This window comes from Hyla sarda, chromosome 2, assembly GCF_029499605.1.
Source record: "Hyla sarda isolate aHylSar1 chromosome 2, aHylSar1.hap1, whole genome shotgun sequence".
NCBI classification, from domain to species: domain Eukaryota; kingdom Metazoa; phylum Chordata; class Amphibia; order Anura; family Hylidae; genus Hyla; species Hyla sarda.
Genome location: NC_079190.1, coordinates 344,826,062 through 344,947,957, shown reverse-complemented (window position 1 = coordinate 344,947,957; position 121,896 = coordinate 344,826,062). Strand labels below are relative to the sequence as shown.

General features: G+C 43.7%; 2 protein-coding genes and 1 non-coding gene across 10 annotated transcripts; 1 reads left to right on the top strand and 2 right to left on the bottom strand.

Moving 5' to 3' along the window:
* Nucleotides 1–2,841: 2,841 nt before the first annotated feature.
* Nucleotides 2,842–65,948, bottom strand: ATG3 (autophagy related 3). The gene is made up of 13 exons (XM_056558197.1): nucleotides 65,811–65,948; nucleotides 65,628–65,725; nucleotides 62,456–62,497; nucleotides 59,034–59,083; nucleotides 55,811–55,881; nucleotides 53,620–53,727; nucleotides 53,252–53,301; nucleotides 51,972–52,056; nucleotides 48,333–48,367; nucleotides 40,711–40,863; nucleotides 29,510–29,637; nucleotides 10,894–10,962; nucleotides 2,842–3,080 (listed from the first exon to the last, which is right to left on the bottom strand). The coding sequence occupies exons 2-13, from the start codon at nucleotides 65,697–65,699 to the stop codon at nucleotides 2,999–3,001; spliced, it is 945 nt and encodes a 314-aa protein (XP_056414172.1). The 5' UTR covers nucleotides 65,700–65,725; nucleotides 65,811–65,948; the 3' UTR covers nucleotides 2,842–2,998.
* A 114-nt stretch (nucleotides 65,949–66,062) lies between these two features.
* Nucleotides 66,063–115,314, top strand: SLC35A5 (solute carrier family 35 member A5). Of its 8 annotated transcripts, none has more exons than XR_008888908.1 (9): nucleotides 66,063–66,189; nucleotides 78,231–78,386; nucleotides 95,945–96,043; nucleotides 100,222–100,355; nucleotides 103,900–103,967; nucleotides 105,379–106,126; nucleotides 109,310–109,362; nucleotides 109,560–109,848; nucleotides 115,167–115,314. XR_008888908.1 is itself a non-coding variant. In XM_056558193.1 (8 exons), exons 1-7 carry the CDS (start codon nucleotides 66,117–66,119, stop codon nucleotides 109,626–109,628), a joined length of 1,347 nt encoding a protein of 448 aa, XP_056414168.1. In that variant the 5' UTR covers nucleotides 66,063–66,116; the 3' UTR covers nucleotides 109,629–109,660; nucleotides 115,167–115,311. The 8 variants fall into 8 exon arrangements, 6 of the variants coding, with proteins under 6 accessions (XP_056414168.1, XP_056414165.1, XP_056414171.1 ...); XR_008888909.1 differs by having other exon boundaries at nucleotides 109,560–109,660; nucleotides 115,167–115,312; XM_056558193.1 differs by lacking the exon at nucleotides 109,310–109,362 and having other exon boundaries at nucleotides 109,560–109,660; nucleotides 115,167–115,311.
* Nucleotides 112,618–112,801, bottom strand: LOC130359194 (U2 spliceosomal RNA). Its single transcript, XR_008889955.1, has one exon. It is a non-coding gene; the product is annotated as a U2 spliceosomal RNA (small nuclear RNA).
* Nucleotides 115,315–121,896: the final 6,582 nt, after the last annotated feature.

Sequence of the window (121,896 nt, the reverse complement as noted above, 5' to 3'; positions counted from 1 at the left end):
CTTACTTAGTACAACATGTCTCTAGTCTAGATAAAACACAGTACGTACTGAGAATCTGGATGTGCCCTGCCTAAAATGACTATGCATCAACAAGACATGGCATACCCTTTAATAGAATGCAACAAGTCAACCATACTCTCATAATCACACACGTGTAGTGTCACTGGCATAAAAAAAACTAAAGCCATTGTTATTCTTGTATCCTTCATTCCACTTCAATAGTGCAAAAGTACCAAACACAGCCTCTAGAGAGTGGTGTAGTGTCTACAGAGTGCCAAAAAGAGTATCTGCAAGCAACTTTTGCAATGTTATTAGTTTATGGACACTAAATTTATATATAGTTCTATTTTACTGTTTCAGAGCATCTTTGTGCCATTTTTAGTAACTATTACTTTTAGCACTATACAGGTTATAATAGATTTTGTCAAATATGGGACAAACAACAAATCAGACATTTTTTTTGTACTCATCGAAGTTGAAAAGTAAGGCAGAAAGTTTCTGGTTTAGTCTTGAAGGAAATGCTGTTAAAGTGGAACACCGGTGGAATTTTTTTTTTAAATCAGCTGGTGCAAGAAAGTTAAATAGATTTGTAAATTACTTACTGAATTCTTCCAGTACTTATCAGCTGCTGTATACTACAGTGGAAGTTCTTTTCCTTTTGAATTCCTTTTCTGTCTGACCATAGTGAGTGCTCTCTGCTGACAGCTCTGTCCATGTCAGGAATAGGCGCAAATCCCTATAGCAAACCTATCCTGCTCTGGACAGTTCCTGACATGGACAGAGGTGTCAGCAAAGAGCACTCTGGTCAGACAAAAAGGAAATTCGAAAAAAAGAAAATAACTTCCTGTGGAGCATACAGCAGCTGATAAATACTAGAAGGATTGAGATATTTAAATGGAAGACATTTTTCAAATCTGTATAACTTTCTGCCACCAGTTGATTTAAAAAAAAAAAAAATTCCACCGGAGTACCCCTTTAACATCAAATTTATTAAGTGAACAAAGTAAATAGTGTGCAAATTCCTGACACTGTTTGATCAGTTTGCACCTTTAAATACAATGCACAAAATCTGATACAAATGACTATAACTACCGTATTTATCGGCATATAACATGCACTTTTTAGGCAAAAATTTTTAGCCTAAAGTCTATGTGCGTGTTATACGCCGATAAGCCGCTGCAGTTCAATGATTTAAAGCGGGCGCTTTAAATCAATGAACTGAAGCGGCTTTGCAGGTGCAGAGACAGCCAGCGCTGCCGGCTTCTCTGCCCCTGCCTGCCCTGGGGTCTAGAGCCCTGCTGCCGGCCCTTCTCTCCCGCTAGCTATCGGCAGATAACCGACAGACAGGGGGAGAGAAGGGGCAGCGGCACCCATTGCCGGCGCCGCTGCCCTGTTGCCTCCCCCCATCCCCGGTTGCATAATTACCTGTTGCCGGGGTCGGGTCCGCACTGCTTCAGGCCTCCGGCGTGCGTCCCCTGCGTCGTTGCTATGCGCTGCACGGCGCGGCGCATGACGTCAGTGCGCCACGTCGTGCAGTGCATAGCAACGACAGTGCATAGAACGGGCAGCGGTGCAAATAGCCAGCGGGAGAGAAGCGGCGGCAGCAGGGCTCTAGACCCCAGGAAAGGCAGGGGGGAGAGAAGCGGGCAGCGAAGGCCTCTCTCCCCCTGCCTTTCCTGGGGGTGTATCGGGGTATAGATGCGCACACACACGCACCCTCATTTTACCATGGATATTTGGGTAAAAAACTTTTTTTACCCAAATATCCTTGGTAAAATGAGGGTGCGTGTTATAGGCCGGTGCGTGGTATACCCCGATAAATACAGTATCTACTTCACATACATGACCTTACAATTGGGAATGTGAATGTGGGCCACTAATTCTAAAGAGTCGGCTTGTGTCTGAACAAGACAAAATGCTGGAGCTACAGTAAGACTCTGGGAAAGTAGAGCCAGTGCAGATTCAGCAGATCAACCAGTCAGCTACTGAATTGTGTATTATAAGAGGTGGACAAGGATGTAATAAATACAGTTTGGCAGTTATTACAGAATTTTACGTTCCATTTCCATATAAAAAACTGTATACGTGTGCATATGTATGTTCCCGCATTACTTCCTTACAGCTGGAGGTATTTCCATTAACATTCTCATGATCATTCAAACTCCACAAGGCGAGATATTACATGGAGCCCTCAACCAAGCTGGTACCTTCTTACCAAGCTGCTTGGCGATGGTCTTGTAGCCCATTCCAGCCTCGTGTAGGTCTACAATCTTTTCACTGACATCCTTAGGCAGCTCTTTGGTCTTGGCCATGGTGGAGAGTTTGACCCTCATGATTTACCTTATTGTTACTATGACTGTTTCCTTTCTTGAGGCTTGACTTGTAGGACTAGCTTGTAGTTGTTGCTATTTGAATTAATCAGGGTACTCCCGTGTAAAATTTATTATTTTTTTAAAATCAACTGGTGCCAGAAAGTTAAACAGATTTGTAAATTACTTCTATTAAAAAATCTTAATCCTTCCAGTACTTTTTAGGGGCTATATATTACAGAGGAAATGCTTTACTTTTTGGATTTCTCTAATGTCATGACCACAGTGCTCTCTGCTGACCATTTTAGGAACTGTCCTGAGCAGCATATGTTTGCTATGGGGATTTTCTCCTGCTCTGGACAGTTCCAAAAATGGACAGCAGAGAGCACTGTGGTCATGACATCAGAGAAATCCAAAAAGAAAGGCTAAAAAAGTGGTATACAACAGTGCCTAAAGATTTCTTTTTAGATAGGCACCTTATTGCATTTTTAACAGTTAATGATATGAAAAGAAAGAAAACACTAAACTTGGAAAATGTTTAAATGCAGAAATTTAATCAAAGAAGCATATTATACATTACAGAAATGTTGCAGATTTGTATGTATGGAAAAAAAAAACCCCAATATGTATTTATGTATTTGTCATTAAAAAGTAGAGCTTCAGTGGGACTCACAGATAGACAATTGCAGTTACATTGTAAAATGCCGTGTGTAATCGTATTCTATAGTGGGAATGACAGCCTGTACAAATTTTAGAAAAATGAGAAGGTACCTGGTAGGATCATGTTAAGGAAGACAACAGATGTAGACACAGTATTACCCACCCTGTCTTACTAAAGTTACATGTATCCACACCAAGCGAAATAAGGAGGTAGAATACGGAGCAAAACACTGTACATTTGTCAATCAGATAAAAGTCCCCTTAAAGTAAATGTAACACTTGATTTTTTTTTTACTGATCAGCACTAGATATAGGTCTTTTTTCCCAATTGTAATTTTTAATTTACATTTTTGTATATTATTACTGGTCAGCCATCTTGCTTGAGTTGTTGTTAACAGCATTTGGTTAAATGCTTTACAGCAAGCCTTATGGACATAGAAACAAGGAACATCTCCAGACCCCATTTTCTTAATTGGGCAGGCTAGTAAGCATGACCACTATGACCTGTGCAGGTCATTCTATAAGTTACTAAAGGCTGAGCTCCTACTGTCTTTTCTTTATACCGGTGTTACCATTCACTACAATTCTGTACAGATCACTTTCCAGCAGCCTCCTCCTTTTCATCACAGACAGAACAGAAAGCCTCAGATTTGTTTTAGGCTTAGATGGTGACAATGAATACTGAAATATTTCAGGATTATTTAAAAATAAACAGCAAAGCAGAAAATTAACTAAAAAAACAAAACCATCAACAATTCTTAAAAGTATGTTTAACATAAAACTTGCTTTAAACAATAGTAATGTAATGCCTTAAATAAAGGTTATAAGCCATACATGTATGTCACAGAAGGCTCCGATCTAAGCAGATGAGTGACATGTTGAGAATATGATGCTTGTGAACATACCCTTACAAGCAAGTTACCCCGCTTTACTAGGTTTCAGAAATACAAACCCACCTAGCTATGGCACAACTTAGGATCGAGGAGGGGAATGTTTAGCAGTCTATATTACAGCTTCACCTGTTCCTTGGGACCCTGAAAGACAAATCGGCCTGTATGGAGGATGTACAGGGCTTTAGATGGGTTGTCAACTTTGCAGCTCAGTTTTGTTGCTCCCCGGGGTCCTTAGAAAGTTTGGCCATGTGGCAGGACTTCTTGCAAATTATCTAAGCAAATTTGGAATTAACTGGGAAACAACTAGAGATGATCGAAGTTACAGTGATTCGATTCGTCACAAACTTCTCGGCTCGGCAGTTGCTTACTTTAGCCTGCATAAATTAGTTCAGCTTTCAGGTGCTCTGGTGGGTTGAAAAAGGTGGATACAGTCCTAGGAAAGAGTCTCCAGCCCACCGGAGCACCTAAAAGCTGAACTCATTTATGCAGGCTAAAGTCAGCCAACGCCGAGCCGAGAAGTTCGTGATGAATCGAATCACTGTAACTTCACTCATCTCTAGAAACAACCTCTGCATAAACATAAGAGATACCATTGTCAACATTCCAGTCTAGTCTCCAGCATACCGCATTGGTTGTTATCCAGCTTTCCTAGACTCCTGAAATGTATGCTTGCCTAAGTAAGCACCATTATAGGAAAAAGGGGTCACCAATATGCCTTTCAGGGACTTGGAAGGTAGGGGTCAGACTCTGGGACCCCCACAATCTCCTATACAGTGTCCAGTTTTTTAGCTTCTAATGTAGGCTCTGTTTTTTGTTCCACAGCTGAAGAGAAGTGATAGCCTGCTCAGCCAATCATTGACCGAGACGGGCCATCACTTTTTTACAGTAAGAGTGCGTCATTACTGTAAAAGAATGGGGACCAGAACGTGCTGTGGAGAAGAAACAGTGCCTGAATTAAGAGGCTAGAAATAGGGCACCATCCTGAAGATCATAGGGGGTCCCAGCAGTCAGAACCACCACAATCAGACACTTATCCCCTATGCTTTGTATAGGGGGATGAGTTTTATTTTGTGGAGTTCCCCTTTTCATGGCAGATTTGCCAGAAAAAAGCTCCTCATTCTATGGTCTAAAAAAACAAAAATTTACTTTTGGCCTTAATTCTAAGCATCACCTGCCCAATAACCATTGTTGGCAGCATCATAGAGTTGTGGGGTTGTTTTTCAGTGGCTGGAACAGGGAAACTTAGGGGTTAAGGGAAAGCTGAATGGAGCAAAGTACAAATATATTATTAATAAAGCATGATCCAGAGTGCTCTGGACCTCAGAGTAGGCTGAAAATGTATCTTTCAACAAGACAATGACTAAGCACACATCCAAGACAACACAGAAGTGGCTTAGAGACAACTCTCTGAATGAGAGTGGCCCAACCAAAGCCATCACTTCAACCCAAACATCTGTGGAGAGACCTGAAAATGGCTTCCACAAAAAATCCCCATGTGTGAAAACCTTGTGACATCATATTCAAGAGGACTGGAGGCTGTTATCGCTGCCAAAAGGTTCTTCAACTAAGTACTGGCAAGATTTTAGAGATTTCTTGAGACCAAAACTCTGTGGACCAGTTAGCAGAAAGCAAGCTCTTACATATAAAAAGTCAGAAAGAGCCGCAGGGAGCTGGAAATCATTGTCTATGTAGATAGCAGGAGCTTTTTCATGGTGCTGTAAATTACACATTGTAACAGAAAAATATATTAAAGAATTCCTCACCTGGTGTGCAAAGGAGCAGCTCATCTTGGCACAGTGAAGAACAGGGCAGAACATGTAGTATTGTTCTGTACTGCAGAGTAGCCCTACTTGGCTGCCAAACAGTGCAGGCACTTCAGTAATACAGGGGTTTACCAGTAATATGCCAACGCTGGTTGGATCACCCATCTGGACGGTTTTTAGCATTGTGTATGGAGTATGGTTTACAATGGTTAAGCAAAGATCCATGGATGAAAATTAATCAGTCCAAAATATTTTTTTAGATATATAAATGCAAAAAAAAAAAAAAAACTATGACAGAGCATGTAGGACCCCTTAATAATGATAATGGTGAGGTGGTCACTCGTGATCATGAGAAGGCAGAGCTACTGAATGGGTTCTTTAGTTCTGTATATACAAAGAAAGAGGGCAAGTGCGGGTAACACATCATGGAATGTACTGAACTGGCTTAATGTAGAGATGGTCCAAGGTAAATTAAGTAAAGTAAATGTAAGCAAATCTCCAGGACCAGATGGATTACACCCAAGCGTTCTTAAATAACCAAGTTCAGTCATTTCTGTACCTTTGTTCATGATATTTAGAGATTCTCTAGTGTCTGGTATTGTGTCTAGGGACTAGAGCAGGGGTGGGCAATTATTTTTTCCATGGGGCCACATGAGAAACTAAAAATATTGTGGAGGGCCCGGGTACTTTTCCTCCAGATTAGCATAGTTTCCCCCCAGATTAGGAGCATAGTTTTCCCCCAGATTAGGAGCATAGTTCCACCCAGATTAGGCAGCATAGTCCCCCCCCCCCCCAGATTAGGCAGCATAGTTGTCCCCCAGATTAGGAGCATAGTTTGCCCCCCAGATTAGCCTAGTTTTCCCCCAGATTAGGAGCATAGTTTTCCCCCAGATTAGGCAGCATAGTTATCCCCCAGATTAGGCAGCATAGTTGTCCCCCCAGATTAGGCAGCATAGTTGTCCCCCCAGATTAGGCAGCATAGTTGTCCCCCAGATTAGGCAGCATAGTTGTCCCCCCAGATTAGGAGCATAGTTGTCCCCCAGATTAGGCAGCATAGTTGTCCCCCAGATTAGGCAGCATAGTTGTCCCCCAGATTAGGCAGCATAGTTGTCCCCCAGATTAGGCAGCATAGTTGTCCCCCAGATTAGGCAGCATAGTTGCCCCCCAGATTAGGCAGCATAGTTGCCCCCCAGATTAGGCAGCATAGTTGCCCCCCAGATTAGGCAGCATAGTTGCCCCCCAGAGTAGGAGCATAGTTGTCCCCCAGATTAGGAGCATAGTTGTCCCCCAGATTAGGAGCATAGTTTTCTCTCAGATTAGGCAGCATAGTTGTCCTCCAGATTAGGCAGCATAGCTGTACCCCAGATTAGGAGCATAGTTTTCCCCCAGATTAGGCAGCAAAGATGTCCCCCAGATTAGGAGCATAGTTTTCCCCCAGATTACCACAGTTTTCCCCAACATGAGGCAGCTCGCCCCCCACACTGTCACACACATACAGAGACGGACACATACACAAAGACACACATATAAACACACACATACACAAAGATACACATATAACCACACACATACACAAAGATACACATATAACCACACACATACACAAAGATACACATATAACCACACACATACACAAAGATACACATATAACCACACACATACACAAAGATACACATATAACCACACACATACACAAAGATACACATATAACCACACACATACACAAAGATACACATATAACCACACACATACACAAAGATACACATATAACCACACACATACACAAAGATACACAAATAAACACACACATACACAAAGATACACATATAAACACACACATACACAAAGATACACATATAAACACACACATACACAAAGATACACATATAAACACACACATACACAAAGATACACATATAAACACACACACACTCACCCGGCTGAAGTTTAGAGCTGAGGGGAGGGGGCAGAGCAGACAGGATACACGGCCTTTCCTCTGCCTTCCGAGGTTCTACGACTGCACGGCAGAGAGGAGTGGGGGGAAGAGAGTGCACGCTCCCTTCTTCTGCCTGTCAGCACTGTACGGGCTCTCCCTGTCACAGGCTGATGGTGCAGACCTGGGCATTGTATGGCCCGACAGTGAGCGTGGGCCGGTCAGAGCCAATCAAAGGGCCGTACAATGCCCAGGTCTGGACTAGAGCAAAGCGAATGTGGTGCCAATCTTCAAAAAGGGCTCTAGGTCTTCCCCAGGTAATTATAGACCTGTAAGCTTAATGTGCATTGTGGGTAAATTGTTTGAAGGACTCATAAGGGACTACATACAGGAATACATAGGGGGGAACAGTATTATAAGTGACAATCAGCATGGGTTTACTAAGGATAGAAGTTGCCCTAAGCTGATTAGAACTATTCTTCCCAAGCTTTTGTATGTTTTTGGAGTAGCACCCATATGGTGTGAAAAGCATTTGTTCAGAAAAATTATAGCAGTCTTCAATTCCATCATAAGGGGTAGAAAAAGGACCTACATAAAGCTAGAGTACTTGTGCCTCCCCCGGGATAGAGGTGGATTGGCATTTCCACATATTATAATGTATTTTTTGGCAGCTCAGGTATATTTCATTAGAGAGTGGTAACAATTTTATTTTTTCGTATACTTGATTAAAAATTTCAAAAAATGTCAGCTATTAGAATCCGGGCAGTTGAAAGGAGAAAAATGGAAAGGAAACGTAATAGTTGGGAGTTTGGTTAAATCTTGGGACTTATTCAAGAAGGAACTGGGAATAAAAGGAACATTAGATATAGCTCCACTTTGGGAAAACACGTTTCACAAATTTATAGAATGGGGAGAAATAAAAGATAGAAAGGAAATTGGGAGGGGAATTTGGTTTGAATATATGAGGAAGGCAGGCACATTTAAGGGCACAGTAGAGAAGGGATTAGTAATTCATAATACACCAGAATCTATTAAGAACATAATAGAAAGTAGAGTAAGTAGAAAAGTAATGTCTAGAGTGTAGTCAACACTGATTAATGCACCAAAATTTAATTTTAAACACGGTAGCACTCGAGCATGGGAAGGGGAATTGGGAATAATAGATGATAGGCAGTGGGAGGGTGTGTGTGTATATATATATATATATATATATATATATATATATATATATAAAAGATTGACCAGATTCTGCTGAACAATAACCCCAAAATAGTCCAATTTAACATAGTGTATAGATTATATTATACTCCATCCTTTCTGTGTAAAATAGGAAAGAAAATCGTTAGTAACTGTCCTAAATGTGGTAGAGAAGGAGCAGGCTTCTTACACATGTTATGGATGTGCGACAGAATTCAGGATCATTAGAAAGATGAATATAATGAAATAGGAAACAATTGGAGATCACTTGTGTCCCCTCCACTTTAGTCGGTTTATTAGGAGATGAATCGGAGATAGAATTAAGTAGAAAAAAGAGAAAGCAACTGCATAGAATGTTATTCTGAGCTAGATTTATGATTGTTAAAAAATGGATCGATCTGCATCCTCCTAGAGAAAAGGAATTGGTAGAAATTGTAAAAAAAAGAGACTATTGTAATTAATATGATCTTCAAGCGGAGGAGTGGACTGGATTTTTTTTTCTTTTGGGGGGGGGAGGGGAGTGAAAGGGGGAAAAAAAAGTAAATGATTATTTCTTGCAATAATCAATATTTATTGTGATTGCATAATATCAATGTATGAAAAAAAGACCAACCTAATTTGCTTTTATGAAGATGTGAAGATGTCAGTAGAAGCCTTGACAGAGGAATGGCTGTGGATATAGTGTTTTTGGATTTTTCAAAAGCGTTTGATACTGTCCCTCAGGGGTCTGAGGTCTTTGGAAACTTTAGTTTGTAACTGGATTGAACACTGGCTCATGGATCGTACCCAGAGAGTGATGGTCAATGATTCATACTCTGATTGGTCCCCGGTTATTAGTGGTGTACCCCAAGGTTCTGTACTGGGTTTCGCTCTGGTTTAATTTATTGATCAATGATATAGAGGATGGTATTAACAGCTCTGTTTCTATTTTTGCAGATGACACCAAGCTTTGTAGTACGGTACTGTCTACAGATAATGTGCATAAGTTACAAGATGACTAAGTGTCTGGGCATCCACTTGGCAAATGAGGTTCAATGTGGTTATGCATCTGGGTACTAAAAATCTGCATGCATCATATGTCTTATGGGTTGGGGGGGGGGGTTGATCTGGGAGAGTCACTGGTAGAGAAGGATCTGGGTGTACTTGTAGATCATAGACTACAGAACAGCATGCAGTGTCAGGCAGCCGCTTCTAAGGCCGGCAGGATATTGTCATGTATCAGAAGAGGCATGGACTCAGGGGACAGGGACATAATACTGCCTCACCTGGAACATGCTGTTCAGTTTTGGTCACCAGTTCATAAAAGGGACACTGTGGAGCTGGAGAAGGTGCGGAGACGCGAGACTAAACTAATAAGGGGCACAGAACATCTTAGCTATGGAAAGATTAAAAGAATTACATTTGTTTAGTCTTGAGAAGAGATGTTTAATATGGGGAAAAACTGTTCCAGGTTAAACCCCTCAAAGGACAAAAGGGCACGCTCTTTGTCTTGAGAAGAAAAGGTTTGGTCTCAAGGGGCGACACACCTTCTTTATCAAAAGAACTGTGAATTTATGGAACAGTGTACCTCAGGAACTGGTCACAGCAGAAACAGTTAAAAGCTTTAAAACAAGGTTAGATACATTCCGGGAAAAAAATAACATTAATGCTTATGTAGAAATATAGTCAAATCCCTTCCCCTTCATCCCACCATACCCCAATCCCTTCAATTCCTTGGTTGAACTTGATGGACGCATGTCTTTTTTCGACCATACTAACTATGTAACTATCAGAAGAAAGGCAAACAGCTACACACTCCACAGCTCCTACACCTGTGCACGGACTGGGCGGCATCATTCCACGCCCAAGTAGAACAAACTGGACATTTAGTTTGTTCAACTATGTAGTCTGATGCGTCTGGGGCAGATCAGCAAAAAGTCATAAATGTTTGCTTATCTGCATTATGCTGGCCAAATGGGCCATTAGTGCAATGAAGAATAAGGGAGTAAAATTTTTACCATTTATGGTTTAGGAAACTTTCCAATTACTCTTCAAAAAGATGTTCTGCAGCAACTTATTTATACATTCCAAAGAATAATGTACCCCCATAAACTATTAAAATATGATACATTATACAATAGTAAAGAGAGAAAGGATACATGTGAACTCCCAACTCTCCTCCACCTTCTGCAACTGTCTCAATAATTTTCTTCATAACTTCTGCATGCCTGAAAGAAAAAAATATATTTAAAAAGGAAGAAATCAATTTTATGTAAAAAGAAGGCTGGGGATAAAATACTTTTTCTTACAAAGGGCCCGGGATGCAAAAAAATTTAAAGCGCAACTGTCATGGATATTGTACCCCCCCAGACTAATACCATGATAGTATAGATGATGATACTTGTACTGCAGCTTTACTTTTGGCTGCAGTTTATTCCACTTTATCAGCAGGAAAATAGTTTTATTGTGCGGTCAGCAACTGTCGGATAGGCGTGGCTGGGGATTGTAATGCCCCGCCTCCACCACACCTATCCCCTGTAAGTGGGCGCTGGGACCACTGTGTGATTGACACACAGGTCCCCACCCCCTGTGACTCCACTGAGCCTATACATATTATGTGCACCTTTATGCACATAATATGGTGCCGGAGACGCGCTGCTTCTGCTTTCACTAGAGGCAGAGAGAAAGCGCTCACTCTTGCTGTCTGCCACCAGCTCAGTGTGCCTGTGCAGTCCTAGAAGCAGGGAGTGAGCTCTCTGCCTCTAGTGGAAGCAGAAGCAGCGAGTTTCCGGCACCAGGAGAAGAAAGAAGAGGAGTACGGGTACTGTATATCATAAAGGTGCACATAATATGTATACGCTTAGTGGAGTCACGCTGAACATCGGGGGTGGGGACCTGTGTGTCAAGCACACAGCGGTCCCAGCGCTCACTTACAGTGGATAGGCGTGGCGGAGGTGGGGCATTACGATCCCCAGCCACGCCTATCAGACAGTTTCTGACCACACAATAAAACTATTTTCCTGCTGATAAAGTGTGATAAAGAGCAGCCAAAAGTAAAGCTGCATTACAAGTGTCATCATCTATACTATCATGGTATCAGTCTGGGGAGTACAATATCCATGACAGTTGTGCTTTAAATATACTCCGCTATCCCTATCCTTTGCTGCTGCTGTTCTGACGGCTCAAGGTCCACTATGCTCTCAGCCTCTCTGGCTTCCCATTATGTGCCACCCCTGCAGGAACTTCTTCTCATTCAGACAATCACTGAGCGAGGTGATCAGCAGACAGTTACTTCAGGATTGACACACCAGTGGAAGAAGCCAAGAGCAATGGGGACAGGAAGCCATCCAAACAGCGGCAGGACAGTTTGCTTTATTTTCTAATTCTTACAGCAGATTTGTCCTTCTGTATACATAAAAAAAAAAAAAAAAAATCAATAACTAGATTAAAGAAAATAAATTGGACAATAACCTTAAGGGGGTACTCCATCCTTAGACATCATCTTCCCTATCCAAAGGATAGGTGATATGAATTCTGATCGCGGGGGTCCCGCTGCTGGGACCCCTGAGATCTCTGTTGCGGCAAAGCAGTCATCCGGTGCATGGAGCAAACATCAATTCGTACCTGATGACAAGTGATGCGGCGCTGACGTCATGGCCACACTTCCCTCGTGAGGTCACATCCTCCTTTTCCATGCAAGTCTATGGGAGTGAGTGTGAAGGCCACCATGCCCCCTCCCATAGACTTGTTTGAAGGGGCGTGGCTGTGATGTCACAAGCCTCCGATGCCGCAATCCGGGTGCTGCAGGGAGAGCCAAAGGATAGGGGATAAGATGTCTGATCGCAGGGGTCCTGCCACGATCAGACATTTTATTCCCTATCCTTTGGGCAGGGGATAAGATTTCTTGGGGCAGAGTACCCCTTTAACTTGGGGCATGACTGCATAATGTAAAAGGTTATTACAGTTATTACAAATAAAGTTTAAAAGAACAAACATAAGAGTGCTCACTATTTGTGTGCAGCAGTAGATTCTTTATTCTTTGCACTGTTTTAAAGACAAGCAGGGATGGGTAAGAACGCTACTCCGTACCAATTGTGACAGTGGTTTTACACAGGCTAAGGTGTTTCAGACTACGCTTATTAACCTGCACCTAGGAGGATTCATATGCTGTCATCAATGAGGCAGGGGAAGGGCGGGTTCACAAACATTTTAAAACACAGAACTTGTGAAAAAATTTACATAAAAACAACATAATGGAATTCATACACAATGCATTAAATAAACATGCTAAGATAAAGTCCGTCATTGAGACCTTAAATTTCCTCAAGCTTGCGTTTCCAAAAGCCTCTTGCTGCAGAAGCAACTTGGGTCTGTCAATGTCATCTTTTGGGAACACTCTTTATATGCCCAAGAATCTCAGACATCTGTTGATTGCCCGTGTGTGTCTACTATGTGGGAGATCAACCTTGGTGCCCGATTTTAGGGAATAAAAATGTTCCCTGGAACGGACATTCAAAGTATAGATGGAACACCTGATATAAATTTGATTACAGAGGCATACAATGGCATAGACTAGGCAAACCGTCCTGCAGCAAATGCAATCTCAAACTCTGAGGGTTAATCTTGACAGTATATATAAACGGGCACTACGAAAATTACCCTGAAGTGCAATATCAGACAACAAACCCTGTTCTCTTTTCTTGCACTCTAACAGGGTATTTGACAATTTGTCATCTATGTTCTGACACCATTTTTTAAGGTTATTAAAGTTTTTTTTTTAAAACAGACATCAGCGAGCTCTGGGTCATTTTGGATGATGAACCTGTGCTTTTTGATTATGCTCCTAATTTGAGTAGGACTAAAATGAAATAGGACAAAATCATGAAACTAAAATGAAACGAGGAGAACCAGTTTTTGTTTTACCTAGCTCTATGTTTAGATTTAGCCTGTATTAGGGTTTCACAATTTTTAGACTGAGCTTTCATTAGAGTACCTATCATGATCTAAACTGTATCTAATCCCCCCCACCCCCAATCTGTCCCTGACTCTACCTGACACTAACCCTGCGTTTATTTTTTTCTAAATACCCCCTATGTACCTTTTTCATTCTTAATTTCCCTGCTCAGTCTGCAGCCCGTGCGGAGGGAGGAAGGGGGCGTGGCCCGGCAGGCACGACAACATGTAAAGCCTACCGGGCTCACTTCCACTCTTCCTCCTCTATGCTGCGATCCCTGTCGGGACCGTGCATAGAGGCTGTGAATACAGCGCATAGAGGCTGTGAATACTACTTTTTGTCCCAGATCTGCCAGAGAGCCATGAAAGAAGGGCTACTGTGGCTGACTTGGATCTACCGCCCCAGGTTGCTACCCCAGCTACTGTGGCCCCTCAAGCCCCAAGCTCGAGACCTACCTGTACCTCCCGCCCACTGGCTTGTCTGAGCTCCAGAACCCCTGTCAGTTCCAGAATGCCGAAGCAGAGCCAGCCACCCTTACTGCAAGCACCGGCAGCACCACCACAGCAAATGAGCCTGCACTGGCCCTCAGCACCGGCAGCCCCCCAAGTCACAGCTCCCTCCTCCACTACCGGTTTCCCCATCCTTTTTCTTGCTGCTCCTCTCTCCTGCCTTTCCTGATCAGCTTGTAAATGATGAATAATGCATATTTAGGTTGTCATGGTTTATTATTCAACATGCCCCGCTGCCTGATAACGCTCTGCTGAGCTGCGGGCACAGTGCTCGCTCCTGCCTGTCTGATTGATAGGCAGGGAGCTGCACTGTGCTTGCTTGTCTACCCAGCTGCACTGAGATTTTTGACTCATGCGCCAGGCCGGCATGAGTCCGAAATCTATGAGACAGACATGTAGGGAGACCCCTAGTGGCCATATTTTAGATATAAAATTAAATATATAAATAAACGTTTTAGGTAATGACATGCAATTAGAAAGTTGTTTCAGACTGGACCAGGGTGAAATTGCTGTATGTCGTATATCTGGATTTTTCCAAAGCATTTGATACGGTGCCACATAAAAGGTTGGTGCATAAAATGAGAAGGATGGGGTTGGCGGAGAATGTGTGCTAGTGGGTAAGTAACTGGCTCAGTGATAGGAAACAGAGGGTGGTTATTAATGGTACTTATTCTGATTGGGTGACTGTTAGTAGTGGGGTATCACCGGGGTCAGTCTTGGGTCCTGTTCTATTTAATATATTTATTAATGACCTTGTAGAGGGGTTGAATAGTAAAGTAGCAATCTTTGCAGATGATACTAAACACTATAGAGGACAGTGCACTGTTACAAATGGATCTGGATAGGTTGGAGGTTTGGGCTGGGAAGTGGCAGATGAGGTTCAACACTGATAAATGTAAGGTTATGCACATGGGGAAGAATAATCCAGGCTGGGATTATGTATTAAATGGGAGAACACTTGGGACGACTGACGTGGAAAAGGACTTGGGAGTCTTAGTTAACAGTAAATTTACCTGTAGTGACCAGTGTCGGGCAGCTGCTGCCAAGGCAAATAAAATCATGGGGTGCATCAATAGGGGCATAGATGCCCACGACAAGGAAATAATTCTACCTCTACAAATCACTAGTCAGACCACACATGGAATACTGTATACAGTACTGGGTACCAGTGTACAAGAAAGATATAGTGGAACTGGAGAGGGTTCGAAGATGGGCAACCAGAGTAATACGTGGAATGGGAGGACTACAGTACTGACAGATTATCAGAATTAGGGTTATTTAGAAAAAAAAAAGGCTTAGGGCCGACCTAATAACTATGTATAAATATATCAGGGGACCGTACAGAGATCTCTCCCATGATATATTTATACCCAGGACTGTATCTATAACAAGGGGGGATCCTCTTCGTTTAGATAAAAGAAGGTTTCTACACCAGCACAGATAGGGATTCTTTACTGTAAGAGCAGTGAGACTGTGGAACTCTCTCCCGGAGATGGTGGTCATGGTGGACTCTGTAAAAGAGGTCAAAAAAGGTGTCTGGATGCATTTTTGGAGAATAATAACATCACCGGTTATGTATACTAGATTTATAGGGACAGAATGTTGATCCAGGGATTTTTTCTGACTGCCATATTTGGAGTCAGGAAGGAATTTTTACTTCTAGTATGAGGGTTTTTTGCCTTCCTCTGGATCAACTCAGTAGGGAGTAGGGCTGGGCGGTATACCGGTTCATACCGAATACCGAAATTTTTTCCCTGCACGATATAAATTTTTCCCATACCGCAGTACCGGTTGGGCCCTTCCCCCCCCCCTCGAATGAATTAATAATCACCTACAGATGAGTTGCGGCAGCGCCTTAAATGATTACGTTGCGGGACGCCGGAGTTTTAAATGAATGACTTGCGGGACGCTGGCGCTTTAAATGAATGACTTGCGGGACGCCGGCAAGCCGTCACCATCCCATGCAAGCGCTAAAAGCCTGGCGTTTAGGGCTTGCAGAGGGAGGTGACAGCTTCAGTCTCGCAACTTTCAGATATTTTCTCCCGCACTATCCTGGTGGATAGTGCGGGAGACGCTGATTAAAACGAACCCTACCTTACCCGGATCCACCCGGCCGTTCGACCGCAATTGTAGTTTTATTCTATGTGTATATCTGGCTGTAACTGGCATGGGCGGGGCTTCTGCAGGTTAACTGGCACTGATGTCAGCGCCGCTTATGAATATTCATCCCCCCTCCCTCCAGTTCTCCCTCTCTTCACCGCTCCTAACTGGAGGGAGGGAGGATGAAAATTCATAAGCGGCACTGACGTCAGTGCCAGTTACCTGCAGAAGCCCCACCCGTGCCAGTTACAGCAAGATATACACATAGAATAAAACTACAATTGCGGGCGAACGGCCAGGCGGATCCGGGTAATGTAGGGCTCGTTTTAATCAGCGTCTCCCACACTATATCTGACAGTTTTCCTTTAATCGTTTCCAGCTCCGCGGCCGCAAGTCATTCATTTAAAGCTCTGGCGGCCCGTAAGTCATTAATTTAAAGCGCCGGCGGCCCGCATTTCATTAATTTAAAGCGCCGTGGCCTGCATTTCATTCATTTAAAGTGCCGTGGGTCGCATTTCATTCATTTAAAGCACCGTGGCCCGGAGGGGGGGGGGGGGGGGTTAGAGAAATACAGTAGCGTCTGGTGGTCATATATGATTAGATCCTCAAGGGGGGGGGGGGGAGAGGATACCGTTAAATACCATGGAACCGCCATAACTTGCAAAAATACCGTGATATGCATTTTTGGTCATACCGCCCAGCCCTATTAGGGACTCATTAGGGATATAGGTTGAAGTTGATGGACTCTGGTCTTTTTTTCAACCTTATGAACTATATTAGGGAGACATTAAGGGTAAACGAGAGCCTGCATGTCTTCCAACAACTTTTTGTAGAAAAGATCTATACTGGACTCATGTTGAATAGGTGGACAAATGGAAGACTTCATGCCTCCTATAAATTCTTGGGTCACAATAGGATTGCAATTGGGGTGGGGAGGAATTTTTTCACTCTCAAATAGATTAGTAAGAGCCTCCAAGCACTTATACTCATGTCTGTTAAAAACTTGTTGTGTTTCTGATCTTTGTGGCTTGAATAAAGACTAATTTTACTTTTTTCAAGAATCATTTAACCCCTTAAGGAACCTTGACGTACGCGTACGTCATGACACCCTGGTACTTAAGGACCCATGACGTACGCGTACGTCATGGAGAATTCCGGCGGGGATCGGACCGGGATGCCTGCTGACGCCCAGGGGGTCATCAGACCCCCCCCCCCCCCCATGTCGGCGATCGCGGCAAATCGCAAGTGAATTCACACTTGCGATTTGTGCGATTCCGGGTCATTACGGGTTTATGGTGACCCGGAATATAATGGGGATCGCGGTCCCTTCACGATCCCCTTGAAGGGATAGGAGTGAGGTGGCAGGGGTGACACCCCTCCTATCCCTGCTATTGGTGGTCTAGACGTGACCACCAATAGCAGATCTGGGGCGGGTTAACTTTGGTTTCCGAAACAACGGGGACCGGCGCCGAAGATCCACTTACCCATCCAGGTGGGCGTTGGAAGGCAGCGGGCGACGGAGATCGGCAGGCGGCGATGTCATGTGGCTGGATCGTACGGAAGCCGGTGAGTTGCCTAGCAACATCTGGAGGGTACAGTTTGAGACCACTATACAGTGGTCTCTAACTGTAGCCCTCCAGATGTTGCAAAACTACAACTCCCAGCATGCCCAGACAGCTGTTTGGGCATGCTGAAATATGTAGTTTTGCAACAGCTGGAGGGCTACAGTTAGAGACCACTATACAGTGGTTTCTAACTGTAGCCCTCCAGATCTCGCAAAACTACAACAACAAGCATGCCCAAACAGCTGTTTGCTGTATGGGCAAGCTGGGATTTGTAGTTTTGCAACAGCTGGAGGACCACAGTTTGGAGATCGCTGTGGCCCTCCAAATGTTGCAAAACTGCAAATCCCAGCATGCCCAAACAGCAAACAGCTGTATTGGCATGCTGGGAGTTGTAGTTGTGTACCTCCAGCTATTGCATAACTGCATCTCCCAGCATACCCTTCGGCGATCAGTACATGCTGGGAGTTGTAGTTTTGCAACAGCTGGAGGCACACTGGTTGGAAAATACTGAGTTAGGTAACAGAGCCTAACTGAAGGTTTTCCAACCAGTGTGCCTCCAGCTGTTGCAAAAGTACAACTCCCAGCATGCACGGTCCGTCAGTACATGCTGGGAGTTGTAGTTTTGAAACAGCTGGAGGTTTGCCCCCCCCCCCCCATGTGAACGTACAGGGTACATTCACACAGGCAGGTTTACAGTAAGTTTCCTGCTTCAAGTTTGGGCTGCGGCCAATTTCTTTGCCGCAGCGCAAACTCCTAGCGGGAAACTCACCGTAACACGCCAGTGTGAATGTACCATAAAAACACTACACTACACTAACACATAATAAAGGGTAAAACACTACATATACACCCCCTTACACTGCCCCCCCCCCCCCAATAAAATTAAAAACGTATTATATGGCAGTGTTTCCAAAATGGAGCCTCCAGCTGTTGCAAAACAACAACTCCCAGCATTTCCGGACAGCCACTGACTGTCCAGGCATGCTGGGAATTTAGCAACAGCTGGAGGCACCCTGTTTGGGAATCACTGGCGTAGAATACCCCTATGCAATCCCTAATTTAGTCCTCAAATGCGCATGGCACTCTCTCACTTTGGAGCCCTGTTGTATTTCAAGGTAACAGTTTAAGGCCACATATGGGGTATTTCCATACTCGGGAGAAATTGCACTACAAATTTTGGGGGGGCTTTTTCTCCTTTTACCCCTTATGAAGAGGAAAAGTTGGGGGCTACACCAGCTTGTTAGCGTAAAAAAATAAAAAATGTTACACTAACATGCTGGTGTTGCCCCATACTTTTTATTTTCACAAGTGTTAAAAGGAAAAAAAGACCCCCAAAATTTGTAACGCAATTTCTCCTGAGTACGGAAATACCCCAGATGTGGGTGTAAAATGCTCTGCGGGCGCAAAAAAAGAAATACCCACATGTGATCCCATTTTGGAAACTACATCCTTTACGGAATGTAACAACGGGTATAGTGAGCCTTAACACCCCACAGGTGTTTAATGAAAATTCTTCAAAGTTGGATGGAAAAATGAAAAAAAAAAAAATAATAAATGTTTCACTAAAATGCTGGTGTTACCCAAAATTTTTCATTTTCACAAGGAAAAATAGGAAGAAAATACCCCATATGTGGATGTAAAGTGCTCTGCTGGCGCACTACAATGCTCAGAAGAGAAGGAGCACCATTGGGATTTTGAAAAGAAAATTTGTCCGGAATTGAAGTCCACGTGTGTTTACAAAGCCCCCATAGAGCCAGAACAATGGACCCCCCCACGTGACCCAATTTTGGAAACTACACCCCTCATGTAATGTAATAAGGGGTACAGTGAGCATTTACGCCCCACAGGGGTCTGACAGATTTTTGGAACAGTGGTCCGTGAAAATGAAAAATTTAATTTTTCATTTGCACGGCCCACTGTTCCAAAGATCTGTCAAACACCAGTGGGGTGTAAATACTCACTGCACCCCTTATTAAATTCTGTGAGGGGTGTAGTTTCCAAAATGGGGTCACATGGGGGGGGGGGGGGGTTCCACTGTTCTGGCACCACGGAGGGCTTTGTAAACACATGGCCCCCGACTTCTATTCCAAACGAATTCTGTCTCCAAAAGCTCAATGGCACTCCTCCTCTTCTGAGCATTGTAGTGTGCCAGCAGAGCACTTGACGTCCACACATTGGGTATTTCCATACTCAGAAGAGATGGGGGTTACAAATTATGGGGGTCATTTTCTCTTATTACCCTTGTAAAAATGTAAAATTTGGGGGAAAACCAGCATTTTAGTGAAATTTTTTTTTTTTTTTTCATTTACACAGCCGATTTTAACAAAAAGTCGTCAAACACCTGTGAGGTGTTAAGGCTCACTGTACCCCCCTTGTTGCGTTCCTTGAGGGGTGTAGTTTTTAAAATGGTATGCCATGTGAGTTTTTTTTTGCGGTCCTGGCACCATAGGGGCTTCGTAAATGCGACATGCCCTCCAAAAACCATTTTAGCAAAATTCGCTTTTCAAAAGCCAAATGTGACTCCTTCTCTTCTGAGCATTGTAGTGCGCCAGCAGAGCACTTGACATCCACACATGGGATATTTTCATACTCAGAATAGATGGGGGTTACAAATTATGGGGGGCATTTTGTCCTATTGTCCCTTGTAAAAAAAAATAATTTTGGGGAAAACTAGCATTTTAGTGAAAAAATAAAAATCATTTACACATCCAACTTTAACGAAAAGTCGTCAAAACACCTGTGGGGTGTTAAGGCTCATTGGACCCCTTGTTACGTGCCTTGAGGGGTGTAGTTTCCAAAATAAGTATGCCATGTGTTTTTTTTTTTTTTTTTTTGCTGTTCTGGCACCATAAGGGCTTCCTAAATGCGACATGCCCCACAAAAACCATTTCAGAAAAACTCACTCTCCAAAATCCCACTGTCGCTTCTTCCCCTCTGAGCCCTCTAGTGAACCCGCCGAACACTTGACATACACATATGAGGTATTTCCTTACTCGAGAGGAATTGGATTACACATTTTAGGAAGATTTCTCTCCTTTTACCCCTTGTTAAAATTCAAAAACGGGGTCTACAAGAACATGCCAGTGTAAAAAAAATGAAGATTTTGAATTTTCTCCATCAATTTGCTGCTATCCTTGTGAAACACCTAAAGGGTTAACAAACCTTTTGAATGTCATTTTGAATACTTTGAGGGGTGCAGTTTTTATAATGGGGTCATTTGTGGGGTATGTCTAATAAGAAGGCCCTTCAAATCCACTTCAAAACAGAACTGGTCCCTGAAAAATTTCGATTTTGAAAATTTTGTGAAAAATTGGAAAATTGCTGCTGAACTTTGAAGCCCTCTGATGTCTTCCAAAAGTAAAAACATGTCAACTTCATGATACAATCATAAAGTAGACATGTTGTATATGTGAATCAATATATAATTTACTTGTAATATTCATTTTTCTTATAAGTAGAGAGCTTCAAATATCATCAAAGAATTTTCATCAAATTTTGGAATTTTTCACCAAGAAACGATGCAAGTATCGACAAAATGTTACCACTAACAAAGTAGAATATGTCACGTAAAAACAATCTAGAAATCAGAATGAAAGGTAAAAGCATCCCAGAGTTCTTAATGTTTAAAGTGACAGTGGTCAGATGTGCAAAAAATGTCCGGGTCCTACAGTGAAAATTGGCTGGGTCCTTAAGGGGTTAAATTGTGAGTCAGGGATGCGGGTCTGTAATTTGGTTTTAGCCTTACACAGGTCATCCACAATAGTCTCATATTACTGCGATTTTCTTTTCATAGGCACATGGACACAGTCCTCATATGACTTAAGTTTTAGACACCAAAAGGAATAGTGGGGGCTCAGCTTTACATCTATTCACAATAATAGTGGGTGCTAATGGAAGTATGAAAAACGTATAATCTAAGTCATGATACTTTAAAGTGATGACAGATCTATACATGTATGTGATGTATGTCCGGAGAGACGGAGATCCGGACACATCATGGCGGATGCTATGACGGAGGTATTGTTTGGGAAGGGGCTTGCGGCGACCCCATCTACCAGCCATCTGCACATTACTGGTTATATATATATATATGTGTATATATATATATATATATATATATATATAAAACATGGTAATGTTACCCTTTACCCCTAAGGAAGTCACCAGTTGGGCTTCTGAGTGGACACCCACCCAGGATAAGTATTTATGTTGCATTCTGCACCTCCATTTGTGTCTGTTCTATCCTGTTATTCAAACTGCTGCTTAACCTATGAGCGATTGATTATTGTTAACAACCATTGTTGTATCATTTTTAAGGAGGCCCTTCATTTATATCAGCAGTTCTTTTAGGAAGGGGGATATGTACATTTATCATACATATATTATAGTACATCCTCTTTGGACTGTGTTAACATCAGTGTGGTTGTGCCTATAATTTTTCTTTTTTGCATATATTTGTGAATGCTGTAGTTCTAAGGGACTCGGAACCACTCAGAGTACAGTCCCTTCCAGCACTTTACGGAATTGTTTCAGACATATCCAGGAACCTGGTTGCATACACCTTGCTGCTGAACACTAAGGGAGGAGCTCTATCTGGGGTTGAGGTGCCGACTATCCACTCTTGCTTGACCTATAATTATTATACCTGGGAAAAGTGTGGGTGACTGCTGGAGGGTGTGCTAATTTTGCCTCCTCCACTTGGTAAGGGTTGCCCGGTTTGTTTGGGCCTGTTAAGTGTTTTTATACATATATGTCTTTGTTATTTCTGTACAATATATACAGTCATGACCGTAAATGTTGGCACCCCTGAAATATTTCTAGAAAAATAAGTATTTCTCACAGAAAAGGATTGCAGTAACACATGTTTTGCTATACACTTGTTTATTCTCTTTGTGTGTATTGGAACTAAACCAAAAAAGGGAGGAAAAAAGGCAAATTGGACATAATGTCACACCAAACTCCAAAAATGGTCTGGACAAAATTATTGGCACCCTTTCAAAATTGTGGAAAAATAAGATTGTTTCAAGCATGTGATGCTCCTTTAAACTCACCTGGGGCAAGTAACAGGTGTGGGAACTGTCTGAGGACTTGAAAACCAAAATTGTGTAAAAATATCAACAATCTCAAGGTTCCAGAGATCAAGATTTGTCTTTGTCCACAGTGTGCAACATTATCAAGAAGTTTGCAACTCATGGCACTGTAGCTAATCTCCCTGGGCGTGGACGGAAGAAAAAAATTGATGATAGGCGTCAACACGGGATAGTCCGGATGGTGGATAAGCAGCCCCAAAAAAGTTCCAAAGGTATTCAAGCTGTCCTGCAGGCTCAGGGAGCATCAGTGTCAGCGCGAACTATCCGTCGACATTTAAATGAAATGAAACGCTATAGCAGGAGACCCAGGAGCACCCCACTGCTGACACAGAGACATAAAACACTGTACAGCCTAGTGTCAAAAAGCTGGGTTTGTGTCTGAGATCTTGGGTCTTCCAGCAGGACAATGACCCCAAACATACGTCAAAAAGCACCCAGAAATGGATGGTAACAAAAGCGCTGGAGAGTTCTGAAGTGGTCAGCAATGATTCCAGATCTAAATCCCATTGAACACCTGTGGAGAGATCTTAATCTTGCGGAAAGGTGCCCTTCCAATAAAAGAGATCTGGAGCAGTTTGCAAAGGAAGAGTGGTCCAACATTCCGGCTGAGAGGTGTAAGAAGCTTAGTGATGGTTATAGGAAGCGACTGATTTCAGTTATTTTTTCCAAAGGGTGTGCAATCAAATATTAAGTTAACCCCTTAAGGACAATGGACGTACTCCTACTCCCCCGTTTCCGAGTCCTTAAGGACCGAGGACGTAGGAGTACGTCCTGTCCATTCCCGGACCCCCGCCGCTAGCCGGAGGGGAGCCGGTGCCCGTTGCCTGCTGATATCGATCAGCAGGCATCGCGGCATATCGCCCAGGGGGGTCATGATGACCCCCCATGTCGCTGGACAATTCAGCCCAGCGATCTGCGGCGATTCCGGGTCAATCGGGTCTCCAGTGACCCGGAATTACTGGCTGATCGGGGCAGTCTCTGACGGCCCCGAACAGCCATAGCCAGCAGGGGTGAGGTGGCACTGCTGCCACCTCATGATCGCCCTGAATCTTCGGCCGGTTTACCGGCCGATCAATCAGGGCACCTGCTGCAGGTGTCACTCCCGCAACCCGATCCGCCCCTCTTCCGGAGGACGTGATCGGGTGCGGGAAGAGGACCCCGGCAGCTGGGGACCCCGATCCCCGGCGTCCCTGTTGGGATCGGGCCCCAGGAGCGAGGGACTGACCTGCAGTGTGGATCAGCAGTTGGGTGAGTGACAGCCTCCTGCTGTTGCTTAGCAACAGCTCCCAGCATGCAAAAAGGGCATGCTGGGAGCTGTAGTTATGCAACTGCAGGAGGCAGACCACCACAACTCCCAGCATTCCCTTATGGGCATGCTGGGACTTATAGTTTTGCAACAGCTGGAGGCACATTTTTTCTATGGAAAAGTGTACCTTCAGCTGTTGTATAACTACAACTCCCAGCTTGCACAATCAGCTAAAGTGCCTGCTGGGAGTTGTAGTGGTGCATCTGCTGGTTGCATAACTACAACTCCCAGCATGCCTGTTGGCTGTCGGTGAGCAAGTCCCAGCATGCCCTTCCACTGTCTGTACATGCTGGGGGTTGTAGCTTTTGCAACAGCTGAAGGCACACTGGTTGCAAAACACTGAGTTTGTAACCAAACTCGGTGTTTCACAACCAGTGTGCCTCCAGCTGTTGCAAAAATACAACTCCCAGCATGCACTGATGGACCGTACATGCTGGGAGTTGTAGTTTTGCAACAGCTGGATGTTTCCCCCCCCCCCCATGTGAATGTACAGGGTACACTCACATGGGTGGAGGTTTACAGTAAGTATCCGTCTGCAAGTTTGAGCTGCCGCAGCTCAAGCTGCTGGCGAGGAACTACTGTGAACCCCCGCCCGTGCGACTGTACCCTAAAAACATTACACTACACTAACACACAATAAAATAAAAAGTAAAAAACACTACATATACACATACCCCTACACAGCCCCCATTCCCTCCCCAATAAAAATGACAAAACGTCTGGTACGCCACTGTTTCCAAAACGGAGCCTCCAGCTGTTGCAAAACAACTACTCCCAGTATTGCCAGATAGCCACTGACTGTCCAGGCATGCTGGGAGTTTTACAACAGCTGGAGGCACCCTGTTTGGGAATCACTGGCGTAGAATACCCCTATGTCCACCCCTATGCAAGTCCCTAATTTAGGCCTCAGATGCGCATGGCACTCTCTCACTTTGGAGCCCTGTCGTATTTCAAGGCAACAGTTTAGGGTCATATGGGGTATCGCCGTACTCGGGAGAAATTGTGTTACAAATTTTTGGGGGTATTTTCTGCTATTACCCTTTTTAAAAATGTAAAATTTTGGGGAAACCAAGCATTTTAGGTAAAAAAAATATTTTTTTTCTTACATATGCAAAAGTCGTGAATCACCTGTGGGGTATAGATGTTCACATTACCCCTTGTTACGTTCCCCAAGGGGTCTAGTTTCCAAAATAGTATGCCATGTGTTTTTTTTTTTTTTTGCTGTTCTGGCACCATAGGGGCTTCCTAAATGCGGCATGCCCCCAGAGCAAAATTTGCTTTCAAAAAGCCAAATGTGACTCCTTCTCTTCTGAGACCTGTAGTGCGCCAGCAGAGCACTTTTCACCCCCATATGGGGTGTTTTCTGAATCGGGAGAAATTGGGCTTCAAATTTTTGGGGGGTATTTTCTGCTATTACCCTTTTTAAAAATGTAAAATTTTGGGGAAACCAAGCATTTTAGGTAAAAAAAATATTTTTTTTCTTACATATGCAAAAGTCGTGAATCACCTGTGGGGTATTAACCCCTTAAGGACACATGACGTACTGGAACGTCATGTGTCCACTCCCGATCTAAAACGCGGGGCCACAGCCGGGACCCGTGGCTAATAGCGGGCGGCATTGATTGCTGTGCCGAGCGCTATTAACCCTTTAGACTTGAAAGAAGAGATCGCAGACGGCACTCACGGAAACAGCAAGAAGTTTTATTCGGGATCGCTGGTCCACGCAACAACAACGACAGGTAAGTCATTAACCCTTTAGACGCGGCGTTCTAAAGTGAAACTGAAAGCATACCGGTTAGCTCAGGGAGCTGTTCGGGATAGCCGCGGCGAAATCGCGGCATCCCGAACAGCTTACAGGACAGTGGGAGGACCCCTACCTGCCTCCTCGCTGTCCGATCGCCGAATGACTGCTCAGTGCCTGAGATCCAGGCATGAGCAGTCAAGCGGCAGAATCATCGATCACTGGTTTCTTATGAGAAACCAGTGATCAATGATTAAGATCAGTGTGTGCAGTGTTATAGGTCCCTATGGGAGCTATAACACTGCAAAAAAAAAAGTGAAAAAAAAGTGAATGAATATCATTTAACCCCTTCCCTATTAAAAGTTTGAATCACCCCCCTTTTCCCATAAAAAAAAACCAGTGTAAATAAAAATTAAAATAAACATATATGGTATCGCCGCGTGCGGAAATATCGTTAATTAAACCGCACGGTCAATGGCGTGCGCGCAAAAATATTCCACAGTCCAAAATAGTGCATTTTTGGTCACTTTTTATATCAAGAAAAAATGAATAAATAAGTCCTATCAATGCAAAAATGGTACCGTTAAAAACTTCAGATCACGGCGCAAAAAATGAGCCCTCATACCGCCTCATACGCGGAAAAATAAAAAAGTTATAGGGGTCAGAAATGACCATTTTAAACGTATTAATTTTCCTGCATGAAGTTATGATTTTTTTCAGAAGTACGACAATATCAAACCTATATAAGTAGGGTATCATTTTAACTGTATGGACCTACAGAATAAATATCAGGTGTCATTTTTACCAAAAAATGTACTACGTAGAAACGGAAGCCTCCAAAAGTTACAAAACAGCTTTTTCTTTTTCAATTTTGTCTCACAATGATTTTTTTTTCCGTTTCACCATAGATTTTTGGGCACAATGACTGACGTCATTACAATGTAGAATTGGTGGCGCAAAAAATAAGCCATAATATAGATTTTTAGGTGCAAAATTGAAAGAGTTATGATTTTTTAAAGGCAAGGAGCAAAAAACGAAAATGCAAAAACGGAAAAACCCCCGGTCCTTAAGGGGTTAAGATTCACTTTACCTCTAGTTATGTTCCCCGAGGTTTTTAGTTTCCAAAATGGTATGCCATGTGTTGTTTTTTTTTTTTTCTGTTCTGGCACCATAGGGGCTTCCTAAAGGTGACATGCCCCCCAAAAACCATTTGTCGCTCCTTCCCTTCGGAGCCCTCTACTGCGCCCGCCGAACACTTTACATAGACATATGAGGTATGTGCTTACTCGAGAGAAATTGGGTTTCAAACACAAGTAAAAATTTTCTCCTTTTTACCCCTTGTAAAAATTCAAAAATTGGGTCTACAAGCACATGCGAGTGTAAAAAATGAAGATTGTGAATTTTCTCCTTCACTTTGCTGCTATTCCTGTGAAACACCTAAAGGGTTAAAACACTGACTGAATGTCATTTTGAATACTTTGGGGGGTGCAGTTTTTATAATGGGGTCATTTGTGTATTTCTAAGATGAAGACCCTTCAAATCCACTTCAAAACTGAACTGGTCCCTGAAAAATAGCGAGTTTGAAAATTTTGTGAAAATTTTGAAAATTGCTGCTGAACTTTGAAGCCCTCTGGTGTCTTCCAAAAGTAAAAACATGTCAATTTTATGATGCAAACATAAAGTAGACATATTGTATATGTGAATAAAAAAAAAAATATTTGGAATATCCATTTTCCTTACAAGCAGAGAGCTTCAAAGTTAGAAAAATGCAAAATTTTCATTTTTTTTCATCAAATTTGGAGATTTTTCACCAAGAAAGGATGCAAGTTACCACGAAAATTTACCACTATGTTAAAGTAGAATATGAGTTATTGATGTTTAAAGTGACAGTGGTCAGAATTGCAAAAAATGCTCTGGTCTTTAAGGTGTAAAATGGCCTGGTCCTTAAGGGGTTAAGGGTGCCAATAATTTTGTCCAGACCATTTTTGGAGTTTGGTGTGACATTATGTTCAATTTGCTTTTTTTCGTCCTTTTTTTGGTTTGGTTCCAATACACACAAAGGGAGTTAACATGTGTATAGCAAAACATGCGTTACTGCAATCCTTTTCTGTGAGAAATAGTTCATTTTTTTTAAAAATTTCAGGGGTGCCAACATTTACGGTAATGACTGTATGTGCAATAAAGTATTTTCGTCCTATTGTACCAACGCATTTATTAGAGATTATTTATAACAGGTGTGCTTAGTCAGAGAAGTGTGTAGCTTTTTTCTTGTGGTAGATTAAAAAGTTTTAGAGTCCAAAACATATGAGTCTCTTTCCCTGCTAAAGCGGTAACTCTAAATTCAAGACTTTTATGTTCATAATCTGCAGAGCATCTTGTATTGTGTAAAAAAGGAAGAAGTAACTGCCCATCCCGAATCAAACGCGGGCAATCACAGATGTCTGAGATTCTTAGGCATAGAAAGGGAGTTTCCAAAAGATGGCACTGATAGACGCAAGTTGTTACTGAAGCAAAAGGCTTAATGGATTTTGGAAATGCAGGCTATCTTAGCATGTTTATTTAATGCATTGTGTATGAATTCCACTAAGTTGTTTTTAGGTAAATTTTTCACATATTCTGTGTTTTTAAATATATGTCAATGCCCCTTTTCCTGTGTCATTGAGGACAGGATATGAATCCATCCGCACGCAGGTGAATGAATTTAATCTGATGAAACACATCTGTGAAACAGCTGTCACAATCATTGGTTTTGAGTAATCCCTGTCCCTGGTTGACTGACAGTTAGCTTGGAAGCTGGATCCTGACTGTCATACAAGCATTTCAAAAGGAACCTGTCATCACTCTTATACTGCCCAAATCACAAGTCATTGGGATGATATCAGGCAGCTTTACCCCACCATATTAGCCTTAAAGGGGTTATCCAGAAATAGAAAAACACAGTTCATTTCTTTCTTTCTATCCACAAAGTGAATAAGTGTATATTCACAGCATGACTGACTGCTGGGAACCCCCATGATCGAGGGTCCAGAGTTTCCCTTCTGAATGAGGCAGTACATGCATGAACTACTTTGTTATACATTCTGGTAGACTGAGACTTCTTTAGGAGTTTGATCATGTAAACTTCTCAAACTTCTCCTAGAGAACAGGACAAGGTTGTAGAAGTTTGTGCTTTACTTGGGCAAACTTTTCAAGTTCAATACTGCACATTATTTATTTTGGTGTTATCTACATGGCCCAGATTTATCAAACTGTGTGAGAGAAAAAAAGAGTGATTTTTGCACAACAACCAATCACAGCTCAGCTTTCACTTTACCTCAGCTCGTTAGCTGAGCTGTGATTGGTTGCTGTGGAAAAGTCCCTATTTTTTCTCTCACACAGTTTGATAAATCTGGGCCAATGTATTTGTAATAATTCATACAAGGGGGAACAATGGTTAGGCCATCACAATTCAATACACATCAATAGGCTTTGTAAGATGTCACAAGACGATCCAATAAAATAATAGCCTACCTGCATGGATGTACAGAACACATAGGTGGTGGTGGCAGATTAGGGTGATTTTCAATGGTCACAGTTTTCTTCACATGATCTTGGCTAATGTCTTCATACATGTTTTCTACAGTCAATGGCTGACGTTGCTGAAAATCCAAAATGTAAATGAAAATTATTATATAATCAATGTATAAGCATTCGGCATAAGCATACATGAATATGCACCAAGAAACACAGTATTTTATACAGATCCATTCTGATATCTATCTTTTGCTGGCCAGATATGCCATAAACATGTCATAGGTGTGGGTCAAAAATGTAGATTCTTATTTTTAACCCTAGTGCAACCCCTTTAGTTTATAAGATCAGGATAGGCATGATCAGGCATAAACCTGAATCCAGGTTAGGCTGGGTCCACACTACGTTTTCCCCCATACGGGAGCGCATACGGCAGGAGGGAGCTAAAACCTCGCGCTCCCGTAGGTTACCGTATGCGCTCCCGTATGCCATTCACTTCAATGAGCCGACCGGAGTGAAACGTTCGGTCCGGTCGGCTCATTTTTGCGCCGTATGCGCTTTTACAACCGGACCTAAAACCGTGGTCAACCACGGTTTTAGGTCCGGTTGTAAAAGCGCATACGGCGCAAAAATGAGCCGACCGGACCGAACGTTTCACTCCGGTCGGCTCATTGAAGTGAATGGCATACGGGAGCGCATACGGTAACCTACGGGAGCGCGAGGTTTTAGCTCCCTCCTGCCGTATGCGCTCCCGTATGGGACAAAACGTAGTGTGGACCCAGCCTTAGTCTTCTCTTGGGCATTACCGCTATGTAGGGGCATTCATCTATATATAAAACACTACTAATAGAAAACATAGAGATAACATTTCACAATGACACAAATGCATTTGAACACAGATATGTCAGTACATTATCATTTAATAAATAACATCAGCCAACAAGTGGGGAATAAAGAAAGCTATACATAATGTTGTGGTTTTTGTTTCTAAGGGGTTTGTTTTTCCAATGTTCTAACAACAAGACACAAACAATTAACAATACAATAGAGCAGTGGCCTCCAACCTGCGGACCTCCAGATGTTGCAAAGCTACAAATCCCAGCATGCCCGGACAGCCAACGGCTGTCCGGGCATGCTGGGAGTTGTAGTTTTGTAACATCTGGAGGTCCGCAGGTTGAAGACCACTGCAATAGAGTAAAAGGATGAGAATTGCACAGAAAGGCAAAAAATGCAGTAAATAGCACCCACAGAAAAACGTAAAAAATGAAGTTTAATTGGAATCAGAGGACAATTTTTTATAATAAGTTTTGCTTTCCTCTCCCAATTAAAAAAGATATATAAAGTTAAGTGTGTATTAATGTTTTTTTTATTTTTTTTTTGACTATGCTACAGGGACTGTAAAGTTAGTGTAGTTCATAATATAGTGTCTGTACCTGTGTGTGACGGTGGTCTCACAATTCTTATGTGATGTTCGCCCCAATATTAGTGTTTTTCGTGCAGACATTCCGCAAATTTTCCAACGGGTGGATATGGCCTTAGAATACTGCTTTAGAATATGACATCTGTGAAATCCTGCACTCAATCCAGAGCATTGTGATGGAGAGTTAAAGGAGTAGTCCATTGGTGAACCCAGTGGTGAACAACTTATCCCCTATCCTAAGGATAGGGGATAAGTTTGAGATCGCGGGGGGTCCGACCGCTGGGGCCCCCTGCGATCTCCTGTACGGAGCCCCGTCAGCCCGCGGGAAGGGGGCGTGTCAACCTCCGCACGAAGCGGCGGCCGACACGACCCCTCAATACAACTCTATGGCAGAGCCGAAGCGCTGCCTTCGGCAATCTCCGGCTCTGCCATAGAGATGTATTGAGGGGGCGTGTCGGCCGCCGCTTCGTGCGGAGGTCGACACCCGCTATCTGGCCGGAGAGCCTGGCCCCCGTACAGAGAGATCGCAGGGGGCCCCAGCGGTCGGCCCCCCCGCGATCTCAAACTTATCCCCTATCCTTAGGATAGGGGATACGTTTTTCACCACTGGACTACCCCTTTAAAGGGGTTATCTAGGGAAAAAAAATTTTTTTTACATATCAACTGGCTCCAGAAAGTTAAAAAGATTTGTAAATTACTTCTATTAAAAAATCTTAATCCTTTCAGTACTTATGAGCTGCTGAAGTGGAGTTGTTTTTTTCTGTCTAAGTGCTCTCTGATGACTCCTGTCTCGGGAACCGCCCAGTATAGAAGCAAATCCCCATAGTAAACCTCTTCTACTCTGTACAGTTCCCGAGACAAGCAGTTTTTTCCTGGAATACCCCTTTAAATAAGTGCATACAATATCTGATAGTGACATTTAGGGCACATTCCCATCTAATAAGAGAGGACATATCACTAGGACATACCACCTCTGGAACCCTCCCCTGGTGCTACAGCAACTACATCATTTTTCTGAAGTCTGCCCCATTATTTTAAATGAAGCTACAGTCATATGCAAAAATGTAGGCACCCCAGACAATTTCCATGATTTTCAATTCTAGATTAAATGTTTGGATCAACAATTTAATTCTGAGTTTTCAAATACAGTAACCCCCCCGACATGCGATGGCCTTGACATATGATCAAATCGACATACGATGGCCTCTCAGAGGCCATCGCATGTCGATGTCAGCATCGACATACGATGCTTTTATATATCGGGGCCATCGCATTAACTGCTATCCGACAGCGCAAAATGCTTAAGCTGCTGTCGGATAGCAGTTTAAGCATCCCTGACAGCTTCACTTACCTATCCCCACTGCTCCAGGTCCACTTCGTGATCCTCTGGCGTCTTCTGCATCTTCTCCGGGGTCCGGGCCTCGCTTTCCGGCATCGTTATTACGTCGCTGCGCACACTGTCCCGGCGCAAAAACGTAATAACGTCACCAGAAAGCGAGGCCCGGACACCGGAGAAGATGCGGAAAAAGTCGGAGGATCCCGAAGAAGACACCGGAGCAGCGGGACAGCATCGGGAGCCCCAGGGACAGCATCGGGAGCCCCTGGGACAGCATCGGGAGCGGTGAGGACGTGGTCCGGAGCGGTGGGGACAGGTGAGTATTAAATGCACTTTTTACATTGCACGAAACCCTCAACATACGATGAATTCGACAAACGATGGGTCGTTTGGAACGAATTACAATCGTATGTTGAGGGACCACTGTATTTGGAAAAACATGACTGTGTCTTTCAGATATTTGATAGCTCAATATTAAATTGCTGATCCAAACACCCAATTTTTTTTAAATGAAAATCATGGAAATTGTCTAAACTTTTTTTATACAACTGTATAAAAAGTGAAGGGGCTGCAGCTGTGGCCTATTACTGCTCAGGATTATTAGTTAGAGTCATAAAGGAATAGCCGATCCTAGCATTATGCCATCCCTTTACAAGATGGAAAAGCCTCTATAAACAAAGAAAAAGTCGGCATGTCAGTCACCTTAAATCCTTTTATGTATTAGATGTTAGTAAAGGGACGAAACTGATGCAATGAAGCTGTTTGTCACAACTTTGGCAACCTTTAGTTGTGCAACATTTCTAAATAACAAGAAGTTATACGTGCAGTTATACAGGGACTTCTTTATTTTAGGAGACCGCAGTTTAAAGGGTGCACAGGGTATGGAGAAGTTGTAGCTGAGCATCAGGAGAATTGCTTCCGTTAACAAATAAGCATTTTAGCTCTTGTAGTTCATGATCACTCTATACTAGCTGAACAGAAATAGAACTCTCCATTCACTGGCTTTCACCTGAGCGAACGGTTAAAAAGCAAAGCACAGCATAGAGTATCAAAAAGAAAAGGCTGAACAGCAGCCTGAGCCTCAGACTTTAGCTATGCATAAATGGGCAGCACTGAACTGAGCCAAGTAGTCAAAACTGAAGAACTTCAGTATCTCCAGACATGTCTCTAAATAAAGTAAACACTTGCATTTCTTGAAAGATAATTCTAGATCACATAGTCCCTCTATTATTCCTCCTGCAACTGGATGAATAAATTGACAACTAGTGTAACCATTTCACATGTTAATGAGGCATGTCCATACACTGTCCAATCTATGGGGACACAAGGCAGAACAACAACATTGCTATTCCCATTCAAAAAAATCAAGCAAAATCCGATAGTGGCACCATACTTACATCTTATTGTTGCTCTTTATTAACCCCTTAAGGACCAAGCCCATTTTCACCTTAAGGACATTTTTTGCACATCTGACCACTGTCACTTTAAGCATTAATAACTCTGGGATGCTTTAACTTATGAATTTCATTCCGAGATTGTTTCTTCGTGACATATTCTACTTTATCATAGTGGTAAATTTTTGTTGATACTTGCATCATTTCTTGGTGAAAAATTCCAATATTTCATGAAAAATTAGTAAATTTAGCATTTTTCTAACTTTGAAGCTCTCTGCTTGTAAGGAAAATGGACATGCCATATAAATTAGTGATGCACCGAAATTTCGGACACAGAAAATGGCCCTTTCGGCTAAGGGATTTTCCTGCCAATAATTTCAGTGGGCGAGGCTTAAAGTAGGGCATGGCTAGGAATTTATATAAGCAAGTCCGGCTGAAGACGCACAGTAAGCGCTCAGTACCAGAGGGAGCACAATTTGTGAAGCAAGGTAATGCGTGCTTTATTTCACCCCAAATAGTCCCATAGTTTATAAAGTGTACAGGGCGTGATGGGGGTATTGAATTATTTAGTATTGCCGTCTCTCTCCGGCGTCACACTGCCTCCTCCTCCCATTCCGAGGGAGCTCGGGGAGACTGCAGCACGTTCCCCCCTCCTCCGGTCAGGTCTCATCCAAACCCTCCATTATTAGAACACGGTCTCTCCTCCCAGCAGTGCCGAGCGCTGGAAGGTGGTGAATTAACCCCTCCACGACTGGCCGCTGTATGTATAACAGCACAGCTGTGAAGCAAGTGTATGAAGGGAGCTCAGGAGCTGAGCTCGGTTCATACTGGCTAATGCCGGGCATCACCGATCCGGGTGATGTCTGGCATTAACCCATTAGATGCTGCGATCAAAGTTTATTGCAGCATCTAAAATGGCGAAAACTATTTTCGTTAGCTCAGTGGTGCTGATCGGGACACCCGCGGCAAAACCCGTGGGGTCCCAATCAGCTTAGAGGACAGGCAGAGGTTCCCTACCTGCCTCCGGCTTGTCCGATCAGTGCTCCAATAATGCAGGCAGCCTCAGCAGCCTGTAGTATTAGAGCGCTGATAACACTGATCAGTGCTGTGCTATAGGCTCCTAAGGTACATTTATTTAGTATTGCCATCGTTCTCCGGCGCCACACTGCCTCGGGATAGGGGATAAGTGTCAGCAGATTGCTGGGGGTCTGACTGCTGCCCCCCGCGATCTCCTGCACAGAGCCCCGCCTCTCAGCATGAATGGGGCGTATCGACCACCTCATGAAGCAGCGGCCCACATGCCCCCTCCACGCAGCTCTAAGGGAGAGCCAGAGTGCGCGGCTCTCTTTAATCTCTGGCTCTGCCATAGAGATGCATGAAGGGGGCATGTCGGCCACAACTTTGTGCTGTGGACGAAATGGCTCCTTTCATGCAGAGAGCTGGGGCGCTGTGCAGGAGATCGCGGGGGGCAGTAGTCAGACCCCCCGCAATCTGACACTTATCCCCTATTGTTAGGATAGGGGATAAGTTGTTACATCCCGGAGTTTTCCTTTAATGAAACCGTACAGTCAATGATGTCAAAACATGAAAAATAATACCAACATTCAGAATTGCTAATTTTTCGTCATTTCATGTAGCAGAAAAAAATAAAAAAGTGATCAAAAAGTCCCAACAAAACGAAAATGTTACAGATAAAAAAAATATAGATCACGGCACAAGAAATAAGCCCCTATACAACTCCATATATGGAAAAATAAGTTATAGGGGTCAGAAGAGGCATTTTAAGCATACTGATATATTATTTTCAATAAAAAAGATATAAAAGGGGAGATTTATCAAAACGTGCCGAGGAAAAATTTAGTTGTTGTCCATAGCAACCAATCAGATTGCTTCTTTTAGTTTTCAGAGGCCTTTTAAAAATGTAAGAAACAATCTGATTGGTCAACTGCACATTCTTTCTGTACAGGTTTTGATAAATCCCCCCCAGAATTTTTAGGTAGCAAATTAAAATAGAAAAATTTGGTATCATGTAATCGTATGGACCTACATAATATAGATAATGTGTCATTGTTACTGAAAAGTGCACTGTGTAGAAACTCTGCGTAGAAACACTGCTTTTTTTTTCCCAATTTCTCCCCAGAAATATTTTTTTTTCTTGTTTGACTGTAGATTTGGTGGTAATATAAGTGATGTCATTATACAGTAAAATTGGTGGCTGCAAAAAACAAAGTCCCCATATTGGTTTAATGAATTTAACTAAAAACATTTTACAACAAAAATTTAAAAATCTGAATTTTTCAGGTACCAGTTTAGATTTGAAGTGAATTTGAGGGTCTTTATGTTAGAAATACCCAATAATGGACCCTATTATGAAAACTGCACCCCTCAAAGTATTCAAAAATACATTCAGAAAGTTTGTTAACCCTTTAGGCATTTCACAGGAATAGCAGCAAAGTGGAGGAGAAAATTCTAAATCTCCATTTTTACACTAACATGTTCTTGTAGACCCATTTTTTCAGTTTTACAAGAGATAAAAATGAGAAAAAGCCACCAAAAATTGTAACCTAATTCCTCTCGAGTAAGGGAATACCTCATGTGTGGATGTAAAGTGCTCCGCGAGCGCACTAGAGGGCTCAGGAGAGAAGGAGCGACAATGGGATTTTGGAGAGCGAATTTTGCTAAAATGTTTTTTGGGTGGCATGTCGCAGTTAGGAAGCCCAATTGGTGCCAGAACAGCAGGAAAACACACACACACAAGGCACACTATTTGGGAAACTATACCCCTCAAGGAACACAACAAGGGGTATAGTGAGCCTTTACACCCCACAGGTGATTGACAAACTTTTGTTAAAGTGGGACGTGAAAATGAAAAATGTTCCCAAATTTTTCATTTTCAAAGGGGTAATAATAGGAGAAAATGTCCCCTAAAATTTGTAACCCCTTTTCTCTCAAATAAGGGAATACATCATATGTGGATATAAAGTGTTCTGTGGGTACACTAGAGATTTTGGAGAGCGAAATTTGCTGAAATGATTTTTGTGGGGCATGTCACATTTATTAGGCCCCCATGGTGCTTGAACAGTGAAATCCCCCCCCCCTCCCCATGGCACAATATTTAGGAAACTACAACCCTCAAGGAACGTAAAAAGGGGTACAGTAAGCCTTAACATCCCACAGGTGATTGATGACTTTTTGCTAAAGTTGGACGTGAAAATAAAAAAACTTATTTTTTTTTCACTAAAATGCTGGTGTTACCACAAATTTTTCATTTTCACAAGGGGTAATAGAAGAAAAAGCCTACCAAAATTTGTAACACCATTTCTTCTGAGTATGGAAATACCCCATGTGTGGATGTAAAAAGCTGTGCGGGCGAACTACAATGCTCAGAAGAGAAGGAGAGCCATTGAGCTTTTGGAGAAAGAATTTGTTTGGAATTGAAGTCGGGGGCCATGTGGGTTTACAAAGCCCTCATGGTGTCAGAACAGTGGACCTCCCTAGATGTGACCCCATTTTGTAAACTACACCTCCCACAGAATTTGTTAAGGGGTGAAGTGAGCATTTACAACCCACTGGCATTTGACAGATCTTTGGAACAGTGGGCTGTGGAAATGAAAAATTCTGTCAGACACATCCTATTTCATTCCGTGAGGGGTGTAGTTTTCAAAATGGGGTCACATGTGGGGGGGTCCACTGTTCTGACACCATGGGGGCTTTGTAAACACACATGACCTTAAATTTCGGACACATTCTCTTTCCAGAAGCCCAATGGCGCTCCATCTCTTCTGAGCATTGTAGTGCGCCCGCAGAGCACTTTACATCCACATATGGGGTATGTTCTTACTAGGGATCGACCGATATTGATTTTTTGGGGCCGATACTGATAATCTGTGACCTTTCAATAGGTAATTGCCGACACCGATAATGTCCAAAATCGTGAATATCGGCCAAACCGATAATCGGTCGGTCCCTAGTTCTTACTCAGAAGAAATGGGGTTACAAATTTTGGGGGGCTTTTTCCCCATTTTCCCTTGTGAAAATGAAAAATATAGGGTAACACCACCATTTTAGTGAATTTTTTTTAAATGTATTTTCCCATCCAACTTTAAGAAAAATTTGTCAAACACCTGTGAGGTGTTAAGGCTCACTATACCCCTTGTTGCGTTCCGTGAGGGGTGTAGTTTCCAAAATGGGGTACATGTAGGTATTTATTGTTTTGCGTTTATGTCAGAACTGCTGTAAAATCAGCAAATCACCAATTTAGGCCTCAAATGTACATAGTGCGCTCTCACTCCTGAGCCTTGTTGTGCGCCTGCAGAGCATTTTATGTTCACATATGGGGTATTTCCGTACTAACGTTCACATATGGGGTATTGAATTACAAATTTTGGGGGTTGGGGTTTTTTCCTTTTACCTCTTGTGAAAATATAAATCATGGGGCAACAACAGCATGTTAGTGTAAACATTTTTATTTTTTTTACACTAACAGGCTAGTATAGACCCCAATTTTTCCTTTTCATACGGGGTAAAAGGCGAAAAAGACCCCCAAAATTTATAAAGCAATTGCTCCAGAGTACGGAAATACCCCATATGTGGCCCTAAACTGTTTCCTTGAAATACAACAGGGCTCTGAAGTGAGAGAGCGCCATGAGCATTTGAGGCCTAAATTAAGGATTTGCATAGGGGTGGATTTGGATACAAGCGTTACAACTGCCTCCGCTACCAAAAATATTCTATGCCAGTGATTTACAAACAGGGTGCCTCCAGCTGTTGCTAAACTCCCAGCATGCCTGGACAGTAAATGGCTTTCCGGCAATGCTGGGAGTTGTTGTTTTGCAACAGCTGGAGGCTCCATTTTGGAAACACTGCCTTACGATCCGTTTTTCAATTTTATTGGGGAGGGGGTTTGGGGACAACTATGTAAGGGAGTGTATATGTAGTGTTTTACCCTTTATTTTGTGTTAGTGTAGTTTTCTTTAGGGTACATTCACATGGGCGGGGGTTCACAGCGAGCTTCCGGGAGTTTGAGCTGCGGCAGAAAATTTCTCAGAGCTCAAATTTGCAACAGGAAACTCACTGTAAAACCCTGCCCATGTGAATGTACCCTGTTGGGAGCAAACCCCCAGCTGTTGCAAAACTACAACTCCCAGCATGCACTGACAGACTGAGCATGCTGGAAGTTGTAGTTTTGCAACAGCCGGAGGCACACTGGAGGGGAAACACTGAGTTAGTGTCTGTTAACTAACTCTGAGTTTCCCCACCAGTGTGTCTCCAGCTGTTGCAAAACTACAATTCCCAGCATGCCTTTTGACTGTCAGTGCATGCTGGGAAATGTAGTTTTGCAAAAGCTGGTGGCACACGGGTTGGGAAACATGGAGTTAGGTTACAGACCCTAACTCAGTGTTTCCCCTCCAGTGTGTCTCCGGCTGTTGCAATACGACAACTCCCAGCATGCACTGACAGCCGAAAGGCATGCTGGGAGTTGTTATGTAACAGCTGGAGGGGCAGTTTGGAGACTACTGTGAAGAAGTCTCCAAACTGTGGCCCTCCAGATGTTGCAAAACTACAACTCCCAGCATGCCCAGACTGTCCAGGCATGCTGGGTGTTGTAGTTCAGCAACCTCTGAAGGGCCAGCTGTTGAAGAACTACAACACCCAGCACGCCTGACAGACTGGGCATGCTCTGAGTTGTAGTTTTGCAACATCTGGAGGGCCACAGTGGAGATCACTGCACAGTAGTCTCCAAACTGTGGTCCTCAAGATGTTGCAAAACTAAAACTCCCAGCATGCCCAGACAGCCAAAGGCTGTCTGGGCATGCTGAGAGTTGCAGTTTTGCAACCTCTAGAGGGACATGGTTGAAGATCACTTACCAACGATATTCAGACTGGGGCCTGCCCGCGCTGATGATCTTTGCCATCAGAATCGCTGTCCCGCCGCTGGTCCCCGCCGCTGATCTCTGCCGCCGTTCTCCGCCCGCTGTCTCCGTCTGCAGGTATCCGCCACCATGTTCCCCCCGCTCTGCCCAGACTTTATTGCATGGGCAGAGCAAGGGATCTTCACTTTAACCCCCGCCCTTCTCCTGCCATTGGTCGGCAGTCCTGACTGACCAATGGCAGGGGATAAGAGGAGGTGGCACCCATGCCACCTCACTCCTATCCTTCAGGATGATCGGTGCTGTCTCTGACAGTACTGATCACCCTTATTTTCCAGGCAATCAGGTCACCAGTGACACGATCGGCCAGAAAAAACTGTGATTGGCCGGTCAGAATTGACCAGTGAATCACAATGATCGCTGACAATGAGAGGGGGGAAGTCTCAGGACCCCCCCTAGATATCAGCAGTCATCCCGTTCCGATTACCACCCCATGTGCGGTGGAGACCGGAAACACAAGGGTCTACAGGTATGCCCTTGGTCCTTAACCCCTTAAGGACTCAGCCCATTTGGGCTTTAAAGACAATTTTATTTTTACGTTTTCGTTTTTTCCTCCTCGCCTTCAAAAAATCATAACTTTTATATTTTCATCCACAGACTAGTATGAGGGCTTTTTTTTTTTTTGCGCGACCAGTTGTCCGTTGTAATGCCATCTCTCACTTTACCACAAAATGTATGGCGCAACCAAAAATAATACTATTTGTGTGGGGAAATTAAAAAGAAAACCGCAATTTTGCCAATTTTGGAAGGTCTCGTTTTCACGCTGTACAATTTATGGTAAAAATGACGTGTTCTTTATTCTTTAGGTCAATACGATTAAAATGATAACCATGATAACATACTTTTCTATTACTGTTGCGCTTAAAAAAATAAAAAAAAAAGGTAAAAAAAAAAAGAAATCCACAAAAATACCCCACTGTGTAACACAGCAAAAAAAATAAAGAAAGTATTAACACTACTATCATGTACAACTCTGGGAAATAATCAAAACCTAGTTCCATGGCATTAGCAAAGAGCATTTAGTAGAATATTTCTCACCATTCGGTGACAGTATGCAGTGATCACAATAAGATGTGCAAAGCACTCTGAAGACAATGTAAAAATTAAAATTTAGTACATACCTCATCATACCCGAATAACCAAAGTCTTGGTGTTTGGTAATACTTGTCATATGTAATGTAAAGGTCATATGTTCTAGTCTGGAGGATGGCGTCTTCAGAACTTTCCGCTTTTGGTTTGCTTGCTTCTACGATTTTGGCAGTGTCCACAGTTGCCTAGTTTAACATAAAAAATCTCATCAAGCTAACTGCATTGTCCTAGAGAAATATTTAGGCAATATATACCCTAGAAAATCTATTTATTATAATAATTGTTATTATAAACTCTTTTTCACAGTGGTATATATATATAGTACAATGTGGGATAGTGATCACACCATGCTGTACTGTTACAGGGTAGGGAGCATGTGGAAGAAAGGAAGATACTGGTACCAGCATTGCCACAAACTCTCCAGGCATCTCAGAACTAAACAGAATTAAAACTATCAAATAAAATCCAATAACACCTTTCGGTGGCTCAGATTAATTGTGCTCGGTTACAGTAAAGTAGTTTTTCCCAACTAGGGTGCCTCCAGCTGTTGCAAAACTACAACTCACAGCATGTCCCAACAGCCAATGCTGGGAGATGTAGTTTTACAACAGCTGGAGGCATCCTGGTTGAGAAACAGTGCAGTACAAAAGTGGCTCAGGAGTATACATTTCTACACAGTGCAGGCTGTATGACATACAGTTTACACCATACTGTAACAGCCAAGATCTTATTTAATGCAGTGTATTATGTAAGTGATGGAAGGTTTATAGAGTCTAGTATAGCCCCCCTTCACATAATATGTTATTATTAAAAATAAATGCAGGTCTGTCAAAAAAAAAAAAAAAAAATGTTCTGGGTCTTACAAAAGCCACAAATGTCTAAACCTTGGCTACAAAAAGGACATTTTTTGTTTACTTATCGTAAAATCCCTTTCTCGAAGGATCCATTGGGGGACACAGACCGCGGGGACACAGACCGTGGGTGTATGCTGCTGTCTCTAGGAGGTGTGACACTATGGTAATAAAAAAAAGTCGGCTCCTCCCAGCAGGATATACCCGCCTTCAGGCTCTGAGCTAATCAGTTTAAGTTCAAGAGCAATAGGAGGAGACCAACAGGTCAAAGAAAAACCCAAAACTGTTCGAGAACCAGAAGAAAAAACATAACTGAACACACCCTCGGACAGAGAACCAAAGGAAAATCCCAAAAAGGGCGGGAGCTGTGTCCCCCAATGGATCCTTCGAGAAAGAGATTTTACGGTAAGTAAACAAAAAAATCTCCTTTTCTCTATCGGCTTCATTGGGGACACAGACCGTGGGACGTACCAAAGCCGTCCCTTGGGTGAGCAGATAAGCAGTCAGGCAGATGGCCGATCCACTGCCGCCTGCAACACTTAACGACCCAGACTAACATCAGCCGATGCGAAAGTATGAACTCGGTAAAACCTCGAGAAAGTGTGCAAAGACGACCAGGTAGCCGCCTTGCAAATCTGCGAGGCCGAAGCTCTATTCTGGAGAGCCCAGGATGCCCCAACAGAATGGGTAGAATGAGCCACAACCCTGAAAGGAGGAATCTTCCCCTTACAGCGATAGGCTTCCGAAATGGCGGACCGAATCCACCGAGAAATGGTGGCCTTGGAAGCAGGTTGTCCCTTGCGACGACCCTCCGTAAGTACGAAAAAGGAATCACACTGACGAAACGAAGAAGTGATGGAGAGATAAGACCGAACAGCCCCAACTACATCCAGCTTGTGTAGTAAGCGCTCCTTAGGATGAGAAGGAGCAGGACAAAAGGACGGGAGGAAAATGTCCTCATTGAGATGAAAGGCCGAGACCGCCTTAGGCAAAAAGGAAGGTTCTGGCCGGAAAACAACCTTGTCCTGGTGGATCACCAGGAACGGAGAATGGCAGGAAAGAGCTGCCAATTCAGACACCCTCCGGATGGAGGTGATGGCAACAAGAAACGCCACTTTCCAAGAAAGGAGATGGAGAGACACCTCTCTAAAGGGGCTCAAAGGGTGCACCCTGGAGGGCACTCAGAACCAAATTCAAGTCCCAAGGGGGAGAGGGTGACCGATAAGGAGGAACAGCGTGCGCCACTCCTTGAAGGAAGGTCAGGACATGAGAATTAGAAGCCAGGGGCCGCTGGAAAAGAACAGCAAGGGCCGAAACCTGACCTTTAAGTGAACTGAGAGACAACCCCAATTCCAACCCCGACTGCAAAAAGGAGAGAAGACGGGGAACCGAGAAGGTTACTGGGGAGAAGTCCTGAGCTTCACATCAACGAAAATAAGACCGCCGAGCCTTGAGCATGGTGTGAATGACATGGGAAGAGAACCCACGGGCCCTCAAAACCGCGGTCTCAACCACCACGCCGTCAAATGCAGTGACTGCAAATTGGGGTGGCAAAGAGGACCCTGAGAGAGCAGGTCCGGGCAGTGCGGAAGGCGCAGTGGAGCGTCGTCCAGGAGCCCCACTACGTCGGTGTACCACGACCTTCGGGGCCAATCTGGAGCTACCAGAATGACGGGGACGTCCTCTGCCTTGAGCTTCCTCAGCACCCTGGGAAGGAGCGGAAGAGGGGGGGAACAGATAGGGTAGGGCAAACCCCGCCCAAGGAATCACTAGGGCGTCCACGGCCAGAGCCTGAGGGTCCCGGGACTTGTACACAAAAGGAAGGATCTTCCGATTGTGCCGGGACGCGAAGAGGTACACGTCCGGAATGCGCCTGAGGTCGCAGAGCTGCGCGAAGACCTCCGGATGTAGAGACTACTCGCCGGGGTCGGGTGAGGACCGACTGAGGAAGTCCGCTTCCCAGTTGAGCACTCCCGGAATGTGAATCACCGAAATGGCCGGAACCTTGCTCTCCGCCCAGGTGAGAATCTTGGTCACCTCAGCCATGGCTGCCGAGCTGCGAGTGCCGCCCTGTCGATTTATGTACGCCACGGCCGTGGCGTTGTCCGACTGGACGCGGACAGGACAGGACTGAAGACGGGACTCCCAATGAAGGAGACAAAGAAGAATCGCCCGTAATTCCAATATGTTTATCGGAAGAAAGGTCTCCTGGGGAGACCAGAGTCCCTGAACCATCCAATCCCTGAACACGCCGCCCCAGCCCGACAGGCTGGCATCCGTTGTAACAACCTGCCAGGGAAGGGGAAGAAACGACCATCCTTGGAGAAGAAGGGGGAGCGAAGCCACCAGAGCAGAGACTGACGGACCCTTCGAGGGAGAACAATTTGACAATCGAGGGACAGAGGAGACCTGTTCCATCAAGAGAGAATCGCCAGTTGAAGGGGGCGGTAATGAAACTGGGCAAAGGGTACGGCCTCCATAGTTGCCACCATCCGACCCAGGACTTCCATACAAGTGCGGATGGAGACTGATACCTGGGTCCGAAGGGAGCGGACCCCCGACCGGAGCGCCAGACGTTTGTCCAGCGGAAGACAAATTCGGGCAGAGGCCGTGTCGAATCGAAGTCCCAGGAAGGTTAGAGACTGGGTAGGACGGAGGACTGACTTGTCCCGGTTGACCATCCACCCGAAGCGAGTCAGAGTGTGGAGAGTGACGTCCAGATTCTCTGGCCTGGGCTCTGGTTGGAGCCTTGATGAGAAGGTCGTCCAGATAGGGTATCACCGAGATTCCCCTCGACCGTAACAGGCCCATCACTGGCGCAAGGATCTTTGTAAAGACCCGAGGAACCATGGCTAGACCGAAGGGGAGGGCTACGAATTGAAAGTGCCCCTCCGGAACCGCAAAGCGGAGGTACCGATGATGGCCTGGAAATATTGGCACATGGAGGTAGGCATCCTTGATGTCCACCGATGAAAGGAACTCCCCTTGTTCCAGGGACGCCACCACCGAACGGAGAGATTCCATTCAGAAGTGGCGGATGAGAAGGTGACGGTTGAGATGCTTGAGGTCTAGGATTGGTCGCACAGAACCGTCCTTCTTGGGGACCACAATAAGATTTGAATAGAACCCCGAAAACGTTCCCCTGGAGGAACGGGAACGATAACCCCCAGGAAAAGCAGAGATTGGAGAGCCGTTCGAAATTGCTTCGCCAGAGGAGGAGACCGGGGGCCCGAGATAAAAAAAAAGCGATCCCTCGGAAGGGAGGCGAATTTGATTCGGTAACCGTTGGACACCACATCCCTGACCCAAGAGTCCTGAATGTGTGAGGTCCAGATGTCTCGAAAAAGCAAGAGACGACCTCCCACCCGAGAAGAAACCGCGGGTGGGGGCCTCACTTCATGCAGAAGTGGGTTTGCGGTTGCCTAATTTGGGCGCAAAAAGGCCGGACCGGTTGGATGCCGACTTCCAAGACGGGCGTGCCCGGAACGAGGGAGCCTTCTCGTCCCGTGAGGGCGCCTGCCCAGACCCTTTGCTGGAGCCAGAGGTCCGAAAGGACAAGGACTTCCTTTGGGAAGTAGGGCAAGCCTTATTTTGAGGTAACAAGGAACTCTTACCTCCCGTTGCCTCAGAGATAATCTCATCAAGGCGTTTGCCAAAAAGACGGCCACCCGTAAAGGGAAGCTCAGTGAGAGACCTTTTTGAAGCGGCATCCGCGTTCCAAGCTTTAAGCCACATAGAGCGGCGGAGAGCTGCTAGGTGACCCACAGCAAAGGCAGAACAATGGGCTGACTGCATGGAAGCTGCGCACAGAAAATCCCCAGCTTTAGAGCATTGGAGAGCCAGAGCAGATAGATCCTCTGGGGGGGATCCCGCTAAGATATCCTGATGGAGCTTTTGGCACCACTGGATTGACATCCGAAGATCCTGGGTCCTCCAAGTGAAAGGTGTCTCTTATGGCTGTCACCAATGAGTTCACCGTTGCAATTGAGTCCGAGCGGTCCTCTGAGTCAGATGCCGGCTCAGAAGCCTTGTCCACCAGTTCACCAGGGGAATGTGAATGAGTAGAGGCAGTCCTGGAGGGGGGCGACCCTGACCGGGTACGCGGCTCTGGCGTGGCAGAGCGGCGACTCCGAGAACGTCCTCTGGAGGAGCGACGTTTGTGCCCAGATGACAGGGGGGGCGGGACCCACGAGGGGAACGCTCACGTCTATCTGAAGACTCAATGGAAGAGTCAGACGAGGCCCCCCTAGTACGCTTGTGAGAGTGTGAAGTATGTGGAGACGAGGAGCGGGCCCTCTCAGGGGTCCTGCGCAGGGAAGACCCTTTCAAGGCAGACACCACTTCCCGGGAGGCCTCAGCCACCGAACGGGACACTTGGGTCAAGTCAGCCATATACTGGGTCAGGGAAGAAACCCAGGCTGGTGGAGTGGCTGAACCCACCGGGACCGAAGGGGCATCAGGGGGTCCCAGAGGGTCTGGGGGAGCAGTGGAGCAGGCAGGGCAAGTGGGCTCAGCAGAGCCAGACATCTTGGTATTACAGTGCTTACAGACAAAATAAGTCACTGAAGTTCCAGGTTTCTGTTTAGAGGGAGGAACAGCTCTGGGAACGGACATAATGTGGGAAAAAGAGACAGGAACTTTCTCACCCTAGTCTGTCCCCTGTCAGCTGCAGTCAAGAGAACTCGCTCTGTGCAGCTAGAGTGAATGAACAGGCCAGCCAATAGGAAGAGAGGGGCATGCCTGAAGCAAGGCACTAATTAACTGACCCCTTCTCACTGAAAATCATGTCCACTGCGCTGATTGGAGGCTGCTTCGTGCCTCCGAGAGCTCCCAGCCCTGTGGGCGGAGCTACAGAACGGCCTTGAAGAACTGTCATGGCGCCCGCTCCTTGTCCCGAGCACACGTTGGCGAAAGTGAAAGTAAGCCGGCGCTGAAGCGCCCGGCTCATAGCAGCGCTGTGGCTGTTAGCCGCGAATAAGGGGCTGCCGGCAAAGCGAAAGCAAGCCGGCGTTGAGAGCGCCCGGCCCGAAACAGCGCCACAGCTGACAGCCGCATATAAGGCGCTGTGGACGTATTTGCACCAAACACACACACACACACATAAAGTGAAGTGCCCCATATTTCATGCCGGTGCCACTGCTCCCCCAGAATAAAGTGCAGCCCCTGTATAAGCCAGCCCCATAACCTGAAGGTGGGCCAAAAACAGGGGGTCTCCAGAGGTTGCGAGTCCGTACCTATGGAGAAAAGGGGGGGGGGGGGGGTACTTACCACAGTCAGAAGAACTTACCTAATGGAGTCTGCAGTGAAGTTTTCAGTCAGCTTTAGTTACCTGCATCACGCCTGGCTGCTACGCGCAAGCGAGGCGAGCAGGGAAATAGGGGGACCCGGACTCATGGAGGTACCAACCCAGGCGCTGACCGTTGGCGAGGGGGGGGTGAACAGCGCATATACGCAATATCTGTGCCACCTTACTCGCAATGGGGAAACAGGGAACCGGAGTCCCTGAGTCCCCACCTGAAAACAGAAAAGAAAAAGGAATAAAAAAAACTAACACGTCCCTATACTAGGAAAACAAAAAATCAGAAGACCTGGTCTGGAGAAATCCAGACCATGTTCACCTCCTTCAGACACTAAGCTTAAACTGATTAGCTCAGAGCCTGAAGGCGGGTATATCCTGCTGAGAGGAGCCGACTTTTTTTATTACTAGTGTCACACCTCCTAGAGACAGCAGCATACACCCACGGTCTGTGTCCCCCAATGGAGCCGATAGAGAAAGGGAGTACACCTCTAAGTGAAAATGTCCAAATTGAGCCCTTTTAGACATTTTCCCTCTCCAGTGTCATGTGACTTGTTAGTGTTACAACGTCTTAGGTGTGAATTGGGGGCAGGTGTCTTAAATTTGGTGTTATCGATCTTACACTCTCTAATACTGGTCACTGAGGGTGAGCCTGTCAGTGCTCAGACCATATGATGCGCACTGCATTCTACTGGTCTGCATGGCTGCCGTCCCAGAAGGAAGCCACTTCTAAAAGGTGAAGCACGAGAAAGCCAGCAAACAGTTTGCTAAAGACAAGCAGACTAAGGACATAGTTAACTTATTTGGTTCAGATGGTGTCAAGCACATGTGGCAACAACCAGACCAGGAGTACAAAGACAAGTGTGTCTTGCCTACAGTGAAGCATGGTGGTGGAAGTGTCATGGTCTGGGACTGCATGAGTGCAGTTGGTATTGGGGAGCTACAGTACATTGAGGGAACCATGAATGCCAACATGTACTGTGACATACGGAAGCAGATTATGATCCCCTCCCCTCAGAGACTGAGCCACAGGGCAGTATTCCAACATGATAACGACCCCAAACACATCTCCAAGACAACCACTGCCTCCGTAAGAAAGCTGAGGGTAAAGGTGATGGACTGGTCAGGCATGTCTCCAGACCTTAACCCTATTGAGCATCTGAGGGGCATCCTCAAACGGAAAATGGGGGAGTGCAAGGTCTCTAATATCAACCAACTCTGCAATATCATCATGGAGGCGTCGAAGAGGACACTTGAGGCAACCTGTAAAGCTCTGGTGAACTCCATGCCCAAGAGGCTTAAGGCAGTGCAGGAAAATAATGGTGGCCACACAAAATATTCACACTTTGGACCCAATCGGACATTACCACTTAGGGGTGTACTCACTTTTGTTGCCAAGGTTTAGACATTAGTGGCTTTGTGTTGAGATATCATGAGAGGACACAAAATTAAAACACTGTTATACAGTCTGCAGAACAAATGACAAAACTGACAATATGGCGCTTACATCATCAGTATCTAGTAGCCCGCTTTCTTCATATTCTGAAAAAAAAAAAAAAGTGTAAGAAACAAGATATGTAGACTGATGTACATATACAGTATCATTCATATACAGGGGTCAAATCCTGTGGAAAAGTGTAGGAACTCAAGTGTGGGAAAACACAAGATTTTCACTCAAGGGCTGGTCCTACAGGACTCCTGCGAATTGAAACAGTGTTCCTGCTGTGGAAAAATTGCAGGAACTCCATTCCCTTGCATTCCTCCAGCCCTGCTCATATACACTTGTGAAGCACAATCTGCAATCCTTACAGTTTGTTTCACCAAAATAATTTAGTTATTTGATTTTAGTTGAAACAATATAACCCAAAAAATTTGCCCATTGGCTGTTATTATTGTAAAATTGACAACAGCAATGCAAAATGGAAAAATGCCACATTTCTGGAAAAAAAAAAAAAACATAATTACTAAAGTCTTCCCCATATATGGTTAAATTCAATATTGGGTGAAAATTCTGTTAACCCCTAGAGGACACATGACGTAAACGTACATGACAGCAGAGCTGTACTCGCTTCCAGGACACTGGATCCTTTGGGAAAAACGCCAAGAAAAATGCCAATTCTGCCACAGGGCATTTTTTCAGGCAAAAAACGCTGCGGCCAGATGTTAGCTGTAAATCAATGAAAAATCGCTAAATTCTTATTCTGCTTGGCGTTTTTCACTTTGGCATTTTTATAATTCCTTTTGGCGTTTTTTCACTTTTTTGGCGTTTTTCCAAAATCACAGCATGTTGAGCCACTGGCGATTTTTTGTCAAAATTGTGGTGTTTTTTCTCCCATAGAAGTCTATGGAGGTGAAAAAATGCCAAGAAAAACGATACGTGGGTTTTAACTTTGGCGTTTTTGCAGGCGGTTTTTTATTCTTTTTTGGACTTTAGCAATCCAAAAAAGGGATGGAGATAACTTTTTTTAATAAAATTTCATAGGGTACCATTAAGATAAACAAAAAAGATACAGTAGTGAAGGAAAAAATAGCATCTAACGAAATGTATCTTTTTTTAAAACAAAATGATGTGGGCGGGCAGGGACCTTTTACATTATTTTAGGTAGTACTACTACTCCCAGCATGGAATACACTGTTCCATGATGGGAGTAGTAGTACATGTACTAATTGATAGATCGCCCGTTGCGATCCTCCTGTATAATGTATAGATGCGGCCAGCCGCTCTTCTATGGTCCCCTGCACTGACATATATATTCACCTATTCATATTTCCCGCAGAGAGCTGTGATTGGCCAGATGGTTCCAGCCAATCACAACTCTCTGTGGGAAATAGGAATATGTGTATATATACACGTCAGTGCTGGGGACTATAGAAGAGCGGCCGGCTGCAGCTATACATTATACAGGAGGATCACAGCGGGTGTCAGGAGTGACATCCACTGTGATCTTTCCTTAACTGCAGGTACTACTACCCCGAACATGGAGCACACTCTGCTCCATGCAGGGAGCTGTAGTACCTGCATTAATAGACAGATCGCAACAGGTGTCAGAAATTACACTCAATGCGATCTGTCTATTAATGCAGGTACTACAGCTCCCAGCATGGAGCAGAGTATGCTCCATGTTGGGAGTAGTAGTACCTGCAGGTAAGGACAGATTAAAGCGGGTATCACCACTGACACCCGCTGCGATCTTCCTGTCTATTGCAGAGATGGAGCGGCATTCTCCTGTACTCCCCATCTCTGCACTATACTCTGGCCGGCTACTCACTCATTCATATTTCCCGATGAGAGGTGTGATTGGCTGCAACCATTCGGCCAATTACCACTCTGGGCGGAAAATGTTCTATTCACATCACTGGCCAGAGTATGGTGCAGAGATGTGAGCGCTGTATAGAGGTGCTCCGCATCTCTGCTATATTATGGACAATAGCATCGGATGTCACGACTGACACCCGGGGCGATATATCTATTAGTACAGGTACTACTACTCCCATCATGGTGGGAGTAGTAGTACTACCTAAAAAATTTAAAAAATAGAGGAAAAAAAGTGAAACACACACACTTTATTAAAAATTTATTAAAATTTTGTTATAAAATATAAAAATCTCGATAAATAAATTTTTTTCCATCACTACTGCATCCTTTTTTTTTGGTACCCAACAAATTTTGGGTACCAAAAAAAACTGCCAAGGTGCAATTTCCACACACATGAAAAACACCAGAAAAAACGCCAGATGCAGGAAATTTCACTGCCGCTTTTTCAGGCGTTTTTGTTTTGTGTTTTTTTAAAACCAAAAAATGCAGGACAAAAAACAAGTAGAAACTTAGCCTTATACTGATGCCTGCCATTAACCCTTTAGATGCTGTGATCAATACTGAGCATGGCATCTAAAGCAGTTGCTTTGTTACACTCATCAGACCACCCACAGCATGATTGCAGGGGTCCGATAAGTGAAAATGGCAGCTGGAGATCCCTTTATCTGCTCTGTGCTGCTCTGCTGCCATCCACTTGTATGGTTTGCTGTCTAGCAGGCTGTACAAATGGATAGCCAATGTCACTGACCAGTTCAGGGATGTGGAAATCCTATCACCCGACGCCCGTGACATGTAGTTCCGGGTGCCGGGCAGGTGAATTTTTCATAGCTTTAGCCCGGTGTCGGGCAAGCAGGGCCAGACCGACTTCTTTTAGTTTTTTTGTAATAATGCCGGTGTGAGGTGCAGGAGCGGACTGCATGGGACGCGAGTCTGCACCGGCACTCAAGGTGTATGGAGCAGGCTCCTCACTTGAGCCCGCTCCATAATCGGTAGCCCCCAGCTGATTTCAGTAGCCGGGGGCTGCCGTTAATAGCCCTATTTCTTAATTTTACAAATACAAAATATGCAAAATACAAACAAAATAAATTGCCCCACCTTTTTAAATATAATGTTAATCACCTTTTAAAATATAATGTTAATCATGTTAATCATAATGTTAATTCAAGTATAGTGAATGGCGTAAATGTAAAGAAAAACAAAGAACAAATTGCAAAAGTGATGATTTTTGGTCATATCACATCCCAAAAATGGAGAAAAAAAAATTATCAAAAAGTCACATGTACGTAAAAGTGTTACCGATAAAAACTATAGTTTAGGGCGCATAAAATATGAGCCCTCATACAGCCATGTATTCGGAAAAATAAGAAAGGGAAACTTTGAGCACACTTATTCTCTTTTTTTTAAATACTGTAGCGTACCAGACAAGCATGTAAATATGGGTATTATTTTAATCTTAGTGACCCACAGAATAAAGAAGACATGTCAGTTTTACCGTAAAGTGCACTGTATGAATTCAAATTCCCTTAAAAGTTGCAAAACTGCGTTTTGTTTTCAATTTCCCTCCACAAATAATATTTTCATTGCGTTATACATTTCATGGTAGAATGAAAGCTGTCATTACAAATGACAATTGGTCAAAAACAATGAGAGTCTATAGATGGAAATTTAAAAAAAGAGTTGTGTCTCCTTAAAGGCAAGGAAGAAAAACAAAACTGCAAAAAATTTACTTTGGCTGTGTCTTCAAGGCCAAAATGGGATGTAATAAATAAAAAATAAAACAACAAAGCCATTAATAAAATAGTTATATAATAATTATTTTAAAACCTTTACCTTCCATATCTGCTGCTTCTCCCTCATCGTCATCATCGTCGTCGTCATCATCACAAGCTGCATGGCTGGTTGCTTTTCCAGAATCCTAGTATGAGCAAACATAGATGAAATAAGTTACGTTTTATAACCCGAATATGAGGGCGTTGTTGTTTAAACTTTTAGCAGATAATTATTGGCATCAAATAACATTATCAAAAGCCATGGAGTCTTACACTAATAAACCTCACACTTTTTAACGTTTTTTTAAATACCCATCAATCAGTATGACCATTGGTAAGCCAACTTATGCCTGGGCTACATACACTTACAGTGATCCTACATTTTGGCTAATCTGTCCTTTACAATAGGCTGATCACTGACCACCCCCTTGCTGAAACTCAATGATACTTACAGTTTTCTGATGCAAGCCTCCACTCCGCCGAGATTCCTGGTTTTCTTAATATACTAATGAAGGATCTTGGTGCACATGGAGCAGAGAGATTTCACTTCATGTCTCTATGGAGCTTCATTCTGCAGCGGGGGAAGTTAAGCACAGGGGAGGAGGGCATATCTATGAAGATTCAAGCTGGACGTCACCATGCACCCAAGTCTTGGGTACGCTTTGCATACACCAAGCTCCTTCAATAGCATATAAAGAAACCCGGAAATAATAAACAGAATGGAGGCACGCATTGAAATACGGTATAACCCGTTTTCATCAGTGTCACGCTGATAACAAATTTGCTTTAATCCGCAGGAAAACCTGGCAGTACCTGCTTAGTTTCCCTGCAGTGATACAACAGAGGAAATCAGACATTACACCATACCCTTTGGAATCAATGGGTTGCCAGGTCGGGTCCTCCAGATTTAGATTCTCCTTGTAATCACTCTCCACTCTGGCATAGAAATGAGGATCCTAAAGAGAGGACTCTGCGCTATTAACTTCCCTAAAAGGTACTGTATATAAAAATGGTTTTTCTGGACAAATCAGTTTAACCCCCTCATTTCCTTGTTTTTTCTGCCCTTCTTCATGTCTCCCAATAAATCAATATTGTGAAGAAAATGTATCATCCGTTTATTTATTCACTGTTTTCTCTTTTCTCCTGTTGATGCTGTCTAGAGGGGACTAACTGCACCAGGTCCTAATACAAGGTACGTGTACTTTTGCTGCTCTGTGACTATGTTGCTATGTAGAAATTTTAGCAATACATAAAAATTCTAAATTAACATACAATATGTACTTCTCAGCCCAACAGCTGCTATTTTGACTGCAGTGAAACAACCAGATCTGTTAAGCTCACCTGCGTCTCAAGTGTTATTTCTTTCACAGCCTCGGTAACACTGTTCACACCTAAAAGATGCAGGATTTATTTAGCAACTAAAAGTGATATGGTATCAGAGCATTATTTATAGAAATAGATTCTGTAAAAGAAAAAAAGTTTTGAGGACGAAAAAAAAAATTTCCAACAAGAAAAAGAAACACTGCAGAGCATTTTTACTGAAAAGAATTGTTGAGCCATAAACAGTTTAGACTCCAAAAATATACAAGAAATATATTTATAAAAAAAAAAAACATACAATGCATTCTAAATGTAAAAAGACAAAGATTAATAATAAATAACCATGTCCTTAAAATAGGCAATTTATTATTTGAAAAGAATACTTATACCTGAATGATGGAAAGTGTCAACCCAACCACCGTCTCCATCGTCCTCTTCTATGATTGCTTCCTGCTCATCGGAGTACTCCATCTGCTTACATCTTTTGTAACAAGGCACTGAGGAAGGCAGGAATCGTCAATGCATATATCAATGACAGCACATTTCATGTACCTTCACCACCTATCTTTGGACATTTTACTGATACCACTAAACCAAGGAACAAATGGGCCTGGGGTACACCATCAGGAGCTGTTCCAATCTTGAGCTAGATTGATAGCACTGTAATATACATTCTCACAATAAATATGGAAACTATGTCAGAAGAAAGGCCACAGATTTACATACAATATCAGTTGTCTGATGGCAAAATACATTGGGATTGGGCAAAACATAGACTAGAATATTGACTAGATTTTGCTACAAGCCTTTATGCATTTGCCTGCCAGGTACTATAACCCTATACGCAATAAACAGGACATGGTCACAGGGAACATCAAGCTTTATCTCTCTCCCAGACCACTCCATCAGGGCAGAGATAGCACACTGTGGTCAGGTACTTCTCATGTATTAGTCTCTATCAGAAGAGGCCAATGCAGGAACCTGTATACAACAGCCACAACAGGCTTCTTATATGCAGCCTCCAGAGAAGAAAGGGAACATTTCTATAGCCTGTAAAAGGGGCATCGAGGCGGACAGCACTAATGGGGAATGGGCCCTGTTGTAACTTACAATAAAGAAAGCTCTATTCTGGCTATATATTCCAGGTTGCAGTACCGTTACCAAACTGGTTTCTTCGGCATGTATCAATAGCTCCTAAGTATTACAGTATACACCTGGCTACACAGCAGGACTGTTCAGGAGCTGGCTGCTAGTTGCCTTTTCCTATGCCTTTTTCCAAGTTTTCTTATTGGTGATCTTTACCCAACAGTACTCTTATTTACTGCCACTTTCCACTCACTCTAATTATATGAAATGTCTAAACATTTCTTCTTCTGTTTATGTTTCGGGAATTATGTTATTTTACTGGATTTTAATAAAGTTAATCATTTATTAGAAACACACTTCAGAACTTACATTCACTTCCACTGTAGCTCCCTCAGTAGTCAAAGACAGTGGGGGAGATTTACTATCATTGTCTATTCTCCACAGTACTTTAGGCAAGAAAAATCTCTGAGCATGGCTCTATTGTCTGTGCAATTTATCAAATGTCGCAAGTTTCTTAGGTTCTGATATTTGTTCAATAAATTTAACAAAAATGTCCCAAAATGCTAAAAATTTGCGATCAATGGGATTAAATTGTATTTAATGGAACCAATCTTCAGATTTTACCCTCTGCTTAGCAGAGCGTTATATAGGGTAGAGTCTTTATCCTCACCATCCCCGGGGGACACTCCTGCCTGCAGGGATGGTGAGGATATGAACTTATAAGATGCTCCCCGCCGATCCCGTAAGTAGTCCCCTGGGCTCCTCACCTAGTCCTGTGTCTTTGGCCGGTAGTGACGCCCCCTCGGCTTCATTAACGGGCCACGTCATCGCTCTGCTCACTGAACAGAGCAATGACACGGCCCGTCAATGAAGCTGAGGGGGCGTCGCTGCCAGCCGAAGACACGGGACTAGGTGAGAGTAGCTCTCCGACCAGGGGACTATTTACGGGCGCAGCGGTGACTATTTTATAACTACATCTCATCACCATCCCTGCAGGCAAGAGTGTCCCCTTTGGATTGTGAGGATTAGGATTTTACCCTATATAACGCTTTGCCAAGCGTTATGGGGTAAAATCTGATGATTCCATTTAATTTAGAATTTTATATATTATTAGATTAGATTACCCTTAAGATTCAAGCTAAAATGTCATTTTAAATGTAAACAGCACTGTGTGTCATGGTATGTCCTAAAAAATTGATAAAAGGCTTCCTACTAAATTTTTAGATTGTATTTATGCCAGGTCTGAAATTTCTGCATATTTTCCGTTGATGCAACTTTTTTTGATGCAACTTTCCAATAAAAGTCTCAGTTGCTTTTTAAGCTCTATTGTAGACCATTTATTATTTCTGCGGAGAAGGGCTCTAAAGCAAAAGTCGCATAAAAAGACACTTTCTTTGAGACAAATATAGACCGTCTAAACAGTTTAATAAATGTCCCCCAGTGAGTTGTATTTCCATGGATGTTTCCAAAGGCAGATGTATAGCTTGTGCTTACCATTCTTTGTCATAAGAAACTGCTTCTCACTGGGAAGATACGGTTTAACTTTTAATTCTTCCCCAGCTGCCCTAAAGGGAAAAAAAAATGTGTATAACAGAACAGACACATTTTTATAGTAGGTGCAAAGGTCTTGGTTAAAAAATAGTGCTCATCTGGACGCCATGCTCCTTCCTATCCACGTGCTATATTTTTTAATGGTCAAACCATGTAGCTTTACAGTAGCAAAAAAATGATGGCTTCAATACATAATAAAGAGTAAAACATAGCCCCATCAGACAACAACAGATTAACAAGAGCTGATACAGCATGACAATAGAAATACACAGGTTGAAGTGAAATACATAAAATGGTCCTCAAACTATCCATAAGGAAAGATACAAAGGAACAGACAAAAAGATTGGCCTAGCCAAAAACAAAAAAGAGCAATAATAAAATAGGGATCCAAACAGGGGTTAAGTGGCTGGCACTGCTTAGGCTTAGTGAAGTGAGGGCTATTCGGTGGTGGGTCCGGTAAAGATAAAGTTGCCGATGGTGGTGCTCTATTGTGCGAGTTAATACAGTTCATAAAACACTAATCATGTAGAAAAATAATACAATGGCACTTACCACTAGGGGTGTAAGAAAAAAAATCGATTCACTCGATTATCGCAATTTTTCATTTGCCGATACTGTATTGATTCAAAATATTTTTCAATCGATCCTTTTAGGGATGTGGCATTCGTATCTCCTGACGCCCGGGACACGCAGTTCCGGGCAACGGGCAGGGGAATTTTCGTGCAAGCATGGCCGGACCTGATAAGCATGACAGCGCTCTGGGTGTATGGAGCGGGCTCCCGAATCATGCCCGCTCCGTACTCTACTGAAATCAGCCGGGGGCCGCCGCTAATAGCCAGCATGCAGCGCTCAGCAGTCTGTATGGAGAAGGCTCCCGACTCCTGCCCGCTCCATACTCTGCAGCCCCGAGCTATTTTCAGTAGCCGGGGGCCGCAGCCAATAGCCAGCATGCGGCGATCGCTGCGGATGGCTATTAACCCTTTAGATCACCACTGTCAAAGCTGACAACGGCGTCCAAAGGGACCTGTGAATGCTCACTGGTGGGCTAGTGGGGTGGATCGCCGCACCCACCCCCCCGTAGTGCGATCGCGGGCGGGCAATCCACTGTGGAGGTAGCCGGAGGGCTTACCTCTGTTTCCTGCTGTCCCTTGGCTCTGTCATTGATAGATCCTGGCTGGACTAGGCTCTATCAATGGATCACAGAGCAATGGAGTTCAATAGAACTCTATTCATGTGTCTGAGGAATCTAATGATTCCTCCTAAAAGTCTAATAAAGTGTATAAAATCACCCCCTATTCCTATATAAAAACATGTAAACATAATAAAAATAAACATATTTGGTATCACTAGGTGAGTAAAAATCCCAATATATATTTTTTTCAAACAGAATCGGGATATATCGCGATATATCGTCTCGTAAACAGAATCAGGATATATCGGGATATATCGTATTATCATACGTGTATCGCGATACGTATCATATCGCCAAATTCTTGCCGATTCACACCCCTACTTACCACAGTACTGTCTTCATAGCATCTTTATTGTAAATGTTCAGTGCGGTATATCCTGGTATCCATCCATAGCGTTCCAGACGCCAGTGTGTTCAGTAATGGGGTTACTGAACACACTGGTGTCTGGACACACTATGGCTTCATGCCAGGATGTACCGCACTGAACATTTACAATAAAGATGCTATGAAGACAGTACTGTGGTAAGTGCCATTCTATTCTTTTTCTATGTATTTATAAAAAAAATAGGGACATGCAATGATGGATATCTGGGCAATAGGGAGAAGACATCCAGGGCTCCCTAATGGTATTAAAGTGGTTCAACGTTGATACGGTTTAAGACCCTCGCCGCTAACAGTATAAATTGTGAAAGGCAAAATAAAATATATAGTTGGGTAACCTGCTGGGCTTATGGCCTAAGAGGAAAATGGGGGGGGGGGGGGGGTTTGGGGGAAGTTAGTGAGAGGCGGTATTGCAAGATACTGTCAAGCATATCATGGACTTTTGTCAAGAAGGAGCCCACTACAGGGCAGCTTCCCCATATATGGTTCATAGTACCTCTCAAAATGCAACCTCTAAAGCACAGCAGAGAGACAAGCGAATAGATGGCTGGCCTGTAGTCATGTCAAAACCCTGTGGAGAATCTTAAGGGAGGTCTACATGAGGGCTGTCTGCCAAGTCCCCTTGCTTACCACAGTGCAAAAGTCCCCACAAAGTAAATCCTGTAGCCCAGTGAGTTTGGCATCTGACTACCATTAAAACGGAGCTGCGTCAACCCAGAGGTAAAAAGAGTATTTAAACGGAAAAGTAAGAGAGGTGAGAGGGAGGAGATCAAATTTTTGTTGTTGTTCTTGTCATCATACAGTGTTATACAAGCTATAAAAAGGTATATAACATGAACAAAGCATGCACCATGTTCATACCATGGTGCATGCACCAACTGAATCCATAGAGCCCTACTGATCTGACATATAGTCATGAGAGTGCCTTTTTACATATTTGGGGAAGTCATGCATCACACTGGACAGCACGGGGAAGATTTATCAAAACATGTGTAGAGGAAGAGTGGTGTAGTTGCCCATAGCAACCAGATTGTTTCTTTAGTTTTTAAAAAGGCCTTTAAAAGATGAGGAAATCTGGTTGCTATAGACAACTGCCCCACTCTTAATCTCCCCTGTACTGTCCAATACAATGCATACCTTTCCTAAGTATGCAAAAAGGGCACTCTCATGACCATATTTCGGGTCAGTGGGGCTCTATGGATCCAATTTGTGCATGCTCAATGGTACGACAGGAAGCTTTCAGTGGGTGCAGCCAATACATTTAAAAAGGGTTGATAGCTTCTCCTTAAAGCTATGTTCACATGGCAGGATTTCTGCAGTATTGTGGAAGTTGGACAGAATTCCAGCAGAATTTATGTGCACTCAAAACTCAACAGGTCTTATGTTTTTGCGAGATACAGAATTTCAGATGCGGAAATTCCACTGTGTGAATGGGACATCGGAATCCTATTGAAAATAATGTGCAGGAAATTTCGGCAGCATTTTCGGGGGAATTTTGCGGAGTGAACATAGCCTAAAAAAGGTACTATAAAAACTGTACAACCTTTGACTTTGCCTATGTGTACCATGGAATGAATAAATAAATTACTTGCCATTGCCAAGTAGGGCAGTGATGAACCAGGTGATCACCGGCAGCCAAAAACTGTGAAGAAAAATAAATAGATAAATAAATAAAATAAATAAGTTGCATGAATGTATACTTTTAAATGTTCAATCACTTTTATTCCACATATTTACATGTGGATACACAGAGTGACAAACTTAAATAGGCATTGTCACTTTAAACAATTTTTGACAAGTCAAAAGGTTTGATTAGTATGTGTCTGAGTGTTCAATTCACAACTGATAACTGCTCAAAAAAAATAAAGGGAACACTTAAACAACACAATGTAACTCCAAGTCAATCACACTTCTGTGAAATCACACTGTCCACTCAGGAAGCAACACTGATTGACAATCAATTTCACATGTTGTTGTGCAAATGGAACAGACAACAGGTATGATATTAATTGGTTCCAGGAGAACCATCATATGTTGAAACCATCATATGTCGAGTACATATGTCTATGTAAAAATGGTAATTGGTTCTGGGGCCTTGGAACCATTGTATGTTGAATACATATCTCTATGGGAAACTGCTAATTGGTTCTGGGATGACCATTGTATGTGGAGTGTTTAACAAACCAGGGTGCCTCCAGCTGTTGCACAACCACAACTCCCAGCATGCATGTACAGCCATTGACTGTCTTGGCATGCTGAGAGTTCTAGTTTTGCAACAGCTGGAGGCACACTGATAGGGAAACATTGATGTATGGGGTGTATAGTGTGTATATGTATTGTATGTGATGTGTGACATCACATACAGTACTGTACAGTTCTTTAAATACCTTCAGGGGGGACAGAATGTCCTCCATTACGATGCTGCCGACTACAGCTCTATAGGAAAGGAAGGGGAGGGGAGCCGGCAGCTCATTGGATGCCTGCAGCAAGATGCTGCAGGCTATTGGCTATGGCTACACTGGGGGGCGGGGCTTACACGGAGCTCACAGTGGAAGCCTGTGTGAGTTAGCAGGACAGCATGTGAGTAACAGGAGGCAGAACGGGGCACACGGGAACATTAAACAACTATCTGTCAGTTGCTGAAGTTGTCAGCGCTGTCAGATAGCTGTTTGTACGATGGCCCCGGCACACAGCAGCATCATAGGTCGATGCTGCCTTCAACATACGATGGGCTCTGAGAGGCCATCATATGTTGAAATGATCATACGTCGGGGCCATCACAAGTCGGGGGGTCACTATATATATATAAAATTGGTGAAGTGAAATTGAAATAGTAAAAGATAATTTTGCAGATTTGGTGGTTTTCTTTTCTACTTCAATTACCCTTGTGGTTGAGATAACATGTTGTTTTGATACTTTAGGCCGCCTGATTACAGCAATACCAGATTTGCATAGTTTCCGTCATGTTTTACAAATGTAAAAAAATTCTGAACTTTTTAGAATTGTTTTAATTGCCATATTTTGACCCCTGTAGCTTTTATTTATTTTTATTTTTTTTCGCATACCAGGCTGTATGAGGGCTCATTTTTTGCGCCATAATCAGTTTTTTGTATCGGTACCATTTTGGTATTGATCTGACTTTTTAAATCACTTGTTAACTTTTTTTTCTGGGATATTATAAAAATTGCAATTTTGTGGTTTGGTATTTTTTTTTATATTTACGTCATTTACCGTACGGGATACATAATGTTATATTTTAATAGTTCGTACAATTACGTACGCAGCGATACAAAATATGTTTATTTGTATTATGTTTACATGTTTTTATATAGGAAAAGGGGTTGATTTGAACTTTTAACATGGAAGGGGTTAATGTGTATCTTTTAAACTTTTATTTAAAACTTTTTTTTTTTTAAACACTTTATTAGACTTTTAGGAGGAATCATTAGATTCCTCATACAGATCAATAGAGTTCTATTGAACTCCATTGATCTGTGTGCTCTGCGATCTATTGATAGAGCCTAGTCCAGCCAGGATCAATGACAGAGCCACGGGACGGCAGGGAAACAGAGGTAAGCGGCTACCTCTATAGTGGATCACCCCCTGCAATCACACTGCAGGGGGCAATCTACCCCACTAGCCCACCAGGGAGCACTCACATGTCCCTTTAGATGCCGCTGTCAGCTTTGACATCAGAGCGCCCCCACGCTTGTCAGGTACGGCCCTGCTTGGGCCGGAAAAATTCACTTGCCCGGCGCCCGGAACTGCATGTCCCGGGCGTCGGGCGATAGAAATTCCACATCCCTGCCACTTCTCAGTTCCTATGATTCCTGGCTGATGTTTTGGTCACTTCTGAATGCTGGCGGTGCTTTCACTCTAGTGGTAGCCTAAGACTGAGTCTTCAACCCACACAAGTGGCTCAGGTAGTGCAGCTCATCCAGGATGGCACATCAATGCAAGCTGTGGCAAGAGGGTTTTCTGTGTCTGTCAGCGTAGTGTCCAGAGCATGGAGGCGCTACCAGGAGACAGGCCAGTACATCAGACATGAAGGAGGCCGTAGGAGGGCAACAACCCAGCAGCAGGACCGCTACCTCCGCCTTTGTGTAAGGAGGAGCACTGCCAGAGCCCTGCAAAATGACCTCCAGCACTCCACAAATGTGTATATGTCCACTCAAACGGTCAGAAACTCCATGAGGGCCCGACGTCCACAGGTGGGGGTTGTGCTTACAGCCCAACACCATGCAGGACGTTTGGCATTTGCCAAAGAACACCAAGATTGGCAAATTCGCCACTGGTACCCTGTGCTGTTCACAGATGAAAGCAGGTTCACACTGAGCACATGTGACAGAGTCTGGAGACGCTGTGAAAACGCAGCATGTAGAGCCTATGGCGTTTTTTAGTAAAAATTTAGGAATTTTTCTTCCATAGAAGTCAATGGGAGTGAAAAAACGCCATTAAAAGTGCTATGTGGGCTTTTGTGACTTATTTTTCACCTGTGCAAAAAAGAGACTGTTCCCAGGAAAGGCTGGAAAAACTGCCAAGCTGCCAAAAATGCTATTTCCACACAAATGGCGTTATTTAACATAAAAAAAACTCAGGACAAAAAAACAAGTGGAAACTTAGCCTAAGGCTGGCTTCACACTACAGAATCTCCTGCTGGATGAAATATGGCCAGAGATTCCGAGACCACAGACAGCAATGTCTGCAGAGCTGAGGTCCGCCAGAGCATCGAATGAGTTCAATGTTCTGGTGGTATTTTGTTGAGGGGATTTTCCTTGCAGAAAGTCCGCCTCAAACTCTGCAGTGTGCACTGTGCAGCGGAATCCCGTTGCCAGCAAATGGAATTTCAAAACGGAATTCTGTTTAAAAATTCCATAGTGTGAAGCTGGCCTTATAATTTCATTCATAGGGATAACATTTACTGGTCTATGACACACATAATATTTCTACATACATTTCACAAAAATGTAAAATAAATGAAAATTTTAAAAACAAGGCCAGGACAGCCACTCACCTCTTCAGGCGTTATCACTCCTGTCTCTTTAAATTTTGACTCCTATTTGAAAAAAAAAAAAAAAAAAAGTGAAGTCAGGTATTTCCTCAAATCGGCTATGGTGCTGTCTTTGAGGTTTTCTCTTATGTAGATTTCTAAGATGTATGTTTATGGGTCATTTTGTGGTTCTATTTAACCAGCAAAAGCTTGCATAGGATTGCTTGAGGTTTTCAGTAGACAGAGCAGTGCAGTTCTGCAATGGTGTAAGAGTACCTTTCATAAAAAAAATGTTTTATATGTTATAGCTGATTGTATATAGAACAACTTTGTAATTGGATTTTATTAAAAAAAAGAAAAAAATGCTTCCTTTAATGTGTATTTTCATTTTGAAAATGTGGCCACTAGGGTTCTCCCTAAGAGTCCTTGGCTGCAAGCTTTTTCATTGATTTCGGACTCACGACGGCCTGGCAGTGAGTCCGAAATCGCAGCGCAGGATGAGCACATGACGAGCTCAGCACAGCTCCCCGCACCGGGGACAAGCAGGGCCCTGCGCACCGGGGACAAGGAGGGCCCTGCGCACCGGGGACAAGGAGGGCCCTGCGCACCGGGGACAAGGAGGGCCCTGCGCACCGGGGACAAGGAGGGCCCTGCGCACCGGGGACAAGGAGGGCCCTGCGCACCGGGGACAAGGAGGGCCCTGCGCACCGGGGACAAGGAGGGCCCTGCGCACCGGGGACAAGGAGGGCCCTGCGCACCGGGGACAAGGAGGGCCCTGCGCACCGGGGACAAGGAGGGCCCTGCGCACCGGGGACAAGGAGGGCCCTGCGCACCGGGGACAAGGAGGGCCCTGCGCACCGGGGACAAGGAGGGCCCTGCGCACCGGGGACAAGGAGGGCCCTGCGCACCGGGGACAAGGAGGGCCCTGCGCACCGGGGACAAGGAGGGCCCTGCGCACCGGGGACAAGGAGGGCCCTGCGCACCGGGGACAAGGAGGGCCCTGCGCACCGGGGACAAGGAGGGCCCTGCGCACCGGGGACAAGGAGGGCCCTGCGCACCGGGGACAAGGAGGGCCCTGCGCACCGGGGACAAGGAGGGCCCTGCGCACCGGGGACAAGGAGGGCCCTGCGCACCGGGGACAAGGAGGGCCCTGCGCACCGGGGACAAGGAGGGCCCTGCGCACCGGGGACAAGGAGGGCCCTGCGCACCGGGGACAAGGAGGGCCCTGCGCACCGGGGACAAGGAGGGCCCTGCGCACCGGGGACAAGGAGGGCCCTGCGCACCGGGGACAAGGAGGGCCCTGCGCACCGGGGACAAGGAGGGCCCTGCGCACCGGGGACAAGGAGGGCCCTGCGCACCGGGGACAAGGAGGGCCCTGCGCACCGGGGACAAGGGGGGCTCTGCGCACCGAGGACAAGGAGGGCTCTGCGCACCGAGGACAAGGAGGGCTCTGCGCAGTGACGACAAGCAGGGCTCAGTGCACTAAGGACAAGCAGGGCTCAGTGCACTAAGGACAAGCAGGGCTCAGTGCACTAAGGACAAGCAGGGCTCAGTGCACTAAGGACAAGCAGGGCTCAGTGCACTAAGGACAAGCAGGGCTCAGTGCACTAAGGACAAGCAGGGCATCTGTACAGTGAGGAAAAGCAAGGATCTGTGTACTGAGAACAAGAAGGGCTCTACAAACCCCCACCAGGCGAAGTGAGGGTGGAAGCAGTCCCCCCCAGCAAGGTTCAGTGACGTAGCACCTGCTGAGGCATGCCCACATCCTCCTTCTAGCAGTTCACACTATGTGAGCAATAAGAGAGGTAAAATACAGAGCTTTTTAAAGCTTTTTCTAAGGGCAGAGGGAGGGGGGGGGGGGGGGTGTTAGGTGTAGTTAGGGAACACAGCCTTAGTTAGTTTAGAAAAGTTTATTTAGTGACAGGAACTCTTTAAACTGTCATAAGATAATGGGGGAAATGTATCAATCAATTTCTGACACTTGTACTCATTGTAGCACAAATCTAAGTGTTCAGAGCAAGTCCATGATGTTCTGATTTAAATAAGGCTCTGTTCACACTGTGTTTCTGTAGTACATTAGAGGTATGTGTCATTATCTGGTCAGAAAAGTAGTGCTGACAGAAATGGTAAAGCCACATTCATTTTAACAGCCCGAACTGAGTCGCCTGTTGACTCTGAACGTAATAAACTGGCAAGTCAGTTCATTGAACAAGTCATTCTGCTTTTCATGCGTTTACATTTCCCAGATGCGGACTGTGTCAAAGACATCTCCGGGAAGTCAGAACACTTGGAAAGTAGAATATTTTAAGACTAAATCATGCAATGGCCAAATCATTAGGTTCCGTGAATCTTTCTGTTAATTTGCTTCTAAACAGGAAGCTTTATGCTGGAGCACTCATACTAACAGCAGCACTGGGGTAGGGGGGGGCAACTATTACTAACAAGGCCACTATGGGGGGGGGGTGACTATTCCTAACAGGGGCAATATGACTAACATGGGGAAAATGGGGTGGGGGGCTATTACTACTAACAGGGCCACTAGGGGCAAACTACTATTACTAAGAGGGTCACTATGGGGGAACTACTATTACTAACAGGGTCACTATAGGGGGGCACTATGGCTAACAGTGGCTCTATGGGGAGGTACTTTTATAAAGGGGCACTCTCTACAGAAACCTAGGGCCGCTGTGCAGTGGTGCATTTAGGCCTAGTTGTCTTTGCTATAGGATGGGATTGGCGGTGTGGGATTCAGCATGTACACTATGTTTTTGTGCTTGTGCCCCTGGTTAAGAAACAGGATATTCTAAGCAACATTAAACCGTTATTCGTCAGTGACAACCTTCTCGGGTAATGCCAGGTAAAAGGGTAGACCTGTCCTATGGCACAATCCAGCAGGGGAGACATAAAACAAAGTGAAAGGAGAAAAGGAAAGCAGATGTCCTTAGCAATTGTGAATGGGGAATAATCCAGGAAGACGTTCTAATGCCCAAGATGAAAAATTGGGGCACACTGACGTGACTGGGGCTGTAGGCATTGTAGACTATGTAGGGGTCATATCAGTGGGTGAGCACATATAGGGCAGCTGTCACCAGATGGTAGAGACTACATGGCCCCAGGGAGGCAGCACCCCACTGATATGTAAGGAGACACAGTGCCCAGTCCCATAGATGCCCCTGTCTAACCAGGGAGGGCATACCTTCAGCACGGGGGTCAGGTACTCGGCCACCTCCAGCGCCTTGCCCTTTACAGTGTTAATAACGCTCTGCATGGCTCCTCTCTCCCCGCACAGGGGCGCTGTATAAAAGAAGACAACAGATCACATGAGTAGTGCTGACAGCTACTAGAGAGGGGGCGCCCATCGCCATGGCAACAGTCTCACCTGCTAGCACGGTCTCTCAGGGGAACCTATCCGCCCTGTTCCTCTACCTCTGTACCGGTCACATGGTGGCGCCACGCCCGGAAGTATTTTCTGCGCCTGCGCAGAGCCATGTGGGCAGGGCTTTAGGCGTGCACTTGTGAAGTTTAGTTTGTTTAAGGTTTTAACGTAACGTAGTCACCTGCGACAATACAACAGCGCCAATACTGTGTGCTTGTCAGCCAGGAGATTAGCGAGCGCTTCACAGTTATTTGCTTGCTAGCAGGGATTGTCACAGCCTATACCGTTTACATTTACAAATCTGATCTCATGCCTGTCCAATGCCGAGAGCGAGGTTTGGGACGCGTGACGTCAGAACCCGGAAGTGTGCTGGTTACTGTAGGTGTGTGAGGCTGGTATCGAGGAGATGTGTGGTGGGATGTGGGGCAGGGAGGCGGTGACGTGTCTCTGTGTCAGCTCCAGGTTTGGCACTGCTCAGGTAAGGACCATGTCATTGTGCACATAGTTGGTACGGTCCTTGCACTCATCACCAGCCTTCCCCTATACATGGTGAAGCCTCACCTGTCCCAAGGCTTCTGCACACAGATCTCTATGGTAAGAACGGGCAAAGTATCCCAACATATGGCAGATGTCAGCAGTGGCGTCCGGTCTGTTATGTGCATGTCACGTGATGGTCTGGCGGTGTTTCTCGGCAAGGGTGCCTCCAGCTGTTCCAAAACTACAACTTCCAGCATGCTGAACAGCCTTCTAGCAGCCTTTTAGCCAGGGTGCTTTTTAGTTGTTGCAAAACTACAACTCCCAGCATGCTTGGACAACTTTCTAGCAGTGTTTCTCAGACAGGGTGGCTCCAGCTGTTGCAAAACTATAACTCCCAGCATGCCTGGTCAGCCTTCTAGCAGGGTTGGGCTTATTTCACACTGCAACACATTGGCCCTCCTTTACTAATAGTAGAGTTTAGGTTTCTTTGTGGGTTTTAATTCCCCACAATTTATTTTCCACGGTATTTACAAAGGTTTCCCTACATTTTCCTTTTTTTTTACACATGCTCTGATCTGTAGGGTTTTCCTCAGCTTAAATCCACCACATTTTATGTGTAAACCTTAGTAAATATGTTGGGTTTTTGGGAAAATGTCAGGAACACGCCCCTTTTCTGAGACCATGCCCCCTTTCCCTTCAGGTTTTCTTAGCAAAATGAAGTTAGTCGTTTTTGTTTTTTTCTGGCGCAAATTCTGGCGCAGACAGAATTTCTGGCGCAATGCGACAGAATCTGCCGCACAACCCAAGAAAACATGTCGGGTTTGCAATAGTAAATGAAGGCCATTGTGACACGGCAGTGTGACGTCCGTCGGGTAACCGGGTGAGAATAGCAGGAGGAAGAATACATCATGCAGCGTTTTTTTCCTCCTGCTACTCCCGTCAGAAAACAAGGGAGCCCGACGGACCCCATGGCATCTGTCAGGACCTGTTGTTTCCCATTGTGCCCTGTCAAAAAGAACGTCCACTAAGGCACACAAAAAAAATGCCTGACTGATGTTTGTTGAAACAGAAGAGGTACACTGCTAGATATGCTGCAGATCTTTTGCTGGTTAGTCCATATGTACACTGCTCAAAAAAATAAAGGGAACACTTAAACAACACAATGTAACTCCAAGGCAATCACACTTCTGTGAAATCACACTGTCCACTCAGGAAGCAACACTGATTGACAATCAATTTCACATGCTGTTGGGCAAATGGAACAGACAACAGGTGGAAATTATAGACAATAAAGGAGTGGTTTTGCAGGTGGTGGCCACAGACCACTTCTCAGTTCCTAGGCTTCCTGGCTGATGTTTTGGTCACTTTTGAATGCTGGCGGTGCTTTCGCTCTAGTGGTAGCATGAGACGGAGTCTACAACCCACACAAGTGGCTCAGGTAGTGCAGCTCATCCAAGATGGCACATCAATATGAGCTGTGGCAAGAAGGTTTGCTGTGTCTGTCAGCGTAGTGTCCAGAGTATGGAGGCGCTACCAGGAGACATGCCAGTACATCAGGAGATGTGTAGGAGGGCAACAATCTAGCAGCAGGACCACTACCTTCGCCTTTGTGCAAGGAGCAGCACTTCCAGAGCCCTGCAAAATGACCTCCAGCAGGCCACATATGTGCATGTGTACACTTAAACGGTCAAAAACAGACTCCAAGAGGGTGGTATGAGGGCCCGACAACCACAGGTGGGGGTTGTGCTTAGAGCCCAACACCGTGCAGGACGTTTGGCATTTGCCAGAGAACACCAAGATTGGCAAATTCGCCACTGGGGCGCCCTGTGCTCTTCACAGATGAAAGCAGGTTCACATTGAGCACATGTGACAGAGTCTGTAGACGCCATGGAGAACGTTCTGCTGCCTGCAACATTCTCCAGCATGACCGGTTTGGTGGTGGGTCGGTAATGGTGTGCGATGACATTTCTTTGGGGGGGGCCACACAGCCTTCCATGTGCTTGCCAAAGGTAGCCTGACTGCCAATAGGTACTGAGATGAGATCCTCAGACCCCTTGTGAGACCATATGCTGGTGCGGTTGGCCCTGGGTTCCTCCTAATGCAAGACAATGCTAGACCTCATATGGCTGGAGTGTGTAGTAGTTCCTGCAAGAGGAAGGCATTGATGGTATGGACTGGCCCGCCCGTTCCCCAGACCTGAATCCGATTGAGCACATCTGGGACATCATGTCTCGCTCCATCCACCAATGCCACGTTGCACCACAGACTGTCCAGGAGCATGCCCAGGCGTTGTAGGGAGGTCATACGGGCACGCGGAGGCCACACACACTACTGAGCCTCATTTTGACTTGTTTTAAGGACATTACATAAAGTTGGATCAGCCTGTAATGTGGTTTTCCACTTTAATTTTGAGTGTGACTCCATATCCAGACCTCCATTGGCTGATACATTTGATTTCCATTGATTAATTTTTGTGTGATTTTGTTGTCAGCTCATTCAACTATGTAAAGACTAAAGTATTTCATACGATTCATTCAGATCTAGGATGTGTTATCTTAGTTTTTCCTTCATGTTTCTTTTGAGCAGTGTAGTATGTGTAAAAATACCCCTATGAGGTACCATATGGAAACCTATAGAGTCTACATAACACTGCCAGATTCCTAACCCCTGCGTTTTTTTCTTTTTTTTTTCTTTTTTTTTTCTTTCTGCATTTAAATTTTTTCCTTCTTTCTGAGGGTCCAGGCTTCATGTCCCTGTTCAGGCACCAAAAATAAAAAAATTTCCTTCTCAACTTCTGACCCATATAACGGGTTGTTTTTTGCATCACTAATTGTACTATGTAAAGACGTCACTCGTTTTACCACCAAATCTCTGGTTAAACAAAATAAATGTGTGCGTTTATTTATTATTATTTTTTTTTTGGGGGGGGGTGGGGGGGGGGGCTTTTGCTTTGATTGTATGTACGTAGAGCACTTTTCTGTAAAGATGACCATTATCTTTATTCTCTAGGTCCATACCATACATCAATTACTACAGTACCCTATTTGTGTAGGTTTTTTTTTTAACTACTTAAGAAATAATAACTTTTTGTGCAACAATTAGCATGCATAAAATTGTCCTCTACTGACCCCTATAACGCTTATTTTTTTTATGTGTATGGGGCTAATTTTTTATTTTTTGTTTGTTTTGATGGGTCTTTTGATCACTTTTTATTCATTTTATTTCTGGAATATGAAGTGACCAAAAATTAGCAATTCTAATTGGCTTGAATTTATAGGGTGCTTTTTTTTTAGCTAGTTTTTATATATGGCAATCTCTCTGGCGGGTACTGTATGTAGATGAACCTTCTGTCTGGTACTTTCTTTGGAGCCCCCTGTCACTAGAGTACTCTCTGAAGGAGTTAAATCTGGCCAGCACAGTATATCGAAGGGCTCCTTGGTCGGTGATATTTTCAAGTAGTTCCTCTGTAAGGTAGGGCAAAAGGGTTCCCTTTTAAAGAAACAGTCACAGACCTATTTGTTTAGGCATAGTAATCTTGGGGGTTCTGATGTACTCTTGGTGGTGCTATTACTTTTGGCAGTGGCTGGTCACTGCTGGTGGGAACATGTGCACGTTATAGGTCCCAACCTAGCAGACTGCAAAGTATCTGTCCAGTCACTTCACTCATGATGTAAGAGAAGATTGGCAGATTCAACCATGACATCAGATATATTAGATGGTTTTGCTTGCACCAGGTCTCTGACCTGATCCTGACAGTCATTATTCTGTCTACAGCTATTTTTTGTGCCTGTAAATTATAATTCCAGGTGTAGGTACCATAAAATGACAGCACAGTATACCAAATATAGGTCTAAAAAATTATAGTATACCACATTTGCTTTTATTGGGAAGAACCCGGTATGACTGGATGACATCAAATTTGTTTCTGCAGCCTAGAAAATGAGTGTAGTCTCAGAGCTTTCCTAGCTTGCTGTGCAGCCTGAGACAAAGCATCATAAGTCAGGTGCTGAAAGGTGGCTTGGCTGCTTTGTCTGTTGTGTATGAAGCGAGCCCCCTTATGACGTTACTGGCGCACATGTGCATGCATTCATCATCATGTAGATCTACAGCGTGTTTGTCAGGTGGTTTTGTGCTGCAATGGGATGGAAATAAGTCACCTTCCACATTGAAACACAGGATCCTGGGGATAGTAGTCTTAGGGAGGCCACAGAAACAGGAAGTAGCCAATTCCCCAAAACAAGCCAGCAGTGTGATGGAGGACACAGGACACAGTCATTTACCACCAACACAAGCACATATCCTTGATAAGCATGACCATTACTGTATGACACTTAATTACTAAAGTCACATTATGTTGGATAACCCCTTTAACCCTCCATAATGAGGTAATTTTGGGGCTATCACTATTCTTAATGCTGTTGGTAAGCCCCTGAAATTCTCCTCCTGAAATTCTCCATGGGATATTTAAACAATGAAAAAGAATTTAAATGGCATGTGGGGAAGAAGGGTGTTATTTATGTACTTGCTTTGGAAGGTGCTATGTCAGCAGAAAGAAAAACAACAACAAGATCACAGCAAGGAAGAAGTTACATCCAAAAAAAACTCTGGTCACAGCTGTGAACTGATGATTACTAAAGGCAGGGAGAAGAGGGAATAACGTTCTGGAGGTATCATTGTGTACATAGTAACAATACAAGTATTTACACAATGGACAGCTGCTCAGAACTTTATGGGTGGTCAGTTAAGAGGGAATCCTTGATTTACCTTTCAGGTACAGTGTGGACCCTCTGGAGGAGACAGACAGGCTCATTATAAATGTATACAGTCCAGGCTTTCTCTCCTGCATACCACCATGTAAGCCCTAATCCTACTTGCTGTATTCAGCCTTGTTTTCTCTTCTGCTAGAGATGGAATTCCTCGAACAGGTGGTAGATAACAAATTGCAGGAACACCTAATGCCAAAACATTTTCTTGGGTAAAGAATAATTTTTTGGTAGATGAAGGCATGAAAAGTATGTGTGAAATATATATATATATATATATATATATATATATATATATATATATATATATATATACTAACATGATTTACATCTGCAGTATTTCTGTGGTAAAAATATATATGTTGCGGAAAGAGATTTCTTGGGGTATGTACATAAGTATGGTATGTACATAAGTATTTCGTGCTAGGTTTTATGACAAGGAAAGTTACAAAACTGTATCTAAAATGCATGCAGAATTGTCTATTTTAGCTGTGGGTTTGCCATGATTTTTATAATGTATTTGATACAGATTTATTCTATCATTGGTCAAAGGGAAGAATCTGTGAAGAATTTTTTTAAATCAAAAATTGACATGTCTACAGCCATACGTGGCAGGTTTATTTCCGCAGCAGCAAATGTGAACCAAATAATGCATATAATTTTAAAGGAGATGTGCAGCCATAGACATTTATCCACTATCCGCAGGATAACTGACTGATCACGGGGGCCGGAGGGTGGGACCCACAGTGATCTCCTGTACGGGGCTGCTGCTCTCCTGTGTAGAGGGCGTGTAGGCCACAGCATGACACCACGGCTTACTCGCTCCCCCACTATGTATCTCTGAGAGAGGGGGAGATGCAGCATTCGTGCATCCCCGCCTCTCCCATAGAGCTGTATGGAGGGGGCGTGTTGTCAACCTCAGTGAGGTCGACGACACGCTAATTAGCCGTGCATACCACGGTAATGCCGGGTCCCCGTACAGGAAATCGTGGACGACCCCCCACGATCAGACACTTATCACCTAAATTGCGGATAGGGGATAAGTGTCTTTGGCTGCAGTACTTCTTTAATACAGAAACAGGGAGTCCTTTCTATGCACACTCTCTGCTTTTAGACAGGGGTAAGTGACTATGCATACAGTACTGTATGCATTACTGCTTACTACTGGACAATCATGAGTACCCAGGCAGGTGATTGTACAGTGAGCTGGGTTGCATACAATACCATATGCATCAATTCTTACTTCAGTACTCAAGCAGGGAGTCCAGAGATTAACAAAAGCAATGTATATGAAATCCTCAGTTATAAATTTTGCTGTAAATATAAAGTATATTCTTCGCAAAATTAGTCAGTTAACTTTAGTGGAAGAAAATCAGCAGGAAATCGGACACAACAATTGACATGCTGAAGATTTTAAAACCTGTTACTGTGTTGTTTTATTTCTCAGTGTATGAGTGATATATATGTGGGTGCTTTAAGTCAATGAACTGCAGCGGGTTTTGTGGGGCCAGAGACCGCCGCTGTCACCCGCTTCTCTCCCCCTGCCTGTCCTGGGGTCCTCCCTAGTCCAACCACCACCGCTGGCCCATTGCCTCCCCCATCCCCGGTTTTACAATTACCTGTTCCCGGGGTCCGCGCAACCTCTGTCTCTGGCGGCGTCCTGAGCTGTCGCTGTGCGCACTGACGGTGACGTCGCGTTGAGAACGTCAGTCGTCATTGCGCTGTGCAGCGCGCAGGACGCCGCAGGACGTCGCAGGAGCTAGAAGTAGCGTGGACCCTGGGAACAGGTAATTATAAAACCGGGGATGGGGGAGGCAATGGGGCGGTGGCGACGGTCTCTGGCCGGGGGGGCGGGGCATTATCAGCATATCGGTCGATCCCTACTGTAAATCCCCATGACAGATGAATGACACAGTATGTATACACATGATATACATCCCTACGTAGGTTAAAATGAACAGTGATAATAAAAATTACAGTTCTTTACTTTTGTTTCTTTTCTTTCACTTTGGTAGGAAAAATTGCTACTGGGGACCTCTTTGTAAATACCTGGAACCATTTTTCTTCTTTAACAAAAATAAACATAAATACATAAAAACTTTCTTGGCAGTATTATTTCTTGTAAACACGACCCTACAGCCTTCTTATGACTCTAATAGCCTCCAATTTGTACGGAGCTGTAATAGGACATCCAAAGAAGTCCATTTCATATTGATGTATACTGAGTGTGAATGCACCCTTATCCTAGGCTACTAGGAGCTCATCGACGCTGCAGATCCTATATTATTAAAGGGGTACTCCGGTGAAAACCTTTTTTCTTTTAAATCAACTGGTGGCAGAAAGTTAAACATATTTGTAAATTACTTCTATTAAAAATTCTTAATCCTTCCTGTACTTATTAGATGCTGAATACTACAGAGGAAATTCTTTTCTTTTTGGAATGCTCTCTGATGACATCACGAGCACAGTTCTCTCTGCTAACATTATTATTATAATAATAATAATAACACTTTATAAATGGTTGTCCTTAGTGGGATTTGAACCCAAGTCCCCAGCACTGCAAGGCAGCAGTGCTAACCACTGAGCCACCATGCTGCCCTTAGCATACATCTGCTATGCATGGTTGCTAAAATGGACAGAGATGTCAGCAGAGAGCACTGTGCTCGTGATGTCATCAGTGTTCCAAAAAGAAAGGAATTTCCTCTGTAGCATTCAGTAGCTAATAAATACTGGAAGGATTAAGATTTTTTAATAGAAGGAATTTACAAATATGTTTAACTTTCTGCCACCAGTTGATTTAAAAGAAAAAAGGTTTTCACCGGAGTACCCCTTTAACCCCTTAAGGACGCAGGACGTAAATGTACGTCCTGGTGAGGTGGTACTTAACGCACCAGGACGTACATTTACGTCCTAAGCATAACCGCGGGCATCGGAGCGATGCCCGTGTCATGCGCGGCTGATCCCGGCTGCTGATCGCAGCCAGGGACCCGCCGGCAATGGCCGACGCCCGCGATCTCGCGGGCGTCCGCCATTAACCCCTCAGGTGCCGGGATCAATACAGATCCCGGCATCTGCGGCGGTTCGCGATTTAAATGAACGATCGGATCGCCCGCAGCGCTGCTGCGGGGATCCGATCATTCATAACGCCGCACGGAGGTCCCCTCACCTTCCTCCGTGCGGCTCCCGGCGTCTCCTGCTCTGGTCTGTGATCGAGCAGACCAGAGCAGGAGATGACCGATAATACTGATCTGTTCTATGTCCTATACATAGAACAGATCAGTATTAGCAATCATGGTATTGCTATGAATAGTCCCCTATGGGGACTATTCAAGTGTAAAAAAAAATGTAAAAAAAAAAGTGAAAAATCCCCTCCCCCAATAAAAAAGTAAAACGTCCGTTTTTTCCTATTTTACCCCCAAAAAGCGTAAAATTTTTTTTTATTGACATATTTGGTATCGCCGCGTGCGTAAATGTCCGAACTATTAAAATAAAATGTTAATGATCCCGTACGGTGAACGGCGTGAACGCAAAAAAATTAAAAAAGTCCAAAATTCCTACTTTTTTAATACATTTTATTAAAAAAAACATTATAAAAAATGTATTAAAAGTTTTTTATATGCAAATGTGGTATTAAAAAAAAGTACAGATCATGGCGCAAAAAATGAGCCCTCATACCGCCGCTTATACGGAAAAATAAAAAAGTTAGAGGTCATCAAAATAAAGGGATTATAAACGTACTAATTTGGTTAAAAAGTTTGTGATTTTTTTTAAGCGCAACAATAATATAAAAGTATATAATAATGGGTATCATTTTAATCATATTGACCCTCAGAATAAAGAACACACGTCACTTTTACCATAAATTGTACGGTGTGAAAACAAAACCTTCCAAAATTAGCAAAATTGCGTTTTTCGTTTTAATTTCCCCACAAAAATTGTTTTTTGGTTGCGCCATACATTTTATGATATAATAAGTGATGTCATTACAAAGGACAACTGGTCGCGCAAAAAACAAGCCTTCATACTAGTCTGTGGATGAAAATATAAAAGAGTTATGATTTTTAGAAGGCGAGGAGGAAAAAATGAAAACGTAAAAATTAAATTGTCTGAGTCCTTAAGGCCAAAATGGGCTGAGTCCTTAAGGGGTTAAAGAGGTTTTCTGTGGTAAAATCCCTATTTCTTTTGTAAATGCTTGGCTCTACTCATGATGTCTAAAGTTACTGCTGTCTCATGTAGGTTAAGGATTAATAAAACATCAAGCACATAGGGGGAGATTGAAGAAAAACATGTAGAGGAAGAGTGGTGCAGTTGCCCATAGCAACCAGTCAGATTGCTTCTTTGTTTTTTGAAAAATGAAAGAAACAATCTGGTTGCTATGGGCAACAACGCCACTCTTCTGGTACACAGGTTTTGATAAATCTACTCCTATGTGCCATTTCTAGAAAGCATTCGTTGATGACTGCAGCACCCTTTGTTTGGCTGCAGTCACTGACGTTTTCCCCAGGCTGCTTCCAGTTTTCTTTAAATGGACACATACATACCAGAAAGAAGATATGCACAAATACTATTCTCTTTTGGGTATGTATGTGTCCTCCACCCTTGTTTTTGTGATACCAGTGTGAGCTTTTTCCCCATGTGTATTGAGACTTGAATATACTGATCCACTCAGATGTTATATTAAATATTACTGTGATATGTGGTTGCATGTAGTGTCACCCTTTGTTCTTTTCTCCCTGAAGGAAGATTCTGCCCCCCTTTTTTTTTTTTTTTTTTTTTTTATGTCAATCATTTTATATTAATAAACTATATGGGGGATATTGATCAAAGCGGTCTATGTCCCGCATCAATATAGACCAAACTAAAGCCGGTCTATTGTGCGCCCAATTTATCAAAGGCGTACGGCTCTTGATAAATTCTGCGCACAGACTTCGGGATCTAGGCTTTAGACTGTATTTAAACCTGCTCCAGTATGGTCTGACATTTCGGCGTACTTCCAGGCGATGCGACTTGTCGCTGAAAAGTCGCTTTTGATAAATTCAGCACCAATGCATTTTCCAATACATTTCCATCTAAAATAGACTTGCATGCATCATGTTCTAAAAATCCTTTAGAGCAAAAGTCGCAGAAAAGTCGCACATATTTAGACTGCGACTTTCTGTGCGACAAATTTAGACAGGAAAAAACTGTCTAAATCCTTTGATAAATATCCCCCTATATTTTTATATAGTACACTGCTCAAACTAAAAGGGAACACTAAGATAACACCTCCTAGATCTGAATGAATGAACTAATCGTATGAAATACTTTTGTCTTTACATAGTTGAATGTATTGACAACAAAATCACACAAAAATTATCAATGGAAATCAAATTTATCAACCCATGGAGGTCTGGATATGGAGTCACACTCAAAATCAAAGTGGAAAACCACACTACAGGCTGATCCAAGTTTGGTGTAATGTCCTTAAAACAAGTCAAAATGAGGCTCAGTAGTGTGTGTGGCCTCCATGTGCCTGTATGACCTCCCTACAATGCCTGGGCATGCTCCTGATGAGGTGGCGGATGGTCTCCTGAGGGATGTCCTCTCAGACCTGGACTAAAGCATCCGCCAACTCCTGGACAGTCTGTGGTGCAACGTGGCATTGGTGGATGGAGCGAGACATGATGTCCCAGATGTGCTCAATCGGAGTCAGGTCTGGGGAACAGGCGGGCCAGTCTATAGCATCAATGCATTCCTCTTCAGGAACTGCTGACACACTCCAGCCACATAACGTCTAGCATTGTCTTGCCTTAGGAGGAACCCAGGGCCAACTGCACCAACATATGGTCTCACAAGGGGTTTGAGGATCGTATCTTGGTACCTAATGGCAGTCAGGCTATCTCTGGCAAGCACATTGAGGGCTGTGCGGCCCCCCAAAGAAATGCCATGCAGCACCATTACTGACCCACTGCTAAACCAGTCATTCTGGAGGATGTTGCAGGCAGCAGAATGTTCTCCACGGCGTCTCCAGACTCTCACTGTGAGCCTGCTTTCATCTGTGAAGAGCACAGGGCACCAGTGGAGAGTTTGCCAATTTTGGTGTTCTCTGGCAAATCCCAAATGTCCTGCATGGTGTTGCGCTGTAAGCACAACCCCCACCTGTGGACGTCAAGCCCTCATACCACCCTCATGGAGTCTGTTTTTGACCGTTTAAGTGGACACATACACATTTAAGGCCTTCTGGAGGTCATTTTGCAGGGCTCTGGCAGTACTCCTCCTGCTCCTCCTTGCACCAAGGCGGAGGTAGCGGTCCTGCTGCTGGGTTGTTGTCCTCCTACGGCCTCCTCCACGTCTTCTGATATACTGGCCTGTCTGTTGGTAGCGCCTCCATGCTCTGGACACTACGCTGACAGACACCGAAAACCTTGCCACAGCTCGCATTGATGTGCCATCCTGGATGAGCTGCACTACCTGAGCCTCTTGTGTGGGTTGTAGAGTCCGTCTCATGCTACCACTAGAGTGAAAGCACCGCCAGCATTCAAAAGTGATCAAAACATCAGCCAGGAAGCATAGGAACTGAGAAATGGTCTATGGTCACTACCTTCAGAACCACTCCTTTCTTGTTGTCTGTTCCATTTGCACAACAGCATGTGAAATTGATTGTCAATCAGTGTTGCTCCCTGAGTGGACAGTGTGATTTCACAGAAGTGTGATTGACTTGGAGTTACATTGTGTTGTTTACATGTTCCCTTGACTTTTTTGAACAGTGTATAAGTGACTCCAATTGTTGTTTTGGGTTGACAACATATATTTTAGTGACTGACTGAAAACATGGATCTAGTCTTCCAGCACTTGCACTTACAGCTGGACGAGGCTTCACTATTGGAAATTGATTCTTTGAGTTTTTATCTGAACAGAAAGATTACACCCAAAAAACTGTAGTCTATGGGGGAGATTTATCAAAACCTGTCCAGAGGAAAAGTTGCTGAGTTGCCCATTGAAACCAATCAGATTGCTTCTTTCATTTTTGAAAAGTCCTCTGAAAAATTAAAGTAGTATTCTGATTGGTTGCTAAGGGCAACTCAGCAACTTTTCCTCTGCACAGGTTTTGATAAATCTCCCCCTATGTCCGTGTAGCCTATTGCATAATGACCAGGTTGATGATCTTCATTCACCTCCTCATGTAAGATTTATATTTCCTTAGGAAATGCTGGACTGATTTTGACGACAATGAGGAACAAGACTTGTATAAACTCATCATGGTTCTCAAGATCCACTTTGCACACCTTTCTTCTTGGGTTTACGTTTGTTGGCCTCGGATCGAGCCGTGTCCTTTTGGTGAAATTCTCCGCCAATGAGGGTGGGTTGACTTTTTCTTGAAATAATGTTTATACTGTGTTGTAATTCAACTCTTGAATGACCACTGTATAGTATTTTTACTGTGCCAGTTGAGGGGACTCAGGTGCACCGCTTTTTTACATAATTTCATTGTTCATTTTTAATAGTTCCTTATAGAAAATACATATTTTCTGTAGAGATCTATTAAGAAGATATTAACCCCTTAACAACCTGCTCCCTATATATACGGCGCGGCCATGTGTCAGGTCCATGAAGCGAGCTCAGGAGCTGAGCTAGCTTCATATCCTTTCGGTCCTGGCTTCTATCAGCAGCCAGGACCCGCAGCTAAAGCCGGACATTGTCGATCGGGCCGGTTGCCCGACATTAACCCTTAAGACGCCACAAGCTGCATCTAAAAGGCCAAAAATACACTCCCGGCAGCTCAGCGGAGATGATCGGGATCATCACAGGGAAATCTTACCTTCCGATCAATTCTCCAAGGCTCCAGTCAGCCTCAGCAGGCTTGAGCAATGGAGTACCAATAACACTGATCAATGCTGTGCTAAGGCACAGAATTGAGCAGTGTATGCAATCTAATGATTGCATGTAATAGTTCTCCATGGGGACTAAAAATAGTGTAATAAAAGGAAAAGAAAATAAAGGGGTACTCCACCCCTAGACATCTTAACGCCCACTGGGAACCCCCACGATCTCTACTGCAGCACCCCATGTCATCTGCTACACGGAGCGAACTTTGCTCCGTGCCTAATGACTGGCGATACAGGGGCCGGAGTATCGTGACGTCACGCCCCGTCCTCTCAATGCAAGTCTATGTGAGGGGGCGTTGGGGCCGCTCACATAGACTTGTATTGAGGGGGAGGGGCCGTGATGTCACGATACTCTGGACCCTGTATCGCCCATCATCGGGCATGGAGCGAAGTTTGCTCCGTGCAGCAGATGTCACAGGATGCTGCCGGAGAAATCGTGGGGATTCTCCTAGCGGCGGGACCCCCCCCCCCCCCCCGCAATCAGACATCATATTCCCTATCCTTTTGATAGGGAATACAATGTCTGGGGATGGAGTACCCCTTAAATAAATGTGATTTAACCTTTTCCCTAATAAAAGTTTGAATCACCCCCCTTTTCCCATAAAAAAATATATGTAAACAAAAATAAACATATGTGGTATCGTGTGTGTAAATGTCCGAACTATAAAACCTAATGTTAATTAAACCGTATGCTTAAAAAAAATACTAAAGTCTAGAATTGCGTATTTTTGATCACTTTGTATACCCTAAAAATTTTTTTATAAAAAGCGATCAAAAAGACCCATCAAAACAAAAACGATACTGATAAAAGCTACAGACCACGGCACAAAAAATTAGCCCTCATATAGCCCCGTATACGGAAAAATATAAATTTTATGGGGATTGTAGGTGCAAAATTAAAATCTCTTATGATTTTTACAATGTGATGTGGAAAAATCGAAAGTGCAAAAATGAAAAAACACGAAAAACTCTTAACGTACCTGTCATAGTACAAAAAAAAAGAAAAAAAGTGATGTTACTCAGGGCCCAATCCTGATCATGTGCATATAATTTTTATGTGTCTCGGACCTATATATCCAGAGATATAAGCATTTATCTGCTGGTGAGTTACTTTTTCATTGTGCAGACTGGAGGTGGCGTGTCAGTCTGTCTCCCTCACAGGAGCAAGCCTGTGCAGTCAGCCAATCAGTGCTCTCTACTCTGTAACCCTTTCCTCTCTGGTTTTATGCTGTGTCATGTGTCAGAGGAAGATGCTTGGAGCTTGCCTGCAGTAATCAGAAGACATTATGGTGAATTCATCACAGGATAAAATGTATAAATATAAGAATAGATCTTTATAAAATGAGTGCAAGGATTTTTTAGATAAAAGTACAGCATTTTTATGAATACCTGTTCTATCTGTTTTATCTTCTCCTAGTAAAGCTGGATGCTAATCAGCATAGCTGTCACTATGTGTGTCATTCATCTTTCACTGACTCCTGAATGTCTGATGAACTTCTGTGTCATTCAGGAGTCCGAGAAAGCTTTGACTATTTCAGCATGCTGGGAGTTGTAGTTTAGTAACAACTGAAGCTGCAATGTTTGAGCAGTGTTGCCTCCAGCTGTTTTAAAACTAAAGCTCCCAGCATGTCCACACATCCTTTATCTGTAGTTTTGCATACACAATAGAAATCTCCTATATTGGATACCGGTATGCTTTACGGCCGGTATCCAGTATGCTGTAAAATCTAGACTAGTCTGTCTGGCTAAAAGACAGGCGACCCCTAGTTGTGGCTATTTTGAGCTTGAATTTCAGGTGAAAATGTAATATTTTTTTTAACAGGTGTATATTGTGAAATGTCATATTATGAGTCCTGCAATATATGAAAAGTTTTTAACAATAACAGTGCCTCTTTAAAGGGGTACTCCGCGTTTGGAACTATGATGTCACGAGCTCCCAGCGCTGGCTCCAGCATTCGGAACAGTTTGTTCCAAATGCTGAGCAGCGAAGTAATGAAAATGTGTGAAAAAGCAGTGCATCTGACTCCCCCCCCCCCCCCCCCCCTAATCTCACACAGTTTTTTTTCTTTTATCTTTTAAATACTAACAACATATTTAAAACATAATAAGTATATATTTGGTAGAAATGAAATTGTAAGAATCTTTTAAAATAAAGTTAACATGTTAAATGGGCACTGTTTTAAATAACTGCATGAATCAATAGTACAAGTTTATATAACTTTGTAATAATATCTTAATTCATTCCGAAAAATAACTCTGTTCTGTTGTGTCTTTACAAGACGGAATAGCAGTTCACTGAGGGATCAATTAGCATGCTGCCCATGCAAGTCAATTAAGTGGGACGCAATAAAGAGGGAGATGGGAGGGAGAGTGACTGGAGAGAGCCAGAAGCAAACGGAGAGGCTGCAAAAAGACTGTTCAAGTTTACTGTATTAGATCTCACCCCAGTTTTTGATTCATAGCTTAGACTGCTCTGTAATGTCCTTTGTGCTGCTTGGAATTGTTAGGTTATAAAATAGAGATCTAGAGAAGCAGGATCTCCTCTTCTGTGTTAGTGCAGTTTATAGGCTACATCATTGAGGATAGGCTCCACCAACTAGTTCAGGGAAAACTGTAAATTACAAATGAAGTAGACAGAGCAGAAATGGCATATAAATGTTTTATAAAAACAAGCATGGAAATCTCTCACTGGCCCAACATCTCCAGCATGACAGCCTTGGATTTCTGCACTTGTTTGTGCTGTCACTGCATGGAAAAATAAGAATATGAATGAAGAGGCTGTGCTACAGAAGGTGGCGGGCATAGTGATGCGTTTGAGGCCTAGGTAACTCATCCAGTGCACCAAGGATGCTAATGGCATATCTACAATAATGAAGATTTATATAAAAAAAAAAAAAGTGCAATGGATGATAATAAAGGTACCACTGTGTTCAGCGCAGCAGGCACTATTTCCCATTACAAGCAAGTTAGTATAGACTTACCTGATAACCGTTTCCCTTTTACCCCTTCCCATATTCCAGTGTACACATACCGTAGTTACAAAAGATATTATAGAAGTCAGCACTTGTGGTTTATGATTTGACAAGAACAGAAAGACCTCTAGATGACTGTAAGTGACCGACCTATTACGTAACTCACTGTCTAGTGGTGCACTGGTAGCTTGTGTACCTGAGGACCTAGACTTGCATGAAAAAGACAATAAAGACAAACACTTTGAGACTATTGTCAAGTTGTGTGTATATATCTATGTGGTGTATTTTATATATAGAATATTTTTTTTTTTTTTTTTACTTGAATGATTTTTTTTTTTTTTTTTTTGTGGTTTATAGTTCTGCGGCTCTGCAATAGTTCTTGTTTCCTTAGTAACTTTTCTCTGCTAACCTTAATGGCTGTGCTTTATTGTGCTGTCAGACATGTACTTCTGAATGTCTGGTGATGCATACATTCCTCTATGCACACACTGGAAATATATTCACATTAATAATATGGATTTATTTATTTTTATTCTACAATAAACATCCTCTTTGCAGGTGCTTGGTAAGACAAATAAAATTGAGCATAATTATTTTATTAAGCGGTTGCCTGAAAAAAAGATAGGGTTCAGACACTGCAGCCAGATTATGACCAACACTTAGCTTCCATGCAGTTTGGCTGATAATGACCATGTGGAATTGTAGCAGAATGGAGTTTACTGCTCAGCCATTAGCAATAGAACTGTTTGTTCTGCAGTCACAATGTGACCGCAATGTGGAATCCCAGCGTAAATCTGAACAGTCACTATCTGACCAGTGGGGGTTCAACATCAGAGATCCTACACAGATCCCTAGAATATGAATGAATATATATATATATACTGTATTTATCGGGGTATACCACGCACCGGCCTATAACACGCACCCTCATTTTACCAAGGATATTTGGGTAAAAAAAGTTTTTTACCCAAATATCCATGGTAAAATGAGGGTGCGTGTGTGCGCGTGTATACCCCGATATACCCCCAGGAAAGGCAGGGGGAGAGAGGCCGTCGTTGCCCGCTTCTCTCCCCCTGCCTTTCCTGGGGTCTAGAGCGCTGCTGCCGGCCCTTCTCTCCCCCTAGCTATCGGCGCCGCTGCCCGTTCTGTCCCTTTGACTATCGGTGCCGGCGCCCCATTGCCGGCGCCGATAGCCAAGGGGAGAGAAGGGGCAGCGGCACCAATTGCCGTCGTCGCTGCCCTGTTGCCTCCCCCATCCCCGGTGGCGTAATTACCTGGTTCGGGTCCGCGCTGCTGCAGGCCTCCGGCGTGCATCCCCTGTGTCGTTGCTATGCACGGCGCGGCGCAATGACGTAATGCGCCGCGCCGTGCAGCGCATAGCAACGACGCCTCTCCCCCTGGCTGTCGGCGCCGCTTCTCTCCCCCTGGCTATCGGTGCCGGCAATGGGGCGCCTGAACCGATAGGGGGACAGAACGGGCAGCGGCGCCGATAGCCAGGGGGAGAGAAGGGCCGGCAGCAGGGCTCTAGACCCCAGGGAAGGCAGGGGGAGAGAAGCGGGCAGCGACGGCCTCTCTCCCCCTGCCTTTCCTGGGGGTGTATCGGCGTATAACATGCACATAGACTTTAGGCTAAAAATTTTAGCCTAAAAAGTGCGTGTTATATGCCGATAAATACAGTGTATGTATATATATATATATATATATATATATATATATATATATATATATATTATTGTTATTTTTTTTTATTCTTTATTTCATTTATGAACTGTAGATGTCACTAGATACTCAGAGCTGTTCCAATAAAGGTATATTCAATCAGAAACGCTAAACAGTTTTAAAAAATATATTTTCATTTGTTTTTGTTTTTTTTGAATGAGTTTTAATAATTTCTTAAAGGGGTTTTCTACACTAAAGTGCTGTCTGAAATAAATGCATTCATATACCATTTTAAATAGGGAAATATATCTCTTGTATCTCATATTTTGTCCCTGTATTCTGCTCCTGGTACCTTTTTGATTCCCAAACAATCTGCTTACTCTGTAATATATCGTATGTGATATAAACACATCCCAGTCCTTTATACACCACTGAAGTAATATACAACCCTTGCATATACTTTTTTATTTAAAAATACTTTACTGATAACATAGAGATGGCAAAGCAGTATACATTACATCAAGATACAATACATTTCATAAAGAACACAACCACAAACAGCTGCTCCTTTCCCTAGACCCCCCCGGACATCAAGCACACATGTTGCCAATGTGCATGCAAATACAGTATAATATATATATATATATATATATATATATATATCTCTCAAAATCCTGACTCTACAGATCCAGCAGTTAGCCACTAGTATATGTTTATATAGAGACTCATGCATAAAACAGCATATTTATATATATATATATATATATATATATATATATATATATATACCGCATTTATCGGCGTATAACACGCACTTTTTAGGCAAAAATTTTTAGCCTAAAGTCTATGTGCGTGTTATACGCCGATACACTCCCAGGAAAGGCAGGGGGAGAGAGGCCGTCGCTGCCCGCTTCTCTCCCCCTGCCTTTCCTGGGGTCTAGAGCCCTGCTGCCGGCCCTTCTCTCCCCCTGGCTATCGGCGCCGCTGCCCGTTCTGTCCCCCTGACTATCGGTACCGGCGCCCCATTGCCGGCACCGACAGCCAGGGGGAGAGAAGCGGCGCCGACAGCCAGGGGGAGAGAAGGGGCAGCGGCACCCATTGCCGGCGCCGCTGCCCCGTTGCCTCCCCCCATCCCCGGTGGCATAATTACCTGGTTCGGGTCCACGCTGCTGCAGGCCTCCGGCGTGCGTCCCCTGCGTCGTTGCTATGCACGGCGCGGCGCACTGACGTCATGCGCCGTGCAGCGCATAGCAACGACGCCGGGGACGCACGCCGGACCCGAACCAGGTAATTATGCCACCGGGGATGGGGGGAGGCAACGGGGCAGCGGCGCCGGCAATCGGTGCCGCTGCCCCTTCTCTCCCCCTGGCTGTCGGCGCCGGCACCGATAGTCAGGGGGACAGAACGGGCAGCGGCGCCGATAGCTAGGGGAGAGAAGGGCCGGCAGCAGGGCTCTAGACCCCAGGAAAGGCAGGGGGAGGGAAGCGGGCAGCGACGGCCTCTCTCCCCCTGCCTTTCCCGGGGTGTGTCGGGGTATACACGCGCACACACGCACTCTCATTTTACCATGGATATTTGGGTAAAAAACTTTTTTTTACCCAAATATCCTTGGTAAAATGAGGGTGCGTGTTATAGGCCGGTGCGTGGTATACCCCGATAAATACGGTATATGTATGTATGTATGTATGTGTATATATATATATATATATATATATGTATGTATGTGTGTGTATATATATATATATATATATATATATATATAATCTCTATCAGGATGAGTATTTAACTCAGGGAGAGTTCACCACTCCTGGTGTGATGGAGCTTTCAAGGGCCACTAACCACTCCGCAGGCATTCTGGGTAGGGGAATATGCAAATCAGCTCATTACATCACCTTTTCAGGCGATGTTCCCTGGTATCAGCTTAGCTCCAGTTACGGAATATAAAAAGCTAATCGGGATTAATGCCAGGCCAGAACTCTCTCTCCAGAAGGAAAGAGCATATATATATATATATATATATATATATATATATATATAGCAACACCCATACACCTAGAATATCCATATGTACACATATACAGTCTACTGCGATTTTCTCATACTTATCTCTATATACACACACAGAAGGCACACACATAATATACCTGATCTTACTAAGTGCTCGTTCGTCCAGGGCAAGAAAGCGACCCTAAAGTTTACATGGCTTTTATTCCCTCTAGGATTTCATTGCCCACTCCATGGTCTCCACCTTAAAGGGGTACTCCAGTGGAAAACAGCTGTATGCTACAGAGGAAATTCTCTTTTTGAATGTCTTTTTTATCTTGTCCACAGTGCTCTCTGCTGACACCTCTGTCCATGTCAGGAACTGTCCAGAGCAGCATAGGTTTGCTATGGGGATTTTCTCCTGCTCTGGACAGTTGCTGATACGGGCATCAGGTGTCAGCAGAGAGCACTGTGGAGAAGACAAAAAAGAAAATAATTTCCTCTGTAGCATACGGTTGCTAATAAGTACTGGAAGGACAAATATTTTTTAACATAATTAACATTAATTTACAAATCTGTTTAACTTTCTGGCACCAGTTGACTGAAAAAAAAAATATTTTTTTCCACCGGAGTACCCCTTTTTAAGATTATTTCTAAAGAAAAAAGAAAGGGGGAAAAATGCCCTTTTGGACACAAGTTTCATACTCGTCAACAGTCCCAATAATAACCACAAAAGTTTGGATTTTTTGCAAATTGCTTTTCTAAGGTGTTCCCAGGAGAGAGCCAAATTTGCCATTTTTGTATTTAGTATATTACTATATGGGTTTCCATTCCTGTGTGGGTCTTCAGGGAGATGTGCAACATGACTTTTCAATAGCTGAGAGTATTAGCAGAAAGGAGAGGGCAAATTTATTTTCTAGCTCCTTTAAAAAAGACCTATGATCTCTCCCGACCTTCCTGTTTTAGTAAATGCTTGCATTCCCCATGAAATAACAATTCTGCAATATCTTTTCTAACAGCTCTGTGTAGTGCCATTCATCTGTTTAGTCTTACTAGAAATGTATGGCTAAATAGCCAATGGGGTGTTACTAGTCCCCACTGTCTAAGACTATCCAATTAAAACTGTCTGTGTTAGGGACACACCCTAACTGGAATAGTCATACTTTTCTTGTAAAAATAATAGAGTAACAGCACACAGAGGTGTAAAGTTAAATGGATATTTAACGCGTGCCTGATGAAGCTGGTTGTCCAGCGAAACGCGTTGCATGCCGGGAAATAAAACAGTTTGTTCCTGAAGCTGTGTGCATCGGCTCTATCCTGTGCTGTTCCATGGAGGGATCCTTCTTGAGAGTTCCTAAAATGGACAGAGATGTCAGCAGAGAGCACTGTGGTCATGATGTCAGCAGAGAGCGCTGTGTTCCAAAAAGAAAAGAATCTCCTCTGTAGTATTCAGCAGCTAATAAGTACTGGAAGGATTAAGATTATTTCAGAGAAGTAATTTACAAATCTATTTAACTTTCTGGCACCAGTAGTACCCCTTTAACTCCTTAACGACAAAGGACGTATATATTTACGTCCTCCGCCGGCTCCCGCGATATGCCCCGCGTCATATCTGGTCGGTCCCGGCGGCCATCAACGGCCGGGACCCGCGGCTAATACAGGACATCACCGATCACGGGGATGCCCTGTATTAACCCTTCAGATGCGGCGATCAAAGCTGACCGCCGCGTCTGAAGCGAATGTGAAACTATCCTGCCTGCTCAGTCGGGCTGTTCTGGACTGCCGTGGTGAAATCACGGCGTCCCGAACAGCTGGCAGGACACCGGAGGGACCTTACCTGCCTCCTCGGTGTCCGATCGGCGAATGACTGCTCCGTGCCTGAGATCCAGGCAGGGGCAGTCAAGCCCCGATATCACTGATACAGGGATGTGGAAATCCTATCGCCCGACGCCCGGGACATGTAGTTCCGGGCGCCGGGCAGGTGAATTTTTCATAGATTTAGCCCTGTATCGGGCAAGCAGGGCCGGAGCGACTTCCCCCTTTTTTTATTTTTTTATTTATTTTTTATTTTTTTTTTCCAACGCCGGTGTGAGGTGCGGGAGCGGATGCAGACTTGCATTGGACGCAAGTCTGCACCTCACACCGGAGCTCAGGGTGTATGGAGTGGCTCCAGATTGAAGCCCGCTCCATACCCGGCGGCCCCTGGCTGATTTCAGTAGTCGGGCGCCGCCGCTAATAGCCCGGCATGCGGCGATCGCCGCGGGCGACTATTAACCCTTTTAGATCACCGCTGTCAAAGTTGACAGCGGTGTCTAAAGGGTTCTTTTAACCATCCCTGGTGGTCTAGTGGGGTGGTCTTGTGGGGTTCCCCCCCCCCCTGCAGCACGATCGCGGGGGGGCCATCCCCTGTGGAGATAGCCGGAAGGCTTACCTCTGCATTCATGGCTGCCCCCATAGATCTGCATTTGATTGAGCCTGCCTTGAACAGGCTCAACCAAATGTACACAGATCAATAGAGTTCAATAGAACTGCATTTATCTGTATGAGGAATCTAAATGATTCCTCCTAAAAAGTGTGTATGAAAAAAAAAAAATGTAATAAAAGTTTTAAAACACCCATTAACCCCTTCCATATTAAAGGTACGTTCACATGGGTGGATTTATTTGCAGGTTTCCCGCTGCGTATTTGAAAGGGGGCGGTCTCTTGTCTGCTGTCCGCAGCAGATTTTCCGCGGCGGAATTTCCGCTGCAGAAAATCCGCAGCAGACCCTTCTGACTTCAATGGGGCTTGCGGCGGATTTTCCGCAGCGTAAATTCCGCCTCGGAAAATCAGCTGCAGACAGCTAAGAACAGCCTGCCCCCTATCAAATCCGCAGCGGGAAACCCGCAAATAAATCCGCCCGTGTGAACGTACCCTAAAAGTTCATATCACCCCCCTTTTCCATATAAAAATATGTAAACATAATAAAAATAAACAGATTTGGTATTGGCGCATGCATAATTGACTGAACTATTAAACAATAACATTTTATATCCCGTAAGGTAAATGGCGTTAATGTTAAAAAAAATACCAAATCACAAAATTGCTTTTTTATGTTTATAACATCGTATCCCAGAAAAAAAAGTAAAAAAGTTTGATCAATGCCAAAATGGTACCGATACAAACAGCATATTACAGCCCAAAAAATGAGCCCTCATACAGTCCAGTATACGGAAAAATAAAAATATTATAGGGGTCAGGGATTTTCTTTTTTAAATTAAAAAGTAAAAAAAATAATATTAAAACGTGACGGAAACTAAAATTTGGTATTGGTACAATCAGGCCGACGTAAAGTATCAAAATAATATGTAAGTTTGACCACAAGGTGAATAGCGAAAAAAAGAACCTCAAAATTTGCATTTTTTTTCAATCTCACCTCACAAACATTTTTTTTTGTTTCAGAGCATAAGTTATGGAAAAAATGAAAGGTGTCATTTCAAAGTATACTTCCCCACAAAAAACAAGCCTCATTTGGGTCTGTAGGGGGGAAAATAAGTGTTGTGGCTATTATAGGACGAGGAGGAAAAAATGAAAATGCAGAAACTAATAAAGACCTTATTTTCAGACCATTTTGGTTGAAATTATTTTATCTATCAGGACAAGTGGATTTTCTTGAGGGACAAGTAGATTGTGTTCTGCTTTAGTCCCTTGGACAAGTAGTTTTTTTTATTTTTATTTCCACACCCCTGTGATCACAGGCGTGTTAATACACCCCAGTGATCTGTGTAAAAGAGCAGTGTGTGCAGTGTTATAGGCCCCTATGGGAGCTATAACACTGGGAAAAAAAAGTGTTTAATAAGGATCATTTAACCCCTTCCCTAATAAAAGTTTGAATCACCCCCCTTTTCCCATAAAAAAAAAATAAAACAGTGTAAATAAAAATAAACATATGTGGTATCACCGCGTGCGTAAATGTCCGAACTATAAAAATATATAGTTAATTAAACCGCACGGTTAATGGCATACACGTAAAAAAAAAAAGCCAAAAAGCGTATTTTTGGTCACTTTTTATACCATAAAAAAATGGATAAAAAGCGATCAAAAAGTCAGATCAAAACAAAAATGGTACCGATAAAAACTTCAGATCACAAAAAGTTATAGGGATCAGAAGATTACATTTTTAAACGTATACATTTGTAGTTATGATTTTTTCCAGAAGTACTACAAAATTAGACCTATACAGTGACCCCCCGACCTACGATGGCCCTGACATATGATCAAATCGACATACGATTGCCTCTCAGAGGCCATCGCATGTCGATGTCCGCATCGACATGCAATGCTTTTTTTATGTCAAGGCCATCGCATTAAGTGCTATCTGGCAGCGCAAAATGCTTAAGCTGCTGCAGGATAGCAGCTTAATGTTCCCCGTGTGGTGCGTTAAGTATTACTTACCCCTCCACGATGCTCCGGGGTGCCCTCCGGGTCCAGCGCTGGTCTTCCGGTGTCTTCTTGGCCCTCTCCGATGACGTCAATACGATGCTGCGCACGTCATCCAATAGGAATGGCGTACGCAGCGGCGTAATGACGTCGTTACGCAGGCCCAGTAAGGCCTTGCAGAAGACAGCGGAGGACCGGAGAAGACAGCGGAGAGCCCAGAGGAGGCCCGGGGTCACCATCGGGAGCGGCGGGGACACCATCGCGAGCGGCGGGGACAGATGAGTACAGCTTCCTATACTTTACATTGCACGAATCCCTCAACATACGATGGATTTGACAAACGATGGCTCGTTTGGAACAAATTACCATCGTATGTTGAGGGACCACTGTATAGGGTACCATTTTAACTGTATGGACCTACAGAATAATAAGGTGTCATTTTTACCGAAATATGCATTGCGTAGAAACTGAAGCCCCCAAAAGTTACAAAATGGCGTTTTTTCTTCTATTTTGTCGCACAATGATTTTTTTTTTTTCCTTTTGCTGTGGATTTTTGGGTAAAATGACTGTCACTGCAAAGTAGAATTGGTGACGCAAAAAATAAGCCATCATATGGATTTTTAGGTGGAAAATTGAAAGGGTTATGATTTTTAAAAAGTAAGGAGGAAAAAACGAAAATGCAAAAACTGAAAAACCCTGCGCCTTCACAGAGCAGAAAACCACAGGCTGTGGTGTATACAGCTTCCTGGCTATGTGCAGAGGTTGCCACAAAGTAATGTAGTGATAGACTTTCAGTGACTACTCCAACTCTGAAGTTACTATTAGAGGCAGAGTTGATTCATAGGAAACGCTACTTATTGTAGTACAATTTGAGTAGCTACAGTACCTTACATGTATATTAGGCCTTACTTTTTATCCAACTAATACAATATTCTTAAAACGACCAGTTCTAGTATTTTCAAGCCTTATCACTGTTGGCCCCAAGATGATGTGTTGGTTGTTTTTTGTGCTTTCCTATAAACAGTTCCTATTTTTACACCTGGTATTTTGGGCCATATTGGGTCACTAGTTTTACTTAAACCATATAATAGAAAGATTTGCACATTTTGTTTGGTCCTACTCCTTTCACTATGTTGGACATTAACCCCTTAAGGACTGAGCCCTTTTTCACCTTAAGGACTCGGCCATTTTTTGCACATCTGACCACTGTCACTTTAAACATTAATAACTCTGGAATGCTTTTAGTTATCATTCTGATTCCGAGATTGTTTTTTCGAGACATATTCTACTTTAACATAGTGATAACATTTTTTGGTAACTTGCATCCTTTCTTGGTGAAAAATCCCAAAATTTGATGAAAAATTAGAAAATTTAGCATTTTTCTAACTTTGAAGCTCTCTGCTTGTAAGGAAAATGGATATTCCAAATAATTTTTTTTTATTCACATATACAATATGTCTACTTTATGTTTGCATCATAAAATTGATTACCGTATTTATCGGGGTATACCACGCACCGGCCTATAACACGCACCCTCATTTTACCAAGGATATTTGGGTAAAAAAAGTTTTTTACCCAAATATCCTTGATAAAATGAGGGTGCGTGTGTGCGCGTGTATACCCCGATCTACCCCCAGGAAAGGCAGGGGGAGAGAGGCCGTCGCTGCCCGCTTCTCTCCCCCTGCCTTTCCTGGGGTCTAGAGCGCTGCTGTCGGCCCTTTTCACCCCCTGGTTATCGGCGCAGCTGCCCGTTCTGTCCCCCTGACTATCGGTGCCGGCGCCGATAGCCAGGGGGAGAGAAGCGGCGCCGACAGCCAGGGGGAGAGAAGGGGCAGCGGCACCCATTGCCGGCGCCGCTGCCCCGTTGCCTCCCCCCATCCCCGGTGGCATAATTACCTGAGTCGGGTCCGCGCTGCTCCAGGCCTCCGTCCCCAGCGTCGTTGCTATGCACGGCGCGGCGCTCTGACGTCATGCGCCGCGCCGTTCAGCGCATAGCAATGACGCCGGGGACGCACGACGGAGGCCTGGAGCAGCGCGGACCGGACTCAGGTAATTATGCCACCGGGGATGGGGGGAGGCAACGGGGCAGCGGCGCCGGCAATGGGTGCCGCTGCCCCTTCTCTCCCCCTGGCTGTCGGCGCCGCTTCTCTCCCACTGGCTATCGGCGCCGGCACCGATAGTCAGGGGGACAGAACGGGCAGCGGCGCCGATAACCAGGGGGTGAAAAGGGCCGACAGCAGCGCTCTAGACCCCAGGAAAGGCAGGGGGAGAGAAGCGGGCAGCGACGGCCTCTCTCCCCCTGCCTTTCCTGGGGGTGTATCGGCGTATAACATGCACACAGACTTTAGGCTAAAAATTTTAGCCTAAAAAGTGCGTGTTATACGCCGATAAATACGGTAATTTTTACTTTTGGAAGACACCAGAGGGCTTCAAAGTTCCGCAGCAATTTTCCAATTTTTCACAAAATTTTGAAACTCGCTTTTTTTCAGGGACCAGTTCAGGTTTGAAGTGGATTTGAAGGGTCTTCATATTAGAAATACCCCATAAAAATCCCAAAATTTGATGAAAAATTTGAAAATTTTGCATTTTTCTAACTTTGAAGCTCTCTGCTTGTAAGGAAAATGGATATTCCAAATAATTTTTTTTTAATTCACATATACAATATGTCTACTTTATGTTTGCATCATAAAATTGATTAATTTTTACTTTTGGAAGACACCAGAGGGCTTCAAAGTTCTGCAGCAATTTTCCAATTTTTCACAAAATTTTGAAACTCGCTTTTTTTCAGGGACCAGTTCAGGTTTGAAGTGGATTTGAAGGGTCTTCATATTAGAAATACCCAATAAAGACCCCATTATAAAAACTGCACCCCCCAAAGTATTCAAAATGACATTCAGTAAGCATTTTAACCCTTTAGGGGTTTCACAGGAATAGCAGCAAAGTGAAGGAGAAAATTCACAATCTTCATTTTTTACACTCGCATGTTCTTGTAGACCCAATTTTTGAATTTTTATTTAAAAAAAATAAAAAAATTTACCTAAAATGCTTGGTTTCCCAAAAAATTAACATTTATACAAAGGGTTAAAGCAGAAAATACCCCCCAAAATTTGAAGCCCAATTTCTCCTGATTCAGAAAACACCCCATATGGGGGTGAAAAGTGCTCTGCTGGCGCATTACAGGTCTCAGAAGAGAAGGAGTCACATTTGGCTTTTTTAAAGCAAATTTTGCTCTGGGGGCATGCCGCATTTAGGAAGCCCCTATGGTGCCAGGACAGCAAAAAAAAAAACCACATGGCATACCATTTTGGAAACTAGACCCCTCGGGGAATGTAACAAGGGGTTAAGTGAACCTTAATACCCCACAGGCGTTTCACGACTATTGCATATGTAAAAAAAAAAAAAAAAATTTTGCCTAAAATTCTTCTTTTCCCAAAAATTTTACATTTTTAAAAAGGGTAAAAGCAGAAAATACCCCCCCAAAATTTGTAACACAATTTCTCCCGAGTACGGCGATACCCCATATGTGACCCTAAACTGTTGCCTTGAAATACGACAGGGCTCCAAAGTGAGAGCGCCATGCGCATTTGAGGCCTAAATTAGGGACTTGCATAGGGGTGGACATAGGGGAATTTTACGCCAGTGATTCCCAAACAGGGTGCCTCCAGCTGTTGTAAAACTCCCAGCATGCCTGGACAGTCAGTGGCTGTCTGGCAATACTGGGAGTAGTTGTTTTGCAACAGTTGGAGGCTCCGTTTTGGAAACCGTGGCGTACCAGACATTTTTCATTTTTATTGGGGAGGGGGCTGTGTAGGGGTTTGTGTATATGTAGTGTTTTTTACTTTTTATTTTATTTTTTGTGGTAGTGTAGTGTTTTTAGGGTACAGTCGCACGGGCGGGGGGTTCACAGTAGTTTCTCGCTGGCAGTTTGAGCTGCGGCAGAAAATTTGCTGCAGCTCAAACTTGCAGCCTGATACTTACTGTAAGCCTCCGCCCATGTGAGTGTACCCTGTACGTTCACATTGTGGGGGGAACATCCAGCTGTTGCAAAACTACAACTCCCAGCATGCACTGACAGACTGTACAAGCTGAGAGTTTTAGTTTTGCAACAGCTGTAGGCACACTGGTTATGTATCACTGAGTTTGTGACCTTACTCAGTGTTTCAAAACCAGTGTGCCTCCAGCTGTTGCAAAACTACAACTCCCAGCATGTACGGTGCATGGTGTAAGGTGACTGCTGGGAGTTGTAGTTTGCAACAGCTGGAGGCACACCGGTCGTGAAACACTGAGTTAGGTAAAAAAAAAAATGGGTTTCACAACCAGTGTGCCTTCAGCTGTTGCAAAACTACAACTCTCAGCAGTCACCGACAGCCAACGGGCATGCTGGGAGTTGTAGTTAAGCAACCAGCAGATGCACCACTACAACTCCCAGCATGCACTTTAGCTGTTTATGCAAGCTGGGAGTTGTAGTTATACAACAGCTGAAGGTACACTTTTCCATAGAAAAAATGTGCCTCCAGCTGTTGCAAAACCATAAGTCCCAGCATGCCCATAAGGGAATGCTGGGAGTTGTGGTGGTCTGCCTCCTGCTGTTGCATAACTACAGCTCCCAGCATGCCCTTTTTGCATGCTGGGAGCTGTTGCTAAGCAACAGCAGGAGGCTGTAACTCACCTCCTGCTGCTGCTCCGTCGCAGGACTGTCCCTCGCCGCCGCCGTCGCTCCTGGGGCCCCGAACCCAACATGGACACCGGGGATCGGGGTCCCCAGCACCCGGGGTCGTCTTCCCGCACCCGCTCACGTCCTCTGGAAGAGGGGCGGAGCGGGTGCGGGAGTGACACCCGCAGCAGGCGCCCTGATTACCGGCCGACGAATCAGGGCGATCGTGAGGTGACACCAGTGCCACCTCACCCCTGCAGGCTCTGGCTGTTCGGGGCCGTCACTGGGTCACTGGAGACCCGATTGACCCGGAATCGCCGCAGATCGCTGGACTGAATTGTCCAGCGATCTGCGGCCATCGCCGACATGGGGGGGCATAATGACCCCCCGGGCGATATGCCGGGATGCCTGCTGAATGATTTCAGCAGGCATCCGGCTCCGGTCCCCAACCGGCTAGCGGTGGGGACCGGAATTCCCACGGGCGTATGGATACGCCCTGCGTCCTTAAGGACTCGAAATGCAGGGCGTATCCATAAGCCCTGCGTCCTTAAGAGGTTAAAGGGGTACTCCACTGCTCAGCGTTTGGAATAAAATGTGACGTCATAGCCCCGCTCCTTCATGACGTCATGTCCACCCCCCTCAATGCAAGTCTATGGGAGGGGGCGTGACGGCTGTCACGCCCCCTCCCATAGACTTGCATTGACGGGGCGGTGTGTGGTGTCATGATAGGGTGGGGCTATGACGTCGCGAGCTGCCGGCTCCAGCGTTCGGAACAGTTTATTCCATACGCTGAGCAGCGGAGTACCCCTTTAAGGTAAATTGTACATTATCTTTTGTTAACATAGAATGGATATTGTTTGTTCTTTTCTTCTCAATCCCACACAATAAGAATATAGTCTGTAAATTGAACATACCAATAAATTATTCATTTAAAAAAAAAATTTCGGTGGGAGGTCAGGAATCGTACTTTTTCCACTCACCTCATTGTATAAATATAAACTGAAAGAAAAATACTTATGTTTTTAGCTTTGTTTATAATACATTAATTTAATTCTTTGGTGTCCTTACTATTCTTAGATAACATGAAGTATACATTAGTAGAGGGCTCAGACATCACAGGTTAACCAGCATTTTTCTATACTTTCGTCTTTGTGCAGGGTAGTTGGTTGTATTGAAAGCTAATGTATCTAATGAGACTGTGTATGATATATATATATATATATATATATATATATATATATATATATATATAATATATTTTTTTATTTTTTTTATTATTGGAGATTGAGACCTTGATGCCAAACATGAATGACTCTATTGTAGACTTGTGCTTTGTCTTTGGCAGATGGTTCATATGACTATGTTCCAGCCACAGTAAATGTGTGTGCAGAGGCTGTCAAGCTCTTGTTTTGTATGATAATGGCTTTTCGAGTGATTATGAAAGGTAAGTTGTTTGTAGCATTTTCCACTGTTAGAACTCAGTACATTAGTGTAGCCTGGCAGCTGTGACTACAAGTTTCATTGTTTTTTTTTTTTTTTTTTTATTCTTGTCAAAAATAATGTTCACTATATTTATTTTTTTTCTAAATCAGATTGTGTCTAATTTATTTTTTTAAATAAAAGTTGTAAAAATCTAATAAAAACAAACAAAAATCCATCCTCCCCAATGACACCATTCAGCCCAAAAACAAAACCCACCAGAAGTCCAATTTAAAGGGTACAATCCTGCAAAAATAAAAACCAATATCTAGGTACACAAGTACACAAGCTGTTACAAAAAGTGAGGGAATAGGAACCACAGATGGTAACTAATAATAATCTAGAAACAGAACTAAAAGTTACCGTAGTTGCATGAAAAGGCAGAAGAACTAGTACAAACAGCTCAAAAATACATAGGCAATAAGTATAGAAATTATGTAAATTTGTGAGAGCCGAGAGACCCCTAGCTCCAAGCCCCACCAAGGGCAAGAAAGCCCATTAGAGCCTATAGCACGTACCCAAAGGCCCCACACTATATAAAATGTACACATGGCCTTACAGTTTGCCCAAATACCCCGCTCCAAAGTCAGTCTATTCTTATAAAAGTGTATTTCTTGTTATATCAGTATTCCTGGTTATAGTGCAGGAAAGTCAAGAATAATAGTTTTTCTAAAAGAAACGTGTCAGGAAACATAGATCCCAAGCATAACAGGATGCACTGTCTCCTAGCGCATAGATATGAGAAGTACAATGAATGGTCCATGCTGTAGATTAAACAAATACTGTGCACACCCCATCACTTTATATAGAAGTAAAGCTGCACTTTAAGTTTAAAATAACACCTCAAAAATACAGAATAATTGTCAGGTACTTTTTAATGCAGCATGTTGTTGTCGCTAATACAATGCAACAGAGCATCTAACCTTAAAAACCTGAATAACAGACCTTCAAAATATTCAGTGAAAAGGATAAATTGTCAGCAAGGGCATGACATTGAAAAGTTGATAAGGTAAGGATTATAACGACATGAACAATATGGTTCATGTCAAGACTGACAACTAAGGCAACTGTAGCAGGGCAAAGAACGCTATTAATGAAATTAAGAGAAGAGAGCGGGAAGGAATAAGTGGACAGGGAAAATAGAGAATACTTTTTATAGTTCTTGGTGGAAAGGAATCAAAGCTCTTGAATTGCATCCAAGCAGACCCAATTGCAGGAAAGTGATATACCGTATTTTTCGCCATATTGCGGTGATGCCGATTGCGGTGATGCCATGTATTAACCCTTCAGACGCGGCGATCAAAGCTGACCGCCGCATCTGAAGCGAATGTCGGGCTGTTCGGGACCGCCGCGGTGAAATCGCGGCGTCCCGAACAGCTTACAGGACACCTGGAGGGACCTTACCTGCCTCCTCGGTGTATGCTCCGTGCCGGGATCTCCTTCGTGGCCGGCGCTCTCCTTCGACGTCCTCACATCATCGCGCACGCCGTCCCGTCATCCAATAGGAGCGGCGTGCGTATCGACGTGATGACGGCGTCGGGGACACCCCGGGGACGTAGCGACAGCGATGGAGCAACATCCAGGGCAGCGGTGATGGGTCCGGAGCGGCAGGGACACGTGAGTATTACCTCCTATCCAGTGGTCTTCAATCTGCGGACCTCCAGATGTTGCAAAACTACAACTCCCAGCATGCCCGGACAGCCAACGGCTGTCCGGGCATGCTGGTAGTTGTAGTTTTGCAACATCTGCAGGTCCGCAGGTTGAAGATCAGTGTTGGGTGCAGAATCTTTTTTTTCTAGATTTTGCACCTTTAAAATTGGGTGCGTCTTATATGCCGGTGCGTCCTATAGGGCGAAAAATACGGTATGTCAGGGCCACGAGGCATTAACGTTGGGGTCAATCTTGAAAAATATTTTACAGTATTGTGTATACAGTTATCTTTTTGACCAACATGTCTCAATGGTCACGTACTACAACTGTAATAGTCAGATCCTGCAGTCATGTGTTATTTCCCTCTCTATGTACCGCCCACCACTTCTTGTTAATGGCTCAATCACATGACAGTGTGCCAGAAGGAAAGGTTGGTTCTACATTTCTAACTTTGATGCGGCTTGATGAGGCTTCATGAGGTAGAAGTGAATGTATAAGGGCATCTGTACAAGCGCTAATGATGTGTGTTCAGAACCAGTCGAAATTTAAGGGGAGACAGACTATAGGATGTAGTTTAAAATAATGACCCAGATTTACTAAAACAGTTTAATTACCATATTAGTGCAAACTTGGACCTCACAGATTTCAAATGCACAGGATTTATGACAGTGGCTCCAGATGATAAATATGGTACATCAAAAGACTGTCTAGACAAACTATAAATTGGCTTAATGTTCACCATAATTTGGCAAATTATTTGGTGCATTTAAAGCCACAAATCTTTCAACAAAGCTAAACCCACTTTTATTAAGACCATGCCTTTTTTTTGGAGCTGACAGAAAAGTATGAAATACGTGGGGAAGCGGGGGGATTAATCATTGTATGTAGACTATACTTTTGCTCTAAATTTGTTGCAGATATTTTTTTCCAAGACTACTCGTATACCTAACTATTGTTATGATCTGATATTATGTCATCCTGCATTACAGCATGCAAAAGATATAGGAGGATATTTCAGAGGCCTTTTCTTTTTTTCTTTTTTTTCTTTTGTTTAAATATGAAAGCTGGAATCTGGTTGCTTTGAGAAACTGCTTCATTGTTAACCTGTTGCGGACACGAGGCGTACCCTTGCATTTAAGTCCTTAAAGATGCAGGGCGTACATGTATACCCTGGTCCCGTTACTGGCTTTTAAAGCATGTCCAAGGGCTGAGCATGCATTAAACCCAGTGAGTCCCGACTGTTATCAGCAGCCTGGACCCAGGATTAATGCCGGGCATCACCGATTGGGCTGAAATCGCGATGTCCCGATCTGCCTCCTTTGCCGTCTGATCGGTCTTCTGCTGCTTCCAGCTAGCCATGCAGGCTGGAGCAGCAGAGCACCGATAACACTGATCAATGCTATCAGTATATGCAATCAAAAGTGCATGGTATAGCCCCTATGGAGGCTAAAAAAAAAATAAAGTGTGATTTTATTATTTTTTTTTTTAAAGTTAATAAATGTGAACAAGCCCCTCCCCTAGTTTGAATCACATTTGAACGTACAAATATTGGTGCATGTAGTTAAAACATTTTTTTGTAAAATAAAACCTACACAAATTGGGTATGCCCATAACCGTATCTACCTACAGAATAAAGATAAGGTGTCATTTTTACCAAAAAGTGCACTGCGTAGAAACGGAAGCTCTAAAAATTAGCAAAATGGCTTTTTTTTTTCCACCCCACAAATAATAATATTTTTTTTTTTTTATGTTTCACTGCAGATTGTTATAAAATAAGTGTTGTTACAAAGAACAGTTGGTGACACAAAAAACAAGCCCTTATATGGGTCTGTAGGTGCAATATTCAACGCATTATGATTTTTAGAAGGGAAGAGGAAATAACTAAATTGCAAAAACAAATTAAAGGGGTACTCTGGTGAAAAACTATTTATTTATTTTTAAATCATCTGGTGTCAGAACGTTAAGCAGATTTATAAATTACTTCTATTAAAATTCTTAATCCTTCCAGTTCTTATCAGCTGCTGCATGCTCCGCATGAATGTCTTTTTTCTTTTGAAATTTATTTTCTGTTTCACCACAGTGCTCTCTGCTGACACCTCTGTCTGTCTCAGGAACTGTCCAGGGCAGGAACAAATGCCCATAGCAAATCTATCCTGCTCTTGACAGTTCCTGAAATAGACAGAGGTGTCAGCAGAGAGCACTGTGGTCAGACAGAAAATACATTTCAAAAGAAAAGACATTCATGCGGAGCATACAGCAGCTGATAAGTACTGGAAGGATTAAGATTTTTTTAATAGAAGTAATTTACAAATCTGTTTAATGTTCTGGCACCAGTTGATTTAAAAAAAAAAATAGTTTTTCAACCGAGTAACCCTTATAAGGTGGAAATGGAGTCCTTAAGGGGGTTAACCTACATAAGGTTTGATACATTTTCCCCATATAAGTATACCATTTTATATATATATATATTGTGTTTTTCTGTGTATTTTTCAGAAAGGCGATCATTGCGTTGCTCTTCTTGTTTTACATTGAAGGAATTCTGCCGCTACATAAAATGGGCTGTCCCAGCATTTCTCTACTTTTTAGACAATCTTATAATTTTCTATGTCCTGACCTATCTACAGCCAGTAAGTGAATAAGAATATTTTGCTGTTATATAGAATATTTTTGCTGGGCATGCTGGGAGTTGTAGTTTTGCAACATCTGGAGGTCCGCAGGTTGAAGACCACTGCGGCCTTCGTCATCATCCAGCCCCCCCCCCCCTCCCCCTTTTGTTTTGTACTCTCCTCCCCTTGGCGGGAAGTTAGGGTGAGCTGGTCCGGGCCATCTATGCTGCAGGGACCGTCCGGTGGGGATGGTTAGTCGTTGCAGGCTGTCCATTTTCACCGGAGGGGCCTCTTCTCTTTGCTTCTGGCCCGGCCCCAGGGTAGTGATGTTGCCTTGACGACGACGCACAGGGACATTGTGCATGACGGGCCCGAAGCACAGAGAAGAGGCCCCCCGGTAAAAATGGACAGCCCGCAAGGACTAACCACCCCACCGGACGGTCCTTGCAGCATAGATGGCCCGGACCAGCTCACCATAACTTCCCGCCGAAGGGAGATAAGTACAAAACAAAAGGGGGGTGCTGGATGATGATGAAGGCTGCAGTGGTCTTCAACCTGCGGACCTCCAGATGTTGCAAAACTACAACTCCCAGCACTCCGCAGGTTGAAGACCACTGATGAAGGGATTGACAGGCGGTGATGATGAAGGGGGGGGGGGAGGATAGTCAATAACTTTTCCTGGGTTTTTGGGGTAAAATTTCGGGCCTCGGCTTATATTTGGGTCGGCTTATACTCGAGTATATACGGTTTATTTATAGTGTAGAAATATATATATATATATATATATATATATATATATATATAAATCTCTATGTGTGTGTATATGTAGGTGTTTATATGTATACTAGCTGAGTACCCGGCGTTGCCCGGTTTTTCCTTCCTAATCCTTGTTGGGAAAGAAAATAAACAAAGGAGGAAGCTTTTGACTTCATATCTCGTCATCATAATTTGTTGTCATATCCCAACCCCCTATCCCGTCCTCCTCTCCCATCCTCCTCTCCCGTCCTCCTCTCCCGTCCTCCTCTCCCGACCCGTAATATGTGTACCAGGTATTGAAATATCTCCAGCTGTACGGAAGTTATGTGGGAACATACATTTCCCATTGATTTGGGACATGGGACTTTAAACAAAAGCCCTGACCCTCACAAATGGGGGGTAGTTAAGGGTTAAATTAACTATCCTATATTTTAAGTGGACATATAAGTAACATGTGACCAAGTATTATGGAAATATCGTTTGGAAGTTATGCAGTAACATATATTTCCCATTGACTTGTATGGGAGTTTAAACATAAACCCCGCCCCTGGCAAATCGGGGTGGGTAAGGGTTAAATTACCTTAACATTAAATTATGTTTGTTGTTGACATATAAGTAACATGTGTGCCAAGTTTCATGTTAATATCTTTAGCCGTTTGGACGTGATGCTGGAACATACACACACACACACGTTGAGTTATATATATATATATATATATATATATATATATATATATATATATTTATCGGTGTATAACACGCACTTTTTAGGCTAAAATTTTTAGTCTAAAGTCTACCTGCGTGATATACGTCGATAAGCCGCTGCAGTTCAATGATTTAAAGCGGGCGCTTTAAATCAATGAACTGCAGCGGCTTTGCAGGTGCAGAGACCGCCAGCGCTGCCGGCTTCTCTGCCCCTGCCTGTCCTGGGGTCTAGAGCCCTGCTGCCGGCCCCTCTCTCCCCCTGGCTATCGGCGCCGCTGCCCGTTCTCTACCCCTTACTATCGGTGCCGTCGCCCCATTGCCGGCGCCGATAGCCAGGGGGAGAGAAGTGGCGCCGGCAATGGGGCAGCGGCGCCGACAGACAGGGGGAGAGAAGGGGCAGCGGCACCCATTGCCGGCGCCGCTGCCCCGTTGCCTCCCCCATCCCCGGTTGCATAATTACCTGTTGCCAGGGTCGGGTCCGCGCTGCTTCAGGCCTCCGGTGTACGTCCCCTGCGTCGTTGCTATGCACAGCGCGGCGCAATGACGTCACTCGTCATTGCGCCGTGCAGTGCATAGCAACGACGCATGGGACGCACACCGGAGGCCTGAAGCAGCGCGGACCCGACCCCGGCAACAGGTAATTATGCAACCGGGGATGGGGGAGGCAACGGGGCAGCGGCGCCGGCAATGGGTGCCGCTGCCCCTTCTCTCCCCCTGGCTATCGGCGCCACTGCCCCATTGCCGGCGCCGCTTCTCTCCCCCTGGCTATGGGGCGCCGGTACCGATAGTCAGGGGGAGAGAATGGGCAGCGGCGCCGATAGCCAGCGGGAGAGAAGCGGCGGCAGCAGGGCTCTAGACCCCAGGAAATCAGGGGGAGAGAAGCGGGCAGCGACTGCCTCTCTCCCCCTGCCTTTCCTGGGGGTGTATTGGGGTATACGCATGCACACACACGCACCCTCATTTTACCAAGGATATTTGGGTAGAAAACTTTTTTTACCCAAATATCCTTGGTAAAATGAGGGTGCGTGTTATAGGCCGGTGCGTGGTATACCCCGATAAATACGGTAGATATGCAAAGCAGCTCAATCACACCACCTTCACAGGTAGAATTTCCTAAACATCAGCATTCTCTGAACAAGAGGACCCATCTGCAAACAGCTGTTTCGGGGTACTGCCCCTCATCAGTACAAAACAGGGTGTTCTGGATTGGCTGGTGGGGGGCCTCTTGTTTAGACATTAAAACCCAATCAGTTTCTGAGACTCTGTAACTGGAGCTTAAAAGGGTACTCCGGTGAAAACCTTTTTTCTTTTAAATCAACTGGTGGCAGAAAGTTAAACATATTTGTAAATGACTTCTATTAAAAAATCTTAATCCTTCCTGTACTTATTAGCTGCTGAATACTACAGAGGAAGTTCTTTTCTTTTTGGAATGCTCTCTGATGACATCACGACCACAGTTCTCTCTGCTGACGTTATTATAATAATAATGCTTTATTTATTGTTGTCCTTAGTGGGATTTGAACCCAAGTCCCCAGCACTGCAAGGCAGCAGTGCTAACCACTGAGCCACCATGCTTCCCTTAGCATACATCTGCTATGCATCTGCTATGCATGGTTGCTAAAATGGACAGAGTTGTCAACAGAGAGCACTGTGTTCGTGATGTCATCAGTGTTCCAAAAAGAAAGGAATTTCCTCTGTAGCATTCAGCAGCTAATAAGTACTGGAAGCATTAAGATTTTTTAATATAAGTAATTTACAAATATGTTTAACTTTCTGCCACCAGTTGATTTAAAAGAAAAAAGGTTTACACTGGAGTACCCCTTTAAGCTGAATTTTAGGGAATGCTACATGTGAAGGTGGTGTGATTAAGCTGATTTGCATATTGCTTTTCCCAAAATGCCCAGTAGAGTGCTAATGGTATTTGAATCTCCACACACCAGCAAAGTTCTTGTATGATTTTCTATTACAGTTAATGTTGTTTTTTATAATATTTTCACATTTGTTATCTGACCTAGAGAAATAATGGGTAGCCTTAGTGTTTGCAACTTACTATATTTGTCATTTCTTCTCTTGTAAATAATGTTGTTTTTATATTCTGTTTTAGGCCATGGCTGTATTGTTGTCCAATTTTGTTATCATTACAACTGCGTTCTTCTTTAGGATAATATTAAAGTAAGTACCAAACCAAACGTAAATTTCATTCTGGAGCTGGTCTTTATATATTACCTTTATTTTCCCAGTGTCTGTCAATGATTGAAGAGATATGGATGACACACTACCAGTAAAGGAACCTTGCAGTGAATTTTGCAGATTCCTTGGATTCTGTGGTTTTGTCTACATTGTATGATTGTTTCTATAAAAAAAAATTCCTGCAGTCACAAGGAGATTAAACTTCCAGACTGTCACTATTAAAATAATAAACTTAAAGTGTACCTGTCATCAACATAAAACTTTTTATATAGTGTAGATAATACTATTATTTGTATATTTGTAATATACATTGGTTAAAAAATGGTATATTTTTGGGTGACAAATGCTTTCCCTGCAGCTATGTGTGTCTCTGTGAGGAGTCCAAATACCGAAAGTAAGGGCAGGACAAGCAGGGATCTGTACAGGCTCCTGGCTTGTCAATCATCCTGATGTCTGAGCTGGGAACCTGTCACAGAGCCTCAGTGCACAGAGCCCTGCTTGTCCTCGGTGTACAGTGCCCTGCTTGTCCACCCTCACTTCCTGTATTTGGTCTCCTCACAGAGACACACAGCCAATAGCTGCAGGGACAAAAATATACACATTTTTAACCAATGTATATTACTAATATACATATAATGTTATTATCTACAGGTTCACTTTTTAAGCTGCCCCCTGCCGCTCCCCCAGTGCCCCCCATATCCTTCTCCCAGCCCTGGTCTTTTTCCAGATTTTGGGGCCCAACACGTCATACTGTGCTCCACAGCGATGTCCTGCTTCGGCTGGTAATAGACTCAGTGTCAGTATCATTTAACGGCCTGGATCGGGCCATCTTTCTGCCGCTCGGGCCTGTTACAACAAACTGCCGCTCAGCCTATCACCGACAGAGGCAATGCATTGCTGCGGCCAGCAATTAGATGAGTGCAGTTTGACTTTTTGGCCCCAAAACCAGGGAGAAGACCGGGCTGGAGACCGATATCAGGGAACAGCGGAAGGTAAGTTAATATTTACTATTTTAATGGTGGTAGCCAGGGCATATAGAATAAATAAAAATGTGGCCGTGTATCCCTTTAAGCAAGGTCATGTCTGTAGCTTGCCAGATATCCAGCTCAGTGCTGAAAACTGAGCCTTGTGCACCAATTATGAAGGAGTGAGGGATGTTTGGGGGTTGGAGGAGGTGTGCTGCTGCATCTCAGTGCCACCTCTGTGACACTTGAGCTGCAAAAAAAAATCGATTTACACAGATATAAGCAAAAGGAATCCTCTTTTTGTGACCTTTCTGCTGGTATCTGTAGCCCTGTATCTGATCTGGAGCTGACAAATTCCCTTTAACTTCTAAAAACTAAAAATATAATAATGTTGTAAAAGATTCTTATTATTTTATGTTTTTTTTCAGACGGCAACTTTCATATGTTCAGTGGGCATGTCTCCTAATACTCTTCCTCTCCATAATGGGCCTCACATCACCAAATGGCACCCACAAAGAAGTCTCCGTTCATGTAGTTCACCACATTTTTCACTCAAAACCATCCAACAGCTGTATTTTTATAGCAAAGCCTGAAACTGAAGCCCACAAAATCAGTGATCAGGCAATACAGAGTACACTGAAATATATCCCCCTTGGATTTGGACACTTTTTGATTTTACTGCAGTGTATAATAGCTGCTCTGGCGAATATCTACAATGAGAAAATCTTGAAAGATGGGGACCAGATTTCAGAAAGCATTTTTATTCAAAATTGCAAACTTTACATGTTTGGTGTTTTGTTCAATGGGCTCACATTGTCTCTTCACAGTGAGCACTTCAGCAAAATCAAGTCCTGTGGATTTTTTTATGGCCATAATGGATTTTCAATTGCTCTCATTTTTGCTACTGCATTTGTTGGGTTGTCAGTGGCTTTTATACTGAAATTCAGAGACAATATGTTTCACGTACTCACAGCACAAGTGACAACTGTTATAATTACAGTTGTGTCATTTTTTGTATTCAATTTTAAGCCCTCTCTGGAATTCTTTCTTCAAGCTCCTGTGGTTCTTCTCTCTATATATATTTATAATGCAAGCAGAATAATAGAATCCAAAGGTCCTGCACAACGTGAAAAGTTAAAAATAGTAAATGGAGATGTTTGGGAGCGCTCTCGTGGTGTAAGTATTTTTTCCCCCAATTTTGGTGTATTTATTTTCTGAGGGAAATGCACTAAAAATATTTATACCAATTGTGTTTTCTAAAAGTCAGTGTATTACTTTAGACACAAGTAATTAAGCATAATGTGTATTTCAAGCAGGATTTATCACTGGTATTGTTGTTTGACACAGCTGATGTGGACTGGTGCAGTAGTCATCTGGTGTAGACTGGAATGCCCCCCCCCCCCCCCCACCACCACCTCATAACAGCAATTTTAGCAATATCTCCTTCCTATAACAGTAGCTGGCTGTGTAGTCTGGCACCATCATACCAAGTAAAAATCCACAAATGGGAAATTTAGCACTTACAACTTTTATTGTAACAACATTTTTTTTTTTTTTTTTTTTTTTAGTATGACCACAAAAAGGTGTGTATGGGTTTTGGGCTGAATTCCTTATTCATAGAATACCTGTTGTCAGGACTAATGTCCAAAACAGGTTGATTATAGTCTGCCCCCCCCCCCCCCCCCCTATAACAGCAGTCCGGTTGTATAGTCTGTTCCTCCCATATAATAGCAATCTGTCTGTGTAGTCTGGTCCTACCCCTATAATAGCAGTCTGTTATGTAGTCTGACCCTCCCCATATAACAGCTGTGTAGTCTGGCCCTCCCCCATATAACAGTTGTGTAGTCTGGCCCTCCCCCATATAACAGTTGTGTAGTCTGCCCCTCCCCCATATAACAGTTGTGTAGTCTGGCCCTCCCCCATATAACAGCTGTGTAGTCTGGCCCTCCCCCAGATAACAACTGTGTAGTCTGGCCCTCCCATATAACAGCAGTCTGGCTGTGTAGTCTGGTCATCCCCCTATAATAGCAGTCTGTTATGTAGTCTGGCCCTCCCCCATATAACAGCTGTGTAGTCTGGCCCTCCCCCATATAACAGCTGTGTAGTCTGGCCCTCCCCCATATAACAGCTGTGTAGTCTGGCCCTCCCCCATATAACAGCTGTGTAGTCTGGCCCTCCCCCATATAACAGCTGTGTAGTCTGGCCCTCCCCCATATAACAGCTGTGTAGTCTGGCCCTCCCCCGTATAACAGCGGTGTAGTCTGGCCCTCCCCCATATAGAAACTGTGTAGTCTGGCCCTCCCCCATATAGAAACTGTGTAGTCTGGGCCTCCTATATAACAGCAGTCTGGCTGTGTAGTCTGGTCCTCCCCCTATAACAGCAGTCTGGCTGTGTAGTCTGGTCCTCCCCCTATAACAGCAGTCTGGCTGTGTAGTCTGGTCCTCCCCCTATAACAGCAGTCTGGCTGTGTAGTCTGGTCCTCCCCCTATAAAAGCAGTTTGGCTGTGTAGTCTGGTCCTACCCCTATAATAGCAGTCTGTTATGTAGTCTGGCCCTCCCCCATATAACAGCTGTGTAATCTGGCCTTCCCCCATATAACAGCGGTGTAGTCTGGCCCTCCCCGTATAACAGCGGTGTAGTCTGGCCCTCCCCCGTATAACAGTGGTATTGTCTGGCCCTCCCCCATATAACAACTGTGTAGTCTGGGCCTCCTATATAACAGCAGTCTGGCTGTGTAGTCTGGTCCTCCCCCCTATAATAGCAGTCTGTTATGTAGTCTGGCCCTCCCCCATATAACAGCTGTGTAGTCTGGCCCTCCCCCATATAACAGCTGTGTAGTCTGGTCCTCCCCCTATAACAGCAGTCTGGCTGTGTAGTCTGGTCCTCCCCCTATAACAGCAGTCTGGCTGTGTAGTCTGGTCCTCCCCCTATAACAGCAGTCTGGCTGTGTAGTCTGGTCCTCCCCCTATAACAGCAGTCTGGCTGTGTAGTCTGGTCCTCCCCCTATAACAGCAGTCTGGCTGTGTAGTCTGGTCCTCCCCCTATAATAGCAGTTTGGCTGTGTAGTCTGGTCCTCCCCCTATAACAGCAGTCTGGCTGTGTAGTCTGGTCCTCCCCCTATAACAGCAGTCTGGCTGTGTAGTCTGGTCCTCCCCCTATAACAGCAGTCTGGCTGTGTAGTCTGGTCCTCCCCCTATAACAGCAGTCTGGCTGTGTAGTCTGGTCCTCCCCCTATAACAGCAGTCTGGCTGTGTAGTCTGGTCCTCCCCCTATAATAGCAGTTTGGCTGTGTAGTCTGGTCCTACCCCTATAATAGCAGTCTGTTATATAGTCTGGCCCTCCCCCATATAACAGCTGTGTAATCTGGCCTTCCCCCATATAACAGCGGTGTAGTCTGGTCCTCCCCCGTATAACAGCAGTGTAGTCTGGCCCTCCCCCATATAACAGCTGTGTAGTCTTGTCCTCCCCCGTATAACAGCGGTGTAGTCTGGCCCTCCCCCATATAACAGCTGTGTAGTCTGGTCCTCCCCCTATAACAGCAGTCTGGCTGTGTAGTCTGGTCCTCCCCCTATAACAGCAGTCTGGCTGTGTAGTCTGGTCCTCCCCCTATAACAGCAGTCTGGCTGTGTAGTCTGGTCCTCCCCCTATAACAGCAGTTTGGCTGTGTAGTCTGGTCCTACCCCTATAATAGCAGTCTGTTATATAGTCTGGCCCTCCCCCATATAACAGCTGTGTAATCTGGCCTTCCCCCATATAACAGCGGTGTAGTCTGGTCCTCCCCCGTATAACAGCAGTGTAGTCTGGCCCTCCCCCATATAACAGCTGTGTAGTCTTGTCCTCCCCCGTATAACAGCGGTGTAGTCTGGCCCTCCCCCATATAACAGCTGTGTAGTCTGGTCCTCCCCCTATAACAGCAGTCTGGCTGTGTAGTCTGGTCCTCCCCCTATAACAGCAGTCTGGCTGTGTAGTCTGGTCCTCCCCCTATAACAGCAGTCTGGCTGTGTAGTCTGGTCCTCCCCCTATAACAGCAGTCTGGCTGTGTAGTCTGGTCCTCCCCCTATAACAGCAGTCTGGCTGTGTAGTCTGGTCCTCCCCCTATAATAGCAGTTTGGCTGTGTAGTCTGGTCCTACCCCTATAATAGCAGTCTGTTATATAGTCTGGCCCTCCCCCATATAACAGCTGTGTAATCTGGCCTTCCCCCATATAACAGCGGTGTAGTCTGGTCCTCCCCCGTATAACAGCAGTGTAGTCTGGCCCTCCCCCATATAACAGCTGTGTAGTCTTGTCCTCCCCCGTATAACAGCGGTGTAGTCTGGCCCTCCCCTGTACTAATCTATTTAGTCTGTTTATTTTTCAGTTAATCGGGAACCTTTTGATCCATTGTTTAAGGGAACCTCTAGACAGCCCATGGCAAGTAGTCAAAATAGGAATTGGGCAATACCACATGCATGATCCTTTGTTCTTGCCAGAAAGTCAGCATTGGGAGACAGCTGTGTCATTTATCTTTTTTTTTCTTCTTTTTATTTTTTTATTTTTTTGGTGAATGTATTCATTGAGGTTTAATTTTTTGGATTTCTTTGTCATTTTCTTTTTATAAAAATTTTTAGGATGGTGAAGAGCTTGAACAATTAACCAGAGCAAGTGATGACTCCGAGACTGATGAAGACATTTTTTAATACATGTGATGTTGGACAGACTGAAAAAGAATGTACTGTATTTTGAAAAAAAGTTTACACTTATGGGACATATTATTTTCTGGAAGAACTACTTTGGTAGTGGAAAAATGGTGGTTTGTACGAGATGGCTCATATTTATTTTGTACAGTTCTGGAAAAAACAAAACATTTCTGGGTTGAGAAGAATATAAAAAGAGAAATTTTTGCTAAAAATATTTACGGTAGGGCATTTTGTCCCATATAAACTATGCTGCAAAGAAGAAATGTTGTTGCCCTGAAGCTTCTTACACAGATCTTTAATGTTTAATCCCCTGCCTCAACTCCTAGTTATTTGGGATTTCCAGATTGGGGATCATACTTTGACCATGTGCCTGCAGGAAAGCTAGTATTACTGAACAGGGCTGTAGGTGCTTTGTAGTCTTAACTTTGCTGTTACAGATTGACTTAGACCAGTGTTTCCCACCCAGGGTGCCTCCAGCTGTTGCAAGACTACAACTCCCAGCATGCCCGGACAGCCTTTGGCTGTCCGGCCATGCTGAGATTTGTAGTTTTGCAACAGCTGGAGGCGCCCTGGTTGGGAAACACTGACCTAGACTATTGCATCTAAGCAACTCATTCTCATCTGTAGGGTTAGATTTACAAACCAGAGTTTAAAAAGAAGCTTGGAACAGATGTTAAATAAAGAAGTATTAAGGAAATCTTATAGATTTCTTTTACAAATCTCTTCACAGTTTTGGGATGCAAGAAGCAACTGCACCACAAACGCAGTGTGTGAACTTGCCTTATAGGTGCATAAATGGCTTGCAACTGCTGGTACCGTTTTTTGTGACCTTCACCTATTGGGAGAACATGAGTCCAGTGACAATTTTTGCTTCTGTTTGTGACTCCGATAAAAAGAAAACAAAAGGCAACACAAGCACAGCCACCTCTATTGTGGAGACTGCAAAGGTCCCTGTTCTGTTTGTGTAAGTGCCACCTCTGGTACTGTCACCTATCAGACATTGTGGCAAATTCTCTGAGAATATTAAAGGGGTACTCCGGTGGAAATTTATTATTATTATTATTATTATTTTTTAAATCAACTGGTACCATAAAGTTAAACAAATTTGTAAATGACTTCTATAAAAAAAAAATCTTAATCCTTTCAGTACTTATTAGCTGCTGAATACTACAGAGGAAATTCTTTTCTGAACACAGAGCTCTCTGCTGACATCACGAGCACAGTGCTCTCTGCTGACATCTCTGTCCATTTTAGGAACTGTCCAGAGCAGCATATGTTTGCTATGGGGATTTTCTACTACTCTGGACAGTTCCTAAAATGGACAGAGATGTCAGCAGAGAGCATTGTGCTCGTGAATCAGCAGACAGCTCTGTGTTCCAAAAAGAAAATAATTTCTTCTGTAGTATTCAGCAGCTAATCAGTACTGGAAGGATTAAGATTTTTTAATGGAAGTAATTTACTAATCTGTTCAACTTTCTGGCACCTGTTGAATTAAAAAAATTAAAGTTTTCCACCGGAGTACCCCTTTAAGATGAGGATAGCTTTTAAAGGTTATTTTTCTTGTATTAAGTAATACTACCAATCACATATGGTTACAAAAGATATTTTTACATGAGTGCCTTAGTCTTTTCCAGGTAGAGTTTCTACCTTGCAGGAAAATGTTTCCATTTACTATTTTAATTATATTGCAATGGTTGGGAGCATACAATTGTGTTAATAAAGTTGGCCCAAAAAAAGTTTATACATTTTGATAATTTAGGAAATTAACCGTATAACTCTTTAGAAATCTATGTCCATTCAATTTGTGCTCTGTGAGTGCGTGTAGCTACACTTTGTATACCTTCTGGCATGCATGCTTTCATCTTCCCTACTACTTTTTTGATTCCTTCTCTCTGGATGCCTTGGTATAGTCGTTTACCACAGGCAGTTTATTTCCTACCAACTCAACTATAATGTGACATAAAACTATATGACCACCCAGCACATTCCTCACACACTAGTGATGTCCGGTTCATGAGTGATTCGTTCTTTTCATCCGGTTCTTTTCAATGAACCAGATGATTCAGTTCACCAGACTAAATGAATCATTTGAAACAGTTCAGTATGCAAACCAGTAACTGCACTGGGAACCTGGCCCTAGAGGGAATGATCTGCACAGACTTGGAGATCAGGTTCCAGGCAGCAGTTCTCCTGATCCCTTAGGTTGCAGCAAACAGACTCTAGTCCTCAGTAGAACAGTACATTGACTCAATGGAAGAGATTTATTATTTAGCAGTAAATCTGCATGTGTTAACTAACACTTAGGGTAGGCTCACACGTAGCACATCCACAGCGTGTTTGACACTGCGAATACTCTACTGACCATCCCTACAGTGTGCCTCCTGCCATGCTCCATGTGTCCTTTTTTTTTTTTTTTCCTTTAAGAGCCAAGGAACGTGTTCTCGAATCAACCAAAGTGCAAAAAAAAAGTGCACAAAGGGAGAGGCCCCCCCAACAAACCTTACCCTTCGCCACCAGACCAAAAGGTACCTGCAAGGTTCCTGGCTCGATGTCCCTTTTCACCGAAGCTACTGAGGGACTACAAATTCTCCCGGCATCCCCCTTGGTGTTAGCCAAGGTATCTGCCTGCAGAGCCATAAACGGTCAGTACCCTGCCCATGCAGGAGTACCGGGGGTTTTTGCAAGGAGGTGCGGAACCTGATGGCCACACACACCTCCCCTAGAACACCAGGAGGGAAACCCAGAAGGGCTACCGCATCCTGACAAATCCTGTGGACACACGACATGTAAAAAGTGACACAGTGAACAAAAATAAAAAAATAATATAATGTGTGCCGGTTTACTGTCCGGACATTTGGCAGGAATTTATAAAAATTTCTCCGATCCTAGCCAGAAGGCCGGGAATCAAGAGGTGAGTGCCACAAGTTGTAGGGATATGGTGCAAGTGCTTTCACTCAGGGTGCCTGTCCTCTCAGTGAGTTTCGGCACCTTGGGGTCACCACTCACATCAGGGCAGCCGTTGAGCTGATTCCGCCAAGAACCAGCCCCGGTACATCTGCCCCCTCCATGCAGCACTGTCTTCACCAGTCTCACATCGGTGGTGTCTGGTCCACCAATAAAACTGATAAGAACAGATACTACACTTGATCTTAGCCAAAAGGCCGAGAAGCGATGCCGTGCTTCGTGTGTCCTGCCTTGTTTGCTCATAGCAGCAATCCGCCGCTACTAGCAGTCACAGTGCGCATTCTCACACACATTGCGGCCATTCCCTGATGCACTACGTGTGACCTTACTCTACGAGTGGGTTCACATCTGAAAATTTTGCTAGAGTTTTTCTGCAGCAAAATATGGAGGCATGAACGTATTCTTCTGCAGAATGATGACTTGTACAAGTCAAAATATTGAACATTCAAAACAGTGTGCCTCCAACTGTGGCAAAACTACAACTCCTAGCATACCTGTCCAGGCATGCTGGGAGTTCTAGCAACAGCTGGAGGCACACTTTTTGGAAAACACTAATTCAAGGTGATAAACTTATTCACATTGCTGTGAGTTCAATATTCTGATTGCTGAATGTTAGGGGAGGTTGGGATTAATTTAGGGACATGATATTGCGTCAGTAAGCTGTTCTACTGATGCCTGGAGTCTGCCGCAGTCCTGTACTGAAGATCTGCTCGGACGGTTCTTGGAATCAGTGATCAGATAGTGACTCGAACTGTAATGAGTAGGTGACTGTGCAGGCAGATCTTACCAGGGAGGGAGGGAATTGTGCAGTGGAACTGTGTAGTTATACACATATGTACATTACTCATATGTATTGCTGTGTTATAGAGCTCTATCACCAGAATTGGGAGTAGGCAGACAGGAGGCTTAATAGAATTTAATGGAAGGGGGTGTGGACAATCGGAGATGCAGGGTGTGACATCACCACAACTGCCTCCTAGTCCCTCCCCACACTGCCGACTGGTCCAGCCCCCTTCCAATATATTCTATTAAGCCTCATGCACAGCAGGAATTAATAGACTACAGTGAAGGGGTAAAGGCCAATCGGCAGTGTGGGGAGTGACTGGGAAGTAGTTACTGGTGAGTCACAATCCCACCCCCTACTTTTCAGATTGAGAACCGAAGAATCGGTTCATGAATCGGTTCATTTCAGTGAATCACTCGAAATGAATAGATTCACTTTAGTTATACGAACTTTCCATCACTATCACACACACAATCTTAGTGTGCAAGATTTATCAAAACCAGTGTAGAGAAAAAGTTGACCAGTTGCCCATTACAACCAATCAGCTTGCCTCGCCATTTTGAAAAAGGCCTCTGAAAAATGAAAGAAGCAATCTGATTGGTTGCTATGGGCAACTGGTGAACATTCATGTTGTATATGGGAGTTTGTTGTCCACAAATCATAGTAATGTATGAAGCATTGTGTCAAATATCCCTTACAGCTAGATAGAATTTAGGTAATGAACTTGTACCTTTTTGAATATGTAAGGGGAACAAAGGTTGTAGTGAATCTGTAAAGCCACACCAAACCTTAGGTAGATCACCCATGTAGGTATGGCAGCGATAAAACATGTTACTGGCAGCAGAATCCCATTAGCCAAATGTATGGTTCAACGTAACCTGTTAAAAGTAGCTCTTGTAGCAGTATTGCTGCTGAAAGTTTGACTCCGTGCAATATTGCTTGTGCACAATAGAAGAGAAATTGCCATGGTTTTGGCTTTTTGCCGGAAATACTTGTTAAGGGTCTGTTCACATGTGCAGTATTCTGTGGAGGATTTGAAGCTGCAGATTTGTTGCTGTGTTCAGTCATTTGGTTTACATGGAACGCTACAGCATAAAATTTGCAGCTTCAAATCCTGCACAGGATACTGTACGTGTGAATACACCCTTAGGTCTATTTACATATACAGTATCCTGCACATATTTGATGCACTTGATTTGAAGCCGTGTTCATTCATTTAGTTTACAATGAAATCTGCAGCTTCAAATGCTGTGCATAAAATATGCACAGGATACTGTATAAATACACCATGTTTAAAAAAAAAAAAAAAATTATGTGACCTGTCAAGTGACAGATGTTCTTAAAGGAGTAGTCTCCTGGAAAGTAACTTGTTGTGCCCGGCTGCAAAAAGAAGAAAACAAACTTTAACTCTCCTTCCTCCCTTCCCCCGTAATGCCGCAACAGCTGTTTGGTCCTCCGGTCTGGTCTTCTTCCTTCGGATTGTCACACTACGCTCAGCCAATCACCGGCCAAGGCATCGCTGTGGCCAGCGATAGGCTAAGCACAGTGTGACGATCCGTGCACACGGAAGATGACCGGGCCGAACAGCTGTAGTGGCGCTACGGGGGAATGGAGGAAGGAGAGTTAAATTTTTTTTCTTCGTTTTCTTTTCTTTCTTTTTTTTTCTTTTTGCAGCCCAGGCACAACGGACTAAAGTTACTTTCCAGTAGACTACTCCTTTGATATACTTGCCAGCTAATGCTAGCCAAAACTTTATTCTGTGGAAAATGATGCTCATTTTTTATTTTCAGATTACCTCGGAGTCAGAATTATCAAGTCCCTTTCCATTGCATTTTTACTGCATGTGATGAAAATATACTACTGACTTACCAAAAAATATCTGGATATTAACTGTTAAAACTTTTCTCTATAAACAGTACTTTATCCTAAGTGACTATCAGTGTCGTCTTCCTAATTTTCCGAGTACTATATGACAACTACATAGCTATACTTATTTCCAGATTTGCAGTTTTGCTTTAAAGTTGCTGTGCCATAACACTACCAACAAAATAGAACCAGATCATGTAAAATGACTTTTATTAACACATATGCAAAAAATACATACAATAAAAATAATAAAAAGAGGATAAAATAAGGCACTACAATAGCAGTCACAGAAGATGGGAGCAGGCAAGTGGTGTAGCCCTACATGGAGTACAGGGAATAACTGGTGTACCATAGGAAGTACAAATGTAAACATGGAAGAGGTCACTGGATATTATTGAGAAATGAATTTTTACTACATTTTTCACACATTTTAAATGAATTTTAGCTGTTTGCAGCAATTTTTTTTATATTTGCACAATTGCGGTACAATTGACAAAAGAAAAAAAAAAAAAAAGGCCACCCAGCTTACTTCTCAGCTTCTATACTCCCTGGTGTGTCAAATGTTCCTGTACACAGGACTGCTGCATCCAGAGTGCTTCCTTGCTGTGTCCTGTGCACAGTGTATTGTAATGTCAGTAAGTCAATTTTGCTGGGGGGGCTCTGGAGCATAATGTTACATCAATCATTAGGTGAGCATAGGGGTGGGTATGTTGCCTCCCCCAGTTCCTGCCACAGGGTTATTATGGCACATAATTCATACATACACAGCAACTAAGTAAAGAAACCATGGCTGGTCCGCTATAACATAACACTACCAACAAAATAGAACCAGATCATGTAAAATTACTTTTATTAACACATATGCAAAAAATACATACAATAAAAATAAAAAGAGGATAAAATAAGGCACTACAATAGCAGTCACAGAAGATGGGAGCAGGCAAGTGGTGTAGCCCTACATGGAGTACTGGGAATAACTGGTGTACCATAGAAAGTACAAATGTAAACATGGAAGAGGTTACTGGATATTATTGAAAAATGTCTATAAACATATGTGTAACAAATAATGTAACAGTGACACATCAAAGAATGTCCTAAATGGGAAAGAGTACAATAAACAGAGAGTAGCCAAGGGAGAAATGAATGAGACACCATAAAGTCCTCCTGCCATGCAGCCACACACCTACCTCCGCACAGGCGAAAATACCAGGATATAAGGTATTTAACTGCTGTTTTCAGGTAAAATAATCAGGGAAAGTTTAGTTCATAATAGGTGCTCTTTAAATCACTTTTGCCTCATGCCAATATTTCTCAAAAAACACTTTGAATATAAAAACGAATAAAAACTGCAGTGTTAGTTGAGTTCACTTGGGTGATCACCAACAGTACTAGAGCCTTATGAGATGACAAGCTGCATCAGAGAGATGTACATATATACACAAATAAAGTAGATTAAAAGAAATCATTCAGCTGCCCTCCCCTACGAAGCGAGTGCAGGAGCTTTGCTCGCTTAAAGGGGTACTCTGGTGCTTAGACATCTTATGATCTTACCAAAGGATAGGGGATAAGATGCCTGATCGAGGGAGTCCCGCCACTGGGGACCTCCGTGATCTTGCACGCAGCACCCCGTTTGTATTCAGTACCCGGAGCGTGTTCGCTCCGGGTCTGATTACCGGCGACCACAGGGCTGACTCCTCCGCCCCCGTGTGACGTCACGCTCCGCCCCTCAATGCAAGCCTATGGGTGGGGGCGTGACAGCTGCCACGCCCCCTCCCATAGGCTTGCATTGAAGGGCGGAGCGTCACATGCCGCCCGCCCTGTGGTCGCCTGATTACAAATGTCTACTCCCGCGATCAGGCATTTTATCCCCTATCGTTTGGATAGGGGATAAGATGTCTAAGCACCGGAGTACCCCTTTAACAGGTGGTGAGGGACAGCTCTACTATCAGTAGCCGTGACCTCATTGATAATGTTGACCAGCTGCGATCCCATTAACCCTTTAGACATCATGGTCAATGTCGATTACATCATCTAATGGTATAATGGAAGATGCAGGTTACCTCGGTGGTCTCATCTAACCCCCACAATGTAATTGTGGGAGTCTGATTAGATAAAATGTCAGTGGAGGGTCCCCTTACCTGCCTCGGATCGATTATCTTATGATGAAGCCTGGTAGAGGCAGACTGTATCAGTTGAGTACTGATCTGAATTCTGCTACATTAGATATTGTCGTGGATAGCCTTGCGATTATGTATTTTTTAATAATATTTTAAATTGGTACTATGAACAAGACAACATAGATTTATATATACATCTTAAATACAGAGCATAAACATAATAAAGAAACATGAATTTGTGTAGGTTGCATTAATGCTATTTTTTAAAGAAACAAAGCTACACCCAAAGAATAGAGATGACGTTTACTATACAACAAGCTTCAGGATGACTAAACAATGAGAAGTTAAAAAGGAATGTAGAATATTGGAAACAATAATGTAAAACACATTCAGACATGAGAGGGCAGTAAAGGACAGAACATGTAGAAGTGATGTTGCCAGGGAGATAATTTCATAACAACATTCCACAAAATAATGAACTTCTACCTTATCAAGAGATATTATTCTGAAAAGGGGCAAGGCTAAACATGTATTTCTATGTAACCATGGCAGCAACTGGAAAAGCGAGTGTATCTAAAACATTTCGGACAATCATTGGAATCATCAGATCAGCTCACTCCATATCCACTCTTTGTCTTAAAGTATAACTATTTTTGTAGCAAATGCAAAACTAAAAACATGAACAATGAATAAATAAACATAGCAGACCTACCACAGATATATGACATCTCAGTTTTTAAGTCTTAGGAATATTCCAGGCCAATGCTATATATGGTGAAGGACCTAAATCACCTATTGTAATGGTTTATGAAGGTATACGGGGACAAAAAATGTACATATTGCTGCTGCTATTATAAAAAAAAAAAAAAAAAAAACCTTACCTAGCCCATTTACCTACCACTCCCATTGTGGCTCCCTCCGCTCTTTCCTCTGCTTCGGAAACAAGAGATTGGAGCAGGACCTGCCCACTTAGCCAATCACTGACTGAGATAGGACACTACTGTGGTCAATGATTGGCTGAGCTTGTAGATCCTGTTCTAACCTCTCTTTGTAAATCAGGAGAGCAGACGAGCAGCGGGGGCCCCTAAGGAGCAACAGCGGGAACTCCAACAAAATAAAAAAAAATTGTGCCAGAATACCCCTTTAATCTATGAAGCTAAAATTTATAGGTAACAATCACTATCACTTTATCATAGTTAAATGTAGTATTAAAGAAGTCGCACTCCAATTACAGTGAAATTCATGCTGCTTTATTCACCCATCATGAACAAAACGCAATGTTTCCTTGTTTTCATACAATGAGATCCTCTTTAACTTGTCGCACTTTGTACATGGTTGGCCCTGATTTACTTAGTGGTTTTTTTTTTGTGGGAAATGTTATATTAGACTTGCATGATTTCTCTATATTTACTATGGGGGGGGGGGCATAGATCGGGAAGGTTCTGAGCAGCATTTTTTTTGTGCTTTTGTGTGAATTCAATAGTAAATAGTTTGGGTTGTGAGAACACACCCCTTTTTGTGTTCAACAGGTTTGTAGTCTTATTGTGGCTCATTTTACCACAAATTCTGTGGCAAACTCCACATTTTGGTGCACAAACTGACAAAAGCAGGTTAGATTTACAATAGTAGACCAGGGCCAATGGGTGAATAAAGCCGCATTGATTTAACCACACTAAGAATGACACTTCTTCATTACTATGCTTTGAATGGGACCAGGAGTGAGGTTCGGTTAAAGCTAAGCACTCCCTTAACCCCTTAAGGACCAGGCCATTTTACACCTTAGGACCAGAGCGTTTTTTGCACATCTGACCACTGTCACTTTAAACATTAATAACTCTGGAATGCTTTTAGTTATCAATCTGATTCCGAGATTGTTTTTTCGTGACATATTCTATTTTAACATAGTGGTAAAATTTTGTGGTAACTTGCATCCTTTCTTGGTGAAAAATCCCAAAATTTGATGAAAAATTTGAAAATTTTGCATTTTTCTAACTTTGAAGCTCTCTGCTTGTAAGGAAAATGGATATTCAAAATATTTTTTTATTTTATTCACATTTCCAATATGTCTACTTTATGTTTGCATCATAAAATTGACGTGTTTTTACTTTTGGAAGACACCAGAGGGCTTCAAAGTTCAGCAGCAATTTTCCAATTTTTCACCAAATTTTGAACCTTGCTTTTTTTCAGAGACCAGTTCAGGTTTGAAGTGGATTTGAAGGGTCTTCCCATTAGAAATACCCCACAAATGACCCCATTATAAAAACTACACCCCCCAAAGTATTCAAAATGACTATCAGTAAGTGTTTTAACCCTTTAGGTGTTTCACAGGAATAGCAGCAAACTGAAGGAGAAAATTCACAATCTTTATTTTTTACACTCGCATGTTCTTGTAAACCCAATTTTTGAATTTTTACAAGGGGTAAAAGGAGAAAATGTATACTTATATTTGTAGCCCAATTTCTCTCGAGTAAGCACATACCTCATATGTCTATGTAAAGTGTTCGACGGGCGCAGTAGAGGGCTCAGAAGCGAAGGAGCGACAAGGGGATTTTGGAGAGTACGTTTTTCAGAAATGGTTTTTGGGGGGCATGTTGCATTTAGGAAGCCCCTATGGTGCCAGAACAGCAAAAATAACCCACATGGCATACCATTTTGGAAACTAGACCCCTTGGGGAACGTAACAAGGAATAAAGTGAGCCTTAATACCCCACAGGTGTTTCACAACTTTTGCATATGTAAAAAAAATATTTTTTTTTTCACTAAAATGTGTGTTTCCCCCCAAATTTCACATTTTTTCAAGGGTTAATAGCAGAAAATACCCCCCAAAATATGTAACCCCATCTCTTCTGAGTATGGAGGTACCCCATAAGTTGGCATGAAGTGCATTACGGGCGAACTACAATGCTCCGAAGAGAAGGAGTGATATTTGACTTTTTGAGAGAAAATTTTGCTCGGGGGGCATGTCGCATTTAGGAAGCCCCTATGGTGCCAGAACAGCAAAAAAAAACCACATGGCATACCATTTTGGAAACTAGACCCCTTGAGGAACGTAACAAGGAATAAAGTGAGCCTTAATACCCCACACGGGTTTCACGACTTTTGCATATGTAAAAAAATATATATTTTTTTTTCACTAAAATGTGTGTTTCCCCCCAAATTTCACATTTTTGCAAGGGTTAATAGCAGAAAATACCCCCCAAAATTTGTAACCCCATCTCTTCTGAGTATGGAGGTACCCCATATGTGGACCTGAAGTGCACTACGTGCGAACTACAATGCTCAGAAGAGGAGGCGCTCCATTGAGCTTTTGGAAAGAGAATTCGTTTGGAATGGTAGTCAGGGGCCATGTGCATTTACAAAGCCCCCCGTGGTGCCAGAACAGTGGACCCCCCCACATGTGACCCCATTTTGGAAACTTCACCCCTCACAGAATTTAATAAGTGGTGCAGTGAGCATTTACACCCCACTGGCGTTTGACAGATCTTTGGGACAGTGGGCTGTGCAAATGGAAAATTACATTTTTCATTTTCACGGATCACTGTTCCAAAAATCTGTCAGACACCTGTGGGGCGTAAATGCTCACTGTACCCCTTATTACATTACATGAGGGGTGTAGTTTCCAAAATGGGGTCACATATGGGGGGTCCATTGTTCTGGTACCATGGGGGCTTTGTAAACACAAGTGGCCTTCAATTCCGGACAAATTTTCTCTTCAAAATCCCAATGGCGCTACTTCTCTTCTGAGCATTGTAGTGCACCCATAGAGCACTTTACATTCACATATGGGGTATGCTCTTACTCAGAAGAAATTGGGTTACAAATTTTGGGGGGCTTTTTTTTATTTTCCCTTGTGAAAATGAAAAATTTAGGGTGACACCAGCATTTTAGTGAAAATTATTTTTTTTTTCACTTTCCCATCCAACTTTAATGAAAATTTGTCAAACACCTGTGGGGTGTTCAGGCTCACTATACCCCTCCTTACGTTCCGTGAGGGGTGTCGTTTCCAAAATGGGGTCACATGTCTGTATTTATTGTTTTGTGTTTATGTCAGAACCACTGTAAAATCAGCCACCCCTGTGCAAATCACCAATTTAGGCCTCAAATGTACATAGTGCGCTCTCACTCCTGAGCCTTGTTATGCGCCCGCAGAGCATTTTACGCCCACATATGGGGTATCTCCGTACTCAGGAGAAATTGCGTTACAAATTTTGGGGGTCTTTTTTTCCTTTTACCTCCCGTGAAAATAAAAAGTAAAGGACAACACCAGCATGTTAGTGTAAAAAAAATTTTTTTTTTACACTAACAGGCTGGTGTAGACCCCAACTTTTCTTTTTCATAAGGGGTAAAAGGAAAAAAAGCCCCCAAAATTAGTAACACAATTTCTCCCGAGTTTGGAGATACCCCATATGTGGCACTAAACTGTTTCCTTGAAATACGACAGGGCTCCGAAGTGAGAGAGCGCCATGCGCATTTGAGGACTAAATTAGGGATTGCACAGGGGTGGACATAGGGGTATTCTACGCCAGTGATTCCCAAA

Coding starts and splice junctions, on each gene's coding strand:
- ATG3 (XM_056558197.1), bottom strand. CDS start 65,699: ATGCAGAGCGTTATTAACACTGTAAAGGGCAAGGCGCTGGAGGTGGCC. Junction 59,084..62,455: donor GAGTGATAACGCCTGAAGAG/GTGAGTGGCTGT, acceptor TTTTCTTCACAG/TTTTTGGCTGCCGGTGATCA. Junction 29,638..40,710: donor GGTTATTCGGGTATGATGAG/GTATGTACTAAA, acceptor TTGGATTTTCAG/CAACGTCAGCCATTGACTGT.
- SLC35A5 (XM_056558190.1), top strand. CDS start 66,117: ATGCCTGTCCAATGCCGAGAGCGAGGTTTGGGACGCGTGACGTCAGAA. Junction 96,044..100,221: donor TTTTCGAGTGATTATGAAAG/GTAAGTTGTTTG, acceptor TGTATTTTTCAG/AAAGGCGATCATTGCGTTGC. Junction 109,363..109,559: donor GAACCTCTAGACAGCCCATG/GCAAGTAGTCAA, acceptor AAAAATTTTTAG/GATGGTGAAGAGCTTGAACA.